Source organism: Mytilus galloprovincialis, chromosome 3 (assembly GCF_965363235.1).
Source record: "Mytilus galloprovincialis chromosome 3, xbMytGall1.hap1.1, whole genome shotgun sequence".
Lineage (NCBI taxonomy): Eukaryota > Metazoa > Mollusca > Bivalvia > Mytilida > Mytilidae > Mytilus > Mytilus galloprovincialis.
The window spans coordinates 76,154,030-76,298,208 of record NC_134840.1 but is presented as its reverse complement, the minus strand read 5'-3'; the positions used below and the strand labels follow the sequence as shown (position 1 = coordinate 76,298,208).

At 33.0% G+C, this 144,179-nt stretch overlaps 3 protein-coding genes and 1 long non-coding RNA gene across 4 annotated transcripts; 2 read left to right on the top strand and 2 right to left on the bottom strand.

The window, feature by feature from the left end:
- The first annotated feature begins 62,937 nt into the window (after positions 1-62,937).
- Positions 62,938-63,795, top strand: LOC143066804 (L-fucono-1,5-lactonase-like). The gene has a single exon (XM_076239613.1). It carries the CDS (start codon positions 62,962-62,964, stop codon positions 63,793-63,795), a length of 834 nt encoding a protein of 277 aa, XP_076095728.1. The 5' UTR covers positions 62,938-62,961.
- Positions 63,796-76,395: 12,600 nt separating this feature from the next.
- LOC143066571 (uncharacterized) lies at positions 76,396-80,796 on the bottom strand. The gene is made up of 3 exons (XR_012975676.1): positions 80,635-80,796; positions 77,305-77,489; positions 76,396-76,517 (listed from the first exon to the last, which is right to left on the bottom strand). It is a non-coding gene; the product is annotated as an uncharacterized LOC143066571 (long non-coding RNA).
- Positions 80,797-107,419: 26,623 nt separating this feature from the next.
- On the bottom strand, positions 107,420-111,042 carry LOC143068971 (uncharacterized). The gene is made up of 4 exons (XM_076243387.1): positions 110,888-111,042; positions 109,581-109,756; positions 108,287-108,406; positions 107,420-107,652 (listed from the first exon to the last, which is right to left on the bottom strand). Exons 1-4 carry the CDS (start codon positions 110,967-110,969, stop codon positions 107,599-107,601), a joined length of 432 nt encoding a protein of 143 aa, XP_076099502.1. The 5' UTR covers positions 110,970-111,042; the 3' UTR covers positions 107,420-107,598.
- A 3,967-nt stretch (positions 111,043-115,009) lies between these two features.
- LOC143068969 (metabotropic glycine receptor-like) lies at positions 115,010-141,433 on the top strand. The gene is made up of 12 exons (XM_076243385.1): positions 115,010-115,141; positions 118,959-119,427; positions 122,343-122,510; positions 123,486-123,609; positions 130,270-130,578; positions 132,150-132,218; positions 134,868-134,977; positions 135,398-135,615; positions 136,408-136,546; positions 136,920-137,025; positions 137,955-138,110; positions 140,274-141,433. Exons 1-12 carry the CDS (start codon positions 115,087-115,089, stop codon positions 140,367-140,369), a joined length of 2,019 nt encoding a protein of 672 aa, XP_076099500.1. The 5' UTR covers positions 115,010-115,086; the 3' UTR covers positions 140,370-141,433.
- Positions 141,434-144,179: the final 2,746 nt, after the last annotated feature.

The window sequence follows — 144,179 nt, the reverse complement described above, 5'->3', positions numbered from 1 at the left end:
TATCCACAAAAGACCAAAATGAAATAGACATTAACAACTATAGGTCACCGTTTAATATGTTACGTCAAAATCATTCTTGTGTTCAATAACTTTTTATCAAGAAAACTGCACATAAGTATTGAGCGTTTCAAATGATGAAGATCACAAGTACACATCTCTATTAAAATTCCTGGTTTCTTGGTTCTCAAAAGGTATTCTGAAATACTATTTGTATTGATTTACACTTAAACAATCAGATATGAATTACATAAACGAGTGGATTCAAAATAAAGAAAACAAACATGTTAAATGTGCTTACCTTCTAAATATTCGCAGTTTTATCTTTACTCACAATACCTGTTACTTACACCGACTCAATTAAAGAACCTTAGTGAGCACGCTCACATACCCCACGTCCCCACATTGTCATTGGAGAAATCAAATAAGTATAAGAAAAAATATTGAATAATAATTTCCTGTCAATATACACATCTACATAGTATGTCCTTATTATCTACAAAATTTCATGAAATTCTGTTGTGTGTTTTCAGAGGAGTTGAGATATCATGACAAACTGTTGCAGAAGTACATTGAAGCAAATAAGTTCAAAGGGGCATAACTCCTAGAAATAAAATTGAATCGTAATTTCCCGTCGATATGCACAACTACATAGTATGTCCTTATTATCTGAAAAGGTTTCATGAAATTCTGTTGTGTAGTTTCAGAGGAGTTGCGATGACAAACTGTTGCAGTAGTACATTGAAGCAAATAAGTTCAAAGGGGCGTAACTCCTAGAAATAAAATTGAATCGTAATTTCCCGTCGATATGCACAACTACATAATATGTCCTTTTCATATAAAAAGATTTCGTGAAATTCTGTTGTGTGGTTTGAGAGGAGTTGCGATGACAAACTGTTGCAGTAGTACATTAAGTAAATAAGTTCAAAGGGGCGTAACTCCTAGAAATAAAATTGAATCGTAATTTCCCGTCGATATGCACAACTACATAATATGTCCTTTTCATATAAAAAGATTTCGTGAAGTTCTGTTGTGTGGTTTGAGAGAAGTTGCGATGACAAACTGTTGCAGTAGTACATTAAGTAAATAAGTTCAAAGGGGCGTAACTCCTAGAAATAAAATTGAATCGTAATTTCACGTCAATATGCACAACTACATAATATGTCCTTTTCATATAAAAAGATTTCGTGAAATTCTGTTGTGTGGTTTGAGAGGAGTTGCGATGACAAACTGTTGCAGTAGTACATTAAGTAAATAAGTTCAAAGGGGCGTAACTCCTAGAAAAAAAATTGAATCGCAATTTCCTGTCGATATGCACAACTACATAGTATGTCCTTATTATCTGAAAAGGTTTCGTGAAATTCTGTTGTGTGGTTTGAGAGGAGTTGCGATGACAAACTGTTGCAGTAGTTCATTAAAGTAAATAAGTTCAAAGGGGCGTAACGCCTAGAAAAAAAAATGAATCTTAATTTCCCGAAGATATGCACAACTACATAGTATGTCCTTATTATCTGAAAAGGTTTCGTGAAAATCTGTTGTGTGGTTTGAGAGGAGTTGCGATGACAAACTGTTGCAGTAGTACATTAAAGTAAATAAGTTCAAAGAGGCGTAACTCCTAGAAAAAAATTGAATCGCAATTTCCCGAAGATATGCACAACTACATAGTATGTCCTTATTATCTGAAAAGGTTTCGTGAAATTCTGTTGTGTGGTTTGAGAGGAGTTGCGATGACAAGAAACAGGACTGACGGACTGACGGACGGACGGACGGGTCAAAAACATTATACCCTCCGCAACTTCGTTGCGTGGGGTATAATTACACAGGTATTTACCGTTAATATTGATAATATTGATTTTTAATCAAGGCCACAGAATAAAAATATTACTTTTGGTATAATTTCGTCAAATTTAGCCTTTTGACGATGTTTGACACACTGAGCACATAATTTTAAATGTACTTAATCTTCTACAGGCAAACATTTGAAAACGAATATTCAAATTAGTTAGCAATCCATTCGTATGCGCTGATTACAATGTCCCCGGTCGCATTACATGTGCATTAAAAGTCATTTATGAACAAAAAAGGAAGCACATTGTATTACATCAAATGATGACAATGTGTCAATTCATTCATTACTTCAGTGTGTCCCGATTTTTTATAGGTAAGTATATCTTAATGGTTTTTCCTCTGCAGTGTTTAGTGTATACTAATTGCTGTTTTCTTTTTCGTCAGTTTCCTTTTGTCGTGTTGTGTGTGTTTCATGTATTGGAAAACAAATTATTTCTCCATAGAAATCGTATCTTTTTTAAATATTTCAAAATTGCAGTCGTAACTTTATGAAATATTAAAACCGTTGTGCAAGTAAATTGAAGAAAAAAAAACCTTTCCCATAAAATTCACTGTCACATGAAAAATTGAAGGCATTAAGATTTGATGTAAATAAATTCATAATATCAGATCGAAGTAAAAAAGCAGCAAATATAAGACAACAAAAAACCACAAAAAAAAACAAGAAATATAAAATCATGCCCAAACATTTTTTCAACCATAAGTCTTGATACTTAATGTATTTTATGAACTTATAAAAAATTTTGAAAGTAGAATAACAAGGTTTAAGTATGAGGATCATAAGGATTGTGATTGAAACAAAAAAAATATTAAAAATTTTAAAAATCCACGTATTAACTTTTTGAGTTAGTGAGGATCATCATCTTTACCTCAATTGGTTAGACCGCTGCCTTATGATCCAGAGATTGAGGGTTAGAATCCCGCTGGTACCATCCATGGATATTCAAAACATAACCTTCTAAACAGAAATGGACATCAGAAGGCATAAAAAGGGAAACAATTACTGCAGTTACTATGGTAAAGAAAATAATACTATTTTAAACCGGAGTTATATGCGTTCGGATGCTTTCGGGAAAAATACTTTAAAACAAAAGAAAACACAATTGATACAAATACCGGCAAGACATAATAATTATATACCAAATTAGAACTTTAGCTTATTTTACATAGAATTTGTCCAATATGCTTGTTTCCACACCATTTTTCATTGTTGAATGTAGTACATTTACATCAGCCGCTAACTCGAAGACCTATTTAACTTCCTAAAGTAAGTGGACGGATTTTACCACTTCTGTATCCTTTAATTTGTGAATATAATTTACACTTTTTTTGTAAATATTCAACACAATCAAATCCATTCTTACATCCTTTTGTTAGTCAATCCAATCACTAAACTGTTAAAACTGAGGTTTTGAGTTTGAACCCTCGCTCGTGGCAGGTGCGTTCAACCTGATTTTAGTTGACCAGGAGCGTCAGTTTTCCTGCCAAAGATTTTGGGCGCTCGGACTTCTTCATTACTAACAACTGGTGGCATCGATATAGGACTGCCAGTGTCTATAAACATCATACACCAATCAATCAAAGCACAGATTAACATATCTTGACATATGAAACTTGGAATCGAACCAAAGAAAGTCTTTTTCTCAACTATTTACTTTCGTATAATTTTGAATACATTCTGTCGACAAATTCCCAATTTTACTAAAATATTATATATAGTCTGTAATGGAGTAGGTCCGGTAAGGGCCGATTTTTGCCTCAAATTTCAAGTTCATCTAACGAAAGTTTTTGTACACTTTGTAAACACTTAAGTGTCTATTTCAATTGATTCGATTAGTTTATGTGAAAGATTTTAACTGATTTAGTCAATAAAAACGCTCTGATTCAAGCTTAAATATGAAAAATCTATCAAATATGCCAAAAAACGTCACTTTTCAGATGGTTTTTGTCAAAAATGAATGTGGCCGCATCCGTGTTCATCCTCAACCTTTATATATGTTTTGTATTATCATCAAATACAACTTACATTTCAATATTATGAATGAACACGAATGCGGCCACTTTCATTTTAGACGGAAACCGTCTAAAAAATGACCAAAATGGTAAAATTTTGAAGATTTCAGTAATTTAGCATGACTTAATGATGCTAAAACGCGATATTTGTGCATTGTATCGTCAAGAACAGCTCATATTTATGTAGCAGAAGCATTTTACTTTCCAAAATATAGCTTAAAGATTACATTTTCACAATTTTCTAAAACTGCTATATTTTGGGGCCAAAAAGGGGTCTTAGTGAACCTACTCCTTTAACTAAATGTCTCTTTTATCACTATTGTAGATCTAGATATATAAAGGTAGTCTAACTTTTTGAGTTTGGTCAGACCGCTGCCTTAGGATCCAGAGATTGAGGGTTAGAATCCCGCTGGTACCATCCATGGATATTCACAACATAACCTTCTAAACAGAAATGGACATCAGAAGGCATAAAAAGGGAAACAATTACTGCAGTTACTATGGTAAAGAAAATAATACTATTTTAAACCGGAGTTATATGCGTTCGGATGCTTTCGGGAAAAATACTTTAAAACAAAAGAAAACACAATTGATACAAAAACCGGCAGGACATAATAATTATATACCAAATTATAACTTTAGCTTATTTTACATAGAATTTGTCCAATATGCTTGTTTCCACACCATTTTTTAATTGTTGAATGTAGTACATTTACATCAGCCGCTAACTCGAAGACCTACTTAACTTCCTAAAGTAAGTGGACGGATTTTACCACTTCTGTATCCTTTGATTTGTGAATATTGTTTACACTTTTTTTGTAAATATTCAACACAATTAAATCCATTCTTACATACTTTTGTTAGTCAATTGAAAAATACACACCAGTTGACTAGATGTAAAACAATCTATTTTTATTTTTCATTATATACATCAGTCATTAGGCCGTCAATTTCGTGCACATTACATTCTTACCTGTTGATATCCTTTGTATGGTCGTGTTACAATGACACTGTTGGTGTATGTTGAGTTGTCATTTTAATGTTATATTTCACATGGCTATACAAGAGGGAGGCTTGGCATGCCACAAAACCAGGTTCAACCCACCATTTTTTCCTTTAAAAATGTCCTGTACTAAGTCAGGAATATGGCCATTGTTATATTATAGTTCGTTTCTGTGTGTGTTACATTTTAACGTTGCGTCGTTTGTTTTCTCTTATTTTTGAGTGTTAATTCACATTGCGATAAGACGTGTCACGGTACTTGTCTATCCCAAATTCATGTATTTGGTTTTGATGTTACATTTGTAATTCTATTATTGTGGGATTTTGTCTGATGCTTGGTCCGTTTCTTTATGTGTTACATTGTAGTGTTGTGTCGTTGTTCTCCTCTTATATTTAATGCGTTTCCCTCAGTTTTAGTTTGTTACCCCGATTATGTTTTTTGTCCATGGATTTATGAGTTTGAACAGCGGTATACTACTGTTGCCTTTATTTATAATGAATTTTTCTAATACATGAATGCATTGCTTTCTCTAAGACTAATTTGTCATACAATGGTGTTAATGCAGGACTTCCTGTTTTGCTTCTATATTTTTATCGGAACTTGGTTTTGTAGTGAACGCGCATATCATGATATAATTTAAACTTTGCCTTCAAGCTGACATACAGAAAGGAAAATGATGTAGTGTTCACTACTAAATGTATGCTGTTTGAAGACAATCTTATTTTTTGTAAAGTATACTAGCTGTTGCTGTTGTTCAATAAAAAAAACCACATTATGAGGACAGTTTTATAAAAATTACAATTGGATTTGAAAAAGTATTTAAAATATGTTAACTAAACCACGCACAATAAAAACACTACTTTTTACTTTCTTTTATTTGAGCGTTACTGATGAATCTTTTGTAGACGAAACGCGCATCTGGCGCAAATACAAAGTTTCGATCCTGGTATTTATGATGTGTGTTTTTTTTTCTTCATAAATCAGACTTTATTTCAACCAACTTCAGTAACGTTTTGTTAAGCGTTATTGTTACTTAGCAAGAAGTCAGAAAATGTTACTTTTTCAAGAGTTTTATAAAATAATACGGTTGACCGTTGGTTTTTGCTTAAATATCTGTTCATTTACAATTGAATATCATAACATTTTTAGCACCAATATTTGAAATGTACATTTTGTTGTAGGTCTTGTTGAACGCAATAGCTAAGGGAAAATGTAACCCGTCGGCATTCGTCAGGATTACACTATCTTCTTTACCGTCTGGAGATAAACGATGTAAGTCATTAGATCTATATCCTGTTACATACGAATTTTCCTGAGTATCCAGGGCTAAAGTCATTGGCCCGTCTACAGAGCAAGAGAAAACACGTGTACCATTTAACGTTATACAACTGACTTCATTTCTACCCCCAAATTCGCAGCAATACATTCGTTCTTCTCTTTCTTTAACGAATGGAATTAAAGCCGTAATATGTGCAGTCCCAATATTCAAAGTCTTTAGACACTTTCCGCTTATTAGGTTAATGATTGAAACTTTTCCATACCTTGAACCGACATACACACTGTCTCTTATAACTGCAACACCATGAGGGTATGCCACATCAATCTCAATTAGTCTACCGGGAGTAACACTTGTGATATTTATGTATTGAATCGAGTTCATGTCCCTCAACGTCACTACAGCTTCATCTGTTCCAGGTAATATAGCTATTCCAAACGGCCGACCATCAGCAGTACATGATTGTATGTGTTCACCTGTTTCTGTCCACAGTGATACGTTTTTTTCGTCGATTCCATCGTTGCAAAGGAGTAACTTGTTGTCGTTTGTTACGACCATACATGTGATTCTGCCAACGGGAATTTCAACTTTCTTTTCGAGCTCAAATTTTGATGGCACTTTTTGTGATATTTTCCGTGTTTGTGCTTGCATGTGTTTTGGGGGTTGATATGCCAGTGTACATGAGCTAGACTTTATTTTTACAGATCCAAATATTTTTTTTACAGAAGTCAAATCGGACGGTTCAAAACCAATATCGTTCACTTCAAGACTTATAATAAAGTCTTGCAGACTTTGAGCCTGTCTTGATATATCCGACTTTACTGTGTTCATGTGAACGAATAACTGACTTTCTGAGCCGTGCTTAGTGAAAAAATCGAGTTGTCGCCACAAAATTTTAATTTCATTTTGTTTTTTGTCCGCCTCACTGAGATCATTGCAGGCTTTTTCGCAAATAGTTTTGTCTATGGTATATACTTCGGAAATAAGTTTACCCTCCAGTTGATCTAGTTGGTCATTTATGTTCCTTCTGAACTCTGCTATCTCTTTTACTATTTTAAATTTCGTTTGCTCAACTCGTGTTTTATTCCATTGCCTATCATCTACTAAGTCCTTTGTCGTGTTCAGTAATTCAGTTATATCTTTTGTGATATCTTCTAACATCGTAGAAGATTTACAACCTTTCGCGGCGACATCTATTGGTTGAATTTTACCACAAGTGCGATGAGTGTTAGCTATACATGTTCGACATATTAAGCAATCATGGTCGGAACAATAGAACTCGAAACACATGCCTTTATGATCAATGCAGTCTCTCTTGATGTGGAACTCATTTCCCGCTGATACTGACAAATCCACCAGGTGGTGAGTAGCAAGGATTTTTACAGCACTGTGTATAGCCACACAATCGGTACATAACACATCTTCACAATCAGTACAAACCTTTATTCCCTCGGATGATTTGTTTAGTCTAGAACAGGGATCACACATTGCCATTTTAGATGCCATTTTTTACCTGAAATAAAAATTGCAACAAAAAGTGTTACAGTTAGTTTTATATATATTTGTAACTTGATATGACCTTGACATGCATGAGTTTACTCCCGTTTTTGTAGAGGTTTGTGTTGCTGGATGTTTAGTTTTTTAGTTATTGTTCTGAAGAATATTTTGTTTTTTCTATATTTAGCATTTTCGTTCAAATGAGAGTAATGCGATGACATTTATTTCTTCTTTGTGATCAGCTGCACTCGTTGATGTAATAATCCAGGAAAGGAAGGCAGAATTGCTGCTTCTACAAAGCGATCGTATTAATCGAAATCTGTGAAACTAATTTGCCAGAACGGTAAATGAAGTTATGGTGGCGACCGTGAAAATTCGTTAAGATTTTTAACGATTTTAGAACCCTTCGTATTAGACATGTTACGAAAAGGTATATTCTCGACGCTGAGGATGACAAATTACACTTTAAATTTGGGGACGGTGTCAAAACATTGATTATTATATAATAGATAACAATTAGATCATGTGCGTCTTGATGAATTCAAATCACAGTTATATAGAACATCATTATGTAACATCCTAATATTATGACAATTGCTTTTGTGATATTGTTGGCTATCATACGACATGAAAGGTGTCCGCGTGCAAGAGTAGATGGGCTAGAGAAAGGGGGGCTGAGAGTTATACAAGTTCATTCGATTCTAGATTGATAATATACTAGAACACACCCGCGAAATCGCGGGCATTCAGAGCGTAGTTTAAAGTATGTAAAGTGTTGTTGGAAGAATTTTGTAAAATATATTGAATGACTGGAGAATTTCAGCAAAAGTATCATAAGTCATAAGTTTTTAGGGACAGGAAAATGTTTTTTTTTTTATCCCTCCTCCTTTATTATCAAAATTCCCAATTTTTGGTTTTCTATCAATGTCAATATGAACATACATTTAGTATGTTATGAACATTTAAGACATTTAAGTAAGGAGCCTGTAATTCAGTGGTTGTCGTTTGTTTATGTGTTACATATTTGTTTTCCGATCATGTTTTGTACATAAATAAGGCCGCTTGTTTTCTGGTTTGAATTGTTTTACATTGTCAGTTCGGGGCCTTTTAAAGCTGAGTATGCGGCATGGGCTTTGCTCGTTGTTAAAGGTCGTACGGTGACCTATAGTTGTTAATTTCTGTGTCATATTGGTCTCTTGTGGAGAGTTGTCTCAACATGGCAATCATACCAAATCTTCTTTTCTTTTGTAATCAATGAATTTTGTAAAAGATTTAATGACTGGAGAATTTCAGAAAAGGTATCAAAAGTTCACATGAATATTTTTAGCGCTTATCTGTATATTATGAACATTCATTACAGTAACTATATAAATATAGTGTATTTACTTTCAATTCTAAGTTTACTAATCGATTCATGGTGGTCATTGATATAGTATACAGTCTCTCTCTATTTAATAAACTCTCTGACCGCCGTAGATAGTAAATTCTAAGTTTACTAATCGATCCATGGTGGTCATTGATATAGTATACAGACTCTCTCTATTTAATAAACTCTGTGACCGCCGTAGATAGTAAACTTGAAAATGATAGCAGATAGAATTCTGAAAATACACTTTATTCTTTGTATATGTATGTTCAAAATATACAGAAAAACGCAAACCGGAAGTCTAATCTGACTTAAAATTTCGTCCAATGACGGGACAATATCCGGATGCCTTTTTTTCTCATTTTCTCCCAAAATAACTCAATCTGAATAATCATATGAATGGATGATAAATGCGACTATGCACTGTACCTATAGGACACAGAGGCGTGTTGATTAATTTATTGTGGAAAGAAGAGAAGCGACACACAAAATGAGGTCTTCTCGTTTAATAGTATAGAAGATACATAGTAAGCCAGTAAGATAATAGTTTCATTTTTGTATTACAGTTCCTGAAAAAAATTCAATCTATCGCTGTACTTATCCACCATAAAGCTCTTCAGTCTGATTGATTTATTCTCTCGGGTGTCTCCATCAGCTTCCAATGACTCTGAAAGTTTTGAAGCGCCTGATATCGTGTTCGACATATATACCCGCCACTCTGATATACGCAAATTATTTTTTTTACATTTTATTCTTTCTGCTAGTGGTTTAGCTCTTAGTTGATGCCTTTTTCAAATCTAACCCTAGCCCCCTCCCTCTCCCTGAAAAAAAATCTGGTACCTCCGTAGAGTAGTAATAGGGTCTTTTATTGCGGACCTGTTTTTGTATTGTTATGAGTTACAATTTATGACTAAAATTAGCAAAGACCCATCAAAACAACATTTGATACAAAAATTTAACAATACTTTTAGATATTTGGATGATATATTGGCTCTAAATAATGACGACTTCAGTATGTATACTAAAGAAATTTATCCTGTAGAACTTACTTTAAATAAAGCTAATGATAACAATGACCACTGCCCTTTCCTCGATCTTGATATCTATATCATAAACGGGAAGCTTAATACAAAAATTTATGATAAAAGAGATGATTTTTCATTTCCTATTGTTAATTATCCATTTTTAGATGGTGACGTTCCCTTGTCACCATCTTATGGTGTTTATATATCTCAACTTGTACGATTCGCTCGTGTATGTAACAATGTATTAGATTTTAGCGAGAGAAATTTATGTATTACTGAAAAATTATTACACCAGGGTTTTCGATATCACAAACTGGTCAAAACATTTACTAAATTTTATCACCGGTATAAGGAAATAATTCGTAAATATAACTCAACATGCAGACATCTTATACGTTCAGGTATTTCACATCCAAAATTTTATGGAAATATTCTTTATAAAGCACAAAAATGTCAGTATTCTCCTCAGAAACTAACAAAACCTTTAAATAGACTTATTAAAAGGGGATATAGTTACGATACTGTTGTCAGGTCATTAAAGATTGCATATTTTGGCTTTAACATTGATTCACTGATAGGGTCTTTGCATCGGAACTAAACACATTTATTTCTAAAAAAACAGTTGTTGGCATGACACGGGTTATGTTCTTCTCATATATTTTATGATAGTATGATACTTAACCCCTAACGGGAGGGATTGTACCTGATATTCATATGATGAAGACATAACCTTTCAATCAGTTTAATTGAGGTCTGGAGCTGGCATGTCAGTTAACTGCTAGTAGTCTGTTGTTATTTATGTATTATTGTCATTTTATTTATTTTCTTTTGTTACATCTTTTGACATCAGACTCGGACTTCTCTTGAACTGAATTTTAATGTGCGTATTGTTATTCTTTTACTTTTCTACATTGGCTAGAGGTATAGGGGGAGGGTTGAGATCTCATAAACATGTTTAACCCCGCCGCAATTTTGCGCCTGTCCCAAGTCAGGAGCCTCTGGCCTTTGTTAGTCTTGTATGATTTTAAATTTTAGTTTCTTGTGTATAATTCGGAGTTTAGTATGACGTCCATTATCACTGTACTATTATGCATATTTTAGGGGCCAGCTGAAGGACACCTACGGGTGCGGGAATTCTCGCTACATTGAAGACCCATTGGTTGCCTTCGGCTGTTGTTTGCTCTATGGTCGGGTGGTTGTCGCTTTGACATATTCACCATTTCCTTTCTCAATTTTACTCATCTATTAAAACGCCATAATAATTGTTTTAGGAAACCACTAGCATCGTTAGCTTAAATAGAGGAATGACCCATCGGTCATCGGTTTTAATATTTTTTATTGTCATTTTATTATGAAACGGTTGGTGAATTTCAACAACACTTTCCAGGAATTTATAAAATACAAAATATCTGCATAAGGTGGTGTTAAGGTGTAAATGAAAAGTCAATATGTAATGCTTTTGAAACTCTGCAGGAATGTCCAACTGAGTATCGTTCTGAACAGGCATTAAATATTTGCCACTGGACTTTATGCAATCAATAGTCAATCAGTCACACACACCTTATAAAGAAAATACAAATTGAGCTGAAACCGTTTAAATTAAAACAACTTTGGAAAGAAATAAAGGAAAAAAATACATGCCCTCGAAGCTATGTGACCGGGAGTAAAAAATTTCTAAACTAGAATGCAACAAGTTAAAATTGTAAAAAAATCATATTTATGTGTTTTGAAACAGACTCCGTTAGATAAAAATTTAGGTGGCAAATAACTGGATCAAAATACATACACTTCTTTGTGTGCTTCTCATAATTATATGAAAATGACCGGTACATATATATTTACGAGCAGGTATAAAGCAGATTATAATACTTAGGTCTATCATATTTGCAAGGGCTCGACGAAATATTTACACAGGTAATCTCTTTTGTGTTTTGACACAGTCCCCACATTTAAAGTGTAATTTGTCAACCTCAGCATCGTGAATATACCTTTTCGTAACATGTCTTTTAAAGTCCCCTCGACTTGCACAGCATGCTTAGATACAACAAGAACTATCTTTAAAAAAGATATCCGACGTATTTAAATTTGAGTATATGTTTAAAACTATCATTTCGATAACCTTCAGAAGCACAAAGATACCATTTTTAAAATAACGTTTTCTCTGTTAGTGTTCAGTGTTCGGTCCTCGTATCTTTCTGTTTACATTCACCAAAACCCCGCGGAAATCTCACATGCGTAGGTGCGTTCTAAAAGTCATGTACGTTCGTACAACAAAGTTTATATTAAAAATTATATAATTGTCCAGAATAAACAGCTGTCACGGATGCAAAGAGCTATTAGAGAAACAATATTTTAATAAAAATATAAATCTTTGTAAGATCTGGTTCAAATATTTATAGTTTTTCAGTTGCTTTCCATCACAATATAATTAACGAGACGTTTTTTCAAACACAACCAAATCACCCACCATGACAGCATTTTGTCCAATCACAGAAAGGATTTTCGAGCATGCGTATTCTGTTACCATAGTTAAGCGTCCTTAAGTTCAAAGGGCACAAACCGAAACTATACCGACTACGTCGAAAAAATGAAAGATTATAGTCTTAGATAGTGAATATAACATATAGAAATTACTGTCAACCATTTAAAGATTAAACCGATGAGATATAATTGTCCCTGAGAGAGTTGGCTATAAAAGGGCAAACGATTACAAAATGTTAAAAAGTTAAATAAAAAGAAATACCGACTTGGTTTATGCTAGAAGAAAATATTTAAAGCAAAAACATTATAAAATTAGTTGTAAGTATCACTAAAGTGGCACTAGCTGTCAACTCATGTTCATCGGTTTAATCAAATTCTCATATTTGATTATTAACAATGTAAAACATTTATCTAAACTATTAAAAGTCTAAAATAAACAATTAACAGGACAGGGCATGAAAACACGTGGCTTCGTTTCGTGTGTATTTTAGTCTAGACGCAATCTAATTAACCATCGAGTTGACCTCTAATGTCATCCAATGACCATATAAGCGATGTTATTATAATTATAGATATAAATAGATTAAGCAAACTTGTGCTGTTGGATTTTTCTAGGTCTAGTCAGTTTCATATTATAGATGAAACATAAATGTTTATAACCGTTTGTACTGGTATTAGAATGACTTTTTGTGGATCGATTAAGTCAGTCTAATGATTTACCTTTGTTTCACTTTCACTTTGTTGACATTAACCTTTAAATATCTTTACACCTACAGTTCACGTGTTATCCATCTAAAGCTAAGGGATTAACTAAAGTTCACATGAATACAGATTCAATGAGGTCGAATTATTTACTTGCAAGTGAATAATTCATAGTCAATGTTTTTAAGCTTATTTTGATAAAATTAAACCATACTTGCTGCCAAAAGCGAATTATTATTTCACTATATCATTTCATAAATGATTGAGTAAAAAAAAGTGTATTACATTTTTTATATATTTCGTAGCTAGTGCCCCTTTAAAATGTCTTTTTTTGCTATTTAGAAAAAAATCTTTATTGAAATAGTGTTGCAAAAGATACCAAAGGAACATTCATAAATCGAAAACAAACTTTAATCCAGCTGCAATTATTTGCACCTGTCATAAGTCAGGAATCTGATGTTCAGTGGTTGTCATCTGTTAATGGGGTTTCATAAGTTTTTCTTGTTTCTCGTTTTAATATAGATTAGACCATTGGTTTTTCCTTTTGAATGGTTTTACACTAGTATTTTTTGGGGCCTTTTATAGCTTGCTGTTCGATGTTCGCCAAGGCTCCGTGTTGAAGGCCGTACCTTGACCTATAACGTTTTACTTTTATAAATTGTTACCTGAATGGATAGTTGTCTTATTATAATTAATACTAATAATCTATGTTTTTGTTTTTCTTTCAATGCTACATGTTTGTAGTGTTTAATGACTATCGTTTTGTATTTAATATGCCACTGTCTGTTTGTTTGTTTTTGTCGTATATTTTAGTAACAATCCTATTGTTTGGATTTTATACTAATAAAATTCTTATTCTTATTCTTATTCTTATTCATTGGAACTCATACCTATATCTATTCACAAGACCATGGCAAAAAACGGAATTTGACCAAAAGACGAACAACAGTTTACAATTTACCATATATAAAATTGAATACAATGTGAACCCCACCAAAACCCAGGGAGATCATATGTGCTCCGGAAAGGTACGTAGAGACTGCTCTACATGTTTTAAATTGTTTGACTGCTATTCAAAAAGGTATTTATTGGAAAGGCCGAAGGGTTAATTAAACAATTACAAAAAAATGTAGCGGGTTATTTAACAGTGTGCACCACATTTTTTATGTTATTTCGAATAGACAGAAAAAATATTACAGTCATTTCTTATAATTTAATTCTAAATTCCATTTTAAACCGTAGAAAACCACGAAAAAACGTTGATGACGTCATGGTCAAATGACTTAAAATTATGTCTATGGGCTGATAACAAAATAACGTCGCCCAATCAGAAGACGCGTTACATCCAAAATTACATTATTATCAGATAAACAATGATACCAGATGACCTTGATTATTTTCAAAGTAATAAATCTATATAACTATATGACCTTACTGATTATAATCTTACTATCTTGTTCTTCTCTTTCTCTCTCTTTTTTACACTTTTCTCGGGTGCATAGATATATCTTATTTAAAGTATACAAAGTAACAAAGTTACATGAACATTTGTCTTCATAAACCATAACGTTACAATTCCGGATATATTTTCATAACGCATTGTTACTATTATTATTTATAACACCAAGTTCTCTAATAATTGTAACTATGCATATTCAGTGGGCTTTGGAGTATTACAATAGTAATGGCTAAAACAGTTTATCAAATTGCAGTTTGAATTCTTCTCCAACAAACTGATAAACTGGTACATATTTTAACAATTTTCGCAAGTGAAAGGTTGTTAGTATAAAGTGAGTGCTGTAAAATGACGAGTAATACTTACCATCCAGGCAATGAAAAAGAATAGGTTTGTTTGCCCTAACCCTACCTACCCGGAAAATAGCTGCCTACTCAAAATCTTTTATTGGCCTGATGTGAAATTTTTTTTTTTATTCAAATAGGCATAAAGACTTATAAACATATTATGATACTTAAATTTCTATTTGCCGAAAAAAAAATAAAAAAATGCCTACCTACCTATCCACTGCCTCGATCTTGGGCAAACCAAAATATTTTTAAGTGTGGCCCCAGCTCCAGTTAGTTGATGTCTTTGTAATGAATTTCAAACAAAATAATGACTAAGTCTTATATGAGTTACTGATTTAGAGGGTATAAAATTGACATGGAAACTTCTTAGTATTAATAATTATTTTTTACTTTTTTTTTAATTTTACATCTCTAACCACAAACAAACAACCTTTCACTGCATCAATTTGTTAAAATATTTTTTCAGTTGATCAGTTTGTTGGAGAAGAGTTCAAACTGCAATTTGGTAAACTGTTTTAGTCACTGCCCCAAATCCCAGATGACAGAAGGGGGGCTGAAGAACACATTATGGAAATCGAGATCAAACTATGGTAAATTTAACATGTTTATTTATAGTTAGGTAATTTAAACATCATAAGGACCTTCAAATGTTAAGAGGAGTCCTCAAACTGAGATGTGATAATGACATGATTGTCTACCAATTATAACCTGCGATATGATGTAGATTTCTCCCATTGCACGGACAATTTTTGTTTTATATTGAACATAACAGAAATGCTGTTAAATTAATGGTACCGATGTTACTAGTTTACCAGATGCGCATTTCAACAATTAATGTTTCTTCACTATCTCTCTGACAAGGATTCAGACTCATATATTTGGAAATAACATTGAATTAAGGATGTTTGCTTGTCATTTTTTGGAATTTTTGTCAGATTTTCGAAATCCTCTGGTTTTATCCATTTGAATACCCAAAAATATTTTGCCCATGGACACCCATTTGACTTTTTTATAAATCTTTTACATGTATAAATATAAGCAAATAGTAAAAGTCTTGTAAAATCTTATTTTTTTTTTATAGTTTTTGAGAACTTTAACTGGTCAATGATAAAGCTATGAAAAGTCAAGAGAGAACATTTCCCCGCCAAAGTTCCAATAGCTTATATCTCGAAAACAAGCACATGGACCCCTATATTTTTTTTGCTTTTTTGATTCCTCAATTAATCCCCTATCAATATATACTAGTTTTATGGAAAGTTATTTATTTTGAAACTGAGCAGCAAACTTCCTTAACTTGTATGAAGCAAAATAAAATTTATGTATTTTTATGTATCCCATTTATTTCCAAAAGATCTTCTCTATATTATTTATCTCAGCAATAAAATAATATTCCAACAATTGTTTTATCTGTCGTAAAGGGTTACAACTCCGGAATCCATCATATTCGAATGCTTTTGATTTTATTTAGCGGAAACAGCTTGGTGTTTTTGGTTGAAATATTATGTTATTTTAACAATTTACTAGAACACACCCGCGAAATCGCGGGCATTCAGAGCGTAGTTTAAGGTATGTAAGGTGTTGTTGGAAGAATTTTGTAAAATATTGAATGACTGGAGAATTTCAGCAAAAGTGTCATAAGTCATAGGTTGTCTTTTGTTTATGCGTTACATATTTGTTTTTCGTTCATTTTTTTGTACATAAATAAGGCCGCTAGTTTTCTCGTTTAATTTTTTTTACATTGTCATTTCGGGGCCTTTTAAAGCTGAGTATGCGGTATGGACTTTGTTCGTTGTTGAAGGCTTACGGTGACCTATAGTTGTTAATTTCTGTGTCATTTTGGTCTCTTGTGGAGAGTTGTCTCATGGCAATCATACCACATCTTCTTTTATTTTTGTAATCAATGAATTTTGTAAAATATTTAATGACTTGAGAATTTCAGAAAAGGTATCAAAAGTAGATAGTAAACTTGAAAATGATAGCAAATAGAATTCTGAAAATACACTTTATTTGTAGTATATGTATGTTCAAAGTATACAGAACAAGAATGTGTCCAAAGTACACGGACGCCCCACTTGCACTATCCTTTACCATGTTCTATGGACCGTGAAATTGGGTAATAATCTAATTTGGCATTAAAATTAGAAAGATTATACTATAGGGAACATATGTACTAAGTTTCAAGTTGATTGGACTTCAATTTTATCAAAAACTACCTTGACCAAAAACTTTAACCTGAAACTCCCACTTTCATTTTCTATGTTTAGTTGACCGTGAAATTGGGGTCAAAAGTCTAATTAGGCTTTAAAATTAAAAAAGATCATATCATAAGCAACAAGTTTACTAAGTTTCAAGTTGATTGGACACCAGCTTCATCAAAAACTACCTTGACCAAAAACTTTAACCTGAAACTCCCACTTTCATTTTCTATGTTCAGTGGACTGTGAAATTGGAGTCAAAAGTCTAATTTGGCATAACATTAGAAAGATCATATCATAAGCAACAAGTGTACTAAGTTTCAAGTTGATTGGACTTCAGCTTCATCAAAAACTACCTTGACCAAAAACTTTAACCTGAAACTCCCACTTTCATTTTCTATGTTCAGTGGACCGTGAAATTGGGGTCAAAAGTCTAATTTGGCTTTAAAATTAAAAAGATCATATCATAAGCAACAAGTGTACTAAGTTTTAAGTTGATTGGACTTCAGCTTCATCAAAAACTACCTTGACTAAAAACTTTAACCTGAACGGACGAACGGACGCACAGACAGACGGACGGACGGAGCCACAAACCAGAAAACATACTGCCCCTCTACTATCGTTGGTGGGGCATAAAAATAAAACCTAAAGTCTAATCTGACTTAAAATGTATTCCAATGATGGGACAATATCCGAATGCCTTTTTTCTCGTTTTTCTCCCAAAATAACTCAATCTGAATAATCATATGAATGGATGACAAATGCGACTATGCACTGTACCTATAGGACACAGAGGCGTGTTGATTAATTTATTGTGGAAAGAAGAGAAGCGACACACAAAATGAGGTCTTCTCGTTTAATAGTATAGATAATAGTATAGATAAAAGGACAATATCCGAAAGCCTTTTTTCTGTTTTTCTCCCAAAATAACTCAATCTGAATAATCATATGAATGGATGACAAATGCGACTATGCACTGTACCTATAGGACACAGAGGCGTGTTGATTAATTTATTGTTGATAGAAGAGAAGCGACACACAAAATGAGGTCTTCTCGTTTAATAGTATAGATATGTTTAATGAATTCCGAGTTAATTTAATGTACGAAAGGCAAACATCTATACTATTAAACGAGAAGACCTCATTTTTGGTGTCGCTTCTCTTCTTTCCACAATAAATTAATCAACACGACTCTGTGTCCTATATATACAGTGCATAGTCGCATTTGTCATCCATTCATATGATTATTCAGATTGATTTATTTTGGGAGAAAAACGAGAAAAAAGGCATCCGGATATTGTCCCGTCATTGGACGAAATTTTAAGTCAGATTATACTTCCGGTTTGCGTTTTTCTGTATACTTTGAACAAACAAATAGTACGATTAAAGTGTATTTTAATTAGGTCTTTCCACCTTTCTTGTGGAAAGACCTATTGAATTCGTTCTGATTATTTTTTTTTTCTTCCGCCTAATTTTTTTCTTGCGGTGTAAAAATGTTTCAAAAGATGTCGCTTAGTTTTTTTGTATATGATATTATTCAGTCTATACGCTTTTGAAACTGACCCTGTTTAACCGAACACTTTTCTTTGTAAGAGTTATCTCCCCAAACACTGTTTTTCTTGTTATCAGATCTCCTCCGCAACCGTAAAAGAAAGCGACAAATTTGTTTTTCCAAATTGCTCGTTATATCCTCAGGATGTTACGTTTTATTTTCACCGAAGCTTTACGAAGACTCCATATGAGAGTTATTTCCCCTTTTGTAATGAAATAAATGAAATAAATTTGTCACTGGAAAACCATTAGTGATAGAGGCCTAGGGTCTTTCGATTTGAGGTCATTGGTCCAAAAAAATTAAAATGAGGTCAAGGTCAAAGGTCAAGGTCATGTTCAAAAATATGATTTTGGCTTGTTATCTCTTCTTTTCTGAAATCCTATAAGATATCGACAAAATATTTTCACAAAATGTGTGTTACGACATGGCATAACACCTAAATTTTAGTTAAAAGGGTACGTAAACATTTGATGCGACTTTTCCCACTTTTATATCTTATATTATTTGTATGGTAATATAACTCATTATCATTATAAAGTAAAGGCTTAGGGTCTTTTGATTTAAGATCCTTGGTCCAAAAAAATTAAAATGAGGTCAAGGTCAAAGGTCAAGGTCATGTTCAAAAATATGATTCTGGCTTGTTATCTCTTCTTTTCAGAAATCCTATAAGATATCGACAAAATATTTTCACAAAATGTGTGTTACGACATGGCGTAACACGTAAATTTTAGTTAAAAGGGTACGTAAACATTTGATGCGACTTTTCCCCCTTTTATATCTTATATTAGTTGTATGGTAATATAACTCATTATCATTTTAAAGTAAAGGCTTAGGGTCTTTTGATTTAAGATCCTTGGTCCAAAAAAATGAAAATTAGGTCAAGGTCAAAGGTCAAGGTCAAATTCTAAATTTTGATTTTGGCTTATTTTCACTCTTTTTCATTAACCTTATAAGATTTCAACAAATTATTTTTACTAAATTGTTAGTTGCGACATGTCGTAACTTATAAATTTTGATTGGAAGGGTGCGAAGAGAATAAATGGGATTTTTGCCCCTGTTATATTTAGAATTATGCGTAAAGTGATATTACTCATGAACCATACATAATACAGACCTAGGGTGTTTTAATTTGGGATCCTTGGTTTATGACCTTGAAATTGAGGTCAAAGTCATAGGTTAATTGGACGTTCTAGATTTTGACCTTTGCTTGAAATTCATATTTATATATCATTTAGCCATAGGAACTGACATTTTCAACTGAATTTTAATATTAACATATCAAAATAGATCCTTATTGGTGGAAAGACCTTCAATTGTTCTTTGAACAATTGGTTTTTAATTCTGTTCAGAGTTTATTAAATGGAAAGGGTCTGTATACTATGTCAATTGACCACCATGGATCGATTACTAAACTAAGAATTGAAAGTAAATACACTTTATTTATATAGTAATATACAGATAAGCGCTAAAATTATTCATGAGAACTTTTGATACCTTTTCTGAAATTCTCCATTCATTAAATATTTTACAAAATTCATTGATTACAAAAAAAAAAGATGTGGTATGATTGCCATGTTGAGACAACTCTCCACAAGAGACCAAAATGACACAGAAATTTACGACTATAGGTCACCGTACGGCCTTCAACAACGAGCAAAGCCCATACCGCATACTCAGCTTTAAAAGGCCCCGAAATGACGATGTAAAAAAATTCAAACTAGCGGCCTTATTTATGTACAAAAAAGGAACGAAAAACAAATATGTAACACACAAACAAACGACAACCACTGAACTACAGGCTCCTTACTTAAATGTTCATAACATACTAAATGTATGTTCATATTGAAATTGATAGAAAACCAAAAATTGGGAATTTTGGAAATGAAGGAGGAGGTATAAAACTTCTAACAACACTTAACATACTTTTAACTCCGCTCTGAATGCCCGCGATTTCGCGGGTGTGTTCTAGTTCTTATAACAGGAAGTAAAAAGCTGAACAAGTTTGTGCTTGATCTTATTTTGACGTGTAAACATAAGTAAATAACAAATGCGTCATAGTACTTGAAATCATCGTAACATTACTAAAATACCATAAATTAATGATATTACAATAACTGATTTTAAAAGGGTGTAAGTTCGATTTGTTAAATAACTCAAAGCACGTAGGCCTACCTGTGTATTCGTTACAGTCTTCCACAGTTATCTACCGTGAATATTGACTACCTTTTTCTGTATTATAGGCCATGGTATAAAAAATTTACATTCTCACGAAAAGTCGACTGGCATCGGTCCTTTTGCGCCAATTACTGTTTTTCAAGGGTATCATCTGGAGAGAAATGACTTAAAATGCATTAGATAGTCCATGTACAGAGAGAGGAGAAAACTTTGCTGAATATTTACTACATGATACATTTTGTATGCAAAAGGAGAAGAAAATAGAAGCTTTTGTTGATTATGTTTAAGCCACATATGTTGATGGCACAGTGCTTTGTTCCCACCATCCGTATGGGCTGAAACTCTATTTTCCGCAAGACGTAACAGTACTGGAGTAGACGCATTCCACAGGAATTATCATGAACTGTTATATTATGCATTTCATCCTTCAATGTTTGTCGTTTTAGACAATAAAGGGAAGTTACAAGCTACTACATACATTAAATTTGGAAATATATAGGCAACAGCATTAAGAAGAAAACATTTGCCGAAAAAAGGAGGAGGGAAGTCATTTTTCTTCTAATTAGCACAATCGTAACTATGTTTTATTTTTGGCGCAAATGATACCATGTACAATGTAATTTGAAAACAGGTGGCACAAACGTAGCATTGGAGAAAAAAGTCGTGACGCAAAAGGACGCATTTTTGGCGCAAACGGATCTCTCCCGACCAATTTAACATATTGTGCATGGCTATATACAAAACATAGCCCGAGGATCTTCAACTTGGCATTTGCTCCTAAGAAAGGGGGCATTTTCTATGTAATTTGGGATATAGGTATGAGTCGCTATTATACATGTTATAAATACGTAACTATTTCAAGCTTGATAATATGTGAAAAAGTACGAAATTAATAAGAAATTAATGATACGATTGCTGACTGAATCATTAAATAAAGCTAATCAAATGTCTATGTTTCTAACAAACGCAATTATATCCATAGTCGTATGAAATGAATCTGCAGATATTTGTTCTTTACCTGAAACAGCGTGCACGTGATTATGATCATGATGATAGATATGTTTGTATTTTCAAAAACAAAAATATAACACGTTATGTATTTATTTTGTTTTTAAAATACTTAATATTGAATGTTGAAGACTGTACCTTGACCTATATTGTTGTACTTTTATAAAATGTGACCTGGCTACCCAAAATGGAACTGGCCGCCTCGGGTTTGATCTAATCCCACCTTTTAAAGCAAGCAAGCAGCATTTCTCTTCTTCTCTTATCGCGTAAAGAATTAATTTAGAAAAAGAGCAAAACATGGTCCAGAATCGTTTCATTCTGACTATAAAGACCAATGATATGTAATTATTTTGTTTTTGAACAGTATCCATGATACTTGGACAAATATTCGACTACATTAAAACTGAAATTATATTGGTCAAGTGCAATTATTCTACAAACTGTACCGCAAATTATCTATCAATAATCGCCAAGACTTCAAAAGTTCGTACTTATTTTTAATAAATTAGCAATTAGATACTAAAATTCAAAGTTATTTGTGTTTTAGAAGACGAGTTATCTTTTGTTGTTGTATTCCAATATTCTGCTGTTTTTGTTTCTTTTTATGCCCCACCTACGATAGTAGAGGGGCATTATGTTTTCTTGTCTGTGCGTCCGTTCGTTCGTCCGTTCGTTCGTTCGTTCGTTCGTTCGTTCGTCCGTCTGTCCCGCTTCAGGTTAAAGTTTTTGGTCGAGGTAGTTTTTGATGAAGTTGAAGTCCAATCGACTTCAAACTTGGTACACATGTTCCCTATGATATGAACTTTCTAATTTTAATGCCAAATTAGAGATTTTACCCCAATTTCACGGTCCACTGAACATAGAAAATGATAGTGCGAGTGGGGCCTTCGTGTACTGAGGACACATTCTTGTTTCATACTATTTCTGGCGTCTTTATACAAAATCCGCACTAATTATGATATGTTTTGGCTGGAAATGCAGGTTGATTTTTATGAGTCGAAATTGGGCTTTTACTAGATTTCAATAACAGCAAATACTCTTAGACCGATCCTTTGTTTCTCTCGTCCTTTTGTCCTTTTGTTATTTGTTTTGTGACCAGCACTGATTTGATAAGTCGTGCCTTTCCAACGCGTAATTTTAACAGTTTGTTGTTGTATTAATATCCTAGTTTTATATTTTATGTAACGTCTCACTGACAAACAACACAACCTTTTGTTAAGTTTTATTTTAAAATGACATAAGAGGTGTGTATGCCATTTCGTTACAAAGCAAGACATATGACAATCAAATTGAAAAAAAACTTGGAAAAATATGAGACTGCAGCAAAAATGGTCTAATCATGGTAATTAAATACCTTGAGTATGCACAACGTTTTAATATGAAAATAAGATGTGGTTACGTTTACTTGGTTGTTATGGGGTGTCTTGAATCCTTCTTAACAGACGGGTGTAAATATATACCATAACGAAACAGAAAAGACATAAAAAGATATATAATAGCATACAAACTGAAAGTAATAACAAAAACAACGAAGCACTTTTTAAAAGGACAGGGAACATAGATATAATATGATGTGGTTTGAGTGCCAATTAGACAACTGTCCATCCAAGTCACAATTTGGAAAAAATAAACCATTATAGATCAAAGTACGGTCTTCAACAGGGAGTCTTAGCTCACAACGAACAGCAAGCCATAAATGTCCCAAAAATTACCAGTGTTAAACAATTTAACGGGGAAACCAACGGTCTGTTCTATATATAAAAAAAAAGGAGAAACGAGGAACACTTATGCTGACATGAATTATCATTGATATTTACGAAAGCCGAGAAGGATCATTCAAAATTCAAAATTTACAAAGTATATCACTGGATTTAACTCTCTGTCTAAGTGTATTATTAAAATGCTTTGCTTTGAGCTCGGTTCCGTTGTTATGCAATTCATTCTTTGTGAAATAAAGATTTGACAGACAACCCTCATGTACAAGGATTTCTCAAAATATTATCATTTCTATGTACAATGTAAGTAACAGGGAGATAAAAGCATTTTATTTTTTGTTTGAACCAAACATTATTTGTCCATTGACCAAATTTACACAACAATGCTACTCCCGCTACTAGCAAAATGATGCTAGGTTGTATTAATACATCTGTAATTTCTACTGATGACTCGGTCCTGAGTGTAAATGGTCATTCAATTATGTTAAAAATAAGACCAAAATTTATAAGGCCTATCTGGCTTAATTGATTTCTGAAACTATATTTCATTGTACATGTTCAACATTTTTCACTCGTTTGTTTATTTTGTTTGAATTAACATTGCAACAGTAAAAGTTAATTACAACATTAACACTTTCATACCACAACAAATACTGTATTGGTATCACTTATATTTGTATCCACATATTAACAAAAATATGAAAAGAGAATAATTTTGCAATACCATGTTCATATTGAATACTATAACTTTTAAGATATTTGGACATACATTGTATTAAGTAAATGTTTATAATATCCACTTGACATGCTTGAAATTCTTTCAGATAACTTTTGGAGCAGTTATGAGTCTTTGAAGCATGGTCACAAAGGTTCGTTCGGTGATATCGTTTTCATATTGGTCAAAACTTTGTTTTGATTTCACCAGCTTTGAAGGAGATATTATCAAAGAATTGATAGAAAACAGCACAGAAGCTTACTTTCTAGTTCATTAGGCCCAAGCATCATGTTAGGCATTGTCATTACTGAAAACCAATAAATGTCTTCTAATCTGAGGATCAATTCAACATTTTAAAGTGTTTTACTAATGATACTGACAAGCCACCAAAAAGATATATAAATAGAACCATACACATAGTTAGAAAATACATATAAAAAAAGATGTGATATGATTGCCAATGAGACAATTCTCCACAACAGACCAAAATGACATAGAAATTAACAATTACAGGTCACCGCACAACTTCAACAATGAGCAAAGCTAATACAGCATAGTCAGCTATAAAAGGTCTCGAAATGACAATGTAAAAGAATTCAAAGGAGAAAAATAACAGGCTTATTTATGTACAAAAAATCATGAAAAAACGAATATGTAACACATAACCAAACGACAACCACTGAATTACAGGCTCCTTATATCATGTTCTCAGATATCATCTCCCAAATTAAAAAAATCACGAAAAACTGAACCTATTATGTGTTGCTCTCCTAGCTATAAAATGTATCCAAAATCAAAGATGTGGAACATATTCTATCATAATCATTTGGTAACTAATGTAATTAGTGTCTCTTCCATGCCCGTCTTGAACTTAAAACCTAAACTAAATATAAAATAAACAACACTCCTAATGCTCAGGTTGGTTGGCATCGTGCAACACAGTTATTAACACATATAGGACTAGATTAACACATAGAACTACATTTATCATAAAACACTGTCAAACAATCAAACATACTATCCACACTCATATGTGTCCACACTTGTGTTTTAGAAAAAAAAACGTTATATCCATAATTTTTTTAGGAAAAAAACGTTCAATAATAATTTTTCTTTGTGTTTGTAATAATTGAAGCCAGTCGAGAAATATGAGAAATCTACATATATAGTTGGGAAATGTTCGATAAAAAAAATGAATATCGTTATTATTTTCTTTGTATGTTTTCGTATTTTATTAAAATTTCGTACAATAAAAAGTTTAGTTTTATTCTTTATAGTTCAAAAATTAAGAAGAATAATTCTTTCGTATTTTCATATCTCTAGATATATTATATACAATAGAATTAAATTGCATTGTTCCATATTTGAAAAAAAAAGAATCGGTGAAACACCATTTATAAATAATTTACTTTCACGCTAACAGCTGTTAATCTGATCACTCTCTAAAAATAGCGTTGAATTAAAAAAATATTGGTATCATTGCGTTCTAATTATTATTTATAAAAAAGAAAGATGTGGTATGATCACTTATGAAACTCTCCATAAGAGACCAAAATGACACAGAAATGTACAACTATAGGTCACCGCACGGCCTTCAACAATGAGCAAGGCTCATACCGCATAGTCAGCTATAAAAGGCCCCTAAATGACCACGTAAAACAATTCAAAGGAGAAAACTAACGGCCTTATTTATTTGAAAAACAAATATTTTTAACACATAAACAAACGACAACCACTGAATAACAGGCTCCTGACTTAGGACAGGCACATACATAATAATGTGGGGGGGGGGGGGGGGGGGGGGTGTAAACATGTTTTGTTCTATTTTCTGGTCTTCACGGAGTTTGAAGTGCCAAAACACCAGAAACTTGCTCGTAAGCCAAATCAAAGGGAAAGACCAAGGACAGCACGTACGCAGTCAAGATATTAGACTAATACCGCAGTCCCACTAGGCCACGATCGGACTACGATCTGTGAAAAAAAATGCAAATTTTGATAATCGTAGTACGATCGTGTAGATCGCTGGGAAAATCTTGAATAATTTTTGAACGTTCATGAAAAAGGTTATAACGAATATCGTCGTAAAGTGTGCATTCCATAAGTTAGTGTTTTTCAGTCTCTTCACTGTAACTTTCACAAAACATTTTAAACGTAACACAGTACTAACAACACAATTCAAGACAAGACAAGACAAGACAAGACAATAAAGATAATCCAATCAATTTTGTTGATTGGATAATTCACGGCCCAATAGTTGTGTAATCAGCGCCACGTGCCCTCATTGTGTCATAAGAATTAACATATCTAAGTTCGATTTCAAATTATACCAAAATTTAACTCTTAAATAAGCAGCGTGTAACGAATATATTCATCCATCCTGTGTGCAGATACGATGACTATGAAGGGTCCTGAGTGCACATTGTATGTCCTGAGAGCCCTTAGGAGGTCCTGAGCGGTGTTTAGACGTACCCAACAAACTGAGGCGAATTTAACACGAATATGTATTTTCTCTTTAACAGTGTTTTTATTCTCTGTTCTTTTTTTTATTTAAACCAAAATAAATACGTTTTGACAAATTAAATAAAAATAAACATTAAATAAATACACAAAAAGCATGTATTATTTAAAATATATTTAGATAGTAGAAATATAATAGGACCAAAGATTTCATTTATATGTTTGCCTTTTGACCCCAATCATCTGCATGGTATTCATGAATATATACATTTTTTTTGGCCAAAATTTCAATTTACCATTATAAATATTACTTTAACTCCGCAAAAAAATCAAAAATTAATATTCTGTCTATTCTGTAAAAAAAGTGCTCAAATTCATAGATAAAGTTTTATTCTGCTAGACAAGAGATCACCATCGATTTTAAATTTAGAGTACCAATTCTCTGCGTGTCACCATTTTGACCATCCTCTCCGGTTTTAACCACGATATGTCTATGCACCACAAACGACCAAAACCACAGTACCCTTATATATAGTCGTAATCGCGTGTCAATATCGTGTCAATCGTACGGTTGTTTTATCCGACTAACTAACTTGTAACAGAACATTTTTTGTTTTTGTTTAAGTAACCAAGGTCTGTCGTTTTAACTGTTTATATGGGAATTGGCGAAAAAGTCATAGTTCAAAGTCATAAATAAGTGTTCCGTTAAAATTGTTTTCGAAAATCTAATTTGTTCATCATTATTTTATGTAATAAACTTATTTAAATAAATTCGGACCTTCCCTTGTCCGATCACCAGCATGGCTAAAGGTATTACTCCCATGTGTATTGTGAGGGACACGTTCAGGTATTCAAGCGATTTCCTCTCGGACTTGCAAGTTCACACATCGTTTCACTTCTGAGGGTATTGATCAGTGTACACGACCGATAACTTGAAAATTTCCATTTCGAACTATCAGGTGTATAACACGGCCGACACTCGGCTAACCGAGAGATTGGTCGGTTAATCTATATTGAGTATGCGGCTATATCGGCGGTTGGTCTGTTAATCGGGTTGGCTAAAGTCTGTTAATCAGGTGTTATCGAGAAAATCATTGAAAACTCAGCATGTTTCATTGTATAACCTTTTAAATATATGTTTATCATAAAAAATATTTATGTCTAACAAAACTATTTAATGTACTGAATCCAGTGGTGTAATTATTATTTTTCTAGCTTCTATGTACGATCTATAAAATGAAAAGGCAAGTTACTCATCAATAAATTTATACACATTTTACACACATAAAATGTACACAAAATGACACTTGTGTTGAATTTACTTGCATGCACTATTTTGAACATCGAAAAAAGACAGGCATTATGTGTGTTAACCAAATTGGTATCATTGTGTGAAAAATCTACACGAAAATCCGTATTTTGGTGACATAAATCAATTTTTTTTTTAAACCTGGTCTGTTAATGGGTCGGATGTATAAAACCCGGTCTGTTAATTGGTCTGTTAAGAGTTATGAATGACAATAAAAGTATAATTGTATTACTATATAGTGTGTTAATTTGGTAGCCTCAAGACGAGCGGCTAAAATATACGGAAACAACACTTGAGCAATGGAACATAAAATATATACGGAAACAAAACATGAGCAATGGAATATAAAATATACGGAAACAAAACACTTGAACGATTAACAATTTAGGCAATGGATATTGAAAATTGATAAAAGTGGTTTCAAAAAGTGTTAAATTAAAGTCAAATTAATTTTATCCGAGAATGGTCGCATATATTCTGTGGATTCTGTTTTCTTGTCATGAATGACACCAATTTGTCATCTACATTCAATTTGGTAACTAGTATATAAATCAGAGATTAACGTCGTAATGTAACTAAACATCAGTAAGTAAAAATATATTGGGATGCCTAAATATAAAGAATAGAGAAAGAATAATGAGTAAGATAAATAAAATGTATAGAAAAGTAACATAACAATTTAAAGAATACAGAAATAATCAACACCTCAATCCGACCCTAATGGTATACACGAGAATCTGGATGGAGATACAGAATACAAATAAAAGATAAGTACAGTAGAGAGTGATGCATTGCTAAAAAAGAGAGAAAAAAACAATAATTGTTTAAGAATAAAGACTCACATTGGTAACAAATGCTTGAAGTTTACATGTGGACAACTGCAGTTCTCCACTGCACATATGTAGAAAAGGAACTAAACGGAATAACATGAATTTAAACTTAATACAACCAAATGTAGCTGCATTCGCTCCTTTCCATTTACTTCTTTAGAATGAGATGATTAAGTAATAGAAGACAAGAACCAATTGGATGATGCTGACGAATTAGGGTTAAACGTCCAGTGACAAATATCATGTGCATATGAGAACGACAACACGTTATATGTACCCTGTGTTGTATTAGAAAGACACGTTCAGTCGGATTTGAGAACATGCTACTTTTTGCAGACACAAAAATTAAGGCTGATTGAAATCGTTGATAATAAATTCATGCATATTCCAGCGGCCAACCCAGATCACGCTATATTGAAGTGACACACTCTTCAATAAAATGCAAAGAAAGTCAAAATAAAAATGCGTTTACTGGAAGGATAGTACCGTGTTATCATTTTTTTTACTCAAGAATCTCTCATTCTTAACTTTTTCAATGGGAAAATATAAAAGTAGCAAAACTATTTTCGTGGCTAAATAACTCTTAACTGACACAATTTCAATTGTCCAACCCATTAACAGACTTTATAACCCCTAATTTTCATTAAAACGTGGTATTACTCACGTTATATTACAATTATGAAATATTTACTAATGTCAATTTATATGCAAGAACCAAAGTAGTATTTTGTGTCTTTTAAATGATATCTAAAATTGTTTGTTTCGCCTTTTATAAAAAAAATTGCTATGCGTGTAGTCATAAATACTACATACTTGCGCGACGCCTTTTACTTTTACTGAATACTGCGCAGACTATGAAATGTTTTTAAAGGGGGAAAATGTTCTATGATAGATATCATTTTGTCAGACACTTTTCTTTTTTTGATTTGATTCTTATAATATGCCAAAAATCTGTATATTTGATAGAGTTTAAAATTAAATTGTGCGTTTTACTCTTAACAGACGTATAGCCAACCCGATTAACAGACCAATCTCCCATATAGCCGCATACTCAATATAGATTAACCGACCAATCTCTCGGTTAGCCGAGTGTCGGCCGTGTATAATATACATCTCTGTCTTGCGTGTCCGATAGTGATATACTAGTCATTACTACTCTTACGCTTGTTTATAAAAAAAAATTCTGGTGTAAAGAATATTATTCATAAAAATCTAAATAATTAAAAAAAAAAAGATTTGATGAAATAAAAATCTGTTTACACATTTTTTCCAAGGGTAAATTTGGGGAAATGTAAATACTCGTTGTCAAAAGTAAAGGACAGTTTGAAACCTACAAGAAATATTGATTTTACAAAAATATACGCACTTGTCGACCATTCATTTGTATGCCTGGATAGAAAGTTACGGAACTATTATAATAGATAGTTGCAATTTAAAATTATATACATTTTTACATTCAACATAAGAAAGAAACATACATTTTGTTTAATTTGTGTTAAAAGTTTTGTAAATAGACTAGTCCTCGTATGACAACAGTATGTTATCATGGAATGTCGATGGACGAAGCAGAAGAAGAGAACCAATTTGAATTAAAAACCAATTGTTCAGAGAACAATTGAAGGTCTTTCAACTAGTAAAGATCTATTTTGATATTGAAATATGAAAAATCAGTTTAAAATGTTAGTTCCTATGGCTTTATGATGTATTAATATCAATTTAAAGAAAAGGTCAAAATCTAGAACGTCCTATTAACCTATGACCTTGATCTCAATTTCAAGGTCACAAACCAAGGATCTTAAATCAAAAGACCCTAGGTCTTTAATATGTTTGGTTAAAGAGTAATATCACTTTACGGGGAAACCTAAATATAAGATGGGCAAAAACTCCCATTTATTGTCTGCGCACCCTTTCACCAAAAATATACAAGTAAGGACATGTCGCAACTAACAATTTATGAAAAATTATTTGTCGATATGTCATACGGTATTTGAAAATCAGTGAAAATAAGCAAAAATCAAATTTTAGAACATGACCTTGACCTTTGACCTTGACCTCATTTTCATTTTTGTGGACCAAGGACCTCAAATCTGAAGACCCTAGGTCTCTATCACTTATGGTTTACCAGTAAGAAATGCATAATACTTATATCATTTACATAAGGGGAAATAACTCTCATATGGAGTCTCTGGAAAGCTTTGGTCCAAATGAACTGACTAATCCTGAAGATGTAACGAGCAATTTGGTAAAAAAAATTTGTTGTAATCTTTTACGTTTGCGAAGGAGTAGTGGCCACAAGAAAAACAGTGTTTGGGGAGATAACTCTTACAACGTTAAGTATTTTGTTACGCGGTTGAAAATTTTTAAAGCGTATAAACTATACGATATCATATTCCAAATATCTAAGCGACATCTTTTGAAACATCAACAATACGATATAAGATGGGCGAAAACTCTCATTTATTGTTTACGCACCCTTCCAACCAAAATTTATAAGTTACAACATGTCGCAACTAACAATTTAGTAAAAATAATTTGTCGATATCTTTTAAGGTTTTTGAAAATAAGAGAAAATTAGCCAAAATCAAAATTTAGAATATGACCTTGACCTTTGACCTTGACCTCATTTTCATTTTTTTGGACCAAGGACCTTAAATTTAAAGACCCTTGGTCTCTATCACTTATGGTTTACCATTTAGAAATGCAAATCACTTAATTCAAATGAAAATGGGGAATAACTCTCAAATGGAGTCTCCGTAAAGCTTTGGTCCAAATGAATATCCTAATCCTTAAGATGTAACGAGAAATTTGGTAAAATAAATTTGTCGTAATCTTTTACGGTTGCAAAGGAGAAGTGGCCTCAAGAAAAACAGTGTTTGTGGAGATAACTCTTACAAGGTTAAGTATTTTGTTAGGCAGTTGTCAATTTTTAAAGCGTATAAACTATACGGTATCATATTCCAAATATCTAAGCGACATCTTTTGAAAGAACAAAACTACGCAAGAAAAAAATTTAGGCGGAAGAAGAAAAATAATAATAATCAGAACGAAACCTATAGGTCTTTCCACGGAAAAGTGGAAAGACCTAATTAAAAACCAATTGTTCAGAGAACAATTGTAGGTCTTTCCACTAGTAAAGATCTATTTTGATATTGAAATATGAAAAATCAGTTTAAAATATTAGTTCCTATGGCTTTATGATGTATTTATATGAATTTAAAGCAAAGGTCAAAATCTAGAACGTCCTTTTAACCTATGACCTTGACCTCAATTTCAAGGTCACAAACCAAGGACCTTAAATCATAAGACCCTAGGTCTTTAATATGTTTGGTTAATGAGTAATACCACTTTACGCGTAATTCTAAATGTAAGATGGACAAAAACTCCAATTTATTGTCTGCGCACCCTTTCAACCAAAATATACAAGTAAGTACATGTCGCAACTAACAATTTATGAAAAAACATTTGTCGATATGTCATACGGTATTTGAAAATAAGTGAAAATAAGCTAAAATTAAATTTTAGAATATGACCTTGACCTTTGACCTTGACCTCATTTTCATTTTTTGGGACCAAGGACCTCAAATCTGAAGACCCTAGGTCTCTATCACTTATGGTTTACCAGTTGGAAATGGATATCACTTAATTAAATGGAAAAGGGGGAATAACTCTCATATGGAGTCTCCTTAAAGCTTCAGTCCTAATGAATATCCTAATCCTGAAGATGTAACGAGCAATTTGGTAAATTAAATTTGTCGCAATCTTTAACGGTTGCGAAGGAGTAGTGGCCACAAGAAAAAACAGTGTTTGGGGAGATAACTCTTACAACGTACAGTATTTTGTTATGCGGTTGTAAATTTTTAAAGCGTATAAACTATACGATATCATATTCCAAATATCTAAGCGATATCTTTTGAAACATCAATACTACGCAAGAAAAAAATTAGGCGGAAGAAAAAAAAAATAATAATTAAAAACCAATTGTTCAAAGAACAATTGAAGGTCTTTCCACAAGTACAGATCTATTTCATTATCAAAATATTAAAAATCAATCTAAAATGTCAGTGCCTATGACTTTATTATGTATAAATATGAATTTAAAGCAAAGATCAAAATCTAGAACGTCCTATTAACCTTTGACCTTGACCTCAATTTCAAGGTCACCAACCAAGGACCTCAAATAAAAAGACCCTAGGTCTGTAATATGTATGGTTAATGAGTTATATCACTTTAGGCATGATTTTAAATATAAGATGGGCGAAAACTCTCATTTATTGTTTACGCACCCTTCCAACCAAAATTTATAAGTTACAACATGTCGCAAACTCACAATTTAGTAAAAATAATTTGTCAATATCTTTCACGGTAGTTGAAAATAAGAGAAAATAAGCCAAAATCAAAATTTTGAATATGACCTTGACCTTTGACCTTGACCTTCTTTTCATTTTTTTGGACCAAGGAACTTAAATCTAAAGACCCTAGGCCTATATCACTGATGGTTTACCAGTTAGAAACGCATATCACTTATATCAAATGCATAAGGGGAAATAAGTCTCATTTGGAGTCTCCGGATAGTTTCGGTCCAATGAATATCCTAATCCTGAAGAAGTAACGAGCAATTTGGTAAAATAAATTTGTCGTAATCTTTTACGGTTGCGAAGGAGTAGTGGCCACAAGAAAAACAGTGTTTGGGGAGATAACTCATACAACGTAAAGTATTTTGTTACGCGGTTGTAAATTTTTAAAGCGTATAAACTATACGATATCATATTCCAAATATCTAAGCGACAACTTATTAAACAACAATACTACGCAAGAACAAAATTAGGCGGAAGAAAAAAAAAAAAATAATAATAATAATAATTAAAAACCAATTGTTCAGAGAACAATTGTAGGTCTTTCCACTAGTAAAGATCTATTTTGATATTGAAATTTGAAAAATCAGTTTAAAATGTTAGTTCTTATGGCTTTATAATGTATTTATATGAATTTAAAGCAAAGGTCAAAATGTAGAACGTCGTTTTAACCTATGACCTTGACTTCAATTTCAAGGTCACAAAGCAAGGACCTTAAATCAGAAGACCCTAGGTCTTTAATATGTTTGGTTAATGAGTAATATAACTTTACACGTAATTCTAAATGTAAGATGGACAAAAACTCCAATTTATGGGCTGCGCACCCTTTAACCAAAATATACAAGTAATGGACATGTAGCAACTAACAATTTATGAAAAACATATTTGTCGAAATGTCATACGGTATTTGAAAATAAGTGAAAATAAGCCAAAATCTAAATTTAGAATATGACCTTGACCTTTGACCTTGATCTACTTTTTATTTTTTTGGACCAAGGACTTCAAATCTAAAGACCCTATGTCTCTATCACTTATGGTTTACCATTTAGAAATGCATATCACTTAATTAAATGGAAAAGGGGGAATAACTCTCATATGGAGTCTCCGTAAAGCTTCGGTCCAAATGAATATCCTAATCCTGAAGATGTAACGAGCAATTTGGTAAAATAAATTTGTCGTAATCTTTAACGGTTGCCAAGGAGTAGTGGCCACAAGAAAAACAGTATTTGGGGAGATAACTCTTACAACGTAAAGTATTTTGTTACGCGGTTGTAAATTTTTAAAGCGTATAAACTATACGATATCATATTTCAAATATCTAAGCGACATCTTTTGAAACATCAATACTACGCAAGAAAAAAATTAGGCGGAAGAAAAAAAATAATAATTAAAAACCAATTGTTCAGAGAACAATTGAAGGTCTTTCCACTAGTAAAGATCTATTTTGATATTGAAATATGAAAAATCAGTTTAAAATGTTAGTTCCTATGGCTTTGTGATGTATTAATATGAATTTAAAGCAAAGGTCAAAATATAGAAAGTCCTATTAACCTATGACCTTGACCTCAATTTCAAGGTCACAAACCAAAGACCTTAAATCAAAAGACCCTACGCCTTTAATATGTTTGGTTAATGAGTAATACCACTTTTTCGCGTAATTGTAAATGTAAGATGGACAAAAACTCCCATTTATTTTATGCACACCCTTTCAACCAAAATATACAAGTAAGGACATGTCGCAACTAACAATTTATGAAAAATTGTTTGTCGATATGTCATACGGTAATTGAAAATAAGTGAAAATAAGCCAAAATCAAAATTTAAAATATGACCTTGACCTTTGACCTTGACATTATTTTAATTTTTTTGGACCAAGGACCTCAAATCTGAAGACCCTAGGTCTCTATCACTTATGGTTTACCAGTTGAAAATGCATATCACTTGAATCAAATAAAAAAGGGGGAATAACTCTCATATGGAGTCTCCATATAGCTTCGGTCCAAATGAATATTCTTATCCTAAAGATGTAACGAGCAATTTGGTAAAATATATTTGTCGTAATCTTTTACGGTTGCGAAGGAGTAGTGGCCACAAGAAAAACAGTGTTCGGGGAGATAACTCATACAACGTAAAGTATTTTGTTACGCGGTTGTAAATTTTTGAAGCGTATAAACTATACGATATCATATTCCAAACATCTAAGCGCCAAGTTATTAAACAACAATACTACGCAAGAAAAAAAATTAGGCGGAAGAAAAAAAAAATAATAATAATTAAAAACCAATTGTTCAGAGAACAATTGTAGGTCTTTCCACTAGTAAAGATCTATTTTGATATTGAAATATTAAAAATCAGTTTAAAATGTTAGTTCCTATGGCTTTATGATGTATTTATATGAATTTAAAGCAAAGGTCAAAATCTAGAACGTCATATCAACCTATGACCTTGACCTCAATTTCAAGTTCACAAACCAAGGACCTTAAATCAAAAGACCCAAGGTCTTTAATATGTTTGGTTTATTAGTAATATCACTTTACGCGTAATTCTAAATGTAAGATGGGCAAAAACTCCCATTTATTGTCTGCGCACCCTTTCAATCAAAATATACAAGTAAGGACATGTCGCAACTAACAATTTATGAAAAATTATTTGTCGATATGTCATAAGGTATTTGAAAATAAATGAAAATAAGCCAAAATCAAAATTTAGAATATGACCTTGACCTTTGACCTTGACCTCATTTTTATTATTTTCGACCAAGGACCCCAAATCTAAAGACCCTATGTCTTTATCACTTATGGTTTACCATTTAGAAATGCATATCACTTAATTAAATGGAAAAGGGGGAATAACTCTCATATGGAGTCTCCGTAAAGCTTCGGTCCAAATAAATATCCTTATCCTGAAGATGTAACGAGCAATTTGGTAAAATAAATTTGTCGTAATCTTTAACGGTTGCGAAGGAGTAGTGGCCACAAGAAAAACAGTGTTTGGGGAGATAACTCTTACAACGTAAAGTATTTTGTTACACAGTTGTAAAGTTTTACAGCGTATAAACTATACGATACCATATTCCAAATATCTAAGCGACATCTTTTGAAACATCAATAATACGCAAGAAAAAAAATTAGGCGGAAGAAAAAAAAAAAAAAAAATAATAATTAAAAACCAATTGTTCAGAGAACAATTGTAGGTCTTTCCATTAGTAAAGATCTATTTTGATATTGAAATATGAAAAATCAGTTTAAAATGTTAGTTTCTATGGCTTTATGATGTATTTATATGAATTTAAAGCAAAGGTCAATATCTAGAACGTCATATTAACCTCTGACCTTGACCTCAATTTCAAGGTCACAAACCAAGGACCTTAAATCAAAAGACCCTAGGTCTTTAATATGTTTGGTTAATGAGTAATATCACTTTACACGTAATTCTAAATGTAAGATGGGCAAAAACTCCCATTTATTGGCTGCGCACCCTTTCAACCAAAATATACAAGTAAGGACATGTCCCAACTAACAACTTATGAAAAATTATTTGTCGAAATGTCATACAGTATTTGAAAATAAGTGAAAATAAGCCAAAATCAAAATTTAGAATATGACCTTGACCTTTGACCTTGACCTCATTTTCTTTTTTTGGGACCAAGTACCTCATATCTGAAGACCCTAGGTCTCTATCACTTATGGTTTACCATTTAGAAATGCATATCACTTAATTTAATGGAAAAGGGGGAATAACTCTCATATGGAGTCTCCGTAAAGCTTCGGTCCAAATTAATATCCTAATCCTGATGATGTAACGAGCAATTAGGTAAAATAATTTTGTCGTAATCTTTTACGGTTGCGAAGGAGTAGTGGCCACAAGAAAAACAGTGTTTGGGGAGATAACTCTTACAACGTAAAGTATTTTGTTACGCGGTTGTAAATTTTTAAAGCGTATAAACTATACAATATCATATTTCAAATATCTAAGCGACATCTTATGAAACAACAAAACTACGCAAGAAAAAAATTTAGGCGGAAGAAGAAAAATAATAATTAAAAACCAATTGTTCAAAGAACAATTGAAGGTCTTTCCACAAGTAAAGATCTATTTTATTATCAAAATATTAAAAATCAATCTAAAATGTCAGTTCCTATGACTTTATAATGTATAAATATGAATTTAAAGCAAAGGTCAAAATCTAGAACGTCCTATTAACCTTTGACCTTGACCTCAATTTCAAGGTCACCAACCAAGGACCTCAAATAAAAAGACCCTAGGTCTGTAATATGTATGGTTAATGAGTTATATTACTTTAGGCATGATTTTAAATATAAGATGGGCGAAAACTCTCATTTATTGTTTACGCACCCTTCCAACCAAAATGTATAAGTGTCAATATGTCGCAACTCACAATTTAGTAAAAATAATTTGTCAATATCTTTCACGGTTGTTGAAAATAAGAGAAAAGAAGCCAAAATCAAAATTTAGAATATGACCTTCACCTTTGACCTTGACCTTATTTTCATTTTTTTGGACCAAGGAACTTAAATCCAAACACCCTAGGCCTATATTTCTGATGGTTTACCAGTTAGAAACGCATATCACTTATATCAAATGCATAAGGGGAAATAACTCTCATATGGAGTCTCCGGATAGCTTCGGTCCAAATGAATATCCTAATCCTGAAGAAGTAACGAGCAGTTTGGTAAAAGAAATTTGTCGTAATCTTTTACGGTTGCGAAGGAGTAGTGGCCACAAGAAAAACAGTGTTTGGGGAGATAACTCTTACAAAGTAAAATATTTGGTTACGCAGTTGTCAGTTTTAAAAGTGCATAAGCTTTATGGTATCATATTCCAAATATCTAAGCGACATCTTTTGAAACATCAATACTACGCAAGAAAAAATTTAGGCGGAAGAAAAAAAAAAAAAAAAAAAATAATAATTAAAAACCAATTGTTCAGAGAACAATTGAAGGTCTTTCCACTAGTAAAATCTATTTTGATATCGAAATATGAAAAATCAGTTTAAAATGTTAGTTCCTATGGCTTTGTGATGTATTAATATGAATTTAAAGCAAAGGTCAAAAGCTAGAACGTCCTATTAGCCTACGACCTTGACCTCAATTTCAAGGTCACAAACCAAGGACCTTAAATCAAAAGACCCTAGGTCTTTAATATGTTTGGTTAATGAGTAATATCACTTTACGCGTAATTCAAAATGTAAGATGGGCAAAACTTCCAATTTATTGTCTGTGCACCCTTTCAATCAAAATATACAAGTAAGGACATGTCGCAACTAGCAATTTATGAAAAATTATTTGTCGAAATGTCATATGGTATTTGAAAATAAGTGAAAATAAGCCAAAATCAAAATTTAGAATATGACCTTGACCTTTGACCTTGACCTTATTTTCATTTTGTTGGACCAAGGACCTCAAATCTAAAGACCCTAGGTCTCTATCACTTATGGTTTACCATTTAGAAATGCATATCACTTAATTTAATGGAAAAGGGGGAATAACTCTCATATGGAGTTTCCGTAAAGCTTCAGTCCAAATGAATATCATAATCCTGAAGATGTAACGAGCAATTTGGTAAAATAAATTTGTCGTAATCTTTAACGGTTGCGAAGGAGTAGTGGCCACAAGAAAAACAGTGTTTGGGGAGATAACTCTTACAATGTAAAGTATTTTGTTACGCAGTTGTAAATTTTTAAAGCGTATAAACTATACGATATCATATTCCAAATATCTAAGCGACATCTTTTGAAACATCAATACTACGCAAGAAAAAAAATTAGGCGGAAGAAAAAAAAAAAAAATTAAAAACCAATTGTTCAGAGAACAATTGAAGGTCTTTCCACTAGTAAAGAGCTATTTTGATATTGAAATATGAAAAATCAGTTTAAAATGTTAGTTCCTATGGCTTTATGATGTATTTATATAAATTTAAAGCAAAGGTCAAAATCTAGAACGTCCTTTTAACCTATGACCTTGACCTCAATTTCAAGGTCACAAACCAAGGACCTTAAATCATAAGACCCAAGGTCTTTAATATGTTTGGTTAATGAGTAATACCACTTTACGCGTAATTCTAAATGTAAGATGGACAAAAACTCCCATTTATTGTATGCGCACCCTTTCAACCAAAATATACAAGTAAGGACATGTCGCAACTAACAATTTAGGAAAAAATATTTGTCGATATGTCATACGGTATTTGAAAATAAGTGAAAATAAGCCAAAATCAAATTTTAGAATATGACCTTGACCTTTGACCTTGACCTTATTTTCATTTTTTTGGACCAAGGATCTCAAATCAAGAGACCCTAGGTCTCTATCACTTATGGTTTACCAGTTAGAAACGCATATCACCTATATCACATACATAAGGGGGAATAACTCTCATATGGAGTCTCTGGATAGCTTCAGTCAAAATTAAAATCCTAATCCTGAAGATGTAACGAGCAATTTGGTAAAATAATTTTGTGGTAATCTTTTACGGTTGCGAAGGAGTAGTGGCCACAAGGAAAACAGTGTTTGGGGAGATAACTCTTACAACGTAAAGTATTTTGTTACGCAGTTGTAAATTTTTAAAGCGTATAAACTATACGATATCATATTCCAAATATCTAAGCGACAACTTATTAAACAACAATACTACGCAAGAAAAAAATTAGGCGGAAGAAAAAAAAAAATAATAATAATAATAATAATAATAATAATCAGAACAAAAACAATAAGTCTTTCCACAGAAAAGTGGAAAGACTTAATAATCAGAACAAATTCAATAGGTCTTTCCACGGAAAAGTGGAAAGACCTAATAATCAGAACAAAATCAATAGGTCTTTCCACGGAAAAGTGGAAAGACCTAATAATAATCAGAACAAAACCTATAGGTCTTTCCACGGAAAGGTGGAAAGACCTAATAATCAGAACAAAAACAATAAGTCTTTCCACAGAAAAGTGGAAAGACTTAATTAAAAACCAATTGTTCAGAGAACAATTGTAGGTCTTTCCATTTGTAAAGATCTATTTTGATATTGAAATATGAAAAATCTGTTTAAAATGTTAGTTTCTATGGCTTTATGATGTATTTATATGAATTTAAAGCAAAGGTCAAAATCTAGAACGTCATATTAACCTATGACCTTGACCTCAATTTCAAGGTCACAAACCAAGGACCTTAAATCAAAAGACCCTAGGTCTTTAATATGTTTGGTTAATGAGTAATATCACTTTACGCTTAATTCTAAATGTAAGATGGGCAAAAACTCCCATTTATTGGCTGCACACCCTTTCAACCAAAATATACAAGTAAGGACATGTCGCAACTAACAACTTATGAAAAATTATTTGTCGAAATGTCATACAGTATTTGAAAATAAGTGAAAATAAGCCAAAATCAAAATTTAGAATATGACCTTGACCTTTGACCTTGACCTCATTTTCATTTTTTGGGACCAAGTACCTCATATCTGAAGACCCTAGGTTTCTATCACTTATGGTTTACCATTTAGAAATGCATATCACTTAATTTAATGGAAAAGGGGGAATAACTCTCATATGGAGTCTCCGTAAAGCTTCAGTCCAAATGAATATCCTAATCCTGAAGATGTAACGAGCAATTTGGTAAAATAAATTTGTCGTAATCTTTAACGGTTGCAAAGGAGTAGTGGCCACAAGAAAAATAGTGTTTGGGGAGATAACCCTTACAATGTAAAGTATTTTGTTATGCGGTTGTAAATTTTTAAAGCGTATAAACTATACGATATCATATTCCAAATATCTAAGCCACATCTTTTGAAACATCAATACTACGCAAGAAAAAAAATAGGCGGAAGAAAAAAAAAAAAAAAATAATTAAAAACCAATTGAAGGTCTTTCCACTAGTAAATATCTAATTTTTGATATTAAAATATTAAAATATTAAAAATCAGTCTAACGTGTCATTTCCTATGGCTTTATGGTGTTTAAATATGAATTTAAAGCAAATGTCAAAATCTAGAACGTCCTATTAACCTTTGACCTTGACCTCAATTTCAAGGTCACAAACCAAGGACATTGAATCAAAAGACCATAGGTCTTAAATATAAATGGTTAATGAGTAATATCACTTTACGCATAATTCTAAATATAAGAGGGGCGAAAACTGCCATTTATTGTCTACGCACCCTTTCAACCAAAATTTATAAATTACTACATGTCCCAACTAACAATTTTGTAAAAATAGTTTGTGGATATCTTATAAGATTAATGAAAATGAGTGAAAATAAGCCAAATCTAAATTTAGAATATGACCTTGACCTTTGACCTTGACCTTATTTTCATTTTTTTGGACCAAGGAATTTATATCCAAAGACCCTAGGCCTATATCACTCATGGTTTACCAGTTAAAAACGCATATCACTTACATTTGTATATCAAATGCATAAGGGGAAATAACTCTAATATGGAGTCTCCGGATAGCTTCGGTTCAAATGAATATCCTAATCCTGAAGAAGTAATGAGCAATTTGGTAAAATAAATTTGTCGTAATCTTGTACGGTTGCGAAGGAGTAGTGGCCACAAGAAAAACAGTGTTTGGGGAGATAACTCTTACAACGTAAAGTATTTTGCAACACAGTTGTAAATTTTTAAAGCGTATAAACTATACGATATCATATTCCAAATATCTTAAGTGACATCTTTTGAAACATCAATACTATGCAAGAAAAAATTTAGGCGGAAGAAAAAAAAGAAAAAAATAATAATTAAAAACCAATTGTTCAGAGAACAATTGAAGGTCTTTCCACAAGTAAAGATCTATTTTATTATCAAAATATTAAAAATCAATCTAAAATGTCAGTTCCTATGACTTTATAATGTATAAATATGAATTTAAAGCAAAGGTCAAAATCTAGAACGTCCTATTAACCTTTGACCTTGACATCAATTTCAAGGTCACCAACCAAGAACCTCAAATAAAAAGACCCTAGGTCTGTAATATGTATGGTAAATGAGTTATATCACTTTAGGCATGATTTTAAATATAAGATGGTCGAAAACTCTCATTTATTGTTTACGCACCCTTCCAACCAAAATTTATAAGTTACAACATGTCGCAACTCACAATTTAGTAAAAAATATTTTGTCAATATCTTTCACGGTTGTTGAAAATAAGTGAAAATAAGCCAAAATCAAAATTTAGAATATGACCTTGACCTTTGACCTTGACCTTATTTTCATTTTTTTGGACCAAGGAACTTAAATCCAAAGACCCTAGGCCTATATCACTGATGGTTTACCAGTTAGAAACGCATATCACTTATATCAAATGCATAAGGGGAAATAACTCTCATATGGAGTCTCCGGATAGCTTCAGTCCAAATGAATATCCTAATCCTGAAGAAGTAACAAGCAATTTGGTAAAATAAATTTGTTGTAATCTTTTACGGTTGCGAAGGAGTAGTGGCCACAAGAAAAACAGTGTTTGGGGAGATAACTCTTACAACGTAAAGTATTTTGTTACGCAGTTGTAAATTTTTAAAGCGTATAAACTATACGACATCATATTCCAAATATCTAAGCGACATCTTTTGAAACATCAATACTACGCAAGAAAAAAATTTAGGCGGAAGAAAAAAAAAAAAATAATAATCAGAACAAATTCAATAGGTCTTTCCACGGAAAGGTGGAAAGACCTAATAATCAGAACAAATACAATAGGTCTTTCCACGGAAAGGTGGAAAGACCTAATAATAATCAGAACAAATTCAAAAGGTCTTTCCACGGAAAAGTGGAAAGACCTAATAATAATAATCAGAACAAAAGCAATAGGTCTTTCCACGGAAAGGTGGAAAGACCTAATTAAATACAGGTCGATATTTAACTTGCTTTGGTTCATCGAAGTTATATATTGACATAGTAAAATCACATATTTCTATTTCAATAAGATTGTTCTCGAACAAAGGAAGGAATTCGTCATCACAATTGTTGGGTATATTGTATAATAATATGAGCATGGTTCTGAACGTACATTATGCCAAATTTCCTGTTCCGACATGCATGTTATATATGCTACTGGACGTTCACTAATTATCCCCAAGGGATGTGAAGATTTTGCTGGAAAACTATTGAGTATCAAAGTTTCAAATTAATTTCGGGATTTGTTTCCTCCTTGGTATTCAATAACAGAAAATAGAATAAACTGCTTGTCCGCTAAATAGGGGTATTTTTGCCAGATAAAAGACTTATAGTTATATTTAAAAATAGGGAAATATGACATTAAATTGGTTCTGTCTTTTTTTTAAACATCGTTAAAAAGATGTGTGTCTAAGATGAACGACACAAGAACCCTGTAATACTAGTACGAGAGTATAGCATGTAACCATTCTTTCTCAATAATATGGTTGTATTGGAAATCTTTTTATACAGATTGACAACTAATGGTCCGATATGCATGTAATATTTGCCACATGGCGCCCATAGTTCTTTCTAACATCATCATCTTATTCTTTGATATTGCTGTAAACATCGATGGTTCACACCCAAACAAAATGGGAGTAATGTACCTTCAGCGCTTCTCCGTGTTATACACTTGTGAAACTTAACACATAGACGACATTTCAGTATTGAAATGAATCTACATCTCACAAACATGGTTTTTAAATAACGATTTTGAGTAATCACCTATCAAACAAATATAAACGTATGACAAGATATAACCATGCAGGAATTTAGTTTTCGTCAGACGCAAAAACTCATCACTATATTAAACGTATACGTATATGCATGCAGTTTCAAACTTAAAGTAAATCAGAAACGTGCATGGATCCCGCAAAACATGCAGGGGCGACACCGGACTAATGAGAGTTTGCTTCATGTAAGACATTCGCCGTGAAACAATGAACAATGATGAAGACAAGCTTTTGTTTCAACTTTTTTTTAAATTTCCAACATGAGGCTGTTACGGCCCTGTCCAATGTTCTTAAGTATCTCATATTTTACTTTCATTTTATTGTTAGCTTTCTGAAATAAATATTTACATATTATAGACTATATTTTTTATAGTTTCTTTTCTTTCAAATTCAGTTAAACACTATTTCTAATTTGCTTTTTTATAAATTTAAAATGTCTGCTTCTTTTTCTTCATTTTTTTAAAACCCCGGTTTTGTATTACCACTGACCAGTTCAGCCAAGAAACAGCTGCTTCATGTTTGCATAAATGTGTTTGTAACCAATGTGACATGCTGTTATTTCCTTATTTTTTATTCCGTGAATAGTCTTTATCGGGGAGGCAAGATTTATTTTGTCTGTTGGTTGCTAAGCTATAGTAAACAAATCGATTTACGTCATACTCTGAAGTTGGATGGAGATTGTTTTTAAATAAATACCGAACCTTATTAGACTATAGTACTTTGGTTTCCTGTTGGATTTTTCTCAATTTTAAAATTGGGAAGTTTTATCACATGTTTTGCATAATTATTTTTTTTTGTGCTTGCAAATGAACGATTTATAAATTTAGTCCTAAGCACAGCTAACGAAATGTCTTCAGGGTAATCTCAGAGTGTAATTTTTATTTCAACTTTGACGTTTGCATCAGGACGACGTAAACAGCGAAAACGTTCTTTTTTTTTCCTTTCTTCAAACAGAAATCGCTTTTATCCTTTAATTGTTTTAGGCATTAAGAGACCGGTTTCTAAAAAAAACTTTCATACAATCGAATGAACGAAGTATATAAGCTTCTGGAAGGTCAGGGATTATAACATATTTTTCGTAATACTGAAAAAAAAACGAAAATTGACGGTAGTTAATGGTCGAATTGAAGCTTTTAAGAAAATACCTACCTAAAAAAATTCATTGCTAAAAGACTTTTATTTTAGTAATCTCTGGTGTATTGAAAGCCCCAGTCCCACTAGACCACGATCGCACCACGCTCATCGCGATCTAAAATAAATTTAGATCGTGGTGAGGTCGCGGTATGAGCGGCATGAAAATTTTTATTTTCGTTGCTTTCACGATGCTACTACGTCCTAATTACGCTTCTCCAACGATCCCGCTACGATTAAACCACGTTCTTCCCGCGCTCATTCTGCGACCTCACTACGCTTATAAAGATCTTTCTACGCTCTTCACGTTCTCACTACGACCATACCACGAGTTATCCGATTGCAACATCTTACTGCGATTCTAGCACGTTCTTACCACCATTATACTACGTTCATACCGCGATCTTACTACGTTCTCAGCAATACCGTCAATATCGTGTTTCATATCAATATAGTTCCATTCCTTCTTTTTCTGATTAAAACGGAGATTTCTCAGACACAATACAGTCATGCCACCAAAATCTACTAGAACACGTGGGCGTGATGATAGGGGTTGATATAGAGGCAGAGAGAGCAAAGTATGAACGCCATACTAAACTCCAAATAGTACACAAGAAACTAAAATTAACAAGAACTATCTTTAAAAAAGATATCCGACGTATTTGAATTTGCGTGTATGTTTAAAACTATCATTTCGATAACCTCCAGGAGCACAAAGATACCATTTAAATAACGTTTTCTCTGTTTGTGTTCAGTATTCTCGGTCCTCGTATCTTTCTGTTTACATTCACCAAAACCCCGCGGAAATCTCACATGCGTAGGTGCGTTCTAAAAGTCATGTACGTTCGTACAACAAAGTTTACATTAAAAATTATATAATTGTCCCGAATAAACAGCTGTCACGGATGCAAAGAGCTATTGGAGAAACAATTATTTTAATAAAAATATAAATCTTTGTAAGATCTAGTTCAAATATTTATAGTTTTTCACTTGCTTTCCATCACGATATAATTAACGAGACGTTTTTTCAAACACAACCACATCACCCACCATGACAGCATTTTGTCCAATCACAGGATGGATTTTCGAGCATGCGTATTCTGTTGCCATAGTTTAGCGTTCAAAAGTTCAAAGGGCACAAACCGAAACTATACCAACTACGTCGGAAAAATAGTACAAGACTAGCAAAGGCCAGAGGCTCCTGACTTGAGACAGGCGCAAAAATAGTGGGGTTAAACATGTTTGTGAGATCTCAACCCTCCCCCTATACCTCTAGCCAATGAAGAAAAGTAAACGCATAATAATACGCACATTGAAATTCAGTTCAAGAGAAGTCCGAGTCTGATGTCAGGAGATGTGACTAAAGAAAATAAACAAAATGACAATAATACATAAATAACAACAGACTACTAGCAGTTAACTGACATGCCAGCTCCAGACTTCAATTTAACTGATACTATACACATAAGTAGTATAATACTTGCCATCAAGAGATGTCGGAACGACCAATCAAACCTAAATTACAACCTATTGCTGGGCCATAAAGCTCAAATGACGATATTTCAGTGAACGATAGCAGAGATGACACAGATGTGTCAATATATATAGGAAGATGTGGTATGAGTGCCAATGAGAAAACTCTCCATCAACGAATAAAAAATCTATAAAAGTAAACCATTATAGGCCAAGGTACGGCCTTCAATACGGAGCCTTGGTTCACACCGAACAGCATGCTATAACGGGCCCCAAAAAATACTAATGTTAAACCATTTAAACGGGAAAAACCAACGGTCTAATCTATATAAAAACGAGAAGCATGGTTGAGCCGTTAGAGCAAATGGATAAATACATTCAGACAAACAAAATCTAGGGAGTTTTTTTATATATTTTGTGTGAAAATGACAATAAAAATGATGGTCGTAGTGTGAACGTAGTAATGTCGTGAAAAGAGCGTGATGAGGACGGCAAGGGCGTGCTAGAATCGTACTATGGTCGTGAACAGCGTGGTAAAGTCGTACTGGAAGCGTAGTTGGGTCGCGATGAGAACGTGATGGTCGTAGTAATGCCCGAGTCACACTGTCCCGATTTTTATATGCGATGGACACCCGAATGCGAAAATTGTCAGTTCGTACGAAGTTGGTCCCGATCTCGTTAAAATACCAAAACGTGACCGAAGCAAGTACGATGAATAACGAAGTCTATACGATGGTGTCGAAATTATATACGATAGCAAAAGATGGACATACGAAGGTTAACCGAAGACGGGTATTTAAGCTTCATATCTCAGCCGAAGCATACACGATGGATCACGAAGGCTAAACGATGGATTACGAAGGCTAAACGATGGATTACGATGATGGCGCGATAGCCATACGATGTCTAAAAGATACGAACAGAATTTCGACAACATATCGTTTCTGTACAAGTCTGCTATGCATCCCCTCGCCTACTACATGTAAGTTGCGTGTAGATAAAATTGTTATGGACACTCTAGAACCAAAATGCTCAAAACTTGGTATGGTGTTACTCGTTAAGAATATCTTAAGCGCTATTGACTTTTAAGTTCAAAGGTCAAGGTCACAGTGGCAGTTGTTATACAAGGCAATATCACACTTGTGGACACTCTAAAACCAATATGCTTCAAAAGATTTTAACCACATTTGGTATATTGTTCCTCCTTGTAATGATCTGACATTTTTTACGTTCACGGCCAAAGGTCAAGGTCATGCAGATGGACTTGTTTTTTCTCCTTGAAATAGCATAGTACACAGGGAATTGGTTGCTCATTTTTTTACCTGCTGGTTCTAAAGACAATATTAAAGGTATTTCCAGTTACTGAATGTTTTGGTTGATTTCTAAAAAAATAGTTTATGTATCAAATATGCATATTCAATTTACCAGTTTCTGCATGTGTCATATACAAATATAGTGTCCATATTTGTCCCCAATATGTTACATACGAGGGGATGCCACGCTCGGCATTGCCTTGTTTGAATTGTAAAATGTGTGCACTAGTCTGAATAATCACCCATAATTATGCCCATGTTTACTGATCTATCTTAAAGGTAAGGTAATGGGTTCGTTGATCCCTTTTATTCAAAAAGAGCTCTTTCCAGGAGAATATCATAATGATATAGACAAAAGGAAGGATGTGGGGAAAGCAACAAATGCGGCAAAATATGACATATAGAAAACAAAATGGTTATGGAGTAAACATTCGTGTGACAACAACTCAGACGATACATAAAACATCAGAATACTGAAGAAAAAAGTTGGTTCCCTATATACGTGTACCTGCAGTGTTGGTGTACGAGGCGCGTTTATGATTTTCATTATGTTACTTGATATGAAAATTTGACAAAAAATAATATTTTACTTGTAAAAGTAAATCCTGAGCCTGTAATAGCTGCTCTTCTTGTTGCATTTGAATTAATAGAAACAACGCTGTCGCCTTTCTTGTTCTCATAGAATCATATGGTATGAGCTCCATGTTTTGTGAACGTCTTTCTTAACTGTCTTATTAAATTGACCAGTGCATATCGCGCATGGCACTTTAAATGTATTTTAGCGTGAAAATTAACTTACATTTAGCTGGATTTATTGCCGTCGTAATTCCATCTTGTCGCCTTCGTACTTTTATTCGATGGCAACACGACGGAATTACGAGGTATTCACGAAGTCGAGTTGCCATCGTAAGACCTTCGGGTATCTTCGTGATTCATTCGTGTAGACATCGTAATGTCAAAACTACCGGATGGAAACGATGGAAACACGAATGCAATACGATGTGCAAAGATGCATTCCCAGTGACATTACGATGGTGAGGATGGTGAACCGAACTCAATACGAACCCTTAACATCGGACACACCTTCGGGGATTTTTTAACATGTTAAAAAAATTAAAACTGTTCCCGAAGTTGTCCCCGAAGGCTAGAAAAAGTGGCCGATGGTTCTACGATGGTTAAAGATGGCACTACGAATAGCCCGATCTGAATTCGATCAGTCCCGATTTTGAAAATTTCCATTATCGTGTTGCCATCGGCGTAAAAAACGGGACAGTGTGACGCGGGCATTACTACGACATAATTTCGCCACGACCGCACCACGATTGTTTTGAACATGTTCAAGGTTTGCCACGCTCTTCACGATCTTGAAGACCTCACCACGACCGTGGTACGACCTTACTGCGACCTACACGATCGTACCACGATCATCAAAATTTGCATTTTTTTCACAGATCGTAGTGCGATCGTGGCCTAGTGGGACTAGGGTATTACGCAATCTCTCCGAATAGAATCACGCTTTCGCTACGCTCTCGCTACGATTGTACAGCGACCTTTGCGATCTTACTACGATCTTAGTGCGCTCTCACTACGCTTCTACTACGACCTAATTTCGCCACGACCGCACCACGATTGTTTTGGACATATTCAAAGTTGGCCACGCTCTTCACGATCTTGAAGACCTCACCACGACTGTGGTACGACCTTACTGCGACCTACACGATCGTACCACGATCATCAAAATTATTTTCACAGATCGTAGTGCGATCGTGGCCTAGTGGGACTGGGGTATAAGATGGATTGGTTTGAATCGAAAACAGACGAAATATGCTAACCAGTGCTGCTAAAAAACGGCCGTCTTTACCGAACGTCGCGTTCAACACGCTTTCGTAATCGTATATACCCTAAATTAAATATAAAGGAAAACAGTTTAAAACAAAATACAATCTTTCCTTCATAGATATCTACTTTTATTTGACTTGTCTGCTTCCAAAACATTTTTTCGAAAGTTCATTTTTTTATCATTTTGTACATGTTCAATGGCAGATATAACGTCTTTGACGTCACAATCCCACAGAGTCGCTGCATTATATAACTATATTTTAACCATCGAGAACTACTCTAAAAGAATGACGGATTTTATGTTACCATGGTGTTTTTTCTGTTTTGTTCCGTTACTGAGGATATGTTTTGTCGTGTATGAATCCATATTACAAATTTGACTCCAATAAGGATCAATTTTGTCTCATAGAAAAATCGGTAGATTTTATCCGATAGATTTATTTTCCCATTTTTATCGGATATAATAGTTATTTTGAAAAACTACAAACGATAATTATTCATTAAAGTTTCGTATGCATCATAAATTTATTGATTGATTATAGAAATATCGAAGCAATTCTTTTAGTTACTATACTATATATAAAAATATTAATTTTCGCGAACCATTTAGGTCACGGAAATTCCAAAATATGGCATCAGTAAGGAGAGTTGTGCAAATAATGAGAATACACAGAACTCCCATCCAAATTATCTTTAGCTAAAAGTATTCATCATTTTCTATTTTATATGTACTAACAACATTCCATTTTTCTATAATTTCGATTGAAATATTCCAAAATCTGAGTTAAAATCGATCGAATGCCCCAAATAAACATTGTCTGATTGGTTGAAGTACTGTGGCGTCGATGATTAGCATAATAAGCCTCGATGTAAAGAATAAGCCTCGATGTAAAGCACACGCTTCACATGAATAAGGAGAGTTTTACAAATAATGTGAATACACAGATCCTCCATCCTATTTATATTTTGCTGGAAATGTTGCAGTTTTCATCATTTCTGTTTTGATTCTGCTCACAACATTCCATTTTTTCTATAATTCCGATTTAAATATGTGGAACCCGCAATAAAAATAGATGGCCTCAATGATCTAATAGCAACGCAAAAAATTCCGTTATCCTGAGTTCTACGATGTTACATTAGCCTGGGATCCGGCCCAATCTAGCTGCGCGTCGTAAGGTCAAGATTAGCCAGGATCCCAGTCTAAATTAATGTTACATAAACCAACCAAATCACACATATATCAGAACTTTGCGCTCAAATGTAATTCTTGGTGAAGTATACGGGTAACTTCGTTTACGGAAATTTATACACACTTTATAATTAACATATTACCTGGCTTTTACATATTCACGTTTTTTTATGCTGAACTGTAGTCGAATTCAATTCTATGCATTTTTTTTACATGAAGCAATAGGAGTAAGAATATTTATTTAACCAGCATCACAATGAACAAAATTATTTACCGGTATTTTTGTGAAATTTCAGTTCGATAGGTTATCAATTAGAGAAATTTTGGTAAGTATTACTTATTTATGTTAAGGTTCTACTGATGTGCTTCTCTAGACCTGTTTGACGGTCCGTTTTATCCCATTTATCTCAATACTATGTCCGATGACAGGAATGTCAACTCGACCTATTCGTGTCGAAATGAAAAATCCAATCTGTTTGATGAAATAATTTCTTCTTCAACGGTTCATGCATTATTTTTGTATAATTTGATAACCAATCACATTCACGTTGCATGTTTGCATGAAAATGGTTATGTACATGTATTAGTGAATTGTAAGGGCGATGCAGCATGCGAGGTCAGTGCGCGATCACGTGACATTATTATTTGTAAACAAACATGCTCCCCGTGTAACACGTGTCTGAATTATCCTTTCAAAGTGTTATGACTCTTTCAATCACTATTTTATGATATTTTTGTTTTTGTTTTTAGGTTTGCATATCAGTAGTCCAAGTGAATTGTAGAAATAGTTCCGAGTTTTTTTTTTTGTTTTTTTTTGATAGCCTATAGAATTAGAAGGTAAGTCTACATAAGTTATATTTACATGTAACTAAAGTCTAAAAAGATGACTCCACTTTCCCTCTATATATTAAAACCCGCTTACCAATTTAAAAAGCATTTGCTCCCCTTGAACGCTAATTTGTCATTTCCCTTTAAATTTGCTCAAAAGTCATACTTATAGTCCATTTACATTACTAAGATGTGAAAGAACAAATGTATGAAATATTTAATTGCCGAAAATCTCTAAAGACAAGTAGTTGAGATTTCCCAAATTGCAAAAGTCGTAGGAATATTGTTTGTCGTCAATACGTAGTCAACTACGTATCTATATGTCAGTAGTCTATTATATATAATGTGAATACACAGAACCCCCATCCAATTACGGTTATTTTTGGAAAAGAAATAGTGTGATTTGTCAAATTCAGCTGATTTTTTAATCGTCTGGAAAAAAGTGTACATTTTATGAGGGGGGATAATCCCGAGCTTAAAAACACCCGATCCCGGAGTCCCGATAAAGGTCCTATCCCCCCTCTTTTATGGTCATGTCTAAGAATTACTGTTTAATCTTCATTTGGCAAGAATACTTCAATAAGATACCCCCATTTCTACCCTCATACATGTATATGGACAGATCATATGTTATCCTATGTCATTTGAAATTGTGACGCCAGAAAGCATTCCCCCCCCCCCCCCCCCCCCCCCCATTCGATAGCTGATAATTGATTTTCTGTCAAAATCTTAATGAGGTCAAGGTGAATTCCGAGTATTGTCTGATAAGTTAAAGTCCGAGAAACTCGAAAAAAGTAAATAAACAAGGAGGAAAATAAATCTTTCTATATATTTCTTTCGCCAAATTCTTCAGCAAATGACGAATTTTTACCGCCACAAGTATTATTTTTTCGCAAATTGGGAAAATGGCGACCGCCAGCGGAAACCCTGTGTGAGGACACCCTATCAAGCTTGCGCTCGTGTTGTGTTAAAACATTTTTAGTATGCTGAAAAATACCAACAATAGAAAAATAAACAAATAATCGATATTGTAAAATATCATTGGTTGAAGAGCCAATGATTTACATACATGTACATAAATATAACAACCATAAAATACAACTAATTTGATTTACACCACAACTGTTGGAAAAAACCTTTATGTCTATCATGTACATGTTTCTAACTTATCTCATTCTAGTCCATTCAACTGACAGAATCAGTGTAAATTTCATGAATTCTTTAATATCATGTACATGTATAATCATGGACTATTCTTTTATATAGCAATATCTGTTAGCCATTTAGAGGTCTTTTGCATTTAAAGTTCAGTTTAAGTGGGCTTATTTTGTGAAAACGAAGTCAATTTCCAGATCATAGTTTACATTTTCTTTATATTTTGCTGTGTCAAAATAACCTCAATATCAAGGACAATATATAGACCCAAAAACCGTCTATCACATTCTACACATGAGATTTTAGCAGGAAAGACTGTGATTGGAGTATTTAACCATTGCAACTTTTTAATTTGATCTCCTCCACTAATTGAAGTAGAATATTTAATGAAGGTGTGTCCACAATTTAGAATATGTTTATATATGTATAGAAATGATGTTGAGCCTGTTTTATAAATTGAAAAGGTTACATTTTCCCCTTATTTCAAAATCTAAGCTTGAACCTCTGCGGTCTTACAAAGTTGCCCCCTGCCGGGAATCTGGTTGTAACATGTACAACAATCAAAGATCAACCCACACTAAACTGAATGTAATTGAAAGACATCTAGAGGTTGATATCAGAGGCAGATTTAGGGGGGGGGGGGTCCTGCTTTTTGAGAAAAAATTCGGTTGCTTATATAGGGAATTACTGAATCATGACGAGCCCCCTCTTAGGTCAGTCAGTGGGCCCCCACTTAAGAAAATTTCTGGATCCGCCACTGGATATACAGTATCTAACAGAAGATGAAAAAGGGAACAATATGGTGAATTTTAGAGATTTATATTATTTCATGTACATGCATTTGAAATATATCAGATATATTGTTCGATTTTTTTTAGTTCTAAGTTTCAAGGTGACCTAGCTTCCATTTCAGAAATTGGATTTAAATGCTAGTCTATCAGAAGGATTTTTCCTTTTAATTGGTTGTAGATATGGAATCTTATTTTACCATGAAGTCAGATTTGAAAATGACTCTGGGAATGAAGATGTTGTAAAGACTGAATGTCAGTTTTAGTCTTATATACAAACATGTATGTACTTTATAATTTTAGTCTTGCATGTATATAATTATGTGTACAATACATATATCACTGATTCAGTGGCAATGGTAAATAGACACTGACAAGTCTTAGATCTATAATATTTTATAGTTTTGAATGTTTTGTCCATTGACTAAAACTAGGTGGAGGTTTGTGTGTTCTTATTTCCAACAGAGGTACACTCAACATATATCAATATGTGCATTAAGTAAATTGATAGTTGCTAGATACGGAATGATTATACAACAAGAAAGTTTTAACCTGTGTATATATACTTAAAATATGTTAAAAAAAATCATGTCTTTTTCAGGACTTCCGAATCCAACCATGTAGTATGGAATGTTGTTGAGATGTGGTTTTGGTCAATGGATGTTAATGAAGGACCTGTAGTACAAAGTATATCACTGGATTTAGCTCTTTGTCTAAGTGTATTATTAAAGTACTTTGATTTGAGCTCAGTTCATTGTTATGCAATTCATTCTTTGTGAAATAAAGATTTGACAGAAAACTCTCATGTACAAGGATTTGTCAAAGTAGTACCACCTCTATTTACAATGTAAGTATTAGGGAGATAAAAGCATTCTATTTTGATTTGAACCAAACATATTTATATTAAAAAAAAGAACAAATTTACCCGAGAATGCTACTCCCACTATATTTGTACTAGCAATATGATGCTAGGTTGTTTTAATACATCTGTAGACTACTGCCTACTTATGACTGTCCTGAGTGTATATGGTCCTTCAACTATGTGGGGAAAAAAATATAAGGCCTATCTAGGCTTATCAATTTCTAAAACTATATTTCATTGTACATATTTGAAATTTTTATATAATTTTGTGGGTTATTGGGCAAACAGTCGAGGAATTTAGGGCCAAAAACAAACATTTTTGTAGATTCAAGACAATAAATTGGAGTTATCCTTCTTTGTCCAGAATGGTTGTTGAATTAATATTACCTAAAACCATTGCTTTATGAAATCTTCTTTGAAAATTGGAGTTATCTTTCTCTGTCCAGAATAGTAGTTGAATCGACTTAAAATAATGCTATATATACAATATACAATGCAAAATTCACTTTACTACCAACTGATAAATTTAAGCAGTCTTTAATAGCCATTCAGTGATTACAAGCACTTTGATTATCATTCTAGGGTTATCCCCTTTCACAAATGGAAAAATTTCTCAAGTTTGTCTCAACTAAATTTAGTGAAATGTGTATACAATGCTTACATGTATTACCGGTACCTCTAAACTCGGTTTAAGTTCAATTTTTAGCAGCTTCACTTTTACAGTTCTTGATTTATGTACCTTTATAATGTTATATGCTAGCGGAGGCATCATCACCATGACTGTATGACATTTACACTTTAATACTTTATGATGTATTGAAATGAGTAGTTGAATAATTACTGTTGCAAACTCCATTAAAAATTTGATTTGATATCATTTTTATACAACCGCAAAAATTGAAAACTTTTTGGTTGTACATTGGTATCACGTTGGCATCATCGTCTTCATCCAAAGACATTCGGTTTTCGCACTCTAACTTCAGTAAAAGTAAAATAGAAATATATGAAATTTAGACACAAGATAACTTAAGTATTAGTAAACAGAAATCTACGATATTTTAACATAAGGTCTATGGCCACATAAGGAGGGTTGGGATAGATTTTGGTAATTTTAGTTCCAACAGTGTAGGATTTAGGGGTCAAAAACAGGCCCCAAATAAGCATTTTTCTTGGTTTTTGAACAATAACTTTAGTATAAGTTAATAGAAATCTATAAAGGTTTATGACCACAAAAGGAAGGTTTGGATTAATTTTGGAGTTTTGGTCCCAAGGAATAAGGGGCCAAAATTAAACTTTGTTTGATTTCATCAAAAAAATGAATTACGGTATTGTGCTTCTTTGATGTGCCAAATCTAACCATGTCCAAATTCTTAATTTTAGGTCCTGTTTTCTAATTGGTCTACAGTAAAGTCCAAAGGGTCCAAAATTAAAATAAGCTTGATTTTAATAAAAATTGAATTCTTGTGGTTCTTTGATATGGTGAGTCTGAACATGTACTTAGATTTTTGATTATGGGCCCAGTTTTCAGGTTGGTCCAAATCGGGGTCAAAAATTATTATACTAAGTATTGTGCAATAGCAAGAAATTTTCAATTGCGCAGTATTCTGCAATGCGCAGTATTGTTCAATAGCAAGAAATGTTCAATTGCACAGTATTGCACACTAGCAAGAAATCTCCAATTGCACAGTATTGTGCAATAGCAAGATATTTAATTGCACAGTATTGCACAATAGCAAGAAATATCTAATTGCACAATATTGCGCAATAGCAAGAAATTTTCAATTGCACAGTATTGCCAATAGCCAGAAATATTCAATTGCACAGGATTGTCCCGTTTTCAAATTGGTCTACATTAAGATCCAAAGGGTCAAAAATTGAACTTTGTTTCATTTCAACAAAAATTGAATTCTTAGGATTCAAACGCATTGATCTCAGCAATTTCTTCACTGTCGTTCCCTCAATAACTGCATTAAACAGTTTCTAATCATTATTCATTCAAAACCATTTTAGTATACCAATGTCTCACACACAACATATTATAGTATACTGTTGTCTATCAGTCCATCACCCACACTTCAGACAATAACTAGAAAACACTTCCCCCTACTTTCAAGAAACTTTGTTGAAATGTTTATATCTATTGACATTAGCTCCACATCGATTTTATAAATTTTAGAATTTTCATTTCCATGTTATGAAGAGAGATTTTATCCTTAAAAAAGAGAGAATTTTCCAATTTTGAACAATAACACAAAAATGCATCCATCACCTTTAATTAAACTTTGGTGAATTGTTTACACTATTGACCTAAGGTCCCTTTTGATTGTAATAAATTTCAGATTATACATTTCTGTGTTATGAATTTTTATATATGCTAAAAAAAAGAAGGGATTTTATAGTTTTTGGACACCTATAATTGCAGGAGTTTCTGGCTACATTGAAAACCCATTGGAGGCCTTCAGCTGTTGTCTACTCTATGGTTGGGTTGTTGTCACTTTGACACTTTCCTCATTTCCCATCTCAATTATTCACATAAACACTTCCACATCATTTTATAAAACTTGGGTGAATTGTCTATGTCTGTTTGTTGACTTCAGCTGCATTCCAAAATTTAAAACAAGATTAACAACTACAGGTCCCCAAATAGCCTTCAACAATGACAAAAGCTCATACAGCACAGTCAGCTATAAAAGACCTTAAAATGACAAATATAAAACAAATGAAATGAGAAAACAAATAGACTAATAATTGTACAAAACAAAATAGTTCAACCTTTAAGCAAGCTTAAAAGGAATCAAGACATATCATGCGCTTACAGTGCAGCTATTTATTAACAAACTCCATATTCAAACACTCAAACAACTAATTCATAGAGAGGGGTGGAAGTTGAAGCCTCCTTTTTTTATCAGTCAATGCATTTGAATGAAGACATGTACACATCAACTCAATTTGTTAATACACATTTCCAGTCTAGCTTTCAATACATATGTAACGACCTTTAACCCCACTGACAATTTGCGTCTGTGTCCATACTTGTTTATATCATTAAATAATTTAATTTTGGATGTCACGCGTCTTCTGATTGGCTGACGTTATTTTGTTATCAGACCATAGACATAATTTAGTCATGTGACCGTGACGTCATCAACGTTTTTTCGTGGTTTTCTACGGTTTAAACTGGAATTTAGAATTAAATTATAAGAAATAACTGTAATATTTTTTCTGTCTATTCGAAATAACATAAAAAATGTGGTGCACACTGAATAACGCGCGTATGAATAATAATAATTTGCATTGGCGAAAAAGATAGATACTTTTGTTGTGTTGGAAGAATCGTAAAAGTGCTATTCATCTAAATTTTATTTGTTTAATCGGACGACGTAGAGTATAAATTTGATTTTTATTTTTACCATATTGTGTATTGAATTCAAACACGAACGCGGACCTCGATGAGAACACCTGGATTGAAAGTTTGCAAACGTTCTTCTTCTTTTGTGGGTTTTTTAAGGACGGCTTTCCTACTGGAAATTGCGCCCTATATGTTCCCAATTTTTTTATTTTTTTTTGTTTTACCAAAAAAAAAAAAAAAAAAAATAGAATCTACTTAATGTTTTATTTTTTTATGACTTTTGTTGTGAGTTTTACAAGAACCTAGTGTGTCGCTCATTTGTTGTTTTTTATCAGATGTTACTTATTTGCTTTTGAAATAAACGACTTAAGTTTTGATCAGTTGCCCCAGCCAGTGGTCCCGTGAGAATCGTGTATACGCACTATCCCACGGAGGTACTAACCATGGTAGTGTAGGTTAATTGCAAACTGGAACCAGACATTGACCTGTTCTCTGTCTGGTGATCAGTCAGGCAGAGGACATGCCACTGTCTAGATCCCGAAATGCAAAAAACTGTTTCATGATATACCCCCCCCCCCCCCCCCAAAAAAAAGCCAAATTGTATATATATGTATATATGTATATAAAGAATAATAAATTAACTTATTTCTATAACAAAATACGGGACTTTATACTTTTATATTAATTTACTAGGGTGCTCAAAGATTCCAGTTTGAATTGTACTTGCTTGTTTTTCCCGTAAGTACATTCGATGTACTTGTGCTGACGCCATTATTAAACAAGCTACATACACGACAATCTGGTTAAATATTTAACATAATTTCATACCCTGTATATCACGACTACCATGTCAGGGGGTGACCACTGGTTGGCACCGCTAATCTACTTGTCTATATGTTGTGTCGATGACTTAGCATGAATTAATACTTGAATATTAAAAAAAAGTGTAATAAATTTAGCAGCCTAAATATGAAAATGAATGTAATGAAAATTAATTCTGTAGTGCTACGTAAGTAGTGAATTCTTAATCGAGGTCGAGTTGAAAATTTAAAGATATCGCTCTTTTGGTGAGTACTGTTCCTTATCTTAGGCAAAGAGTTTCTTTTGTGTATTTCTTTCTATAAAGTGAAGGTAGCTATCCTGGTGTTTTGATGTAGGTGAATATAGCATGATAAAAGTATTCATTAACAAATTTAACAATTTTTTTCCTGGGGTAGAAAATGAATTCTCCCTAATATAGGTAGACCCCTATTTTTTATATGAATTATATGTAAAAGGTAAAACAAAATACAGCATTGGAATTTAGATCAGATAAAAACTAATAAAATCTAAAAAAAAAAAAATGCTACGTATTGTTGACATAACGTAGTCTTTTCGTACTCAGCACATATTTATAAATGGGAGCAAAATTATAACCTTTTAGTAAATTTTTAAGGAAAAAATCAGTAACATTTAACTTTTTTAGTTTTTCAAATAAAATTTTCCTTTCTAAATTGAATAATTTACAATTTAACATATAATGCTCTACACTTTCGATCTGGTTGCAGTTTATACATAGATTTGAGGTAACTACTCCAATTTTATTCAGGTGCTTATTTAGTCCAATATATCCTGTTCTTAATTTGAAGAGTAATATTTCTTTCTCTCTTGTTAAATTTGGAATATTAATTTGAAAATTTACTTTATCAATAATTTTAAATAATGACCTATCTTTGTTTGTTTCCCAATCTTTTTGCCATGAATTTTTCAGAAAATTTTTACAGGCAGTTTTAATGTCTTCTTTAAAGAGGGATATAAAATCTATGCAGTTGTCTAAATTAAGTGCGTTTTTGGCTTGTAAATCTGCACTTTCGTTGCCAATTACTCCGACATGACTTGGTACCCATTCAAATATAATTTCTGATCCACCCTTTTTAAGTGAAGTCAAAATTAAATGAATATCGTATAAAATTTGATTCTTTACTTTAAAAGTAGGAGCTCTGATGGCTTGAAGAGCTGACAAAGAATCTACAAAAAATACAGTTTTAATAGGTTTAAAATCTTCTAGCCATAAAAGACTTACAAATATTGCCATTAATTCTGACATAAATATAGAAATATAGTTTGGTAGTTTAAAACCTTTTTTTATTTTAAGTTCTGGAACAACATATGCACAACTAGTATTACCATGTGGGTCTTTAGATCCATCTGTAAATATTTGCAAATGTTTTGAATATTCTGAGTCGTTTAATATTTCGGCCTCACTTTTAATTAAATGTGGCAGATCCTTTTTACTTATTTTATCCCGAAGTTGTGTTTTAACTTATGATTTTTCGATATGCCATGGTGGACATAGACATTCTGAATATCTATAAATACTTTCAGTAGAAATTTATTTTGAGCTAGACAATCTCTTGCTGTTATTGAAAAGGGTTTTCGTTTAACGTTTTTGGAGTAATAATCAAAAATGAAAGTGTCATTTACCGCGGCTTTAGGCCGGGCGTGAGTTATCAAAACTAGTCATATTTAAAAAAGCTTTTGCTATTAGACTTTGTCTTCTTATTTCTAAAGGCGGATCTCCCATTTCAACTTGCAAAGCTTTCAAGGAAGCTGATCTCATTGAACCAGTACATATACGTAATGCTTGATTTTGAATTTTATCTAGACATTTTTTAGTACTAAAAGAAGCTGAATTATAAATTTCACATCCATAATCAAGTTTTGATTTAATCAAGGAAATATAAATAGTTCTAAGGATATTGCTGGTTGCGCCCCATCTTGTTCCTGTAAGTACTCTCATACAGTTAATAACTTTTAGACACTTTGTTTGTAAACTTTGGATATGTTTATGCCAAGTTAAATTTCTGTCAAAAATTAATCCTATAAAACTATTTCTAATGTGTGATTACCAAGTTTTAAAGATATATTTATATTGTTTCTTCTTGTAAATATCTTAGCAACAGTTTTACTTGGAGAAATTTTCAAGCCCCATGTAGAGCACCATTTACAAATTTTATCCAAGTCTAGTTGGATTTTTTCTGTAAGAACTTAATACATGAACCTGATTTCCATATAGCACCGTCATCTGCAAATTGTGAAATCTCACAGTCTTGTAAACATGTTGATAAATCATTAACCATAATATTAAATAAAGTGGGACTTATACAACTCCCTTGTGGGGTACCATTTTCAACAAAATAAGTTTCTGAAAAAGTATTATTTATTTTAACTTGTAGTGTTCTTGATGTCAAATAATTATTGACATAAGCTAGTAAATTTCCTTTAATACCAAAATTAACCATTTTCTTTAATAATCCGTGTTTCCATAGCATATCAAAAGCCTTTTGAAAATCTATGAAAACGCCAACAGTAATATATTTCTTAGCAAAAGTTTTATGTATTTCATTATCAAGTCTACTACATTGCTGTAAAGTATTTTTATTTTTTTCGAAATCCACTTTGGTTTGGATTATATAAATTATTTTTTTCTAAAAACCATCTTAATCGGTTATTTATACCATCTTTTCCATAATTTTATTAAAATTAGAGGTCAAAGCTATAGGCCTATAAGACAAAGGATCACTTGAATCTTTTTCTTGTTTTAAACATGGGATGACTACAGAATGTTTCCAGTCTTTCGGAATCTCCTGTAAAAACCATATTTTATTTAAAAACAGCAAAGACATGTTTAAAGGTTTGTCGCTGAGATGTCTGAACATGCCATAACTTGTTTTATCTTTACCAGGTGAACCATCGTTTGTATCTGAAATGGCATCTTTAAATTCCTGTAAAGTGAATTTTTCGTTAAAACAATCTTGATTTTCTTTACATTATTTAAGAAACGTGTTGAATTACTGCTCTTCAACAGTAGATTTATGTTTTTTTAAATTCATTATCATAGTTGTTAGAACTGCTACCTTCTACAATTTATTTAGCAAAATAGTTTGCTTTATCAATAGTATTAGTTAAAAAGTGACCACATGCTATAAGAGCTGGTATCTCTTTTTTGCTGCTTATTTTACCAAGCATTTTTTAAATATTATACCATAAATCTGAAATATTGGAATTGTCATTCAATGTGTTACAATAACTTTTCCAATATATATCTTGTGTATCATGTAAAACTTTTTGACTAATTTTGTTTTTTTCCTTATAAATAATAAAGTCATGCCCCTTTCCTGTATGTCTAGCTTTGTTTCTAGCCTTATTTCTTTCCTTTATTGCTTTGGTGCATTGGTCAGACCACCATGGCACACAAGGTTTCGTTTTAATTTCTAAATTTTTTAATAAGAATAAACTGAGTTGCAATATCAATAAGCTCAGTAGTTAACATAGTATTAGAATTTTCACTATTATCAGAAATATAATTATCTGAAATTCTCTCATCACAAGCTTTGGAAAAATTCTTCCAATCAGCTTTCTTAAAATTCCATTTAAAGTTATTATTTTCTTCACTATTGTTAACTTTGATATCTATTTTAAGTGATATAGAAAAGTGATGACTATTAAAAGTAGTATTTTGGTCAACTGACCACTGAATCCTGTGAGCTAAATTCAAACTACAAAAGGCTAAATCAGTACATGAAGTTTCAAGGTTAGTAGGATTCAGGCGCGTGCATGATCCTTCATTTAATAAACAAATATTATTATATAAAATTGAATTTGCTAATTCTCTACCTTTCGTGTCTATTCTTTCACTACCCCATACATTGTGGTGAGCATTTAAATCTCCACATAAAATAAATTCGGTATCAAATTGGTTTATTAAAGTATCATAGTCTGTCTGAACTGTATCAGATTGTGGGTCGTATATATTGACAATGAAAATGTTTCTTATTATAAATAATGTTAATAGCTGAAATCTCTAATTTACTGGTTAACGATACCTTAGTAAAGTTAATACCATTTTTACAATAAATAGCCGCCCCCCCCCCCTCTTTTTGTGTCTCTCGTGGAGAAGGCAGCCAACATATATCCTTGTATATCTATAAAATCTGACTCATTTGAACAAAAAGTTTCTTGTAAACAAATAATGTCAGAAACAGCTGCACGAACCAACGTTTGAACATGGCATACGTAGACACCCACTTTCATATTTGGGAGTTGGATAGATTTGATTATTCATGGCCGACAAAAGATGACAAAACTCTTTTCAAGAATTTTCAAATAGAAGAACTAGAAGAAGCGGTAAAAGCTACCCCTGTAAAATATGCTGTATTTGTACAATGTTTGAACAACAAACCAGAGGAAGCAAAATGGGTAATGGAACTTGCAAAGAACCATAGTATCATAAAGGGTGTTGTAGCAGGCCTTGATCTTACCAGTTCTGATCTACCAAAGGTATTGGATGACATGCAGCAAAATCAGCTGTTCAAAGGATGTCGACACATTCTAGATTTCGAGGATGAGAAGTGGATAACTCGCGAAGATGTTTTTCAGGGATTAAAAGTTCTCGAGGACAGAGGACTGACATTTGACCTACTACTGAGGCCACATTTGCTAAAGTATATTCCGGACCTTATAAGACGTTTGCCAAAATTAAAATTTGTTGTTGATCATATCGCTAAACCCTACGTCAAAGATGGAAAAATGTCGCCTTGGAAAGAGGAAATAGCATCCATTGCAGAGTTTCCTAATGTATGGTGTAAAATATCTGGACTAGTAAATGAAGGAGATCTAATTAATTGGAAGAAAGAAGATTTTCAACCATATGTTGACCACGTAATCCGATGTTTTGGTATAGACCGTTGTATGTATGGTTCGGATTGGCCAGTGTGTTCACAAGCTGGTTGTAAATATGTGGATGTATACAGCTTATTAAATGATTTATTGCCATCCCTTTCTGATGAAGATAAAGAAAAAATGTTCAAAGAAAATGGCCGGAAGTTTTATTCATTATAGTTATAAAACACAATTATTTTATGTAGAATGATGAATCGTATATAAATAAACAACTATGCCGTGAATGTGTTATCAAAAAAAAAAAAAAAAAAAAAATAATGTCAGACCTATGTTTAACAGACCCTAAGTGCCATAAAAAATCTGGTGCATGGGCTTTAAGACCCTGGCAATTCCAGTGCAGTACTGTAAAATGTGCTGCCATGATTAATATTAGGTTTAAATACAAATATAATATATACATTATTAAAAGAGATATTCTGTACAATTTACTCTGTAAAACAAATATTTGCTTATATAAGTTCAGTAAATCTTTTTGTAAAATTTGTGGTTGTATTTCAAACCCAAAAACTTTTTTAACTAAATCTTTAATATAAATAAATTGGGCATTTTCTTCCTTAATAGCAGGTAGTTTCTTAAGTAATAAGGCTATAAATACTAATATATCTTCTATCTCTTTGTGTTCTTTGGGAAGGGGAGATTTGTTTTAGGACGGTGAACTATATCTTGTTTTTTAATTTCATGCTTTACTTCTGTCCGTGCTTCCTTATAACTGCACTTCTCTTTAGCGACCTTTGTTATGATTTTGATATTTTCAATTCTCTTGGGACAGTCTTTATTTGAGGCGGGGTGTTCCCCATTACAATTAATACATTTGGGGGTTTATCACAATTTGGTGTTGTATGTGAACCACCACAACGGACACATATTTCTGTACTAGAACATTCGTTCTGCATGTGACCGTAGCCTTGGCATTTAAAACATTGTATAGGTTTTTTAACAAAAATTTTGACCTTATATGATCTAAAGCCCAGATTGACTCTTTCCGGTAGTTCCGGAGTATTAAAATATAATATTAAAGTGGCAGAACGTACCTTCTGATTCTTCACTTTATCGTAGAAGAACATTTCGTCTACCTTGATAACATTATATGCCTCTAGGGCTTCTTAAACCTGATCAATACTTATATCTGATGGGGTTCTATAAATACAACCCACAGAAGTGGACATAATTTTGGGAATATTAACTCTGATTTCCCACTCACCTAATTTGTTGAGCTTTTTTAACTCATTAAATTTATTTACATCAAAACACTCTACAAATAAATTGCCTGTTTTAGTTTTATTTAAAGTTTTAATTATACCAACTGTTTTGTTAAACAGTTTTTGTATTAAAATAGGGTTTTTAAGACCCAGTTTTGTTTCTGTATCAACACATGTAACAACAGCGAAAACTTTCTTCGCTTTGCTAACAGTTTTTTTTCACTTCTGGTCTCCTTCTAGTAGCAGCTTTCTTAATAGTGCTTTGTACACTGTCACTATAAGTTTTTAAACCAGGAGAGATATAAATTTTCCTTTTCTTATGACGCTGGGTTTGCCAATTATGGGCTGCTTCGTATTCAGACGTACTGACTTCACTGTCAGTACCTGACCTAATACTAATAGAATAAAAATTCTTATGTGGGGTATCAACATGAGTATCTTGTAAATTATGCATGTACTCTTCAATGGGATCTACCTCAAATCCACTCCCTGTAAAATGTTGACTGTCATCCATTGCAAAAGCAATGGTGACTTTCAAAATATCTACTTAATAAATTAAACTAAATTAAATGTACTCCTGTAAAATTAGAATCCTAAGTAAATGTAAATAAAAAAAGTACGAATATCAAATACAGTATAAACAATATAAACAAAAATTGTGCTCAAACATAGACAAAGTGCGACGTGTGTGACACCATTGGACTCACTACCAATTGCAAACGTTCCGATCAATGAAATTCATTTTACTATGTAACGCGACTTCAACGAAAGCACCTAGATGACATATTGTGTATTGAATTGAAACATGAACGCGGACCTCGATGAGAACACCTGGATTGAAAGTTTGCAATTGTTCCGACCAATGTAATTCATTTTGATATGTAACACGAACTTCAACGAAAGCAACTAGATGAAATATTTTATTTCTACGACAATATTTTTTATTTAGAAATTACCGCTAAAATGCAGTAAATAAAAATTATATCAGAGCAACAATGCATAGTTGTTTCTTTTCCCTTCTTGTTTTTTTTTAATAATGTTGATGTTGATTTCAATTTGGTAGGTAGACTTATATTATATGCCCTAAACGTAAATATACGGTTTTTTTTAAAATGCATTAGACGTAAGTAAGACGTAAATAATCTTTTTAGTTGGGTTTGTGTCATTGAGACTAAATATATTAAGAAAAGACTTAGTAATAAGACTTTTTCTTCTTAACTCATATGGGGGGTCACCAATTTAAGTCTGTAGACCACTTATACTAGCAGTTGTATGTGCATTTCCAATAACATCTGTCTCCACATCTTGACTTTATCTGGAACTTGTAGTTATTGTGTATCAAGTTCTGGCTGCCTAATCTATTTGTTGTAAACTTGATATCTAACTGGTTTTTTTTGGGGTTTATAGGGCAAGAAAAGGGTTGGGCTTATCTCGCCCTGTTAACACAAAGATATAACAGTTAAGCGTATTTAACATGTTTGGGCTCATATAGCTTTTATTTTATCTACTTTTCTCAATTTGAAATTGTTCTTCTTAGCCACTTCGATGTTCAATTTACGTTCTTCTGAGTACAAGAAATTCATCTTGTCTCGTACGTTTAACCAGTGGTCATGACTTCTTTTGATGGCGCTATAGAAAGTCGGTTCTTTTTCTTTTTCGATCAGTTTATAGGGGTACAGTTTATCTGAATAAACAAGGATAAAACTGTTTTCCTTTTCAACCTCGAATAGAAAGGTCTTTTGTGGAGGTCGAAATTTATATTTCCTAACCTGTATCTTGTAGTTCGTTCAGTTTTTTCCATTCCTGCATAACTTGCTGAAAGTTGACCCTCGGCACCTGTTGTGCAGGCGGTATCCTCATGTGGTTTACAGGATAGTGTTCTGTCATCATTGAGTACTGTGATTAACGGTTCTTCCTGTGTAATCATTTCCTCTGTATGTTGAGCGGTATTTTCTCCGTTCCATCTTATTACTAGCTTGTAATCTCCATTCCTTGCTGAGAGGTCCCAGTTGGCGGTTTGATGTTCAAGTAAGTGTACAATGGTGAAGATATCTCCAGTCAACAACGAAGGTAAGCATGACTCATTGCTTGAGGTCATAATGATTCGCCTGACATGTTTAACTAAATGTGGTGATTAGTCAAATAAAGTTGATATCTAACTGTGCATTAGCCATGAACTGAGAATGATTATTACTACTACTAAATAAAGTTTAATGGCGACTACCCTTGCGGATATTGCGCCAGATTACCGTATATAAAATCATTTCAAATAAATGTTTTAAATTTATCATTATTTAGGTGTTAGCCTATATTATATATATTCATATTATAGAAATTTTGTGAGTTTTTTTGTTTTTTTTTTTCCTTAAATTTAATTAATCTTGTTATTTAAATCTGAGCTATAGTGTGTATTTTAATTATCTTGATTATCTATTGGTTAATTTATATTACTAAGAAAAGTATATGTGAGCTTATTATTTCGTTATATGTAACTTAGCCTTCTTTGTTTATAAATATTAAATGATTTGGTAGGTAGGTGTGTTTGTTTTTTTAAACATGAAAACTGTAAGTATCATATACTTTTGGATAGACATATCTAACTTTTACAAATATGCAAATCGTAGAAGGGGTCTGACATATTCCCGTACATTGTATACACATTAATACAATTATACCGCGGCTCGTACGTCCTTGGTAAATTGTGATTCTCTGTATATTGAATTTGACTTAAAGATAGCACCCTCACTTATAAAAGTTTCTTAAACTTACGTTCTCTGAGAAGAAAATATATATATATATATTACGGTGTATGTATAATTTGAATCTATAATGTATTGTTGTAACATATTTGTGTGTAATAAATTGTAAGTGTTTATGTTTGCAGTTATGTATAGTATAGATGTATACCAGAGAGTGCTATCTTGGTAGTACTTGATTTAGTGTACTACTTTAACAATAAAAACTTTCGTAGAAGTTTTAGTGTATATTGTCAAATTCGACGGGGTTATGTTTCTTATATTTAGAAATCATAAACTGATAAATGATACCCTCCAGCTCTGTTACAACTATTAAAAAGCCGATATTTAGAAATGAAAAAACTAAGAAAAAAAGGTAAATAATATATATCTACCGAATTATTTGTTTTTGGTGTCGCTCGTTTAGACTGGAGTTGTTTCCCTTGCACTGTAAGAAATAAATTGTTGGTAAATACTTGCAGCCGTACCAAGTGGTAACTATGTGCTGCAAACATACACGGCGAGGAGGCTGCAAACAAACATTTTCCAGTGTAAACGGATGATTTAGCAGCCGTGACTAAAATGATAGACAATAATACTAATTCAAGGTTAGTATTTACACGGTGCATTGTTTTTGGTCGTTGTAAAATGTGCTGGTTGGTTCTAAAATCATCATATCACAAGGACCGGGGTTCTGGCAAGCCAGTGCCCTTAAAGAAAAATATCCCACAATAAGATAACTCATCTCGTCAGTCGACCCCATGTATAACCCTATCAATATTTTAGCTACGTATACGTGTCAATAGTTTATCCATTGACAGCAGCTGAATCACATTCCTCATAGTGTTAGTTAGGTACATATATATAGATGCAGTTAATTCTTGTTGTGAGGTTTGTCTCCCCAATTTGATTTGGGATGGACCGACGAGAGAGTGATTGTGATTGATGATTTCAGGGAGATATGGCTGACTCCTGTGGCATGATATTTTACATATGATCACATGTATTTATAAGCAAACTTAAAAATATATTCAATGCTAATTAATTTAATTAATTGCATTTTCATTTCCTTACTTAGATTTTCTCTTATCAAGAGTTCATTTAATCAGTTGTTACAGATGTAATAGTATTTTGAATATTTGATATGTGTTGTCATACTTGTTCAAATCCATGAATTGTTGTCCAGTGACTTCTATTACAATATTTTGTTTAAAAGTAATTTTACTAATGAATTGCAAGCCCTAAAGTTTTATATTTCTCTTTACCTATACTGATAATATCTGACCAAAAGTATCCTATTAAAACAATTATAAGCATGTTTTTACAAAATTTACACTAAACATCATTGCTAGAAACTAGAAATAAATAGCTAGATTTTCAGTATTTTCTGAATAATTTTACTTTTATCGCATACCGGTATTTATTAAATAATCCCATATTGGGATTAGTGTCTGAGAATATCCTGAAAATAAATTTTTATATGAGAGATCTTTTACCCCTGATGATTCAAACTTTTCCATCATTTTTTGTCTTTGTGGTATGTACTTCCTACAGTTAAACAGGTAGTGTTGCATGTCGTCCACTACTTAACATGTGTCACACAGTTCACTATTACATTTACCCATCGTGCATTTGAATTTATTAGTGAATATATAACTTGATCTAAGTTTAAATAGAGTTCTTTCTCTTTCTCTAGTACTCTTTGGTATGGTAATACAAAAGTTAATATCATTTTGAATAGTGTGTAGTTGTTTACTTTTTGTGTTATTTTCCCAGTATTGTTGCCACATTTTTTTAAGTAAATTTTTACATAAGCATTTGATATCTTCTTTGTAAAGTAGTATACTAGTTATACATGTCTCTATTGATAGAGCCTTTTTAGCTGCTGTGTCTGCCATTTCATTACCGCTTAAACCCACATGACTGGGTATCCATTCTAAAATGATATTTAAACCTAATTTAGACAGTTTACTATATATATATTGAATGTCATAAATTATTTGTGTTTTAACTTTAAATATACTTCCAGTGATGGCTTTAAGTGCTGACAGTGAATCTACAAATATTACAGTATTTTCTGGTTGAAATTCTTCTAACCAATATAAAGATAAAAGTATGGCTGTTAATTCACACATAAATATTGAAACATGGTTTTGTAATTTAAAACCTTTATTAACTTTGAGTTCTGGAACTACAAGAGCACATGCATTTGTGTTGTTTTCTGGATTCTTAGATCCATCTGTATATATTTTTAAAAAATTACTATACTTGTTATCAATGAGGATAATTCCTTCACTTTTAATAAGGTGAGGACTATCCTTTTTTGTAATAATTTTTGTAAGTTCAGTTCGGACCTGTGGTTTTAGAACATGCCAAGGTGGGGTTGGGAACTCTTTACATTTGTATACAGTATTAGTATCTACATTATATTTATTTATAGTATCATGTGCAGTAACACAATATGGTTTTTGATTTTCCTTAATTTTTTCCTTGTTAAAATCATCAATAGCATTTTCTTGTAAACTCTTTTTAGTTGGGTTTGTGTCATTGAGACTAAATATATTAAGAAAAGACTTAGTAATAAGACTTTTTCTTCTTAACTCATATGGGGGGTCACCAATTTCAGTCTGTAGACCACTTATACTAGCAGTTGTATGTGCACCTGCACATATTCTTAAGGCTTGTGCTTGTATGCTATCTAATTTTTTCATAACAGAGTGGGAGGCTGAGTTGTACACTTCACAGCCATAGTCAATCTTTGACCTTATCATTGATATATATAGTGTTCTAAGCGTAAAACAGTTTGCACCCCATTTGGTACCAGTTAATATAATTTCATGCAGTTCAACACCCTGGAACATCTACTTTCTATATATTGTACATGTTTTAACCATGTGAGCTTTGAATCAAAAATCATACCTAAAACTTGACTTCTTTAACAAATGACAATATGGTTTCTCCAAGTTTAAGTTTAATACATGGGGAACTACTCTTACTAAATATCATAGCTACAGTTTTTGTTTGTGATATGAGGAAACCCCATTTGTCACACCAAGTATTAATTGTATCTATATCCTCTTGTATTCTTTTTGTAGATATTTAGTGCTTTTTCCAGATAACCATATGACACTGTCATCAGCAAACTGTGACATAGCACAGTACTTTAAGTTATTGGATATATCATTCACCATGATGTTAAATAGTGTTGGACTTACACAACTACCATGTGGTGTACCATTATTCCGATTTATATAAGTCCCAAAACATTGATAGACAATCAATGACAAACTATTTAGAAGACCTTAATCTAAATAAATTAACAGAAGACGACAAAGAAAAATTTGATACCTTTATAACACAAGATGAATGTCTTAAATTATTAAAGGAATTCAAAAATAACAAATCGCCAGGAGTTGATGGAATAGGAAAGTCTTTTTACTTAAAATTCTGGAACATAATAGGGGAAGATCTGGTGGAAGTTTTGAACAATGTGTATTTAAACGGAGAACTCACAGAAACAATGAAGACAGGACTGATCTCACTAATATATAAAAATAAGGGTAATAGAAAAGACATGAAACAATGGCGACCGATTAGTCTACTATGTGTTGATTACAAAATGCTTACCAAATTCTTAAAAACACGACCGTGATGATCCGGGACTCACAACCCGAATGATTATTACAGGAAAAATCTAGATACTTATAGTAATGCTTACACAATGTAATTATTTGGTAGAGATTGTAGTGTTCAGTTAAGACACTGAGCACAAGTTAATAGTGTTCAAAGCTAATCAAAGTTCAAAGTCATTTGGCTTTGCTTAATCTATTAGGCCAATGTAAACACTTATCTAAGATAATTAAGTACTTTTGATATTATATTCATTTTTTAAAATCATAATTTGTTAAAATAATGAAATTAATAAATTTTTTGAGGCTGTAGTTGAAAGTGTGGGTAACTATTAATTTTTTTTTTAAATACGTTTTTTTTTTAGACTTTCCAGAATTTTAAATGCTTTTACTACTTTTTCTTTCATTTTTTCCTTTTTAGTTTTTCAATGCTTTAACTGCCTTTTCTTTCAATTAGTTTTATTTTTTAGAAATTCCATGGTATTAAAATACTTAAAATTATTACTTTATGCATGTTTTCAAACAAAAAAATCTCATTTTTTACATCTAAATAATAATTTTTATTTAATTTCCACAGGTAAATTTACCTTTGACCAAATTAGACACAAAGACTAAAACAACATATTTTGCAATAACAACATGTATAATTGTTCTTCCACTAATCCCCCATGTAGGAATAGCCAGAATAGTAAAATACAAAATGTAGGAATAGCCAGAAAATACCGAAATTACTAGGTGTTAGTGTGTAGCATTAAAGGGATAATTCGCGATTTTTCACTTTTCATCTTATTATGTTCATAATACCATAAAAAACATATTCACCAAGTTTTATTTCGATATGAAAAGTAATAAGGAAGAAAATTGGGAATTATTAATTTTATTTTTTCAAACTTCCTGACTTATGTGACGTAGTTTAAGTCTTTGAGCATGCCGGGAGTGAAATTAATCTCATTTAAGTCTTGTTCGTTAACCAGATAATAACGCTATTTAAAGCGCATCGACAACCTTTGGTGTAACTTTTAACCAACGAAAAGTAAGTGATAGCCATGCAACTTTTGAAATTAGATTGTAGGATTTATGTGTGGATTTTTTATACGAATTCTAGTAATTAAAGTAAATAATACAATAGAACATTTTTATGATTTTTTTCTTCAAACACTTTAAACAAACATATGAAACTGACACGATCGATAGTGTATTAAAAATACATGTTTGTATTCTGAACTTTTTGCGTCATTCCAGCAAACATTTTCACTTGCTTGTACTGTGGAAATAAAATGTGTATTAATTTGTGACACTTAGTGAATGTTGAATGCGTAGTTAAACTCAAGGTAAATAAAAGATTAGCATTATGTAATTCTAATCTTTTGATCTTCATTCAGTGACATCTAGACGTCACGGTTCACCATTTCAGGTGTGAACAACATTTCGTATGAATGATATACGGGAGTTAGTTATAGTTATAGACACAGAAATGTAAGAAAAAGAATTAAAATGAATTTACGGGAGAAATAAGTCGCACAGTAACTGGATAGCTGTTGTATATTTTTATATAATTTGCATAAGTTCACTTTTAAATGAATTATTATGACTTCTGATTACTTTTGTAACGATAAAATAGTGAATTATTTTAATTGAATAAATTTATAAATAAAAATAGCCTTCTAAACACGAGTGTATGAACTACAAATTGTACTTTTTTAAAATTAGAATCGGCAACCTTTAATATTTCAAACAGATTGCAATTATATAATTTAGTCCATCCAAAGCGATCTTTATTTACCTATTTAAGAATGAATGTTCTCATCAAAATATTTTAAATCTCGCAACGCATGAATACTTCAGCTATTTGAAAAAAAGATGTTTTAACAAATTGAGAGGAATTTAAGAATGGAATCGAAAAATTACGAATAGATATTCTTTTCAAGTGTGAAAAACGTCAACCAAATTTATTCATAATCGGGAGCGTCCTGATTAAAATAGTCTTTTTCTCACAACGTATAATACTTTAGTAATTTGACCAACGATGTTTAAAAAAAAAGACAACGACATTTAATGTCATCTTAAAGTCTGTTCAACTGGCAAGAATACCCCTAAAGCGGACAAGCAGTTTTTTCTTTAAATTGCTGTCATTGAATATCAAGAAAGAAAATAAATCCCGAAATTAATTTGAAACTTTAATACTCAATAGTTTTCCTAGAAAATATTCACATCCCTTGGGGTTTGTTAGTGTACGTCCAGTTGCATATATTTTACATGAATGTCGGAACAATTGTGATGAAGTCGAATTTCTTCCTTTATTCGAGAATTATCTAATTGATATATAAATTTGTGATTTTACTATGTTCATAACTTCGATGAACCGAAGCAAGTTATATATCGACCTGTATTTAAATCAAATTGTTCCTCTTCTTCTCCCTTTTCTTTTGGTATACAATAGTCTATCGAATTCGATGATTACATACTGTTGGCATACGTTGACTAGTCTATTTACAAAACTGTTACCCCGATTTACACAAAATGTATGTTTCTTTCTTATGTTCAATGTATACATGTATATATTTTAAATTGCGATATAGCTCCGTAACTTCACGGCTATACAGGCGTAGAAACGAATCGTCGACAAGTGCGTACATTTTTTTAAATCAATATTTCAGGTATGTTCCAATCTGTCCTTAACTATTGACAACGAGTATATATTACATTTTCCCAAATTAAACATTGGAAAACATGTAAATAGATTTATATTTCATCAAATCTTTTTCTTTGTTGGTATTATTTATATTTTTATAAATAATATTCTTTACACCAGTAATGTTATTTATAAACAAGCGTATGAGTTTAGTAATGACTAGTATATTATATCACTTTTGGACACGTAAGACAGAGATGTATATTATACACCTGATAGTTCAAAATGGAGAGTTATAAGTTATCGGCCGTGTACACTGATCAATACCTACAGAAGTGAAACGATGCATGAACTAGCAAGCCCGACAGGAAATCGCTTGAATACCTGAACGTGTCACCTCACATCCCTCACAATACCTTTGGAAGTAATACCTTCAGCCATACTGGTGATCAGATGAGGGACGATACGAATTTATTTGAATAAAATTTATTACTTTAAAGAATTATAAACGAATTAGATTTTCGAAAACAATTTTCACGGAACACTTATTTATGATTTGAAGTTTGACTTTTTAACTAATTCCAATATTAACAGTTTAAAAATAACAGACTATGGTTATTTAAAAAAAATAAGAACATTTTCCGTATCAAGTTAGTTAGTCAGATAAAACAACCGTACGATTGACAAGATATCGACATGCAAATACGACTACATCGGTTACTGTAGTTTTGGTCCTTTGTGGTTTATAGACATATCGTGATTTTTAATCGGAGAAGATGACAAAATGGCGGAAAGCAGAGAATTGATACTCTAAATTTAAAATCGATGGTGATCTCTTACCTAGCGGAATAAAACTTTAATATCTATAAATTTGAGCATTTCTATACATAATGGACATAATATCATTTTTTGTTTTTTTTGCGAAGTTTCCCTTTAAGTTAAATAAAACTATAAAAGTCACATCTTCTTTTTTATACACAACTCTTAAAAATTGTGAACTACAAAATAACAGTATTGCATAATAGTCGTGAGGATATATATGACAAACAATCATATTTAGTATGACGATCATACTAAAAATGATTGTTTGTCATATTTATAGCAAAAGCTTTGTTGTTATTACTGTGTTTCATAAGGACAAATGATGAAAATAATTATAGATTACTCTACACGCGCACAGCGAGAGCCATAAAGAGTCATATTATATTCTCATTTTTTGTAATTTTGTTTAAATCTATTCTTTTTCTTTGCATTATATATATTGAACTCAAGCTAGAACTGTATGTGTACTAACTCCAAATTCTTTCTTTTTTAATACTTTCGTATCAGTGTAGTAGGACACACATGTTGAAAGAAAGGGATGGCCACTGTAAAGCGACAAATGCGTCCTCAATCTTGGAGCGTGTATATGATTTTATTTTTCCATATAATTTCACTTTTTTTCTTGTCATGCCATTTTGCTGTTTGTACAAAAAAAGGAGCTTGGGGTATATTCAACTTGACAAAATCAGATAATTGGAAAGAAAAACTTAACCTTACGGTTAATCATACCACGTAATGTATGTTTTGATTGGTCTTTGAAGTGAACAAATGTATTCCGTGTACATTGTGAATTTAAAAAAGACTTGAACTTTAACTTCCTATTCCTGTGTTTTTGTTACATTTTGACGAAGTGTGAATTATTATGGCGGGTGATGCAGGCATAAGAGGAGTCGCTTATACTGTCGACGCACCCGGTCTCGCTTTGTGTGTGTGTGTGTGTGTGTGTGTGTGTGTGTGTGTGTGTGTGTGAGTGTGTGTTGGGGGGAAGGTATGCGGTTCTTTCATTTTTTGTCTGTTACCTTGATTTGTGTCTTCTAAGTCGATTTGAACATCGGTATACTACTGTTGCCTCAATTTGCTTATTTCGCAAATCATATAGTAGCTTGACATCAAGCCAGTATGAACCAAAATAGCAATAATTCATACTATATATTAAAACAGGAAATATGATAGTTGTGTTACAAGCCATTATGTCTTACCTTGTTTTACATGGTCAGGATTGAATCCGCTCCTAAATACTTTTGGTGAACCCCACTCAGTACTGATCATGACGTTATGATATGGCTGATACCAAAAATCGTAACCGAATTCAATAGATTCCCGTTCCTATTTTTTCTTAATTGTAAAGCTTTTGCCGTCGATCAAAACAAAACCACCTTAAAGTAATAAAATGAAACGTTTTTAGAGCATACAGCAATAGATTAAGGGACCAAAAATGTCATATTGGGTTTTGGTTTGCACGTACTGTCAAGGAAATGCAGTTGTATCGAAATCTCTTTACTTTTAAAAAAAAGTAAACGACGATAGTTGTTTCATTTGCAATCATACCGCATTATCTTATTTCATATAGTATTTTGTTTTAGTGTCTTGTAGTTGTAATGTTCACGAAAGTATCCATGAATATAATGTCGTAAAATAAACAAATTTGAAAGAGTTTTTTTTTTAAATTGAGGACAAAAAAAATACCATTAGAGAATTTGGGAAAGAAAACTACAAGAATCTAGTTCGTTATGTATAACATGCCTTTTGTGTCTCCTTTCGGATCTCCCATACAGCTAATCATTATATCACCGGAACCAAGACAATGTGTCGTGTGAGGAGCTGACATCCCACATTTTTCTGTCATCTCCCATGGCTCAATACTCTTAATAAAATATAAAACTTTAAAACATTTTTGTACTATATTGTTTAAAGTTTGATATCTTTATTTTGGTATGCTTCAATTGTTTTTGAACTTCTGCTGATTTAAAACCATATGGTACTTCATATTAAACTAAAAAGTTGAATATATTTTATACACCTGAATAGCTAAGTTTTACTATAAAATACGTATACATAGAATTACGTGTAAAAGAAAATCTTTTATTTTATCAGAAAATTGAGAAATGTACTGCTATCGATTTATTGTCTTCCCGAACTCTTATTCGCATACAGCGTTTCCGTTTGTATTGATGTTAACTATGAAACATTTCATTTTTAAATTCGGCAAGCAGACAGCACAAGTTCCATGGAAAACCCACGATGAAATAAAAGTTAAACACATGTGAAATAGATTTAACATAAACCGATTATGAAAGAAAATTTCAATTCGCCAACTCATATCACTGCTATACCAAAATTTAATTAATAAGTGTGAAAGTACGAAGTATATATTAAAACACATGTATACCCCTCTATCTTTTTAAAGGTAATATTTTTGGTTAGCTTACTTGTGAGGTGAACCGTGAAGTCATTATTAGGTTAGGTAAACTACCCTCCTTTAAGAGTAGACTAGTCCGACATATATCCAACCTATATGTTTGTAGGACTAGGCTTCTTCGAAAGTAGGGTAGTATACCTTACCTTATAAAGACTTCACGGTTCAGCTAACAAGCAAGCTAACCAAAGATATTACCTTTGCCTACACACTAAATGCAAACGGCTGTAATTACCGTGTCTAGTTGAGTTTCCTTTGATCGGTCCCAGTGTCCACCACATATATTCTGTTGCTGTTGACTGATGGTAAAATAAGTCGGTTTCTAGATCTGGACGGATCGTCATGACAACTGGAACATGCATTCCATCCTGTATGATGAAGTTCGTCTGCCACATTTGGCATATGCAGTCTGTGGATAACCTTTAAAAAGATCATCAAAGCTAAAATAACTTCCCAGGTATGTATGAAACTGTTACATAGGTGCATGACTTACCATGTTAATCTATTTATCTTATTTGGCATGGCTTACTGATAAATAGTTATATCAATCAGGCAATTGTTATATAAAAAGCCAATAAGAGCCTCCATCAACACGTGTTTAGTAGCTCTGTGTTATACAATCGTTTGAATCTAATACTTTGGTCGTTAGAAATCTCTTGTTATTCAATGTTTATTTTTAAAATAGAATGTTAATAAATTATGTTTCAACTGAAAATAAGGGACATAACAACGTCAACAAAGTGTGATTGGTATTTTCAAAATCTCTATAATGTAGTGTTCACCTAATATTGATGGTAACACGGTCACCACCGGCTATATATATAGTATCTGCAATTGGAAATATATCCTTGCTACAGAATGATATGTTGCCGCTTAACGACATGAAGACTGGACTATGTCATTGTCTCTTTGAATTTAGAATTACTCTTTTCGAGTTATTAACGTCACTTTGACATACTTTAAAAAACTGATATTCTGTCTCAGAAATTGCCATTTGCATTTATGCATATTGATGTTATTTATTTTCCTATACTAGTATCAAAACTTTTCTTTTAATGATTGAATAGTCACGACAATATAGGACAGAAAGATGCATTGATTAAACCAATAGTAGGCATAAGAAATGACCAAGGTATTCATTTTGCATTATCGGCTATGGAGCATGAAAGTTAAAGGGGTAACTTGAGCAATATATCCGAAAGAGAGATGCGTAGAAGTGAATTAAATAAAAGTTTTGACAAAAAAGAAATATATATCCAACGTATATAATTCTGTCAGGTTTTGCTTCTTGTGAATCACTCTGCTATTGTTTTGTTTTCGTAGTCAAAACTTTTGTCCCTTAGTGTACCTTGTGAAATCACATGCAGACATGTAAAAAAACATGCAAAAATGTGAATTTATTTCATAACCTCTCTTTGGCAGTTCACTTTTTTTCTGACAAGATACTATATAGTTGAAACAAACAAACAAACAAACAAAACAGTGTTCAGTGTTGAGAAAAAAATTGCAGCAAAAATAAATCTATTGACAAAAAGATAAAGTTACCTTTTTAATCAAAATTAACATGTATTAATAAAGATACTGGCATCACAGAATGTGATGTTTTTCTAACACTGCTTATTTCGTCTTAAAGCTAATACTAGTATACTAAATCCAAAACCCATTTGTTTTTCAATCTGGGATAACGTGGTTTATAATTTAGTGGATATATCTTTCTGTAAGTGCGATTAGTTAGCTTGATATTTTGTCGGAAAGGGAATCATGCCAGATCTTCATTTTTATCATGTAGAATCATCAGACAAAAAGTTTTATGTTTTATTTCTACAATAAGTCTTAGCCAGTTTTCCTTTCAAGCAATTACATTTTGCTAATCTTATGTGTCCCATACTGTCAATCTTTTAAGAAACATTTAGCCTCACCACGTTTATTGATGAAATATAGCAATGCCTTTATCGAATATAGCTGAATGTTCCCAAAATAAAAAGCATCTAGAAATGAATGTAGAAGAAAAAAAAACAATTTTCGAATGTAATGCTATTCGGATACATGTATCAGTGAGCTGTGCTCATTCGTTTTGGAGACTCAAGATGTCGTAAAAATGAAACATTTAATATTGTCACTTTCAACATCTTTTCAGTTGCTTGAAAAATGCGTAATGAGAGCAAATTTGTCCTAAAATGTGAGAAACTTAAGACAAGATAAAGACTTACTTTATATACAATACCTTGCAATCAGTGGCGTAGCTTGCATGTATGCTCAGATGCTCAAGCATCCACATCATTTTGGCAAACAATTTTTTTTAATAAATATATGATTGCATGTGTTCACAGCAGATACAAACGGTAGTATCCGAATGTTACAAGGGTGAGGATTTGAAAATATCGTCCAATCATTTACAAAGCAGTATGCGTGGTCTTTCCCATAGGATCATTTAGTGTATTTAAGCAAGATGGATAAATCGCAAAAAAAGTTTTCTCTACTTTTTCGTGAAAAGTCTAAGTCGTAGCTTGTCGTCGGCTGCGACAAGCATAGAGGGTGGTTATAACAAGTCCGCATGTTTAGTTTGAAATTGAGCAAGTTGACAATTAAACCGTTATATCCTGATAACGTTTCCTGTGACGCGAAAGACAACGTGATAAAAACTGTATTTGTATAATGGAGTGTCATCATTTCTTTGCTAATGAATACCTTCTCCATCTAGTTACAAATATTTTAATTTTATTTTCAAGAAAAGAGTACCTATGTCCCAGCATTACACTTATTTTATTTATCGAAGATACAAAATATCTGGAGAGAAATAATATAATAGCTTCCGAACAAATGCAATTGGATTTCAGTTATAATTTATATTTCCAATGGGTTCAAAATATATGATCAGGACTTATTTTCGCAATTGTCAGAGACATTGCTGATGATACAAGTTTCACAAAAAGCTGGCAGGAATTGTATACATGACAGTGCTAACAAGACCAGACGGACGCAGGCCGCCCGGTATTTCCATGTCCACTGCAACGCTTTAAGACAATTAATAAAAAAAAAAACATTGTGAGGCTTATATTCCGAGAAAGGGGATCACTTCGGTTCCTATATTCCGAAGTTCCATGAACAGAGGTGCCGCTGTACTTGTTATATTTTTGTGATGTCAAGTGTGAAAATTTAACATTAAATATTTTTGAATTGAATGAAGGTACTTTCGAGAAAACAATAAAATTCTGTTGGAAAATGAATATATATTTTCCAGTCTCAATTTTATTATATATTGGTTGGTATTTTGAAATTAAACAAAAATCTAACTAGTGTCGGATTCTATGGGAATACTCATGCATGAATGGGAAAATGTAAAAAAAAAAAAAATTCTGCATAATATGGTCCCAACATTTTTTCGCATCGCTCCGCTCGGCCACAATTTCGCACCCACATCATTTCAACCCTGGCTACGCCACAGGCAATACACGTCTTTTAAACAAAACTACAACAGGCTGGGGTTTATTATCGAAAATACGATTCACTGTATATGTTGGACAACACCCACACCACCCCTTTCCCCATCCTTAAAGTACGATACCTTGCAGTAAGTTGGTGATTTTGGGTCAACATCTACTGTGACCAGGTAATCTGGCTCAACATTCCGTCTGCTTGGTGGGATGATACAGGGAATATATACCAATGTCTCCCTAGCCCCACTCCGCATGGCAGAAAGTGGTGAGGCATATCCAGGTCCTCCGCAACAAGCTGTCGAGAAAAAGAAAAATGTGTTACAGCCGATTGCATTGAGTTTGTAGGCAAAGGTAATAATTTTGGTAAGTTATTGGGTTAGTTGAACTACCCTCCTTTTAAGTTTAAACTAGTCCGACAGATAACCAATCTATCCGTCTGTAGAACTAGGCGTCTTCGAAAGGAGGATAATAAACCTTTTCTAATAATTCCTTCACGTTACAGCTAGCAAGTAAGCTAACCAAAGATATTTCCTTTGCCTACACATTCAATGAAATCGACTGTAAAAAAAATAAAAATACAAGGGGAAAAGTACATTTGAATTCATAGTAGTGTGACTGTACAAACAATATTTCCAGACAGAAGTGTGGAGCAACGAAATGCACAAATACAATAGATAGATAATGTTAGATTTGAAATGTAATTCCAAATTGTTGGGTTACTTCATTTATTATTACTGAAGTTATTTATTTTATTTGTAATACTTGTAGATACGATTTTTGGGTATTTGCGCATACATGTAACGTTGCGCTCTTATGAATTGTTATATTTCCCGTTTTTAAGTTTTATGACGTTTCTCTTTTGACGTACGTTACGTTGTCTAGTTTTTATTCATTGCAAGTTATTTGATATTCGGAGACATATCATTATTTTTTTAGAGAGATCATAATCGGTAAGAGATAATTTATGTACATTTTTAAGAACAATATTTATTTAAAGAAGAAATATTAAGAATTGTAAAAGTATTTATAAATTAATATTTATTCTAATTAACTTTTTCATTTAACAAGTTACTTATGAAGCGTGAAAGAAAGTGAATCATATTGTTTGATTAGTATTATGCTTTTAGTGTTTTAAGTTATATTTTTACTTTACAAAAAGACAAATACGATGTATGTTAATGTGTATTTGTATTTTATTGTAGAGAATCGGTTGTTGTGATATAGTATAAGAAGCCAAAATTAAATGTAATTTTGAAGAATAAAAAATACTTATATAGACCGCATACTCGACTTATCGCCTTATTTGATGTCTTTGATGTGATCCGTTACAGATAATTTTATTAAAAAATATCGCTACACTTGATTGCATTTAACTAATAGCTTATAAGCTTACCATGAAGTAGTCTGGATATTTATTTAAAATTACGTAATTTTATACACCTGACAGGAGAAAAATTAATACTGTTCAAAACACTATATGCGCACATTAAATAAGATGTTCATGAATCACCTTATATATAAAAGATCTTGCGCAATTGGCTTTAACATGAAATCATTAAAAGATTGATTTATTGTTGGTTGCTTAACGTCCAGTGGCAAATATGTCATGCATATTCAGGACGAGAACAAGTTAATAATAAATACAATATGAAGGTCTAGTAATAGAGGCCATGCGGGATGATGGTCGGGGAAATTTGGACTGCCACTGGATAGGGACAGAAATATTGCCTTGCAACAGGCCACATACGAACCCCTCAAATCCGCATTAAAAGAAAGCTCAACACAACTACAGCAATCGAAACAAAAACAAAAGAAGAACACAGATAAAAATGATTACTCAAAACCACATAGAATGTCGTATATAGACGTATAAATGTGATCAATTTTTTTGAAAATGCAGGAACTTAAATGAAAACATCCACATTAGTCAAAATTAGTGCTGCACACTGATCTAAACAGTCGGAAAGCTGACCCCGGTTTGACCCCATTTCTTAAAGCAACAATGGACGTCACGTGATTACCATATATGGGCATATTTTTACCAAAAAAAGTTAAGCCCGTTTTTTGGAATTTGCAGTACTTTGCATGAATTAAAACTAATTTCCTTCAAAGTGAACATTTTTGAGTATATAAGAAATATATAAATCAACTCATTTATGGATTACACTCATTTTTTTTCCTCTCAAATGTGTCTTCAAAGTCAAGGTGTTGACGATAAAAATTGGTCACAGAAAATTAAAATCGTAATTTTCTTTCTTAACTTCTCGGGAAGCTATGCTGAATTTAAATTATGTTATGTAACATAACTTGGACTATAATATGTCAAATTTGTGCCAGTTGATATGCTAAGATACGCAAATGTGCCAGTTAGATGTGTCGATATTTCTGACGAAGCGGGTCCGACGGTAATTCACGAGTTACGTCCCTTTGTTTGACACTATCATGATCAAACTATTGTTATATCAAGCACCATATGCTGTTATTTACATGTGGATATTATTAAAATTATCTTATTAAATATATTTTGATACTGTCAAAAAAATAGAGAAACATTTTTTATCACTTTTCAGAACTCAGTCCCAGTGAAATAGGCCATATGTGTCCCTATGTGGTCTCAGTGTGTGGTCTATGTGCCATACTAATTTAATATTAATTTAATATTCCAAGGGTTAATTTAATTTTTATGTTTTGGTAAGTATTTTTGACTGCTGTAACCAAATTATTTCTACACAGAAATAAATTTCTACTCAATTAATACAAGGAGTAGTCAAAATATTCATGAATAATGGATCTGACAAGACAGGATTAAGATGATATAAAACACGAGTTCCTTTTCATTAGGCTAAGTACTGATACCTGGTCCTACCTTTTTCATTTAAACTTAAAATAGATCATATTAAATTAAAGTATTCTGAATGTAAAATCTTCATTATTTTAGATATTAAAAGGAAAATTAGTTTGCAATTTTTGTATGAACAAACTAAATATAACAATAAATGTTGTGTCATTGATTTCATGCAAGTTATTATAGTTCTAATGAATGGACTCAAATTATAAAAATAACACACTTAACCAATAAATGAATGATGCTTTTCATAAACTTGAAAATAAATTAGACAAAATTGACTCAGTAATATTTTTCTTTATCTTTTTGAAAAAAATAATAACATTAAAAAAACTATGCATTTTTATATTTTATATAAAATATAAAAAAAAAGATGTGGTATGATTGCCAATGAGACAACTATCCACAAAAAACCAAAGTATTTCAGAGCAGTTTCTGGGGGGCTAAGTCAACAATTATGTTTTAGATCATAAGTCAAAATTAAGTCACACTTCATGTCACTGTCAGTATGAGAATGCTTTGAATAAGATTGATTAAAATGGTACTCTGAGTGTGATTGTTTTAAGGCAGCAATCAGGGAGGGGGGAACTATGGATTTTTCCCCAGAAAAGTTGAAAACAATTCTTCTCTTTCAATTTTAGCATTTCAGTTAATAGGAGCTGAGGGTAAAACAAACATTTTTTTTTCTCAGGGTCAAAAACTAATTATTTTGTATCCAAAAATTGGAAACCAACCCCTACCCCCACCAGACACTCAAATGATTAATGACTGAATAAGTTCAAATTTAGGACATTACTTATTCATTTACTTTTGGCAGTTTTGCAGGATTCCTTTATCACAAAAAATATATATTATTATAAACAACGAATGAGTTTTATGTAAGTCATCTAAAGCAGTTAAGGTTGTGCAAAGACAGTATAAGATTTCCTTACCTTGTTTTTAGTTAAGTCGTACATTTCACTGACTTAAAGAGAATAATTAATCCAGTCAAATATTCACAGCTGATCTCGCCATTACTTTTTCAAACAAACATGTGTGTACATTGACTGTGTTCAGATGCAAGGTGAATCGATGTGTAAGACCGAAAAACTACAATGTCAAAAAATGTCTTTCTTTTGGAATTTATTTCAAACGGGGTTTCAAAAGGGGTGTCAGATAGAACGTTATACTTGATGCTTTTTTTTTAAATTTTGAGATACGTATTATTAATTGTTTGTACATGTAGCCTTTGTTTATCTGTGACAAATAGAAGAAAATAATTTTAAACGACGATCAACAGCACCACGGGATCGTTAAAAGACGGCCAATAATGAATTTGACATGTTTTAGAAATTGTTTTCCTTTTGATAATAAAATCAATGTTTAACAAATCGAAATAAAACTCACCAGATTCCTCTTCACAGTCCGACAATTTAAAAAAGAATAAATTCTTACAGGTAGCAGACGACTCAACCGTAAAGCAAGAAATTGTTGTCCGGATGTAAAATAATAAATGGTTGACTAGTTATGAATCAAACTCCATACAGCGTTATCGTTCGGGTCATACTTCCCTTTCTCTACAAAAGAAGCGTAGCCAGATGTCACCACTGTTTCGGAGTTTGGTTATGAATATGATATTTGGTTTTCTGGTTTAAATGCAATGTCATTATATTTTGTAATAAGGTGGGTTTTCAAAATATGAGAATTTGGGTTAAATCGGTGAACATAAATTTGATAGTCAATAACCCTTAAAGATCAATAAAATTATTCATTATTGCAGCATCTTCCCCCTTTTTATAGGAGTCTATCTACTAGCTTTAAACCACAATCTTGAAATTGATGAAGGAGAGCAGAGGCCGGCACATCTAGATGGAAATTAAGAGGGACCAATTTCCTTCTCGTCCATGGTAACCCTTAAAATTCGTTGTTTTATGTCTCTCAGCTTCTTTCCGTAAAAAAATTAATAAAACACCCAGCTGAAGCTCATGACATAAACTGATGGGGTGTTCGGTTCGTCAGATCGTCGTTTGTCTTTCACTGACTTTGACTAAATCATTGACCGAATTATTAAACATTTTCCTAGAACCACGTATGCACAGTTTTTTTCTACTAAATGTGCTCTGTCATATCCGCTAGCGTCGATTAATATAGATTGTATCATGACAGTTTTCATACCAGCCCCCTTATCAGCCCTAGGTCATGATATCAGCCCAAGAGCCATGGTCTGATGAGGGGTATGATATGAAAAATTATATGTTATGTTCTTTTTATCATATATTTCAGCAGAATACATACAGACTAAAGCTATTTTTAAAACTTTGAAACAATGCATTTGTTGTAAAATTTGTTCTACATTTTTTAATAATTATATAATTTCCTGATTTGTGTTTTTTTTTTTAATCCAACTTTGTTAGGATTTACACCAACTACAAAAAACATACTATTGAGATGTGTTTTCCGGAATTTGCCAATTGACATCGAAATGTCATGCGATAGCATTACGGAAAAGCATGGGATAATAAACCGGTAGCAGTTGATAACAAAAGTCATATCACACGGATAAAGCAATTCTTAAAATTAAATGAATACATTTATGTACAAATAAGTTTTGTCATAGGGTACAATTATACCATTATTTTCTTTAAGTACATGTATATAATTAACATTTGTATTCGATTGTTAACTAAGTCCCAATCAATGTTTGTTGCACATATTCGCGAGCAAAATTACAGATACAAACGCACTGAAAGCTATCCATCGAGTGAGATTGTGTGTATTTGTTTTAACTTTTTAAGTTGTTATCTATATTCCCCTACTAAGCCCTGTGCAAACCCCTTACCATTGACATGTTTAAAAGCGAGAGCTTTTATTATTCTACATACTAATACATCTTTTTACTCCAACTTTTTTCCCCCTTAAGATATCTTAACTCATCCCTTTTTCATCGCATACCTTCTTTTTTAGCTACTTCCCTGAAATATGATTATTTCATTTGACTGACAAAACTTTTAAAGCGCATATTTAGTTCTAGTTTTAAGCTCACCTGGCCCAAAGGGCCAAATGAGTTTTTCTCATCACTTGGCGTCCGTTGTCCGTCGTTTTATTTTTAAAATGTGTCCGGTGACCCGGTCAACCAACCAAGATGGCCGCCATGGCTAAAAATAGAACATAAGGGTAAAATGTAGATTTTGGCTTATATCTCTGAAACCAAAGCATTTAGAGCAAATCTGACAGGGGTAAAATTGTTTATTAGGTCAAGGACTATCTGCCCTGATATTTTCAGATGAATTGGACAACCCGTTGTTGGGTTGCTGCCCCAGAATTGGTAACTTTAAGGAAATTTTTCCGTTTTTGGTTATTATCTTGAATATTATTATAGATAGAGATAAACTGTGAACAGCAATAATGTTCAGCATAGTAAGATCTACAATAAAGGCAAATTACTTGTCCTTGAAAGTTACAGAGGTGGATATTGCACTTTGATACTGAACAAGATTAAATTAGAGTTGCACTCTTGCACAGGATTTATTTAACAACTTTTTGGGTATTTTAATCAAAGGCAAATTTAGTTCTGACAATAGCAGCCATCTTACCATCATCTTTCGTTTCGACAGAACAGGTCAGATAAGACTTTAAAGAGATATGTATGACCCCTTGTCCCTATTCTAAAAAACCCCACCTTATTACAAAATATAATGACATTGCATTTAAACCAGAAAACCAAATATCATATTCATAACTAGTCAACCATTTATTATTTTACATCCGGACAACAATTTCTTGCTTTACGGTTGAGTCGTCTGCTACCTGTAAGAATTTATTCTTTTTTAAATTGTCGGACTGTGAAGAGGAATCTGGTGAGTTCTAAAGTTAAAAAAAACATTATTTTTATTTTTTTAGACCGCTCTACAGGACGTGACTGCGAATGTCTTTAGATCAGTGTGCAGCACTAATTTTGACTAATGTGGATGTTTTCATTTAAGTTCCTGCATTTTCAAAAAATTTAATTACATTTATACGTCTATATACGACATTCTTTGTGGTTTTGAGTAATCATTTTTATCTGTGTTCTTCTTTTGTTTTTGTTTCGATTGCTGTAGTTGTGTTGAGCTTTCTTTTAATGCGGATTTGAGGGGTTCGTATGTGGCCTGTTGCAAGGCAAAATTTCTGTCCCTATCCAGTGGCAGTCCAAATTTCCCCGACCATCATCCCGCATGGCCTCTATTACTAGACCTTCATATTGTATTTATTATTAACTTGTTCTCGTCCTGAATATGCATGACATATTTGCCACTGGACGTTAAGCAACCAACAATTAATCAATCTTTTAATGATTTCATGTTAAAGCCAATTGCGCAAGATCTTTTATATATAAGGTGATTCATAAATATCTTATTTAATGTGCGCATATAGTGTTCTGAACAGTATTAATTCTTCTCCTGTCAGGTGTATAAAATTACGTAATTTTAAATAAATATCCAGACTACTTCATGATAAGCTTATAAGATATAAGAAATGTAATAAACATTTTTTTTTTAATTGTATGGTACACATAGAGTATGCTTTTAGTTAAATGCAATCAAGTGTAGCGATATTGGTTAATAAAATTATCTATCTATTGTATTTGTGCATTTCGTTGCTCCACACTTCTGTCTGGAAATATTGTTTGTACAGTCACACTACTATGAATTCAAATATACTTTTCCCCTTGTATTTTTATTTTTTTTACAGTCGATTTCATTGAATGTGTAGGCAAAGGAAATATCTTTGGTTAGCTTACTTGCTAGCTGTAACGTGAAGGAATTATTAGGAAAGGTTTAATATCCTCCTTTCGAAGACGCCTAGTTCTACAGACGGATAGATTGGTTATCTGTCGGACTAGTCTAAACTTAAAAGGAGGGTAGTTCAACTAACCCAATAACTTACCAAAATTATTACCTTTGCCTACAAACTCAATGCAATCGGCTGTAACACATTTTTCTTTTTCTCGACAGCTTGTTGCGGAGGACCTGGATATGCCTCACCACTTTCTGCCATGCGGAGTGGGGCTAGGGAGACATTGGTATATATTCCCTGTATCATCCCACCAAGCAGACGGAATGTTGAGCCAGATTACCTGGTCACAGTAGATGTTGACCCAAAATCACCAACTTACTGCAAGGTATCGTACTCCCCTCATCACCAGACATGACAAATAACACAAACATGACTCATTCAGATCATCGTCCTAGTGACAACAGCAATATTACACATATACAGCCATGTTCAGTTCTCCTCAAAGACATTTTGGTTTTTGATGACACAGTACAACACTGTCGCATTTCGAAATGTGAGACCAAAGCCTGCAAAACTTGTGGAATTTTAATTACAGATGCTGAATTCACTAGCAATTTGACCAAGAAGTCATATTTTACCAGAAGTTACGATGATCTGAATTGTAAATCGATAAATGTCGTCTACGGATTAGAGTGCAACTTTTGCGGATTGGTATACGTCGGTGAAACGAAAGGAAGGCTTAACAAACGAATGTGCGGTCATAGATCAGACATTAACATCAATGCTAACGATATTCTATACCAGCATTTCAATCAGCCAGATCATTCCATCGTTTCCATGACAGTTCGCATTATCGAAAAGATATACCATAGCTCTAACAATCCTAATCTTTTAACAACTCTCCGTAGACAAAAAGAGGACTACTGGATTAGACAATTGGGAACTGCGACACCTTATGGTTGCAATGACAAAATTGATGGTATAGGTATTCTATCTAGTCCTTCGTGTAACTCGGTGAATGTGATGAATATTTTCAACTCGACTCTTCGACGTAGACGCAGTCATGGTCATCGTCATTATACATCACCTTCTCTGCATGATGTATCTATTAATGACTTGCTGCCATTTATACAAAAGCCGTTAGGTATTCATCACATTCGCCCGAAACTTTATTCATTACCCCTTTCAAAACTTCATTCTCTGTTCAATTTATGTTTGGAATCCACTGTTACAAACCCTCATTCAAACCTATACAAAATTACAGCTATAATTTCGGATATTGCAAGTCACAGACTTTTCAAGCCAGTACGCATTGGCAAAGATGAAAAGGAGAAAAGATCTTTCCTTAATCTTTCCTTTGCCAACAAAGGTATCGATGGCGTCAACTTAGGCATTATCCTTCATCATAAATTAGTTCAATCGAAAATACCTCCTTATTTCAAAGACCAGTCTGTACCAATCATTTCTTATACCTATACCAAACCTATTGCAACTAAAATTTTCAATTACAAACACGTTTTGCAGGATCTCGATATTGACGACATCAAGTCTAAACCTCCCGATTGCACTTGTGCTAGTTCCCAATTCACATACAATCCCGCTGGCCACGTTATTACCGGTGACCTCAACATTGTTAATAACACTTCTCTACGAAATGTGTTATCGAAAGGTCCGAAATATCGTGAGCCTAAATCCATCAATTGGAAATTCAACTTTAAAATGTTGATGGATTCAGTTGAGGATTATGCCAGGCAATGGGCTAAGCGCGAGAAGGAAGACGTAGACACTCTTTCCGAATGGATTAAGGCAGTGAGGTCGTTGATACAAATCAGAATTAAGAAACTGAATGGGTCTATCAATGCCCATGCTACGTCAATCTTTAAAGACCCAAATGTTGAAAAACGACTATCCTACCTCCATGACAAATATGTTGTTGTCCCCGCAGATAAAGCCCCAAACAACATCGTTTTTGTATACAAAACCCATTACATTAACTGCTTGATAAACGAATTAGGTATTGACAATTCACTTGGAAACTCAACATATACCCTCACGACACTTACCAAAGAGGAAATCCTGGATAATCATAGGTCTGTTCTGTGTTCCTTTGGAATTTCAACAAAAGATGAAGAACTGGATCTGCCATCACTGTATTGGATACCTAAACTACATAAGTGTCCTTACAAACAACGGTATATTGCTGGGTCTTCCAAGTGCTCCACGAAACCTCTTTCTAAATTATTAACATCTATTTTATCAGTAATCAAAGACGGGCTTCAAAGTTATTGCTTATTCTAGAGGGGGCGTGAATCAGATGTGGATACTTAAAAATTCCAAAAATCTTTTAGAGTACATACAATCTAACTCTCTTTCATCTTGTAACAGTATTAAAACATTTGACTTTTCTACTCTGTACACTAGTATTCTACATTCCAAACTAAAAGACAAATTGAAAGGGTTGGTATTGCTTTGCTTCGTAAAAAAGAATGGCCAACGTAGATACAAGTATCTTGTCTTAGGGAGGGATAAATCCTACTTTGTAAAGGATCACTCTGATTCGAACAAAAAATTCTCTGAAACTGATATTATCAAGATGCTTGATTTCTTGATTGACAACATATTTGTTACGTTCGGAGGACGTGTTTTTCAACAGACTGTCGGCATTCCAATGGGAACAAACTGTGCCCCTCTACTTGCCGACTTGTTTCTTTATTATTATGAGGCTGACTTCATGCAGGAACTTCTTAGGAAGAAAGATAAGAAGTTAGCACTATCCTTTAACTCTACTTTTCGCTATATAGATGATGTTCTTTCACTAAATAATTCAAAATTTGGTGACTATGTGGAACGCATCTTTCCAATCGAGCTAGAGATAAAGGATACTACAGATACAGTTAAGTCGGCCTCATATCTTGACTAACATCTAGAAATTGACAATGAGGGTCGGTTGAAAACAAAACTTTACGACAAAAGAGATGATTTCAGCTTTCCAATTGTGAACTTTCCATTTCTAAGTAGCAACATTCCAGCAGCACCTGCATACGGGGTATATATCTCCCAATTGATACGATATTCCCGTGCCTGCATTTCCTATCATGATTTTCTTGATAGAGGGTTGCTGCTCACAAGGAAGCTATTTAACCAAGAGTTCCAAATGGCGAAGTTGAAATCATCCCTTCGTAAATTTTACGGACGCCATCACGAGTTGGTTGACCGTTATGGAATAACCGTATCACAAATGATATCGGATATGTTCCTTACGTCGTAACTACAATCCCCTTCCCTTTCCTGAATGTGACCTACCGAATTAGACTGTTTACCGGATTGTTATCACATAAGCAACACGACGGGTGTCGCATGTGGAGCAGGATCTGCTTACCCTTCCGGAGCACCTGAGATCACCCCTAGTTTTTTGGTGGGGTTCGTGTTGTTTATTCTTTAGTTTTCTATGTTGTGTCGTGTGTGCTGTTGTTTGCTTGTCTTTTTCATTTTTAGCCATGGCGTTGTCAGTTTGTTTTGGATTTATGAGTTTGACTGTCCCTTTGGTATCTTTCGTCCCTCTTTTGAGGATGGGGAAAGGGGTGGTGTGGTTGTTGTCCAACATATACAGTGAATCGTATTTTCGATCATAAACCCCACATTGTTGTAGTATTGTTTAAAAGACTTGTATTGCCAGTGGCGTAGCCAGGGTTGAAATGATGTGGGTGCGAAATTGTTTCATGATCATCTATTTTGAACCCATTGGAAATATAAATTATAACTGAAATCCATTTGCATTTGTTCGGAAGCTGTTATTTTTCTCCAGATATTTTGTATCTTCGATAAATAAAATAAGTGTAATGCTGGGACATAGGTACTCTTTTCTTGAAAATAAAATTAAAATATTTGTAACTAGATGGAGAAGGTATTTATTAGCAAAGAAATGATGACACTCCATTATACAAATACAGTTTTTATCACGTTGTCTTTCGCATCACAGGAAACGTTATCAGGATATACCGGTTTAATTGTCAACTTGCTCAATTTCAGACTAAACATGCGGACTTGTTATAACCACCCTCTATGCTTGTCGCAGCCGACGACAAACTACGACGTAGACTTTTCACGAAAAAGTAGAGAAAACTTTTTTTGCGATTTATCCATCTTGCTTAAATACACTAAATGATCCTATGGGAAATACCACGCATACTGCTTTGTAAATGATTGGACGATATTTTCAATTCCTCACCCTTTTAACATTCGGATATCACCGTTTGTATCTGCTGTGAACATATGCAATCATATATTTATTAAAAAAAATTGTTTGCCAAAATGATGTGGATGCTTGAGCATCTGAGCATACATGCAAGCTACGCCACTAATTGCAAGGTATTGTATATAAAGTGAACACGGTCTTTATCTTGTCTTAAGTTCCTCACATTGTAGGACAAATTTGCTCTCATTACGCATTTCTCCAGCAACTGAAAAGATGTTGAAAAGTGACAATAATAAATGTTTCATTTTTACTACATCTTGAGTCTCCAAAACGAATGAGCACAGCTCACTGATACATGTATCCGAATAGCATTACATTCGAAAATTGTTTTTTTTCTTCTACATTCATTTCTAGATGCTTTTTATTTTGGGAACATTCAGCTATATTCGATAAAGGCATTGCTATATTTCATTAATAAACGTGGTGAGGCTAAATGTTTCTTAAAAGATTGACAGTATGGGACACATAAGATTAGCAAAATTTAATTGCTTGAAAGGACAACTGGCTAAGACTTATTGTAGAAATAAAACATAAAACTTTTTGTCTAATGATTCTACATGATAAAAATGAAGATCTGGCATGATTCCCTTTCCGACAAAGTATCAAGCTAACTAATAGCACTTGCAGAAAGATATATCCACTAAATTATAAACCACGTTATCCCAGACTGAAAAATAAATGGGTTTTGGATTTAGTATACTAGTATTAGCTTTAAGACGAAATAAGCAGTGTTAGAAAAACATGTTAATTTTGATTAAAAAGGTAACTTCTTCACTATATCTTTTTGTCAATAAATTTGTTTTTGCTGCACTGAACACTGTTTTGTTTGTTTGTTTGTTTCAACTATATAGTATCTTGTCAGAAAAAAAGGGAACTGCCAAAGAGAGGTTAGGAAATAATTCACATTTTTGCTTGTTTTTTTACATGTCTGCATGTGATTTCACAAGGTACACTAAGGGACAAAAGTTTTGACTACGAAAACAAAACGATAGCAGAGTAATTCACAAGAAGCAAAACCTGACAGAATTATATACGTTGGATAAATATTTCTTTTTTGTCAATTTTTTTTAGCCGATAATGAAAAATGAATATCTTGGTCATTTCTTATGCCTACTATTGGTTTAATCAATGCATCTTTCTGTCCTATATTGTCGTGACTATTCAATCATTAAAAGAAAAATTTTGATACTAGTATAGGAAAATAAATAACATCAATATGCATAAATGCAAATGGCAATTTCTGAGACAGAATATCAGTTTTTTAAAGTATGTCAAAGTGACGTTAATAACTCGAAAAGAGTAATTCTAAATTCAAAGAGACAATGACATAGTCCAGTCTTCATGTCGTTAAGCGGCAACATATCATTCTGTAGCAAGGATATATTTCCAATTGCAGATACTATATATATAGCCGGTGGTGACCGTGTTACCATCAATATTAGGTGAACACTACATTATAGAGATTTTGAAAATACCAATCACACTTTGTTGACGTTGTTATGTCCCTTATTTTCAGTTGAAACATAATTTATTAACATTCTATTTTAAAAATAAACATTGAATAACAAGAGATTTCTAACGACCAAAGTATTAGATACAAACGATTGTATAACACAGTGCTACTAAACACGTGTTGATGGAGGCTCTTATTGGCTTTTTATGTAACAATTGCCTGATTGATATAACTATTTATCAGTAAGCCATTCCAAATAAGATAAATAGATTAACACGGTAAGTCATGCACCTATGTAACAGTTGCATACATACCTGGGAAGTTATTTTAGCTTTGATGATCTTTTTAAAGGTTATCCACAGACTGCATATGCCAAATGTGGCAGACGAACCTCATCATACAGGATGGAATGCATGTTCCAATTATTCTTATTTTTGGCTTAAAAATTATCATATGTTCGGAGATACTTCACCATGAAGATGAGTATCTGGAGAGATGACTTAAAATGCATTAGAAAGTCCATGTACAGAGAGAGAAGAAAACTTTGCTGAATATTTATTACATGATATGCCAAAAGAGAATAAAATAGAAGATTTTGTTGATTATGTTTATGGTACAGTGCTATGTTCCCATCATCCGTATGGGCTGAAACTCTATTTTCCGCAAGACGTAACAGTACTGGAGCAGAAGCATTCCACAGGAATTATTATGAACTGTAATTATGCATTTCATCCTTCAATGTTTGTCGTTTTAGACATTAACGGGAAGTTACAAGCTACTACATACATTAAATTTGGAAATATCTATGTAACAGCATTAAGAAGAATTAAACATTTGCCGAATAAAGGAGGAGGGAAGTCATTTTTCTTCTAATTAGCGCAATCGTATGTTTTATTGTTGGTGCAAATGATACCATGTAATTTGAAAACAGGTGGCGCAAAAGTAGCATTGGAGAACAAAAGTTGTGGCGCAAAAGGACGCATTTTTGGAGCAAACGGATCTGTCCCGACCAATTTAACATATTGTGCATGGCTATATACAAAACATAGCCCGAGGATCTTCAACTTGGCATTTGCTCCTAAGATAGGGGGCATTTTCTATGTAGTTATTTAGGGATATAGGTATGAGTCGCTATTATACATGTTATAAATACGTAACTATTTCAAGCTTGATAATATATGAAAAAGTACGAAATTAATAAGAAATTAATGATACGGTTGCTGACTGAATCATTAAATAAAGCTAATCAAATATCTATGTTTCTAACAAACGCAATTATATCCATAGTCGTATGAAATGAATCTGCAAATATTTGTTCTTTACCTGAAACAGCGTGCACGTGATTATGATCATGATGATAGTGTGATGAACTTGCAAACTTACCTGGTTCTTGCTTATTTTATAATCCAATTGTAAAGTCCAACAGAAAGAAATATCATTCATTCCCTTCATTTATTTACACATTGTTTTACTTTCACTTTCGATTTGTTTACATTTTACTGGGTGAGTAGTAATTGTTTTGGGGTCAGGAATTGACCTACAAATCCGGTATTCCCACGATCATGATCAGTTGTTACAAAGTATATAACCGTCACAATAGTGCTTTGTTATATCATATATGCTTAGGTGTTGTAAAACGTTTTAGTGATAAAGTCGTTTTTTGGAACAGTCTATTGTATGGACGAATCTACAATTTACTATATATACCAAGGTTTTCACAGTTTATTTGTTCTGGGTTTGGAATTCAAGCTGAGCAGTTGGATTGTTATCAAGAGACAGAAGAAAGGTGAGATTAATCTATAGTTCTGAATAAGAATTATAAGCAGTGGTCCTGAATAAGGAGCCAGGTGATTAATTAAGTATCTAGCTGCTGAAGAAGCAGTGGCTTCAGAAAGAAGCATTGGCGGTATACAAGGTAAAGCATTTCCAGACGGGGAAGCATTGAATAAGAGCAAAGAGTGACTCAGACCAAACAGTCCAACACACGCACTGGCCCAAATAAAATAGATATAAAGCAGTGGTTACAAGTAAAGCACTGGCTCAGTATATTTATAATTTGTTGCTTTTAGAAAGCACTGGCTAAGCAAAAGTATATCAAGATATTAAATTCAGCATTATAAACCGGGATGTCATTATAATTATCATCCTTGACATTTATCGTCAGCTGATACCCGAAGCCCACTTAATTTTGACGCCCAGCATCAATGTAAAGAGAATCCGAATATTCAGTTGATAAAATAACGCTACCAATTCTTGAGCCTTGACTGTATCCAGAGAAACGACTCTGGTACGAAACCCAGAGTAAAGCAGTTGCGTAACCCCGGTACGTGACATAGTTTTTGGTGGCAGCGGTGGGATACAGCAAGGCTCTCTATATATTTTAAATAAAATATTAAAAATGGACAAGTATAATGCGTTAGGGCAGCAAATAAGTTTGTTAGAAGAAGAATTAAGCGATAGAATGCAGACTTTAATGAGCCAGGGACCAAGTGTAAATTTACATTCTACCCCAAAAATCCCAGTAAAAGATTTAAGTGACTCTGGTATAATTCAAACGCGTCACGGCGATTTCATGCAAAATACGCAGCGTGCCAGTGTCGGTACAGGTCGGAATGTTCCAACACCCGAAGTGCCGCGTTTATATGGGCCATTTACCACTAAGACGGACGACAAAGGAGCGCGGCCAAATTTAAAAGAACAGACAACGCAGAAGACAGACACCACAAAGAAAGAAGTAGGAACCGAAGCAATGCCGATGCCAGATGTATCACCGATACTGAGGGAGGAATTACGCCAAAACAAGCAAGTCCGCAACACTAGTTCCGCTGACAAACCTAGCCAGGGGAAGACACGGCGCGAAATTAAGCTTGCCAACTATGATGGAACGAGTGAATGGAGCGATTTTAAGTCACATTTTGATGACTGTGCGGTGATCAACAACTGGGATGACCAAGAGAAGGGTCTGTACCTTGCAACAGCTTTAAGAGGACAAGCACAGGGAGTGTTTAGTGATCTACCTACTGAGAAAAGAATGGATTATACTACCTTAATAAAGGCATTGCAAGAAAGATTTTCGCCTTCAAACCAGACTGAGTTGTACCGAGTACAATTAAAAGAAAGAAGACAAAAAGCAAGTGAAAGTTTGCCGAAGCTTGGTCAGGCCATAAGAAGATTGGTAAACAGACTTATCCCAACGCACCAAGCGAGGTTAAAGAAACTTTAGCAAGGGAACAATTTTTAGATTCTCTTGTGGATTCAGAGATGAGAATAAGGATAAAACAATCTAGGCCGGAAAACCTCAATCAAACAATATGTCTTGCCGTAGAATTAGAAGCTTTTTACAAGGCTGAAAGAAAATATGACACTGGCAGAGGTCATATGCGCGCCACATGCACAGAACCAAATGAGTCTTACGATAAAATGGCAAAAATGATGGAAGACTTTTCAACAAAAATTGAATCACTACAAAAGGACCTTAATAATTTTAAAAGCGATATGACAAGGAAAGACTCTGATACCCATATGCCTTGATGGAAAGACAAGATACAGTGCTACAATTGTGGAAGATTTGGACATTTTAGAAATTAATGTAGAGCTCCTAAGAAGCCTTACAATGGAAACAATGGTAGGGGAAACGGAGCAGTGCGGCCTTTACACTACAACAATCGGCACAGGCGGATGGAAAGAAGAAAAATTAACGTGGGAGCATATCCTTCAAACATGGAAGCTGGTGTGTACATTGACGTCGCCGTTAATAACCAGCCTACCAAGTTTTTAATAGACACTGGTGCCACGGTAACTTTAGTTTCGCACGCTTTGTTTTACAGAATACATAAAAAGGAACGACCGGAACTTGAACCAATAACCCAAGTCATTATTTCGGCAAATGGAACAGAGCTAAGCATAGCTGGTAAGGGAATGTTCTGTATAGAGATTGGACAAGTTTATAGTTGAAGCTTTGGTTGCTGATATATCTATTGACGGGATACTGGGTTTAGATTTTATGAAAAAGAATAATTGCAAAATAGATTTACAACAGGAAACCCTTCAATGCAAAAGTAACACATATCCTATGGCGTTTTCTGGCAAAATAGGCTGTTACAGAATTTCAGCCGCAGATGATATCAGTATACCACCAGGAACAGAAGCTTTTTCACGTGGTAGGATTAATGACTATGATACGTTAACCAGTAAACTGCAGATAGGCATTATTGAGCCATGCGAGAAGTTTGTAAAGAGGGACAACGTACGCTTTACTGGCAAAAACCCTGGTTGAAGCACGAGAACATGTGCCAATAAGATTGCTAAATGTTTCAAATAATGTTACAACAATACGAGCCGGAACCATTGTTGGAGAAATAAGCCCAGTAGAAGATGTCATCACCATGACTGGAAACACCAGTAAAGAACACAAAAATCCAAAAGTGGACAACGAATTGCAGAAGCTGGTCAATGAAGCAAGTTCCCATTTGACTGAGAAGCAGAGACATCAAGTTACTAACTGTTTGCAGCAATACAAGTCGTTTTTTGCGCTGTCTGATAACGATCTCGGATGTACTAGTATTGTACGCCATCGCATCAACACCGGAACAAATTATCCTGTCAAACAACCACCTCGGCGGACACCGGTAGCCATGCGCGACGAAATTGACAAACATATTGACAATATGCTAGAACGAGACGTGATCGAGCCGTCTGAAGGGCCATGGTCATCAGGGATCGTACTTGTAAAAAAAGAAGGACGGGTCGACTCGCTTCTGTGTCGATTATCGTCGACTCAATGACCTTACGGTAAAAGACGCGTATCCGTTACCTCGAATAGACGATTCATTGGAGCAGCTAGCTGGCAACAAGTGGTTCTCAACTTTAAACCTTTGCTCAGGTTATTGGCAGGTAGAGGTAGAAGAGAGTGACCGCCCTAAAACTGCGTTCGCGACACGGCGTGGACTTTTCCAATTTCGTAAAATGCCGTTTGGGCTCGCCTGTGCTCCGGCAACATTTGAGCGGTTAATGGAAAGAGTTATGGCTGGACTACAGTGGAACATTTGCTTGGTGTATTTGGATGACATTATTGTAGTCGGCAGAAATTTGAAGAGATGTTAACTAATTTGCGACAGGTTTTTGATAGATTGATTGACGCCGGGTTAAAGTTAAAACCCAAAAAGTATTCGTTGTTCGCAAAATCAGTGTCCTTCCTTGGACATGTAATAAGTGAGGATGGTGTGGCAACGGATCCACAAAAGGTGGAGGTTATTAAACAATGGTCAGAACCGAAATATGTAAGCGAGTTGCGCTCTTTTCTCGGCCTGTGCGGATATTATAGGAGATACGTGGACAGAGGAGTGTCAAGATGCGTTTCAGACATTGAAATCCAAGCTCCTCGAGGCGCCAATACTGTCACATCCAGATTTTTGAGACCTTTTATACTCGATGCGGACGCAAGTCAGTCTGCAATTGGAGCAGTCCTGTCCCAGGAAATAGACGGAAAAGAAACGGTTATTGCTTATGGTAGCCGTACACTTTCGAAGACCGAGCGTAAATATTGCGTAACTCGAAAAGAGTATATATATACTCGCCGTAGTTCATTTTGTTAAGCATTTTCGGCATTTTCTGTATGGAAGAATGTTTGTTGTTAGAACTGACCATAGCTCTCTGCAGTGGTTAATGAATTTTAAGAACGCAGAAGGACAGCTGGCGAGATGGCTGGAAGTCCTTAGTTCGTATAACATGAAAATTAAGCACCGACCTGGAAATCAACACAGAAATGCTGATGCACTTAGCAGAATGCCATGTAAACAATGTGGCTTCGAACAAGACTGGGAGAAGAAACTAGTACGTGTTAATGTTGTAACACGAGCACCATCTATAGAGGGGAACGAAGCAGTTATCTGTATAAATGATGGGAGTGATGAAAATAAGACGCTGTTGGTGCTACAACAAGAAGACGAAAACATATCCTTGATAAAGACTTGGGTATTAAATGGCAAGAAACCGCTTTTCAAAGAAATTGGGGAATGTAATTATGCAGTTAAGAGTTTATGGTCGCAATACGAAACATTGAAAGTTGATAACGGTTTGTTGTGCAAAGAGCAAAGCACGGGAAGTTAACTACGCGTCATCATACCCATGAAAGAAAGGCGCGTCGTTTTACAGCAATGAAATGACAATAAGACATCGGGACATCTTGGGATAAGAAAAACATTAGGAAGATTAAAAGACAGGTTTTATTGGCCTGGAATGCGTCGGGATGTGGTGGCCTACATAACAGGATGTGAGACCTGTGTAAGAAGGAAAGGCCCACAAAAACGAAAGAGAGCGCCAATGCAGATTCAAAGGTCAGGCTTTCCCATGGAAAGGATAGCCGTCGACATTTTGGGCGAGTTGCCAAAAACCGCCAACGACAATAAATACATACTGGTGAACATAGAAGCATCGACAGTTGCAAATATCATAGTAACAGAAATTATTTGCAGATTCGGGATACCTACACTGATTCATTCAGATCAAGGAAGTCAGTTTGAGAGTGAGCTTTTCTCTGAAATGTGTAACCTCCTACAAATCAGCAAAACCCGTACAACCCCATATCACCCACAATCCGATGGTATGGTTGAGAGGTCCAACAGTACTCTAGTAAAAATGCTAAGTGCGTACGTGGACGAATATCACACAAACTGGGATCAGCTTCTACCTTATGTGATGATGGCTTACAGAACAGCTGTACACGAAACAACCGGCAGCACTCCGAACCGTATGATGATGGGAAGAGAAGTAGCTACTCCTGTAGATATTATGTACGAACTCCCAAGGGAAGTGAAGTCTATTCCAGCTAACAATTGGGTATGGGAGTCACAGGAAAGAATGGAAGACGCCCACCAGTTTGTACAGAATCATGTTAACAGAGAAATGCTTTGACAGAAGCAATATCATGACAAACATTTAAGTTGGAATAAATTTAATAAAAATGATAAAGTGTTTGTTTTCTTTCCTGTACGTAAGCTTGGCCAATCCCCTAAGTTTACTAGTTATTGGCGGGGTCCCTTTAAAGTGTTAAAACAATACTCAGATGTAACCTACCTACTAGTTAATTGTGGCAGAAAGGGCCGACCACAAGTGATTCATGTTGATCGCATGAGACGATGCAAGGATCAACGGTTGTTAGGTGAACCATTATTAGGTGAGCGTTTACAAGGGCTCGAGCCGTCAAATCAGGTATCCGAAATGAACGATCAAGCCCAAGTTGTTGACGAAAGTGCCCCAATTGAATTTGATTTTCAGAATAGATATGAGACCATTGAACAAGACGAACACATTAATTTACCAAGATTAAGACGGGAAAAGAAGCCTCCCGCTTGGTTAAATGATTATGTTCAAGATTAAAGTAAAAGAAAATATAAATAAAAATGATGAATGAATGAAACGTGTATAGAAAGTATAACTGTACATAACACTTCATTTTGTATATACATGTATATATTTACAATGAGTTCTCTTATATTACAGATGGCTAACACAAAGAAGACACCACGGGAAAGATGGAGGTGCCCTGTTTGCCAAATACGGTTCCAAACAGAGAAGGAATTGGAGGGTCATGTTATAGGATGTGCAAAGAAAAGGTCTTCAGAAGAAGAGTACTTATGTGATTGGTGTCCGTATGCAACAAGCAGGAAGAGTGATTTTATGAGGCACCCGAGGAGGAGACATGCAGCATCCTTGTCAGCCATTGATGATACCGATAGTGAATGAGAGAAACAAAATCCAGGCACCCTATCGGATGTCCTTGGAGAACCTACAAAATCCACGAAAAGCACAACAGGTACATCAGTGATGGTTACAGGATCACTAATCAAAAGCAGAGTAGTCAGGAAGAGCACGTCTCCTCTACCGGTGGCTAATTCTTCAAAGAAGAGACTACTAGATACCCTAAAGAGTTCGTTAGGGCCACAGCCAATAGCCAAGAGATTTGCATTACCCAGGTTGCCAACCACAACTGCAACTGTAGTGGTACCACCTGTGTCAAGCTCGTTTCTAATACCGAGAATGATGGATACTGATTCAGATGACAGTTCCGTGTCAAACCCATCACCACTGTTGTTCTCGTCCTCGCCTATGGACATAGGAACTGTAACGACAACTACGACTGGAACCATCCCAACCCATGTACCAGCACAGGTTGTCAGGCCACTGGCTACCTCTGGGTTAATGCTGGTTGAAAGAAGAGTGGTGAGAAGATACAAGGAAAATGGAAAAGATGTAGAGGAAACTGAAATATGGAAAAAATGAAGTAATATTTGATGGAATAAGCATACAAATACCATAGCCAGGAAGGCCTGACTGAATTATTCAGTGATCAGTCCGACGGGATACGTATCCTGATTGCTCTATCGTGTGATTTATTTACAAGTGAGTGTTCGCGAAGAACAGACAATACAGATATTTAGTTACTTGTTAAAGGAAAAAGATTTCCAAGAATTATGAAAACTTTTGTGTTTTATTGTTTATATATAATGCCTTGTTTCTTTATATATCTAATAATGATGTCCGTCGGATGGGGACGTTAAATCCGAGGTCCCGTGTTCAGGGAGTACCACGCTTTGTGTACGTTAAAGATCCCTCGCAACAAGCTCTTTGAGTGGTCCATAAGTGGCCGGTTGTTAGGCAAAATTATTTCATACCATGTTTTGGCTTTGTGATGTTTTCGGTGGTTTTCAAATGTACTATTTGGCTTGTTGGTTTCATGGTCAAAATAACTTCTTCAAAAATCTGTCAGCATGCATATTTGAAATACAGATGGAAAATGATTTAAGGGTTCTTAGGATAAAGTTAACTTCTAAAGTTGATGCCCATGTTAAGTAATAGTAAACAGTTGAGTGGGAATCTTGTCATGTCGGGTATATTATACATCTACGAGTTGTTCTAGTGGTTAGTTACTGAATAAGTAACAGTTGTTTTAGTGATAAGTTACTGAAGAAGTAACAGTTGTTTAATGATATTTAGAATTGTGGTTTTTGAATGAAATGACTCGAGGCAAAACCCGGATAGTTTGGGACTGAAAGATGTCCACTTGATGTAGATGTGCTCAATTGATTTTGGTAAATGCAGGGACGCATTTCTTGGAGGCGTGGGTAATGTGATTAATTTGCAAATTTACCTGGTTCTTGCTTATTTTATAATCCAATTGTAAAGTCCAACAGAAAGAAATATCATTCATTCCCTTCATTTATTTACACATTGTTTTACTTTCACTTTCGATTTGTTTACATTTTACTGGGTGAGTAGTAATTGTTTTGGGGTCAGGAATTGACCTACAAAACCGGAATTTCCACGATCATGATCAGTTGTTACAAAGTATATAACCGTCACAATAGTGCTTTGTTATATCATATATGCTTAGGTGTTGTAAAACATTTTAGTGATAAAGTCGTTTTTGGAATAGTCTATTGTATGGACGAGTCTACAATTTACTATATATACCAAGGTTTTCACAGTTTAGTTTGTTCTGGGTTTGGAATTCAAGCTGAGCAGTTGGATTGTTATCAAGAGACAGAAGAAAGGTGAGATTAATCTATAGTTCTGAATAAGAATTATAAGCAGTGGTCCTGAATAAGGAGCCAGGTGATTAATTAAGTATCTAGCTGCTGAAGAAGCAGTGGCTTCAGAAAGAAGCATTGGCGGTATACAAGGTAAAGCATTTCCAGACGGGGAAGCATTGAATAAGAGCAAAGAGTGACTCAGACCAAACAGTCCAACACACGCACTGGCCCAAATAAAATAGATATAAAGCAGTGGTTACAAGTAAAGCACTGGCTCAGTATATTAATAATTCGTTGCTTTTAGAAAGCACTGGCTAAGCAAAATTATATCAAGATATTAAATAAAGCATTATAAACCGGGATGTCATTATAATTATCATCCTTGGCATTAATCGTCTGATACCCGAAGCCCACTTAATTTTGACGCCCAGCATCAATATAAAGAGAATCCGAATATTCAGTTGATAAAATAACGCTACCAATTCTTGAGCCTTGACTGTATCCAGAGAAACGACTCTGGTACGAAACCCAGAGTAACGCAGTTGCGTACCCCCGGTACGTGACAATATATATGTTTGTATTTTCAAAAACAAATGTATAACACGTTATGTATTTATTTTGTATTCAAAATACTTAATATTGAATTTTGAAGACCGTAACTTGACCTATATTGGTGTACTTTTATAAAATGTAACTTGGATGGAGAATTGTCTAATTGGCACTCATACATATACCAATTCTTCCTATATCTAATTGATAGATGAAAAGAAATTTGGCACCGGGCAGCTTGTAATCCTAGCTACCCAAAATGGAACTGGCCGCCTAGGGTTTGATCAACTTTTCACTGATCTAATCCCACTTTTCAAAGCAAGCAAGCAGCATTTCTCTTCTTCTCTTAGCGCGTAAAGAATTAATTTAGAAAAAGAGCAACACATGGTCCAGAATCGTTTCATTCTGACTATAAAGAACAATGATATGTAATTATTTCCTTCATTTTGTTTTTGTTTTTGGACAGTATCCATGATACTTGGACAAATATTCGACTATATTAAAACTGAAATTATGTTGGTCAAGTGCAATTATTCTACAAACTGTACCGCAAATTATCTATCAATAATCGCCAAGACTTCAAAAGTTCGTACTTATTTTTACTAAATTAGCAATTAGATACTAAAATTCAAAGTTATTTGTGTTTTAGAAGACGAGATAAGTTTTGTTGTTGTATTCCAACATTCTGCTGTTTTTATTTCTTTTCTCATACTATTTCTGGCGTCTTTATACAAAATCCGCACTAATTATATGTTTTGGCTGGAAATGAAGGTTGATTTTTATGAGTCGAAATTGGACTTTTACTAGATTTCAATAACAGCAAATACTCTTAGACCAACCCTATGTTTTTATACTGCACTCGTTCTATTTGAGCAGTCAAAATGCGTTGACCGTATATTTCTATGTCATATACAGTCACTGACCTGCTATCACTTTTCCTCATGAATATTTAATCAGAAATATCCGAAATTATAATTAATTATTCATACGACCTATTTAACCTGTTCTTGTTTCCAATGTATACAACGACTCAAATTTATTTCTTTTGCAATTTTTAAAAAATAACATATTTCACTTGTTAATATTTTTGGTTTGCAAACTATATATATAGCTATACATTATTATGTTTATGGTTATTGCGGATATTTTAATTCGACAGAGCCTCGCATTTCCCCGTTTCTAAGCCTCATCCTTATATCGTTGATATGTCAAGTCAATGCGCTATTATTGTCTATCTCTCCTCCTTTTGTCCTTTTGTTATTTGTTTTGTGACCAGCACTGATTTGATGAGTCGTGCCTTTCCAACGCGTAATTTTAACAGTTTGTTGTTGTATTAATATCCTAGTTTTATATTTTATATAACGTCTCACTGACAAACAACACAACCTTTGTTCAGTTTTATTTTAAAATTACATAATAGGTGTGCATGCCATTTCATTACAAAGCAAGACATATGACAATCAAATTGAAAAAAAAAAGACTTGGAAAAATATGAGACTGCAGCAAAAATGATCTAATCATGATAATTAAATACCTTGAGTATGCACAACGTTTTAATATGAAAATAAGATGTGGTTACGTTTACTGGGTTGTTATGTGGTGCCTTGAATCCTTCTTAACAGACGGGTGTAAATATATACCATAACGAAACAGAAAAGGCATGAAAAGATATATAATAGCATACAAACTGAAAGTAATAACAAAAACAACGAAACTCTTTTTGAAAGGACAGGGAACATAGATATAAGATGATGTGGTTTGAGTGCCAATAAGACAACTCTCCATCCAAGTCACAATTTGGAAAAAATAAACCATTATAGATCAAAGTACGGTCTTCAACAGGGAGTGTTAGCTCACAACGAACAGCAAGCCATAAATGTCCCAAAAATTACCAGTGTTAAACAATTTAACGGGGAAACCAATGGTCTGTTCTATATATAAAAAAGGGAGAAACGAGGAACACTTATGCTGACATGAATTATCATTGATATTGTTATATTTATAAATTAACTGTTTACAAAATTTTGAATTTTTTGAAATACTAAGGCTTTTCTACCTCAGGCATAGATTACCTTAGCTGTATTTGGCAACACTTTTAGGATTTTTTGGATCTCAATGCTCTTCAACTTCGTACTTTATTTGGCTTTTTCTTTTTCTTTTTTTTTTTTTTCTTTTTTTTTAACTTTTTTGGATTTGAGCGTCACTGATGAGTCTTTTGTAGACGAAACGCGCGTCTGGCGTATATATAAAATTTAGTATCTATGATGAGTTTATTATGAACCACATCAACAAACGACAACCACTGAACATCCGGTACCTGACTTAGAACAATTGCAAACAAATACCGCTGGTTTAAGCGTTTTAATAGGCGCAAACATTCACCCTGACATGAAACAAAAGTGTGACATCACAACATAGAAAGACACTATAAAATATCAATTGAAATGGCTTATCTCAATCAAAACACATATTGGCAACAACAAGTGAACATAGTAGATCTGTACCTAATGTCCTTTTGTTGTTGGGGATATATACCACCCGGCCATGTCCAATCTGTGTAGTATTCCTATTTGTATCCATCTGATGAGTTAGGCCTTTTTCAACTGATTTTTTATAGTTCGTTCTTATTTTGTACTGTTACACCATTGCCCCAGGTTAGGGGAGGGTTAGGATCCCGCTAGCATGTTTAACACCGCCACATTGATTCGATTTGGTTACATTTTACAAGAACTACGGTCATAGGAAAGAAGGGCGAAAGATACTACAGGGACAGTCCAATTCATAAATCGAAAAAAAAACTGACAAAACCATGGCTAAAAAAGCAAAAGAAAAACAGACAAATAATAGTACATAAGAGACAACAGAAAACTAAAGACTAAGCAACAGGAACCCCACCAAAAACTTGGGGTGATCTCAGGTGCTCTGGAAGGGTAAGCAGATCCTGATACGGACTGTTGAACATGACATTTTTGTCTCTGCAGTTAAAACTCACTATATTAATGGGGTAAAGCAATTGTTATTCTTTCAATATATACTGTACAAAAGCAACATTATCCTCATGGCTAACATACCATAAATACCTTTTATTAATAAACTGTATTGTTCTTTTTATTATGCGGGAACAACACAATCAATTCGATATACACCAATGCTAAATCTTGCATGGGTGGACGGATTAACAAATAGAGAAAACCGATATATCAGGAAAAGACCCATTAATCTTCTTACTCTTTCGAAACACCTGAATTCATTCCCGTTTTATGTGGGATTCGTCTTGCTCGATCTTATTTGTTTCTTTGTGATTTTTTGTTATTGTTGTTTTTCTTTCTCTATTTTTGTAATTATTTTTCATATGATTTTTTTTTTCTTTTTTTTCTGTTTTCTGAATTCTTACATATGATATCGGTTTCCCCTTGAGTACATTCTTTCTATATTTGATATGATTGATTGTAAACACGCTCTTCCTAGCCTCAAACAAATTCAAACCTCAAATATTGTTGCGTATACGACTAAGATAAAAATCAAATTGTTTGACTTGAAATTTATTTTACAATGAACTGTACTACTTTTTTTTCTATTTTGCAAGCTTTGTGTCTATTGCATTATGAGTAAGATCTCATCATATCAGCAGACGTTGAGGAGTTCAAAGTTCAAGTCACTTCATTAGAATGGAGACTCTTCAAAGTACCAATTCCAAGTCTGATTTTATTTCACTCTTTTCATCTTGTATGCCATTGATTTACCCTTTGAATGTATAGTCTGCAAAATATGTTATGAATCTTTTACACAAAGCTTACAAAAGATATAAATGAATTTCAAACTGAAAATTAGAAAAAAAGCAAACAAAAAGATAGAAACAAAACAAAATAAATAAAGCAAAACTAAACAAAATGAAAACCCTTATATTTAAATAAATTGTTTAGCTTTAAGATATCAATTTCGAACGGTTTTATTTCTATCTTCTTTGCAATTTATTTTCTTTGTTTTTTGTGATTGGATTTTTTTATGGATACGACCAATCGTTTAGTCACGTGATTTGATATCGAAAAAGCATTCATTGGTAATGACCGATTTCAGCAAAAAGTCGACGGCTAAATTGTATCGCATACAATTAGAATAAAACCATTGCAGTTTGTAAAGGTTCGAACACCAATTCTTTAAACTAATATGTAAATTAAATTACAAAAACATTGTAGCCCGTTAGTTTCCTCGTTTGAAAATTGTTTTACATTTGCTATTTCGGGGCTTTTTAAAACTGACTATGCGATATGGACTTTGTTTATTGTTGATGGCTGTACGGTGACCTATAGCTGTGTCATTTTGTCTCTTGTGGAGCAATTGGCAATCATACCACATCTTCTTTTTTTTTATATTGTATTGTTTATTTACGTACTACAGTCATACTATCACCCGATATTTGACGAACTATTTTATAACTTCTCCATTCACCATCTTCCATATTACTTTGTTCAGATTCTTGAACCTCGTTGTCGTTTTTAACCTCTAATACAACCTATTAAAACACATAATAACGCGGCAAAATTACAATTGTGTTTATAAGGTAATTATTTTGTCATTACAATACCAAAAATTACAGAAGAAAAATTAAAAACGAAAGGAAGGAAAATCATCTGTATTGAACGAGCCCAGCGTAGGTTTCAAAGTTGATTGTGTCTGTTCATTGTAATTGTGGATGTCAAAATGGCCATACTATGCGGTATGGAGTTTAAACATTGTTGAAGGTTGTACGATGGCCTATGTCAATTTGTTTCTGGGTAATTTGGTCTCATTGTGGAGAGTTGCCTTATTAGCAATCATACCAGATCTTTCAATTTTCATACCTAACCAATTTTATCGTCAATCAACGTCGGAAAGAATAAGTTCAAAACATTTAGTTGATAAATAGTAATGAATTTTTACACATGGGTCACCACCTTTTTCAAAATAACTTTAAAATAAAAACACGTCAATTTTCCAACTAAAAAGTTTGTTATCGAAAGGCAAGAGAAACAATTATTTCCATTTCACCGTCAAAATTTCTAGTTATGGTATACGCAAAGGAAAAGGTTTAGTCATTGAAACTAATGAAATCAGTAACTATTGTGATTTTCTTAACTCGAAAACAAAACTAGATAATTCTAAAGAATGCCAGCAAAAAAGACAGAAAATTGGTGCAGATATTAATTCATAAAAGTTAAACCAAGCACGTTTCCATAGTACACGGAAGTCCACCATCATTTTCTATGTTCATTAGACCGTGAAATTTGAGTCAAAACTATAATTTGGCATTAAAATTAGAAAGATCAAATCATAGGCAACACGTGTACAAAGTTTCAAGTTGATTGAACTTTAAAATGATCATAAACTACATTGACCAAAAACTTGACCTGGCAGACGGACGAAAGGACGAACGAACAGACGAACGCACTGACCGAAAATCATTATTCTCTAAGTGGGACATAAAAAAAAAAATACATTATAATTCATCTAATCATCAGTGCTAATGGAATTGAACACATTCAACGTTATTTTCTAATTCTTTGGGGTTTCTATAGCAAATCTTTTTTAATTTTTTAATTTGTCATATCTACATTCACCCATGGGTGAGGAGGGTCGGGAAATAAAATAAAATTCACAACAAATATGCCAAAAGACTAAAACTGAATGATTGCTGTTTCTGTATGTACCTTGATATCGGAGCCGTCCAGGTTTTTATCAGCGAACTCCTTTCCTACTTCAATAACATGTGTCTTTTCTCCTTCTAAGGAAGAATTGGAGTGGGTAACAGTCCAAACATTTCCTTTGACGTCAAATTTGCTTGTAGTGGAGGCGTTTCTATAACTGTCTTTTGCCTCTGTCAATCCTTTAAACATAAAAAAAAATGCTATCTAAAGGGATGGGTTTGTGGTAGATATTAGTTTTGTGAGATAACAGTTTAAATTAGAAATAAGCTTTTGAAATTGAGACATTGGTTGTTGAAATTTTGGGAAATAAGGCTTTTTCCAGTAGATGACGTTAGAAAATCTACAAATAGCTAAAAATAAAATTTTAGAGTTATATTTATTTTCTCTTGACTAACATAAAATGTGTGCAAACATTCATTATCTTTGTTGACATGTCATCACTTATAAGCATTTTGCATGTTTCTATCAAAGACTGGTTGTTAAATCATAAACATTGAAAACTGTATCGGTGATTCCTCCTCCAACGCCACCTCACCCTGTTTCTCCTCCAAGAAGACTATCCACTGCCCAGTACTTCCTGATTGCAAGATTTTACTGCACCCATTAAGCATGATTTTATCTGAACCCACAGTTTCTGGAAACAACGGACCAGTTAATTATAACAACAACCTGGGCGGATAATCAGGTGTTACATGTATATTCAGCGGTACATGTATCTGTTGTACAATTTAAAAAAATACTTCCATCATTGACCATGGTTTAACAAACTCTAAATGTTTAGTACTTTTAAAAATTAAACGGGACAATAGACTTATTTTATATGTCCCAAATCCTAAAATTAAAATAAATGAATAAACACCAACCCCCTTAAAAATCCCAAGAAAAAGAAAAAAAAAGAAAAAAGAAAAAATCAACCAATGTGGTGATGTCAACGAGGGAAATGTTTACTATACCGTGTTACCTGCTAAAAAATAACATTTTATCTACCGATTGAAATAGATTTAATTCATTCAAAGACGTGTGATTTAAGTTTGAACACCTGTATAAATGTCATAGACTAAGACTATAACAGTATATGGTCAGTACTAAACGACCACACTATCACAAAGAAAGTACTAAGTCTTTAAAGAATACACGTGTAAGCTAGACTATCAGTATGACTTCGCCCGTAATAGAACCTTCCATAACATTTTTAACTACCTGATTTTACTTAGGCGCCCTCTAAACGGTATTTTTTTCATGAGATAAAAATGGTAATAAATAATAATAAAATTATAATTATTATGTTAATATATAAAAGAAAGGCCTACCCATGAGATCCATGAATTCATCGTATCTCTCCCATCCATCTTTGCTTCCATCGTGAAACCACGTTCCATTAAAGTTAGCCATATTTGATTTCTCAAGTTTTTAGAATTTTATTGATTTAATATTATACATGTACACTCACAATGCCGTTTTAAATACAATATCGACCCTATTTTTGAACCTGGATTTATAATTGAACATTTTATACAATGTATCTTTAAAGGGCTTGTTTCTATATACATAATGATTTGATATTGTATAGGAAACGTAGCTCATAATTGACTAATGAATGTGTCCAGAATCCGAAAGGCCATTTTCACAATAACTAAAGTTTATTGACTTAATGACTAGTCTTACATATCCTTAAATATGCATGTTTATAAATATTGTCTCTTGAATTAAGTTATTTGCATTCATTTTATATGTTTGACATATAGTCTTAAATATCAATACTCAGTATATTAACCTTATTATGGAAAATGACTACCTACATGCATAATTTCTCAAACAAAAACAAAAAACGATTCACGAAATATCTTTTTATACGCCATGGGTTTTGCACATTGTTTGAAGGCCTTATGAAGACATATACTTGTTCATATATACGTGCTAATGTGTCTTTGGTGGACGAGTAACATAGCAAACGCTCAAGTCTGTTAACTATACTATTGCGCGATACATATTAATTAAAAAAAAAATATATACGAATGGAGCATTGAGACGAGGAATGTACCGAAGAGATTGACCACAGAGCAGAAAACACCAAAATTTGTAAGACAAATACAAAAAGTCATGTCTAAACGTTAGATATCCGTCAGCATTAAGTAAACGCACGAGTCAGTGGACTTTGGAGGATATTTGTCTTGTAATACACCTTATCGCTATTCCCGGCTGACCCGAGAATCTGTCCCGCTTGAACTATTAACACCATACAACAATCAATTTTTCATTGTGGCGTCAGATATTTTGTATTATGACGTCAAAATTTACGGGAACCTTGTGTGATGTCAAGTAATGGCGGCCAAATAGCGATAAGGTGTAACACTGTATTGGCATTCATACCAAATCTTTTATTTTTTAAAGCTATTTATATCTTATTTGATATACCTGTGCATATTTTATATATGTGCATGTGTTTTATAGCACAAATTTACCATTCAGTTACATACGCAAACTTCTTTATTTCCTTTTTTACGGGGAAAGGAGAGGGGTCAAATTTGAAGGATCATATGCTGTCCACGAACAAGTCTATGTTACTGTTATATCTTAATAAACATACGTGTCTCTCTGTAGGTGGCATGTTGCATCCAAAATCTGTTCCTTTTGAAGTCACACTTTTCGTGACCTTCTTATTTGCCTATTTTGCGTCCCCTGTCGGACCATGAAATATTTGATTAAAAGATTGATGTTTACTTTATTTAAGAATTGAATGCTTCTTTTTGTAAATTTATTGGGGTGTAAAAGCGTTGACCGAAGTACATTTTGTATGAAACGCGGAAGCGCTTCATTCTAAAAATGTGCGCACGTCAACGCTTTTACAACCCTATAAAGTTACAAAAAGAAGCATTCAATACTTATAATTACATTTTTTAGCTATGATCATGAAAACACGAATTTTATATATTTTTTATTTAACTCACCTGTGCACGTTATTGTTGGACCACGTGTTAACATGAATAATTTAATTCTTTATCTTAATTTGCTCATGTAATTTACTAAAGACAAAAAAGTTCACTGCAGTGACTTCAATTCCGGTGACGCACGTGACCATATTAGGCATGTTCAGCAGAATTCGTTTGTGAAGTTTTGTTTAATGCAGTAACGATCGGAATCAGACATGTTAACTTCTAAGTCAAGTACAGAAGCTAATAAACTCGACAGTCAGTCAAACGGAGGAATTTATAGTGGTCGGATGCGGCCATTTCGCCTTTTCGCGTTTTCTCCTTTCACTTTCACGCGAAATCGAGAAATCGAGAAATCGGGAAATCGAGAAATCGAGAAAGCGAAATCGAGAAATCGAGAAATCAAGAAAGCAAAAACGCGAAATCGAGAAATCGAGAAATCGGGAAATCGAGAAATCGGGAAAGCGAAAACGCGAAATCGAGAAATCTATTTCATTTCCCTTTTTCGCTTTCGCGTTTTTGCTTTCTTGATTTCTCAATTTCGCGTTTTCGCTTTCTCGATTTCCCGATTTCCCGATTTCCCGATTTCCTGATTTCTCAATTTCTCGATTTCCCTTTCTCGATTTCTCGATTTCTCGATTTCGCGATTTCGCGTTTGCAAAGTGAAAGGAGAAAACGCGAAAACGCGAAAATGCGAAATGGCTGCATCCGGCCACCATAGGAATTAGAGAAAGTTCGGATAACCGACAACTTTCAGCTTGCTTCGGAAGTTGCATAGATGTATCACTAAATATAATTGGATCTTATTATGGTCACATGATAACTTTAAAATATGATAAAAACTTTAAATGACAATTTACAACTATCATTGCATGGTCATTAAAACCTTTAAATCGAATCCCAAGATACTCACATACAAACTCGTAATTAATGTAGATTCACTCGATAATCATGTCAAACAATGTTCTAATTGCAAAATATCAATTATCGATTTTCTCATCTGTGAAGTTGTTATGTATTTAAAGCTAAAATATATAGACTGCAACTAGCTTACACTCTCTAGGCAAATTGACAGAAATGTCAACTACTCTAGATCTTTCTAGGAAATATTTTTTCTTGTCTATGCATTTTTTTATTTAACGAACCAGTCTAAGAGATGTCAACAAGAACACAAGTAGTGTACACCAGTATCGCTCATTAAGGCTGAGTATTTACCCGAGTAAATATGCGAATGAATGTAAATATCCTGGTCAATAATGCACTATTTTAAAGGCGTATGTGATATTTACAGATGATACATGATAAGGCTTAATTAAATTAGGAATTCTTATTTTTGTAAATGTATAGCTGTTTTATTTTATTGATATCCAAAGCATATTTTGAATAAAAAGTGCGTTGTTTTTAAATTGCACTAGAGATAAACGCTTTAATAATGTTCCGAGCTTGTAATGAAATACATCCGGTTGAGCGAAAATGGAATTTATGATGCGATAAAGAGTTAAAATAAAAGCAAGTTGTAAAATCCCATTTATCAGATTACACATATGAAGGATAATTCTCTGCAAAACATAGATTATTTTTTTGACTGAAAGGGCAGATTTTAAATTCCTGGGGACAAAACAAAAACACAAAATGATTATGAAAATCATACTGCATTCAAACTGTTTGATCGGGTTGTTATCTCTAGGACACATTCTCCATTTCCATTCTCAATTTCATGTTCGCAGTTATACATGTATATATAATGAATAATAAGCTAGAAGAAAATATGTTGTTCAGAAAACGTGCCTTCCTAGAACGATCGCATGGTCTACTTTCCTTCCTAGAACGATCGCATGGTCTACTTTCCTTCCTAGAACGATCGCATGGTCTACTTTCCTTCCTAGAGCGATCGCATGGTCTACTTTCCATTTTTTTTTAATATTTAGCAAGAAAAATGATTTTCAAGTAATCGTACTTATTATCTTAATTGAAACTGTTGAAACGTAACAAGCTTCCGTAACGCGGTTTATGTAGATTCCATGATTAGAAATGTTTTAATATGATATGCAACTATTGCAACACCAATCGTTAGGATCAAAGACTACCTGCTTGACACAATTAAATTAATAATTGATTTAATTCGATTTTCCGGTTGATTTAGTATTCTTACTTAATTTTCTTAATGATGCTATTTACCCTTTCCGAGTAATAACCTCAGCACTCGAAATTAACAAATATTCGAAAAAATCGTAGTACACGTACATGTATAAGTAGTCATCCTTGAAATACCCGAAGTTACACAACCAAAGTGACGCGTGTTACGGTATAGTACCTAAATAATTCATTTTCTTACATAATTATGATAAATGTTTTCATTATCTAAAAAAATCATTTTCGTTTGAAAAAATGAAATAAAGACAATTAAGCGATCATAAATCAATAAAAGTCCACCTATCTCCAGGTAATTATTTTGTACTAGATAATTTTCTGTTCTCTTTAAAATAGAGAAGAACACGACAGAATCTGCAATTAGACTTCATATAACTGCAACTGAGGTGATATAACAATTTTTGTAGCTATATTATTCTGTCGTTAAGATGCTCGTACGGCTTATATTGTTGATGTTATTACAAACTACAATAACCCTAGCAGGTAAGCTTAAAAAACATATATGCAGTAACGTTGAATTTGAATAGTAAGAATACTACAATTGAATTTTAATAACCCCAAAAACTTTTTACCACATGATTTTTGTAGTTATAATCTTTTATGTATTTTTTTCATACATTTTTGTTTCCATATTTTTCATTTAAAGTGGGAAATTAGTTTATCAAAAGATGATTTTCTAACATGATAAAAAATATCAAAACTTTAAACATCAGAAAAAGTGCAGAGGCTGTCGTGTGCTTCTATATTTTATACGTGTGTTTTGTTTGTTGTGGTATATCATATTCGTTGTTATTTGTTGCTGTAAATCCCTTTTCGTTTTGTTGTATAACATATTCATTGTTGGTTGGTTTTTTTTTTTTTTTGGTTGCTGTATATCATTTTTCCGGGGTTTTTTTGTTCGTTTGTTGTATATCATATTTGTTTTTCGTTTGTTGTTTTTTAAAGGTATCAAGACGTTGGTTTTCAAATAGAAATTGTTTTGCTTTTTCTTTATTTTGACGCCTTTTATAGTTTGATATGTTGTATATGTTTGACTTGTCGAGGGTCGTACGATGACGTATAGTTCCAAATATTAACCATATCAATAATATTGGTCTCGGGTGGATACTTGTCTCATTGTCAACCATACAACACCCCGTATTATAATAATAATGTCCCGTTCCTCAATTCGCCGTTCAAGAATCCAAATTATGCATTCTAGGTTATATTTTCAAAAGCGTCCATCAAAACGTTGTGGTTGGAAAACAATAGTCTTAGATGCATGATTTTTTATAAGTTGTTATGGGCTTTAAATAAGCAGTTACTGTGAGTACTCACAGATGTGTCTCTTTGTTTTCGGGATGTATAAGTACCCGACCACGTCCGCTCTGTGTTTTTTGTTAGATGCATTTCTATTTGTATCCATCCGATGAATTAAGCTGATTTTTATAATTTCTTCTTATGTTGTAATGTTACACCACTGTCCCAGGTTAGGAGAGGTTTTGAGCGCTCAAGAACATGTTTTGCCTCGCCACATTCTTTGCGAGTATGTCCCAAGTCAGAAGCCTGTAGTTCAATGGTTGTCGTTGGTTGATGTCTGTCATATTTGTTTTCCGTAAATTGATTTTTTTATTTTATAAATAAAGCCATTAGATTTCTGAATTAAATTGTTGCATATTTTTTCATATCGTGGCCTGTTATACCCGACCATACGGATCGCTTATGTCATACGGGTGGCTATAATTGATTACATTCATTTCATTTTAACTTATTAAAGTGGATAGTTGTTTCATGGACAAGCATACCACGTCTCCTTTTTGCTATAAACAATGGAAATGCAACCAATGATGTATATAAAAATAAATCAAGTAAAGCGCTTTGGACGCACATTACCTATAAGGAATAAAGATTATTTTCATTTCAAGTCCTCACTATATATACTTATCATGTAAAAATAGTTGTTATGCATTTAATGAATGGCTATTATTTATTTTGAATTTATTGACCCATAAAATTAATTTTTGACTCTTCACATTGAATAATCCGCGAAGCGGATTATGTAAAGTGTGAAGAGTCAAAAATTAATTTTATGGGTCAATAAATTCAAAATAAATTATTGCCATTCATTATAAATAAATTTCTATCAAAAATAAGGCTCAAAGAACTTTTTATATTCTTTATATTAACAATAACAACGTACACACATGTTGGCGTATGAATACACAACGTCAGAGTGGGCGTGTCGCCATAAAAATTGACAACATTGAAAATAAAACTAACACTTTTAACCAATCAGAAGACAGTAAATACACCAAATTTATTTATTTACATTTAAATCTGTCTAAACCTTTTCAAAACGCATATCATTAGATACTACTGTAACAGGACTTTAGAATATGTTTAGTGTACACACTATCAGGTTTTTGGTTTAAGTAATATTCGGCAGGTTTCACTGTATTTCTTATTAATGATTGTTGTTGGTGAAACATATCAGAATATGAGTTGTTTAAATAAGTTTAGACTCATTGGTGACTGAGTTTTTATTGAAACACGGAACTGTTAAAGTAATTTTAAAAAGCTGTATTTACAAAAGTAGCAAAAGACAGTTTAAGGCGTCAATTCGTTAGCAGATATTATTTGCTTAACGGTCTCGTTGTATCTTTTCAAAGAACCAATGCTAATCAAACGTGCCTCCTTTACATAATGATTACTAGAAGCAATACGCAATATCATTAACGTTGATGTCAATGGAATAAGTGATGAGATCAACATTCCTATTATTGAATAAAAGTTACTATATTCATAACTAAAATTTACAATGCATTACAGTCAAACAGCAAAACAGCGAAATAAATAAAACGTCCATAAAAAGACACATTTGATATATTTCCAGGGACGACATTAATTAAGCACTTGTGTACGTTATTAATTGAGACATTCATCAGCCCCTATTTAAGCCACAATGAATATCCGCTATTAGCATTCAGACGATTGCAATAAAGCTGATTATGATTAAATCCTTTCATACGAAGGTTGAACAATTGAAGTTATGTCAATAAGAGTTGAACATACGTTCCAGCAAAGAATATATACATGGAAAGGACGGACATCAACATTTTAAAGCCTAAAAGGAGATATTTTTTTATATAAGTTATAAATCATAATGTTTGTTAGTATGTTCAAATTTGAAATTTGAAATAAAAGTAAACTTTCTTTGCTCCAATTTTATAACCAGAAATGTTCAATTTAGCAAGAAAGAATTAATAGATAAACTCTAAAATATAGGATCATCTATAGAGTGTTGTGTGCCTTCAGTTAGTCGATCAAAATTGCTTTCAGAGGGACTTTAGAGATTTCAATTTTTTTTAAAATACTTTGCTTCAGGTTTTATATTGGATATGAAATAACCACTGATAACTAGTGGTCCTTTTCAAAATATTATTAAATGGCATGTCAATATGCCAGTTTTAAGGGGTTTGTGCGGGCGGTAGTAATACTCGTCCCACATGGCTCAGCTGGTAGCACTAACACAAATGGACAAGAAATTCTCGTAACAACAACATAAATAACAGCCACAAAACCCACTTAAATACTAAAAAAATATTGGAAGGGATAGCAATTTATTTTATTCACTGCTTAGTTATCATATACACAAGTCTCGGGGTTTATTTTCGTCAGTTGTAGATATCCTTACAACTTCCGAAGCAATGTCGTCAGATCTCGCTGAAATGCGTGTGACAATATTTGTTTACCCCAGTCAACCATTTGCCTTAAGGGACTAGTAATTTTGACTTTACAGCCGATTACATTGAGTGTGTAAGGAAAGGTAGAATCATTGGTTAGCTTGCTTGTGAGCTGAACCGTGAAGTCATTATTTGGTTAGGTAAACTACCCTTCTTTAACAGTAGACTAGATCGATAGATAACCAATATATTTGTATGTAGGACTAGACTACTTCGAAAGGAGGGTAGTATATCGTACCTTATTATGACTTCACAGTTCAGCTAACAAGCAAGCTAGCCAAGGATTCTACCTTTACCTACACACTCAATGTAATTGGCTGTAATTATACCTAAAGCATTTTTTCATCATAATTTTATCTTTTGTCTACGAGTTGTAGCAAAAAAGGGTGGTTTAATTTTCATTCAAACGACATCTAGTTCCGAATTTTCGGTATATCTCGTATTTTAAATTTGAAATAAAGAATGGCCTTTTCATATATAGAACACGTCAAGTGTTATTTTACTTTTACAAAATCCAAACATAAACATAAACTATAGACTTTGCAGTATTTCTTGTTTATTTTCATTTTTTGTACCAGGTGAATCTGACAAAGAAGCAATCCAGTTAGCCTTAGAATATGTTAGTAGAATAGAACAAAGTCCCTGTACTGGGGGTACAGACGAGACTCTAGACCTCATCTTTAACCATACAGTTTGGGAAGACTTTGTCAGTCCGGCAATTCTAACATCAAACTTCCTAACATCAATTTTGCTAGCAAATAATGGTTCACTCGATTCACTAACCGATGAAATGTTCTTCTCTTTAGTAAAAAGTAATGTGGTTGGTCGAACAGCTGTATTCGGATCTGGAATAGCTATAGAACTAGGAATATATTCTAAATATTCTTCGTTTGTTCCGTACGCTTACCATAAGAATGGTATTGTGTTTGCCCATGATGTTGCTTTGTCGTATACGTACCAAGATAACAACAAAACTTTGTGGTATCATCACTTAAGTAACAAGAACTGGGAAAACGCGACAAGAACTGTAACAAAAACAAAATTCAGGTAGGTTTATTTCACATTGTTTACATTTGTCATTTTAGGGCCTTTTATATCTGACTATGCGGTATGAATTATGCTTATTGTTGAAGGTCGTACAGTAACCTTTGGTTACAATTGAGAATAGAAATGTGGAATGTGTCAAAGAGACAACAACCCGACCAAAGTGCAAAAAACAGCCGAAGGCCACCAATGGGTCTTCAATACGACGAGAAAATCTCGCATCCGGAGGCGTGCTTCAGCTGGCCCCTACACAGAAGTGTGTACTAGTTCAGTGATTATGGACGTTTTACTACAATCTATAAATATATAAAAGAAACTAAAATTAAAATTATACAAGACTAACAAAGGCCAGTTGTTTACTTAAATGTCTCCTGTTGGTATATGACTCATTGGCATTCAAACCACATCTTCTTATCTTTTATTTTTATTTTTTTTTATTTCTACATTAAATCAAAATATTAATAATTTGAACAGTCGTACAATGTACTGGACTTAAATTTTTTGAGTACGTGGTGTATTACATGAATATTTTTCACATTTTTAATCCTTTACCAGGAAAGAGCAAAAGTAAAGCGTTGTCAGACACGTCAATGTGTTTGTTCCGGACTCATTAATAAAATATCCTTATCAAGATAAATATTGCGATAGTATAGCAAATTCAATAATATACTTTTAAATTAGCAACCTTTATACGATTGAAAAAAGACTATTTTATATAAATCTTAGCATTTCGTAATAAGCATCAAGTATATATTATTCAGATAAAATAAATAAGATAATACTTGTTTAGCGTACTGTTAAATTGTAGATATTCTAACATTCAGTTTTGATAGGCCAATTTCCTACTTTTGAACATACGGGTATCTTAGAGTCACACAGGCGCCAATTTCCTACTTTTGAACATACGGGTATCTTAGGGTCACACAGGCGCCAATTTCCTACTTTTGAACATACGGGTATCTTAGGGTCACACAGGCGCCAATTTCCTACTTTTGAACATACGGGTATCTTAGGGTCACACAGGCAAAAACCAGAGAACCAGTATACACAATATTGAGCTACATTATATTCTCGGAGTGTGTACATAGTTATAAAGACTTTTATTCATATTACCCACACGAGAGGGGTGTTTCTAATAGAGGAAGCTTATACGACGAAAAGAAGAAAGAAGCTACAATAGGAAATCGATTCATAAAATCTAAAACAGTATAAAACTTTTTTTTTACAATTGAAAAAATTGAACTCAATGTGCACGTGATTGCTTGGAAATGATATTCTTAAAAAAAAGAATCTTAGACTAGTACATAAACTACAGAATATGAGGTCAGTGGCGTAGCTGGGTCATTTTTACGTATACGCCCGAACCTTGGCGAGGGATATGAGGGGTGCCAACCGCTCAATGTTAAAGCACCTGCTGGTAGTGGGTTCGAAAGGGACGAAGCCCCCGAAAGCTATCGAGAATGAGATACCGTAATGATTCCTGTCAGTAAAAAATCATTGATAGCAACATACTTTTGAATCTAAATGGTGTGTTTGTTTTGGTTAAATCTTGTAATATGTTAACTTATGCATCGTGTTAAACTGGAAGCTAGCATAATGGTCATTGGGTTTAGAGAAAAAGGTCCAAACCAATATTACTTTTAAAAAAGTTTATATGGTGCCGTGAGTGAGCATACAATCCACAAAAGCACCTTTTAATGAACACGAAAAAAATATTTCTAAGAATTGCAATCTAAAAAAATTCTGGAACACCTAGGATTTCTTCCCACAAAAAGTGAATCAATTTATCGTTCCTTTAAAGGGATTTAAAAAAAAATCTAAAATTTTCTTTTGATATTTTTTTCTTGATCTGGAATATTTCACGACAATCTATGAAGGTTTATAAATTGAGAGCATGTAAAACAATTAATTAAAGAAGAGTCCGGCTATCCGGCTGTCTACCAGAAAGAACAGAAAAATGAACGAAAAAAATGCTTTTAAAATTTTAGCTTTAGACATAAGTAATAGAAAAAGCTTCTTCGACATTTTCATAAAATTCGATGAGGTCCGACAAGTAGTTAATGCAATTGAGAAATAACAAAATATAAGCCCAAACTGCGACGACTTATTAATTGCAGAAAGAAATACATTTTGTCATTAAAATGTGGGAAAATTAAAGATAATGCATTTTTATATTGCCCTGAATACTCATTTGATCATAAACAGTTTCTGTCCAACTTTCGCAAAATTTCACGGAGAGTCATTCAAAAGACTTTATCCACATTCGGAACCTAAATGTTGACGCCGCTTTGTCTCGCTTTTGGGACATAATCACTGGCTCGACAAAAATACAAACAGCATATCGAATCTGAGCAGATAGTGAATTGCTTTGAATATAAGAAAAGTACGTAGAATTCATAGTAGATTCAGTCTTTTACAAAAGATTCGAACAAATATATTAAATGATCTATTTTAGTAAATTTAGTCCCTTTTTATTCAAAATTACAATCCATTGAAAAAAAAGAAGCACAAGCCGATGTGCTTTTGACCAGTTTTTTCTTATTCTATGTCGAATATTTGTTTTATTTTCAAAATTCAAGTGTACGCCCGGGCGTTTTGACGTAAACGTAGCTACGCGCATGGAGGTGGTATTTTAAAGAAACTAAAAGACTCATTACTTTGAACAAACAGAAAACAATTAAAGAACCAACAGTTGTCCACAAAACACTACACAGAAAAGGGTAATTAATAACGAAGCATGGAAAACAGTCATTGTCCGCGGTATTGAATTGTTGGTATAGATGTAAAACCAGTATGTATATAAATTGTATGTAATAATTTAAATGATAAAATATGACTTAATGAAAATATGAACCTTTAAATAGAATAGAATAAAACAATAAGCTAGCAGACTATTCAAGAGCGCGATTTTGTTTCAGGTCAGGAAATATATCCTTACCGGAAGTAGAGACAGTTTTACTTACAGCCAAGATAGAAGACGGCCATTGGACCAAACCGTACTTTGATTGTGGTGGGGGCGATATTTGGATGGTTACATTTACATCGCCTTTATTTTCATTGGATATAACAGGACAGCCCAAGTTTCAGTAAGTGTTAAAATAAGATTAAAAACGACGAGAGTTGATATTGAAAAATATGATCAAACGTCAAATGAGCACGTGTCTGCCTATTAAAAGTCAGGCTGTGAATTTGGCTTTTCTCAAAAATTTTCTTTTTTGTACTGTTGATTGCAGATATCTTTTTTTTCAAATAAAAACAGTAAAGTATGCGAGTATTTTATTCGCTGGAACTGTTGGCCTCTGGAATTATGGAATAATCAGAATGTACAAAAACGTATGTTGACAGACACTACACCTTATCGCTATTTTGGGAATCTGTCCCGCTTGAACTTTTGACGTCATTCAACACTCACTTATCAGATATTTCCTAGTATGGGGTATAACGGGAAATTTTGTGATGTCCATGAATGGTGAACAAATACCGATAAGGTGTATTACATTTGTGTTCATTATTAAAATCCGAAAATGAGGATAGTAAGAAAAAAATGTTAATATAAATTAATGTAATAGAATTTAATTGAGAATGGAAATTATGAATTTTTCAAAGAGGCAATAAGCCGACCAAAACCACCGATACATTTGAGTCTTTAACATAGTGACTTTAATAAGCGTTGTATTGTATACGAAAGACCATTTGGGACATTGTGTTCTTAAGATTTCTTATTTCAATCTTCACATTTCACATTCCTGACATTTCTCTTATTTCTCATTTCTAAGATTATACTTCTCGCTGTAAAAATGGATCTGAGAAATAATAACTTGAAAACGTGAAATTTAATCGGAAGGAATTGAGAAATGCCAATTAAATTAGAACTGAGAAATGTCAGCTTGAGACTAAGAAATGTCAAATTGGAATTAATAAATGTCAAGTTGGATTTAAAAAAAATAAATTTGAAAATAGAATAGAATGTCCCTTCCATTTTATAAAATGGCTTCAACCGGTCTTCATATGTCTAAAACGTTTAATCCTTTCACCTTCTATATGGTTGTTTATTACTCTAGAGGTATAGCTTCTGTTGACATAGAGCTAACGAATATCGATATCAACCAGTGTGATCCGGATACCAGGAGTTATAGTGCCCTGGACGTATTCCGAGGAACCCATGCATGTCCGGAAACAACTGAGGTACATGTATTACTTGTAATTTTGGCTTTTTTTTTTAGCAATTTTAAAGTTTCCTTCAGCCACTAAAAATACATTGTTTGCTTTCATTTATACACATAAAAAGTGAGTGTGCGCATGTGCGAGAAATAAGAGGCATACATTTTTTCTCTGTCTGAAAATTTTGAAAAAAATGGATTAATTAACATTATAGTGGTTTATGTGAGATTATCTTTTACTACATAAAATGATCATATTAGTGTAATACATGAATTCGAAGAAAAATGGCAAATCTGGGACGAAACGAAAAAAATCGAAAGGACAAAATGACAGTGGAGAAAACCCAAGTAAGTTAACGACGAACAGTGCTCACGCTAGAAATGAAAAAAACAAACAATGTAAATGAAATAAAAACAGTAAATAAATCAAAGTCTGAGGGAAAACCCACTTCTGTTGACAACCTATCTACAAAAAAGATGAATATGAATACCTATTGTATGTCACCGAATGTGCAACAGATGCAAATACCACAGTCTAATATGCAGATGTTCAATCAAAGATCACCAGAATTTTTTACTGGCACTACTTCTAGTCCTTTCCCTAATATGATGCAACCTGTTATGCAATCTACTATGAATCAAGGTACCGATACTCAGGGTATAATAGAGGCCCTAGTACTCAAAGTAGATAAGATTTTTGAAAAACTCACAACCCTAGATAAAGTCAATGAAAAACTATGTAAATTTGAATCAACCATGAATAATCTCGTCAAAAATGTTGATAAAGTTTCTAAACGTATGGACGATGTCGAAAAAAGCATGGAATTTGTCAATGAACAGTTTGAAATAAGTAAAACAGATCATACGACAGTCACCTCTTCAGTCTCTCAGTTACAAGCTGGGTTTAATGATATGTCACTTGATGTTGATAATTTAAAATCTGATCTCAGTAACCTACATGATAAACACTTAGATCTGCAAACCAGATCTATGAGGGAGAATTTGGTGTTTACTGGACTTCCCCTGACCAATGAAACAGAGGATACGGAGGACTTACTCAGACAATTCATGAGAAATGAGATGAAAATGGACTCAGCTATCGATTTCCATAGGGCACACAGATTTGGAAAGGAATCTTCTGTTAAAGACCGACAAAATAGAAACTTATACAATACTAGACCGATAGTTTGTCGTTTCAAAAACTTCAAAGACAGGGAGCAAGTTCGATACGCTGCTTCGGCGTTGAAAGGGACACATTTTGGAGTGAATGAACAATATCCCAAAGAAATTAATGACAGGAGAAAGATACTGTGGCCCTACTTCAAAGAAGCCAAAAGTCAAAAACGGAAGGTTCATTTAAAAAAGGATCGTTTATTTATTGACGGGGCTGAATTCATCCCACCTGACAGAAGCGACGAGGCAAGAATGGAGACAAATGAAAGACAACTATATATTGGACGAGGGGCACGCCCGAAAACTACCACCCATGGTCTAAATAATCAAACAAGAAACACTGGTCGAGACCCCCGTAAATCGCAAACCCCAAGTTAAGGAGGTCAAGGAGGATTAAAGAACAGTTGTTGTCAACCAAATTACTCGAGCGGAACAGATTTTCACCGTAGTAAAAGTGTTAATTCTATTCACACTGACTTTACTTCTAAAGAAAACAATAAATTACAATTATTGATACTAAATGTATGTGGTTTAAAGTCTAAACTCTTATATCCAGAATTTAGAAATTTATTACAAGAGCATGAGATTGTTTGTTTCTCAGAGACCAAATTAGATGACTTAGATGATATATCTTTAGAAAATTTTACTTTTTATTGTAAAAATAGAAAAAAATTCTCAAATTATAGATCAGGTGGTTTAGCTTTTGGACATAAAAGTTCTTTAAACAATTATATCACTCCAATTGATTCAAATTGTCCTTTTGTCTTTTGGTTTAAAATTTGTAAGAAATTAGTACAGTTACCACAAGACCTAATATGTGGCGTTATTTACATTCCACCTATTAATACTTTATATACAGCAGATGATGCTATATCTGAGATAGAAATAGAACTGCATAATATGTATAAAGATTCACAATATGTCTGCTTATTTGGCGATTTTAATAGTCGTACTGGTACATTAGCTGATTTTTATGATATAGATGATTTTGATGATACATTTGTAAATGAATTGATTGATTTTAATGAGTTTTCTAAAATAGGTATTTTAGACGACCTTGGTATACCGAGGAAAAGAAATTCTCAAGATCAAACAGTTAATACATATGGCAGAAAACTTATCAGTTTTTGTAAAAATAACAACATATTTATATTGAACGGTCGATTTTTATCTGACAAAGTTGGTAACCCGACAAGTCGTAACTCAAGCGTAGTTGACTACGTAATGGGCTCGGCAAATATATTTCACAAAATTGTTGATTTTGAAATAATGCAATTTAGCAATTTATATTCGGATATTCATAAACCAATCTTTTTACAATTAGATTGTAATGTAAAAACAGATATGCTAAAAGAAAATACATGTATTAGAAATAATGAAAAATACATAGGTAAATGGAAACATGAAAAGAGTACTGATTTTAAAAGTAACATAAACAGAGATGAGGTTAATGATTTATTGTCACATATCTTAGAAATACATGATGATATAAGTAAAGTAGATCAAAACCGTGTAAATGAAATTGTTACCAATGTTACTAAAATTTTGCTTGATTCAGCAGAAAAAACTTTTGGTGTAGTTACGAAAGATTGTAGAAATTCAAAAGAAGAATATAACAATAAAGAATGGTTTAATCACGATTGTAAAAATAGTAGAAGAGATTATAGAAAGTCATTAAGATTGTATAAACATTACGGGTCTAATATTTTCAAAGTTAGACTACGAAATAGTGAAAAAATGTATAAAAAAACTATGGATGATAGCGTTCGTCTCTATAATCATGACTTGAAGAAGAAAATGAAAGAATTACGTATGAGAAAGCCACGTGATTTTTGGAAAATTTTTAATAAGTTTAAACGTCCAGTGAATAATGACATTAATATCAAACAGTTTTATGATTTTTTTAAAGAAATGAATAAAGATACTCTTAATAGAGAAAAAAATGAACTAGATAACAATTTTGATGGTGATAGATCAAATTATTTTTTGAACAAAACAATAACAAGAGACGAGGTTATCAAAGGTATACAAAGTGTTAAAAATAATAAGTCACCTGGTGACGACTTGATAATAAATGAGTATATTTCATCATCTTCTGAATTGATGTTAGATATATATGTATATATGTTCAATTTAATTTTTGATACAGGTTTTTTACCTGAAATATGGCTTTTAGGAAATGTTATTCCAGTGTTTAAAAACAAAGGTAGTAAAAGGGAACCGAAAAACTATCGGCCAATAACATTACTATCAAGTTTAGGTAAAATATTTACTTCCATTTTAAGCAGTAGACTTTGTGATTATTTAGATGAGTTTTTGATTTTAGAAGAAAACCAAGCAGGTTTTAGACCAGGATACTTCACAAACGATCATATTTTTGCTATTTATGCCTTTTTCGAACTATTGAAATTAAAGAAGAAAAAGTTATTTTGTGCGTTCATTTATTTTCAGAGAGCTTTTGATTCTATTCAAAGAAATCTCCTTTTATTTAAACTGTTGAATAATAATATTAACGGAAAATTTTTCCGAGTTATACAAAATATGTATAACGATATAAAATCCCGTGTTGTTTTCAATAATGAGAAATCTGACTTCTTCCCTTGCGAAATTGGTGTACGGCAAGGTGAAAATTTATCGCCTGCTCTGTTTTCTGTATATCTGAACGATTTACAAGCATTTTTAGAAGAGTTAGATACAAAAGGTTTACAGTCAATAAGTGCAGACCTAGAAAATGAACTAGATGTGTATCTTAAGATTTTCTTACTGTTATATGCTGATGACACTGTTTTATTAGCGGATAGTAGCACTGAATTACAAAATATGTTAAACAATTTTGCCATATATTGTAACAAATGGCAACTTAAGGTAAATGTTGATAAAACAAAAATTCTTGTTTTTGCAAATGGCAGACTTCCACAAAATTTGAATTTTTTTATTAATGATAATGAAATTGAGATTGTTAAAAATTATAAATATTTAGGAATATTTTTTTCTAAAAGTGGTTCTTTTTTACAAACTAGAAAATACTTTCGAGATCAAGGAATAAAGGCTATGTATTCTATCTTGAAGAAAAGTAGAATTAATTAAACTGTCAATTGTTCTTGAACAATTGAGAGGTCTTTCCTTTTGTAATGTAAAATACATGTTCAAATAGACGTAGAATGTATTAAAAAGCTTTAAAACAGACTGAAAAACCTTTAAATAAGGTTAAAAACACCAAATTCGCTATATGGGACATGACCTTGACCTTTGACCTTTTGACCTTTGTCAAGGTCATTAGTCCCCAATGTCATTGCCGAAGACCCCATGGGTCTAGGACCTTTGGTTATATAGTAAAAGATGATTTTGTCTTTCCAGAAACCTAAAACAGGTGTTATGCCCCTTAAAAAAAGGTCAAATCTCTTCGGTCAAAATATAACAAAGTTGCGCCGTAATGACCCAAACATTTTCCACTATTTAAAACTTCTGTAAGTATAATGGTTTTTGAGTTGTTCTGATAACAAGGTGTTAGGTCAAAGGTCAAGGTCAACATACACATTTGACCTTGAGGTATTTTTGAAAGTCTCATGAATTGTTGATGAATGGTGAAGATCCTAGGTCTCTACGATTTACGGTTTCTGAGTTTTGGTGGTCCACCGACACCGGTTAATTTTCAAAGGGGCATAACCCTACCAATGAGTCGTTGAATCTTTTCGAATCAAATGTAACGAAGAACCGGGGTCTGGTCCTGAACAAATTTCACCCTTCGTTTTTTTTCTATCTATTACGGTTACGGTGTTGGAACGATAACAAGGTTTTTTGGTTTCGGAGGGATTACTCCGAACCGACAAAATATTTCGACTAACAGGGTGAGTTCCGGATAGGTATTCATGACACCGATACAAAGTGAGAACATGAAAGCGACACGTCTTACGGTTTAGGCTGCTAACTTCGTCAAAGTTTGGCGGAAAAAGAATAATAATAAACAGAAGAAATACAGTAAGGTCTTTCCTTATAGAAAAAGGAAAGACCTTAATAACTTATCTATTGAATGTCAACTAGATCTCTTTGATAAGGCTGTTGTACCTATTTTGTTATATGGATCAGAGATTTGGGGGTTTGAAAACTTTGACTTGTTAGAGCGAGTACACCTAAAATTTTGTAAACTCATTTTACATTTGAAGCAATCAACCCCAGACTGTATAGTTTATGCAGAACTAGGCAGATTCCCATTATTTCTTTATGCAAAAGTTCGTATGATAAATTTTTGGGGCAGAATTATAAACGGTAAAGAGTGTAAAATTGCTCATGTTCTTTATAAATTATTACTTATAAATTTAAATAACTATGGTTTTGAAAGTAAATGGTTGATTTATATTAAAAATATTTTTAATAATTGTGGAATGTCTAATATTTGGAACCTTCATTTTGCTGACAAATGGGTATCAAAAAGTGTGGAACAAAAGCTTAAAGATCAGTTCACACAATTATGTTTGTCACAGATAGAAACCTTACCTAAATGTCTATGTTATAGAATTTTTAAAAATAATCTGAAATTTGAGAATTATCTCAACATATTGCCTAATAATTTATTATTTGTATACTGCAAATTTAGATGCGGTAGTCACCGTTTACCAATTGAGACGGGAAGATGGCGAGGCTTGTCACGAAACGACAGACTCTGTCATCTATGCAATTCAAGTGAAATCGGTGACGAATACCATTATATAATGTCTTGTAAATCTTTAGATTTAGAGAGAAAGAAATTTCTACCTGAATATTGCTGTAAAAATCCAAATACATACAAATTTGATAGTTTATTTAATTCAGACAATATTATCATTTTAGAAAAATTATGTAAGTTTATAAAAACAGTACAGGTGAAAGTCAGTCCTCCAAGTTAAGTTACGTTTAGTTTTGTTCACACATGTGCATGCTTATATAATCATATATGTAATTGTTAATATATATTTTCTCTGTAACTATGACATGTAGTTTTGTGAGAATAAAGTTCATTCATAACACATATAAGATGAGATATTTTTATTCCAATTAAAGGGCCCCTGTAGAGCCAAGTAATTTATTACAATGCTTTTAATAATTGACACAATAATGTTGATATAAATCATATATAAATATGAATATAACCAACTCCATTCTCAAATGTTAAACCACAGCCATCAGAGTCACACACATATTAGAAAAAAAAGCCATATGAGAACAATCATATCTAATACAAACATATAAGAAGGTAATTAAATCTTTTTTTAAATCTTAATGGCATTATCATATATAATTATTTTAACAAAGAAAAATACTATTTTTCGTACATATTTGTATTATTCAAAATTTAGACACCCTCAGCATAGGTAACCTTCACATTTTCAAGAGAATTTAGTAAGACCTAACATGTTATCCCACCAACTGAAAAAATAATGATAGAATGCAAATATATTAAATCTGAAACGTTTCTTTCAATAAAGACATAATTTTACTCGATTCTATTTTAACGTGCAATGTTTCTTTTCTGTAGTGTGTGTTTCTGAAAGGACAAGGTTTTAAAAGAGGTGCCTACCAATGTGTTTGCAGCAAAGGGTACTACTTTCCAAATGTGAACGCTCGAGTTAAAGCTTTCGAGGGTCTAGAAGTGGAAAACTCTACAGATACCTCTCAGTATAAATGTTTACCCTGTATGGAGGGTTGTACAGAGTGTGTTGATGACTCACCATGCCTGTACCAGTTCATGTTTGCATTCCGGTTCCCGGTCTTACTGGTTACTCTTCTGACGTGTATCGCTATAGGAAGTTTGTCTGTCATCACTGTTATCTTCAAGAATGAATTGGTACCTATTTTTGTTTTATGAAGTAAATGTATTTCCATGAAAAACATAGACACCAAAGCTGCACACCTGCTGAATTAGGAAATCCATTCAAACGAAGGAGTTACTTTGGCCCAAATATTAGAGTAAATTGAAAAGTTACCACACATTTATAGGTGATAAAAAAGAAAGAAAAATAGAATTCACATTAAACAAGGTACCAAGGTAACAACCCAAAAATTTATTGATCTTCCTTGATTTGCAATTAATTTTTACTTAAATAAGAGGAACATCGGTTTTACCTACCAAAATACCCGGTTTAAGGTAAATCAAAAGTAAACTAAATAATATTGGATATCGAAAAAGTGCATATGAGATGCATTGATAAAAACCCCTCCTTTTTTTTTTTTTTTTTTAGAAAAAACTGCATGATATACACGTTCATGTAGATTTTATGTATTTCAAATGACCGTAATTATTTGTTCAATTTGAAAAACAAATTCAACTTTAATACTTAAGTGAAGTGTAAGTGATGACCTCAAAAAGAAAACCAGTTATTATTAGTTGTGCCACTCCGCTTTATCTTAAAATCGGAGTGAGTTAAGTAAGTGTTTTAAAGGATAACAATTTATGAGCTGACACATCCTTCATGTTAGTTACTTTCAAAGCCCGATATTCTCTATATCTGATTTGGAATTTTTGTCAAAGACAAAAACGATTGTATAGATAAACTTAATTCTTACATCAATCGAATTTGGTTGATAAGGTCAACATCTTTTATTTGATAGTTCAAACAGAAAAAGAAAACAATCTCAAAATGTTCTTAGAACAAACGGTTTATGAATAAAATATTCCTTAATTCTTTCAGACAAACAAATAAATTATAAACAAGATAGTATTTATTAATTTCTTTTTGAAATCAATATTGTTTCTTGTCACCTTTTAATGATTGAAGATCAAGAAGATTTTAGGTGGATAATTGTGAATGTCCGTGTTTAAGTTTCATTTTTAAATCTCCCTTATCTGTATTAATTATTAGATAAGATGAAAATATAATTCAGACTCAGAAAAGTTATCGATTAATAAGCGGAACAACTATAATTTTTAATAACACTATTCTTGTTTGATTTCGATTTTATTTTTTAATACAATCTGATGTTTTTTGTTTCCGCGGAAGGATATCTAGATGAAATAAATAATAGATCTAGAGCTCTTCATTATAAGAGGCAAAAACGGTCGATGATAAAATTTAATTAGATTTGCATTAGTTTTTATGATCATTACTTTTTTTTTGCAGCCGTATGTATACACTCAAACGATTTCATTTTGTATTATTATATCTGTAGCAAAAAAAGATCTAGCTTTGAGCGAATATTTGCATGCATAATAATAAGACATTGTTTTTGAATCAATTAAATGATATCATTTGTTTAATTGGTGATAGCTTATTAACATTTTTAATTATAAAATTGATGCAACACAACAAATAAAAAAAAAGGGTATAATAAAATAATCAGTAAAATTTTAGTTTTTAGTTTAAATGAAAAATCGTTTTATGGTGATTTGATTTGTTTTTTAAAATATTTTTTTAATAGGCAATAAAGACTGGAAGTCCCATTTTCTTGTTGCTTATGTGTGCAGGCGGAACACTGGTATGCTGTACGGTTGGTACACTAATTCAAAATAGAGTTATTTGAGTTATTTCATAGTGTCTAATTTAAAGTTTGATCCTCTCTTCTTTCCTTTCTGTTATTATAATTAATCCTATCGTTTCAAACCCCCAAAGCATAAACAAAATAGTATTGGGATTTTTAAGCTAATAAAATCATCATAAATACATTTCAATTTTGTATTTGCGCCAGACGCTCGTTTTGTCTACAAAAGACTTATTAGTGGCGGTCGAATAAAAAAATAAAAGGGCAAATTAAGTATGAAGTTGAACATCATTTAGGACCAAACATTCTATTCCGTAGGAAAAAAGCCTTAGTATTTCAAAAATTCAAAGTTTTGTTAACAGTTCATTTGTAATTATGATCATATCAAAGATTACTCATGTCAACACAGAAGTACTGACAACTAGGCTGATGATACCCTAGGGGAATAACAAAATATCTTTCTGTGTAAGGCTTCGACTGATGTCTTTAAATATAAATATGTCTTTAAATCATACGATTTGGCAGATTATTGTAGTTTTTCATGATCTGAAATGCAAGAAGTTTGAAGCCGTAAAGAAAGTCGAACGACGCAAAATATGATTGGTGTGACAGACAAACTCATGTCCTATGTATATCTAAAGGATCTTATTTGATAGATTTATACAAAGTAAAATAACAAAAATACCATACTCCGGGGAAAATTCTAAACAGAAAGTCCGTAAGCAAAATGCAAAATCAAAAGCTCAAACTGTCACATTTCCGACTTGGTACAGGCATTTCCTTATGTATAACATAGTGGATTTTTATAATGTTGTTTTGCTTTTTTGAATTCAAGATATCAAACAGTTGAGTTACTATATATTACTTTTTCTAATAGTTATTATTGATTATTTAATTTGATGGTTTCCTGTATAGCTTGCAATCAATTAACTTTATCTTTACAACAACAAAAAAAGTTATGGCTCTCCAGTCATATGGTCTCTTTGTGTGATGAAATTGTGAAATTCCTCATTTTTAAACATTTTATTTGATTATTTCGCATAGCAATGGAAATAATGGTATACATTTCAACCGTTCGCTTTTCACTTTTCGATTTATCAAGTTTTAGATGTACGTGAAGCAACGAAGATATTAAAAGACAACATATGATTGACTAAAGTAATAAATATGTTTTTAAATCATCTTTTCTCTTGTTTAAAAAAAGAGCAATTAGTTTTGATAAAATAGGAAAATAGTCAGTTACTGTATCTCAATTATTCCACGTGCAGTTAAACTTTTAGAAAACGTTTTATACAGTAGTTTAGGATTTAAAATGAAATCTTAATTGGGTCTTCTTTTCTGTTAATTTACTTACAAATTTATGTGACGTATGAAATTTTCACACAAATCAATGAATGTGTTTGTAGATAGATGTTATTGTGTTCTGTTAAATTGCTCCTTTTAAAATTGTTATACGATGATGACTAATGTACCCATATTTTTACTATTCTATTTATTGTGTCTGTTTAGTTAACGCATCAATGTAAATATAACGGAATTTGATGAGACTGCTGTCATTAAAGTGAAAGGGGTTAGCGCTATAGACCCAGGTTTAATCCACCATTTTCTACATTTGAAAATGCCTGTACCAAGTCAGGAATATGACAGTTCTTGTCCATTCGTTTTTGATGCGTTTTGTTATTTGATTTTGCCATGTGATTATGGACTTTCCGAATAGATTTTCCTCTAAGTTCAGTATTTTTGTGATTTTACTTTTGTTACCCTATCACTGCATTTGTATATGAAAAGCTATACAACCATCTTATTTTTTTCTAGTTTAAATGCCAAAACCTGGACGTTTGCAGAACATGAAATTGTTTAGTTGCTATCAAATATAGTGCGTTTTTATTAAATGTAACTATGTTGGCGTTTGTTTTTTGTTGCAGGTCACTGAGGTCAGTGTTCATGTTGTTAAATTGTTTTCCTCTTATAATTGATGTGTTACCCTCGGATTTGTTTTGTGATCCGGATTTGTTTCCAGTTAAGGTGGTATGGGTGTCTTCCACCATCTTGGATTTTAAAAAACAGAGAACCTCAGGTCCAGATTTTCTATGAAGTTAGCAAAATTTGATGCAGGAATGCAGATATTTTATGTGAATTTTCATTTAAAAGAACCAATTTATAAGAATATGACTTATAAAATATTATAATTTTTTCAAGTGTAGATTATTTTTGGTTGTTTTTAAATGTTTTAAATTGGCATTTTAAGGGAAGGTAAAAAGTAACTCTAAAACAGTACATTTTCTAGAGGAATCTACATGGAATTTTCTTATTTTATATTTTAGCTGGAAAAAACTTACGATGACCATGTCTTTTCTTTTGATATTCTCAAAGCATTGGCTGTAAGCTAACTTTTCCTAATTTATTTTACAATTCTATTATTTTTTTAAGTTTCTAATCACAAAATGGTGACCTATCATTTTTTTATATATTTTTTAACATATATCAATAGATACTACGTTTTGGCAAAGTATGAACAAATGCTATCATTTTTATTTTAGACTCCCATACCACCTTAATCGATTTATGATTATTGAACAGCGGTATACTTTTGTTGCCTTTATTTTTGTTGATAATGATATATACGACGAAAAATATTGACCTTTTCTTAAATTTTAGGGATTCTTTGCCTATCCAAAAGCCTCAAGAATTCTCTGCATATCACAGAAATGGGTGTATCATATAGGTTTTAACTTAATGTACGGAGCTCTAGTGATAAAGACATGGAGGTATGTTTGTGTATTCGTAAATTTTTATTTATATATTTTACATATCTTGCATTAAGAGAAAATTTGTTAGTGTAAACCAATATAAAATAAATAGTCGGATAAATCTCAACAATTTGTCTTTACCTCCACCCTGTGTTTTCCACGCAAAGACTTCCTATTATTTTTAAAACAGTACCACTAAATCAACTAAAATTCAAACTTCTTATTCCTGACAAATGGAAGAATCATTTGTATAAAAACAGTCAATTATTGACATACAAGTTGAAAAAAGCAAACAAAACACAGATTTCTCTCAATTAAAAAATAAAGCATCGAAATAACATTATGAAAGAGAAACAAGTAAAAACAAAGCTTAAAACTAAAAGGAACATTCAAAACGAATAAATAGATAAAGGCATTTGGTTTTTATTTATTTTTCAGAATAGCTATCATTTTCCGACCAGCAAGCAAACTACAAAGAGTACATTTACCAGACAAAGAACTTTTAAAAAGATTTTTACCGCCGATGTGTGTTGTAACTATGTATCTCCTAGCCTGGTCGATATCGACAAAAGGCACGACAGAAACTTTAGAAACCTCTAATTTACTGAAGTATGATGTTTGTTTAAACAGATATTGGCTTTACGCGATTCAATGTGGTATGTACTTAGGAAACACCAGTATTTGCTTCTTATATTAATATAAAAAAAAAGAATTGCATCTTTCTCTATTCATTAAAATTGTTAAAATCGCGCTTAAGGTAACCGGTTGAAAGGCTCTCCTAACTTATGTCATACACCAATAAAGAAAAGGGACACATTATGATTCATTGTACACCTTGTTTTACTATATTTTGCTGCTATTTATTTTTTGGTGGGGAAGGGGCGTAGGGATTGGCAAGTTACTATAAATGATCAAACTTCGTTTCCAAACGTTTAAATAAACTGGCATGCAACGTTGTTTCAATACTATCAAAGGTCAGAGAGAGAATTGAGTCCTCACACATATACATATTTAAATCCGTAGCATTTTCTATAAGTAGATCTCAATATTGGAACTAGAAATCCAGAGTTTGTCTTTGATTGATTTGTCTGATGTATAGTTTTTGATAAATCATGCCGTGAGCTTTTTATCGTGATTTGTTCTGCATTTTGTCATGTAAAAGCTTTGAATGCACGATATGTATTTTCTTTGTTGTATGCGATCGATTGGTTGTACACATGGTCCTTTGCTTGATACCTGCCTCAATGACAATATTCTCATTCAAATATGATAAATTCAATAACACTAGAAAGTTTGGTAGGATTGCAAATTAGACATCTCTCAACAAGAGACCACATGATACAGGAATTAACAACTATAGGTCACTATACGGCCTTCAACAATGAGTAAGACCCATACTGCATAGTCAGCTATTAATGTTGTTCTTTTTTGGATATATTTTTTTTCAGCTGAAGTATGTCTTTTATTAGCTGGTTGTTACATGTGCTATCTGGTGAGGAAAGCACCTGGTCACTTCAACGAAAGTAGATACATCACATGGGCAGTTTATAATGGAATAATACTTGGCAGTTTTCTGTTGATTCTAACGTAAGTAAATGAAAGTAACAGTAGTATACCGCTGTAAAGTGAAATATGTTAACGACCTTCATTTTGTAAGCATGTTGCACACTTATTAGTCACATGTGAGATCCTGATGGGGACAAGATGATCAACAAAAATTATCAGAAATATTTAGTTTATTTTCAAATGTTACAACTTATTCAATGGACAAGTAATGTTATCTAAATTATGAAACCCCTTTTTACATTTTACATTTTAGCTAAAAGAGGCTTACTCTACAATTTAAACGATCAAATATCATTATTTTTCTGCTTTTGTTTTTCTTCACACACCTTTATTAATGTCACACATATACAAACGGTCCTTTATGTATGACAAAATAGTCTACTGTCATTTTCAGACATTTGATTGGTAATTCATACGGACCAGATTTGCTGTACCTATTGCAAGGGCTACAGATTCAAGCGTTCGTCACAACAACATTGATGTTAATTTTCATTCCAAAGGTAAATATGAAAGAAAATTTATTGTTCTGTTGCAGTTTCACAAAAAGAACAATATAGCTATTTTTGACTTGCACATAGTAGTCCTTTGCATAAAGATCGATACTGTTTGGATTGAATAAAATGATGACCGACCGGTTCATGTTAGCAGAAATTTCTCCATATTGATACAAAGTCAGTAAGTATGATTATGATCAATTATGATAGTTCTGATTTGATTTGGTTTTTTGAACTCCACTATTAAGCACCGCATTTAGGCTATTTCGTGGCGGCCAGGTTTTTTTGGGGGGTTAAGGAAGCCGTAGTGCCCGGAGAAATCCTCCGACCATCGATAGGAAAACTGACAATCCTAGTCAATTAAAATTAGAGTCGAGTGAACCTGCACGAGCGGGGTTCGAGCTCACAACCTCAGTGATGACTACTGCTGAGGGATTACAGTAGTAACTACTTGGACCACTCGGTCACCAAGGCCACTATGATAGTTATGAATGCTAAGAATATCAATCACATCTATATTTGCATGATTGCCAATGAAAAATCCCTACTCTACAGACCAAATGACGTAGAAGTTGACAATTATATGTCACTGTGCTGCCTTCAACAATAAGCAAAACACATACTGCAAAGTCGGTTATAAAAGGCATTGAAATGAAACGATCGAAATAACAAGAGCTAATAAAACGTTCGTTGTGCGCACTAAATTTACAAAAAGCTAATAAAGAATTTGTGATAAATCTATCAAACAAGCCTCATTTTTATGTACAAAGTTCATAATTAATTCAAAACCGCAATTTTATTAAAATGTTATTAAATGCGTTATTAAATGCGTTTCCCTCAGTTTTAGTTTGTTACCCCGATTTTGTTTTTTGTCCATGGATTTCGGACATTTTAAATACATCATACTATCTGACAATTTTGTTGTCTTATTTCAGATATTAGCATTATACAGAAAAGAAGATATCAAGAAAACCAACGATACTTTCAAAATAACAAACGATAACAAATATCTAAGGACAAATGATTTTGGAGCCACTTCAACAAAGTCTGTTGGTACCCAAACATATGAAAATATTTCACCGCATCTAAAGGTATTACGATTATTTTATTCCGACAAAACCCCAATGTTCAAATTAATTCTACTTCATTCGAACTTTGGTGGTTTATTATATTCCGATAATCGTCTCATTGGCAAACTAACACCGAGGGAATAGAATTGAAACCGGAAATTGGGAATATGTCAAAGCGACAACAACCCGACCAAATAGCAGACAACAACCGAAGGCCACCAATGGGTCTTCAATTTAGTGAAAAACTCCCGAACCCTAAGGCGTCCTTCAGCTGGCTCCTAAACAAATATGTATACTAGTTCAGTGATGGAGGGCGTAATACTAAACTTCGAATTATACACAAGAAACTAATATTAAAAATCATACAAGACTAACAAGGGCCAGAGACTCCTGACTTGGGACAGGTGCAAAATTACGGCGGGGTTAAACATGGTTTTTGATATCCCAACCCTTCCCCTATACCTCTAGCCAATATAGAAAAAACAAACCCACAACAATATGCACAGTAGAACTCAGTTTAAGAGAAGTCTGAGTCCGATGTCAGAATATGAAACAAAAAGAATTAAACAAAATGACAATAATACATAAATAACAACAGACTACTAGCAGTACTGACAAGCCAGCTCCAGACCTCAATTAAACTGATTATGTCTTCATTATATGAATATCAGACACAATCCCTCCTCAACTATAAGAGGAAAACAAACGAACAACAAAAACAACAAAAACAAATGCCAGCATACATTGAAAGAAACTATTTGATAACAACTGTCATATTACTGATTTTTACTGGACATTTTAAGGATAAATGTTGGGTTAAATCGTCCCTTGCTAAGTACGGTATTCACCTTCTCTCGATCTGAAAATTTCTGTGTACTACATTTTATTATGTACTTTTATTTAATACGGACACATCTGTGCAAGTTGCTGTTTTTTATCTGATGATTTAGCATAACAAGGATATGTAGTATGATTGAAAATAATAGATATAAGAAGATGTGGTATGAGTGCAAATAAGACAAACTAACCATCCAAGTCACAAATTCATCACATGTACCAGGATTGAAATTTGTTTTTGCGTAAGACACGCGTTTTGTCTACAAAAGACGCTCGAATCAAACAATGTTTAAAAGGGCAAATAAATTACGAAATTGAACAACAGTGAAGACGAAAAATTCCGGAAAGTGTTGCCAAATACAGCTAAGGTAATATATTCCTGAGATAGAAAAAAAAACCTTAGTATTTATAAAAATTTTTAAGTTTTGTAAACAGTTAATTTATAATTATGACCATATAATTGACTAAGTTTGAGAAAACTGCTCATCAAGACACAGGAACAAAGATATGAAAAATTAAATACCACATAACGGCCTCCAACAAAGACATTGCTAATATTATACAGAAAAGACTGATATACCATAATGTGAAACAATTCAAGGAACACATTATAATTTAAGTACATAATAATTAACAAAAATACATATATAATATACAGAAACAGAAGTCAACTTCTAAACTCTTGTCTTTCGACGGGCACATATAGAATGCGTCGGAGTTTAATATTTGTATGAACGCGCAATCCTCCAATATTCTAAGGATGTTGTGTTTAACACAACACAGAATCACACTTCTGAAACATACACGTGGAACACCGACATAGACAATAATACATTGATTTATTATATATTTAGTAGTAAATACAGATAAATTGTATGTGTAATACAATCAATGGCAAGCGTGCTGTATCAGCCACCCGTGATGATATCGATATCAGCACGGTTGCAAAAGCTTTATCACACCTTTAATCTGTATGACGTCACGTCCACGATTGCAGTCACTGTTGCAAAGGCTTTATCAAATCCCTAATTTGTATGACGTCATGTCAAACCTATAATCTGTATGACGTCATTTCAAACCTTATCTGTATAACGTCATGTCACATAAAAAGACATCTACTTGAGGTATATGTATATAATAAAGTGTATATGATATGGCTTTTTAAATATCACACACCGTATCAACCCTCAACCAATATAATCCCTCGAGCAGAGTTCTTGGGATTATATTGGGTTGATACGGATGCGATATTGAAAAAGCCATACGATATTCTCTATTCACTTAATCTATACCCTTTGTGGATGAGTTTATTCAATGTTGTATTTTTGTATTTTTACTGCATTACAGGATAAACAATTGTGGACGTCTCTTACAAAGTTATCACCAAGAGGCAATAACAGAGTAGAACCAATAGTTGACAATTTGACTCTTCCCACAATATGATAAAAACGGACATCAATAAAGGAGAAGGGTCATTAAGGGCCATTTTTGGCCCAATCTCAAAACTAGCGCTGTGAAGGATTTCCTGGTGAAACTAACATGACTTTGCCATAAAATGTTATTTTCTAACACTTTTGGGCATGTTTTCACCAGTTTTGGGCAAAAAAGTAAAAAAGTGAGAATTTCTGGATTTAAGTAATAAAACATTTAGTACAGTTCCGAAAATAAGAAAACAGATCCGTCCAGTATTGTAGAAAAAAAACAATTGTTTTCAGATGTCTTATAATTAAGTTTCTTAGTGGTTTTTTCCCCAATTAAACGGTAATTGGGTATTTGCAATGATAAAAATATCAACGGTCCTGTAGCTCTTTAAAAAAATAATTACAATATGTGTATATTTTCGATGATAACGAATTATATATTTCTCGTTACAGGACATGAAATTCAAGTTAAACACTTCATATATGTAATTAAAAGCTTAAGGTAACCTGCTTAATTTCCCAACGAGACATTAATCCACCAAAGAATGTTATTTGCTATAAATATTGTTAAATGAATGCTCACTGGTTCGATAGAAATATTTGGAAATTTGCCGAAATGAAGTTAATATAGCATGGTCTTTTAAAAAAATATAGCAAAGTTTGGGTCAAGCAAATTTGTTCAGCTAAATGGTTGTATAAATTGTCAGATTATGTATAGAGTATCCATTGAAACCCCTATCTTGAATAATAGAATACTAAAAACGATGAAATTTTTGGTTGGAATATTATACAAAGAAGATAGAACTCGTGATATATTGATGTGATTATTCAAAAATAAAAAAAAATGATAAATATTTCTTTGTTTAAATAGTTATTTATTTGTATAATGAATATGATTATATTACAATGTTGTCTACTGTTTCTCAATTTTTGACATGTTTACCTATAATGTCGTTTGATTTTGTACGATATTCGATATTTGTTCCATTTTTTTGGAAATATAAATATAATAATATGATACTGGAACTAACTATTCATATTCGGAATTATTTTTTCGTCTCGTATTAAAAGCTTTATACCCCTTGATGCATCAATTACTTCAAGTAGTAGAAACAAAGGTTATTTCTCTTTGACCCAAGTGAAGACATTATAATTCATTCTTGAAAATATCTAAAACAATTAATATCAACAATTATTCCATATTGGTATTATTTTAGTAGGTTTCATTATACGAATTGGATTTTTAATAAACAAAAAGCATATTCACCTGAGAAAGTGTTATTCGCCGCCCTTAACTTCACGCGCTTTTACATGCAACGTTATTTTAAAATGTTTCATGTAAACAAATTTTTGGTATATGTTTGTCACTGAATATATTTTCTTCTCTCGGAATATGGATTAAAACAATTACTGTCTTTTGTTTCGGTAAATATCGGGTTTAATTGACTTTTGAAAAACTTATATTGACTTCGGCCGTCGGCCTCAGTGAATATCAGTTTTTCAAAAGTCAATAAAACCGAATATTTTATTCATCAAAAAAACAAATCTTTATCTATGACGAAAAAAACTATAAAACATTCTTTTGTTTATAAGGAAAGATTTTTTTTTATGAATTTCAAATAAACTGACAACGCCATGGCTAAAAATGAAAAAGACAAACAAAAGTACGTATGACACAACATAGAAAACTAAATAATAAGCAAAATGAACTCCACCAAAAACAATGGGGGTGTCAGGTGCTCCAGAAGGGTAAGCAGATCCTGCTCCACATGTGGCACCGTCGTGTTGCTCATGTTATAACCTCTTTCTAAATTATTAACATCTATTTTATCAGCAGTCAAAGACGGGCTTCAAAGTTATTGTGAAACTGCATATTCTAGAGGGGGCGTGAATCAGATGTGGATACTTAAAAATTCCAAAGATCTTTAGAGTACATACAATCTAACTCTCTGTCATCTTGTAACAGTATTAAAACATTTAACTTTTCTACTCTTTACACCAGTATTCCACATTCCAAACTAAAAGACATATTGAAAGAGTTGGTATTGCTTCGCTTCGTAAAAAAGAATGGCCAACGTAGATACAAGTATCTTGTCTTAGGGAGGGATAAATCCTACTTTGTAAAGGATCACTCTAATTCGAACAAAAAATTCTCTGAAACTGATATTATCAAGATTCTTGATTTCTTGATTGACAACATATTTGTTACGTTCGGAGGACTTGTTTTTCAACAGACTGTCGGCATTCCAATGGGAACAAACTGTGCCCCTCTACTCGCTATATAGATGATGTTCTTTCACTAAATAATTCAAAATTTGGTGACTATGTGGAACGCATCTATCCAATCGAGCTAGAGATAAAGGATACTACAGATACAGTTATGTCGGCCTCATATCTTGACTTAAATCTAGAAACTGACAATGAGGGTCGGTTGAAAACAAAACTTTACGACAAAAGAGATGATTTCAGCTTTCCAATCGTGAACTTTCCATTTCTAAGTAGCAACATTCCAGCAGCACCTGCATACGGGGTATATATCTCCCAATTGATACGATATTCCCGTGCTTGCATTTCCTATCATGATTTTCTTGATAGAGGGTTGCTGCTCACAAGGAAGCTATTAAACCACGAGTTCCAAAAGGTGAAGTTGAAATCATCCCTTCGTAAATTTTACGGACGCCATCACGAGTTGGTTGAATAACCGTTTCACAAATGATATCGGATATGTTCCTTACGTCGTAACTACAATCCCCTTCCCTTTCATGAATGTGACCTGTAATAAAGAAACAAGTCGGCAAGAAGAAATGCTTTTCCGGATTTACCTTAAAAGTGGTTTATTTAAGGAACGCTCAAAGTCGAATATTTGAAAACCAAGGTAGATTAAATCTTTGTTTCTTAATAATTTCTATATTTTCCGATAAAGAGATGATGTTCTGTCACTAGATAATTAAAAATTTGGCGAAGTTGTGGAACGCATCAATCAAATGACAGTTGAGATTAAGGACACAATAGATACTTTAAACTCTGCCTCATATCTTGACTTAATATCGAAATATACAATGAGGGTCTGTTAATACTAAAACAATACGGAGTATATAAAATTGAGAATGGAAATGGGGACTGTGTCAAAGAGACAACAACCCGATCATAGAACAGACAACAGCAGAAGGTCGCCAATAGGTCTTTAATGCAGCGATAAACTCCAACACCCAGAGGCGTCTTTCAGCTGGCCCCTAAACAAATATCTACTTGTTCAGCTTATTGAACGTCATATTAAACTCCGAATTATACACAAAAAACAAAAATTAAAAGTCATACAAGACTGACAAAGGCCAGAGGCTTCTGACTTGGGACAGGCGCAAAAATGCGGCGGGGTCAAACATGTTTTTTGAAATCTCAATCCTCCACTTATACCTTTAACCAATTTAAAAAAGTAAACGCATAACAACACGAAGAGTAAAAATAAGTTCAAGAGAACTTCGAGTCCGATGTCAGAATAGGAAACAAAAGAAAATAAAGAAAATGACAATAATACATAAATAACAACAGACTATTAGCAGTTACTGACATGCAAGCTTCAGACTTCAATTAAACTGATTGAAAGATTATGTCTACATCATATGAATATCAGGCACAATCCCTCCCGTTATGGGTTTAGTATTATACCATCATAAAATGAATGAGAAGAACATAACCCGTGTTATGCCCACAACTGTTTTTTAATGCATGTATTTAATTCCGATGCAAGGACCCTATAAAAGAGGGACGACAGATACCAAAGGGGCAGTCAAACTCATAAATCGAAAATAAACTAACAATGTCTAAATATGAA

What these genes read in the sequence shown, in the direction of transcription:
- LOC143066804 (XM_076239613.1), top strand. Translation starts at nt 62,962, where the DNA reads ATGGCATACGTAGACACCCACTTTCATATTTGGGAGTTGGATAGATTT.
- LOC143068971 (XM_076243387.1), bottom strand. Translation starts at nt 110,969, where the DNA reads ATGGCTAACTTTAATGGAACGTGGTTTCACGATGGAAGCAAAGATGGA. An exon ending in TGAATTCATGGATCTCATGG is followed by an intron (nt 109,757 to 110,887) that starts GTAGGCCTTTCT and finishes TTATGTTTAAAG; the next exon opens with GATTGACAGAGGCAAAAGAC. An exon ending in CGGGTGATAGTATGACTGTA is followed by an intron (nt 107,653 to 108,286) that starts GTACGTAAATAA and finishes CATATTTTGCAG; the next exon opens with ACTATACATTCAAAGGGTAA.
- LOC143068969 (XM_076243385.1), top strand. Translation starts at nt 115,087, where the DNA reads ATGCTCGTACGGCTTATATTGTTGATGTTATTACAAACTACAATAACC. An exon ending in GAACACTGGTATGCTGTACG is followed by an intron (nt 132,219 to 134,867) that starts GTTGGTACACTA and finishes CTTAAATTTTAG; the next exon opens with GGATTCTTTGCCTATCCAAA. An exon ending in AGTTTTCTGTTGATTCTAAC is followed by an intron (nt 136,547 to 136,919) that starts GTAAGTAAATGA and finishes TGTCATTTTCAG; the next exon opens with ACATTTGATTGGTAATTCAT.